This window comes from Anoplopoma fimbria, chromosome 16 (genome assembly GCF_027596085.1).
Source record: "Anoplopoma fimbria isolate UVic2021 breed Golden Eagle Sablefish chromosome 16, Afim_UVic_2022, whole genome shotgun sequence".
Lineage (NCBI taxonomy): Eukaryota > Metazoa > Chordata > Actinopteri > Perciformes > Anoplopomatidae > Anoplopoma > Anoplopoma fimbria.
The window spans coordinates 1,873,005-2,013,779 of record NC_072464.1 but is presented as its reverse complement, the minus strand read 5'-3'; the positions used below and the strand labels follow the sequence as shown (position 1 = coordinate 2,013,779).

At 42.8% G+C, this 140,775-nt stretch overlaps 5 protein-coding genes across 15 annotated transcripts in view; 2 read left to right on the top strand and 3 right to left on the bottom strand.

Moving 5' to 3' along the window:
• Positions 1 to 19,689, top strand: part of dachd (dachshund d) — a 95,837-nt gene extending 76,148 nt beyond the window's left edge. For 4 of the 7 annotated variants that reach the window (XM_054615145.1, XM_054615144.1, XM_054615142.1 and 1 more), the window contains exons 7-11: positions 9,258 to 9,403; positions 11,724 to 11,871; positions 12,552 to 12,710; positions 13,726 to 13,794; positions 17,867 to 19,689. In XM_054615145.1, coding sequence (XP_054471120.1) covers positions 9,258 to 9,403; positions 11,724 to 11,871; positions 12,552 to 12,710; positions 13,726 to 13,794; positions 17,867 to 17,904 — 560 coding nt within the window. In that variant the 3' untranslated portion in view covers positions 17,905 to 19,689. The remainder of the gene's footprint in view (positions 1 to 9,257; positions 9,404 to 11,723; positions 11,872 to 12,551; positions 12,711 to 13,725; positions 13,795 to 17,866) is intronic. The other 3 variants (XM_054615146.1, XM_054615143.1, XM_054615141.1) reach the window with 1 other exon arrangement.
• Positions 19,690 to 30,938: 11,249 nt separating this feature from the next.
• On the bottom strand, positions 30,939 to 36,197 carry gpr18 (G protein-coupled receptor 18). 4 transcript variants are annotated; one of them, XM_054615203.1, is made up of 3 exons: positions 36,069 to 36,197; positions 35,384 to 35,498; positions 30,939 to 35,028 (listed from the first exon to the last, which is right to left on the bottom strand). In XM_054615203.1, the coding sequence occupies exon 3, from the start codon at positions 35,019 to 35,021 to the stop codon at positions 34,002 to 34,004; it is 1,020 nt and encodes a 339-aa protein (XP_054471178.1). In that variant the 5' UTR covers positions 35,022 to 35,028; positions 35,384 to 35,498; positions 36,069 to 36,197; the 3' UTR covers positions 30,939 to 34,001. The 4 variants fall into 4 exon arrangements, with proteins under 4 accessions (XP_054471178.1, XP_054471179.1, XP_054471181.1 ...); XM_054615204.1 differs by having other exon boundaries at positions 36,072 to 36,197; XM_054615206.1 differs by lacking the exon at positions 35,384 to 35,498.
• Positions 36,198 to 40,698: 4,501 nt separating this feature from the next.
• Positions 40,699 to 44,660, bottom strand: gpr183a (G protein-coupled receptor 183a). Its single transcript, XM_054615465.1, has 2 exons — positions 44,430 to 44,660; positions 40,699 to 42,787 (listed from the first exon to the last, which is right to left on the bottom strand). The coding sequence occupies exon 2, from the start codon at positions 42,762 to 42,764 to the stop codon at positions 41,625 to 41,627; it is 1,140 nt and encodes a 379-aa protein (XP_054471440.1). The 5' UTR covers positions 42,765 to 42,787; positions 44,430 to 44,660; the 3' UTR covers positions 40,699 to 41,624.
• Positions 44,661 to 51,934: 7,274 nt separating this feature from the next.
• Positions 51,935 to 53,618, bottom strand: si:ch211-184m13.4 (uncharacterized protein LOC798560 homolog). Of its 2 annotated transcripts, XM_054615903.1 has the most exons (4): positions 53,574 to 53,618; positions 53,100 to 53,441; positions 52,362 to 52,876; positions 51,935 to 52,280 (listed from the first exon to the last, which is right to left on the bottom strand). In XM_054615903.1, the coding sequence occupies exons 2-4, from the start codon at positions 53,434 to 53,436 to the stop codon at positions 52,116 to 52,118; spliced, it is 1,017 nt and encodes a 338-aa protein (XP_054471878.1). In that variant the 5' UTR covers positions 53,437 to 53,441; positions 53,574 to 53,618; the 3' UTR covers positions 51,935 to 52,115. The 2 variants fall into 2 exon arrangements, with proteins under 2 accessions (XP_054471878.1, XP_054471877.1); XM_054615902.1 differs by lacking the exon at positions 53,574 to 53,618 and having other exon boundaries at positions 53,100 to 53,448.
• A 16,758-nt stretch (positions 53,619 to 70,376) lies between these two features.
• On the top strand, positions 70,377 to 133,471 carry clybl (citrate lyase beta like). The gene is made up of 8 exons (XM_054615480.1): positions 70,377 to 70,445; positions 104,856 to 105,069; positions 118,898 to 119,086; positions 124,072 to 124,173; positions 125,564 to 125,657; positions 126,078 to 126,245; positions 130,180 to 130,304; positions 131,550 to 133,471. The coding sequence occupies exons 1-8, from the start codon at positions 70,402 to 70,404 to the stop codon at positions 131,655 to 131,657; spliced, it is 1,044 nt and encodes a 347-aa protein (XP_054471455.1). The 5' UTR covers positions 70,377 to 70,401; the 3' UTR covers positions 131,658 to 133,471.
• The last annotated feature ends 7,304 nt before the right edge of the window (positions 133,472 to 140,775 follow it).

Genomic DNA, 140,775 nt, shown 5'->3' with positions numbered 1-140,775 from the left:
GCTTTTAGGGACGTTGAAAAGAGAGAGGTTCTTTTTAATCTTTGAAATGCCTCAAAAGTGACAGAATGCTCTCTCCTGCCAAGACGCGAGCCTCGGATGGGGAGATAAATATGCTGTGGTCAGCTAAGTGTATCTAGTGAGCAGAGAGGCAAATTTAATAATGCATTATCATTCACTGGCGAAGGTGAAATCTCCCTGTCCATCAGGAGGCTGAGGCCTGTTTCATGTTACCCTTCGCTGCAAATGAACAAGTGCTTTACTCAGCCATACCAGAGATGCACAGTAGGCACCGGTGCTCCACTATGTATGTGTGGACCGTCAGGAGATGCAGGTCTGCAATCAAAGCAATCATCTCTCACGGTCTCCACTGGAGACATTAATGATCACGGCCTTTACTCCTGATAAAAACTATTTTGAACAATAACCTTCTTTTTGTTGTTGTTGTTGTTCTTCTTCTTCTTCTCCGTGAAAAGCACAAGGTGCGTTTTACATATCCGAGCATCTGCTATTATGCAGATTACAGGAACACATTTACCCGGATGCCCTTGGACAACGGCGTTAAACAATTATGAAGATTATGTACAATGCGCGGGGAAAAAAACAAAATTTGCGATTCAAAACGATTCGCACCTGAGCGGCGGGCAACTGTTGCAGACAGATAAGGTTGACCCTGAATATGTATTTCTGTACTTTTGGAGACATTTCCGTGGGGTTTGTTTGTATAATTTTAATATTTACATGTAAACAGTAATTAAGTGGCGCCGCCGACATGCTGCCAGGGCCGAGCTCTGCCAAGGCAAACACCGGGCCCTAGCAGTTCGCCACAGTCCATCATGTTTACAGACTTGCAGAGCCGAGTGCTGTTTGTGTGCTCCTCCTCGGCAAAGCCCATAAAACACGACCAATTGCGCTCCGCGCGCCGGAAAAACACAGTCGCTCTTATCGCCTGGCAGTTCTGCTCACCGACTTGAGGACATTGTGAGTCAAACCTTTAAATTTTCACTCCGCGATAATTACGCCGCTATACTTGAGCTTTTATATCCTTTCACTGAGAGAGTAAATCATTCCTAATAAAGAGAGGAAGAATAGGGGGCGGAGGGAGAAGTGCTCGAGGACTAATTCTCCCCGCTCCCTCCCTCATCTGCTCTCTATTCTGCTTCCTTTTTTTTTTTGAAAGCCTCTCTCCGAGTATTCCAGTCACCTTGACTTTGCAGCTGCAGCCTTACAGCGTGTTGCTTATCCCGCCTAACCCCGGCCTGTCAATTAGGTGTTTAAAAATTAATCTCTTTAACTGGAAATACCATGACAGCTTTCTTTCCGTTCTGTAAATGAAGTGTTATTAATTCACGCGGTGCTTGAGCCAGTGTTATGAATAATGTTATCAAAACAGATTTCCGCACGTTTAACACGTTGCTCCTATTAAAACCCCTTAAGTATTTTTATAACTGTGAAACCAGGGCTACTAATGGATTTGCATCCTTTTTTTTCCGTTGAGCTAGGCCGTTGCCGTTAAAGTTTACACTCCCCCCCCACCCCCGGTTCCTCTTTTTGTTCTTCGGTCATCATTTAAAGCTAGGGTGGGTATTAATTAATTAATTTCTTTACTGTAATATTTGGCAAAACTGTCCTAATAGCCAGTCAGCTATATGTAGGTGAAGTGCTCTGAGAATATCTGCTCATAACTTTGCTCTCCCCTGCCTCTGTGGGCCGCACCCAAAAATTGCCACCGCTCATGTACACTTTGACCAATCAGAGCGAGGCTCCGATTCTCCGTTCTTATTGGCTGTGGGACTGTCCGGTCACCTTGGCAACGACGTTGGTGCGTCCCTGCGTGTTTCGTCTTCCTATCAATGTAACTGAATTCACATGAACGCGCATAACTGACGTTCGGTGGGAGGAGCTACAGCAGGTAGCGTGGCAGGGAGAGGCCAGAGAGCACGCGACGGAATCTCAACGGCTGTTTTCGCCCACCCTAGCTTTAAAAGCAGCTCAGCACATCCAGTCTGGATTAGCGCCAGCCGTCGTAGACGCCCGTGCAGCGGCGACGGAGCAGCGTAGCCTCTCTCCCTGTAGGATTGCAATGCCAGGCAATGACACCAATGTGTCTCCCTGTCTCTCCCCCCCCTCCCTCCCCTCCCTTCCCAGCTCTGATCTAGCAGCAGGCTATCTGGCCAACCACACCAAGCTAATGCTTGCTCCATTAAAACCCGGTGATTACGGGGGGATTTCCTCTCTGTTTGTTTGTTTGAATGCTTAATTATCAATATGTAATTGGCGTGTGTGTTGCGACGTCGGGGCGCACATTCGGCGGCGTATTCTACCGGAATGCACGTTGCTATCGGGTGCAAACAGGACTCCCCAGTCACTGTCTAAAGTTAAGCTGCATGCGAAGTTGCTCTAATGAATTAATAAATGCCAAACAAAGAAGAACTAAACAAAGAGTGGGGGGGGGGGGATAAATGGCTTGATGATTAGTGGGTCAGAGAGATTAGTGGGGTGTACAGTACAAATGATCCCTCCCTTCTGAAACAGGAATGATTCAGGCAAAATACCCGATCAATAGTCAAGGCCAATTTAATCTCTGGGATTCTTCTGTCAATAGACGGACCCGGTCAACGGAGGTCAATACGCAAAGACAATCTAAACACCTTCAAAGTGCCTCGCTATAATGTCCTTCCCCGGGTGTTATCCTCTCGACAGTTTGGGCTCAATAGGTGAATTAAAGAAATCTATTCAAGTCTGGCTGTCGTTTTCTTCTCTGAGCCACAAGTTTATTTTTGGTCCTCCCCACCCTGAGCCTCCACCGGTTTAACTAAAAACACTAAGGACGTGGATTTGATCCCTAACCTTTAATGGCCTCGCCCCGTTCTGTTTCCAGCCGTCTAACCGCGGCCGTCTCTACTACAAAACGCCGTTTCGTCTCCACTACTGTTTCTCTTTAAGAGCTCATTTGGAGGTGCGCGCTGGCAGAAACAAAAGTCCTGTATGCTTTTATGCAGTCATCACAGTCAGCCAAGCCCGTAATCCTCAGAGGTCCGATAATGACATAGCCCCCTGCATTTATTACATGCAGGAGAGGAGAGAGGGAAAACGCTGACTTTGAACAAATGAACACTCTGACCTTTATGCAATAAATATGACATGGGCCGCATAAAAAGACAAGATATCTTCCTCCTGAATGGAAGTCAACACGGATTCTGCTCCCTTGCCTCTTGCTCTCTCTGTTTCCATTTCTCTCTCTCTCTCTCTCTCTCTCTCTCTTTCTTGCTGTTTTTTTCCTCTCCCTCTTTTTTCAGCTAACAGTTAAACAAATGATGCAATCGATTTTAATTGTATGTGCGGTAATAGTGTGATCTATGCTCCGAAAGCACAATGTGCAGTTGATAATTCTCTCCACTGTGGGTTGCGTTACACATCATGTACACTGTAGAATATCATGGTACAATCATCTGTCAGTATCCTGATCTCCATGCATGATTAGATTTTCGAATTTAATCATTAGCGGGTGTTTTCCCAGCAATGAAAGCACTTAAAAAAAAGAAATATATTCTTGATATCCCACACCAGTAAAAGGAAACTTTTAAAAGAGAGAATCAACCTTTAACTGTGTCTTTTGTAATCTCGCCGTGATCCCAATTGAGCATTGCGATTGTCTTCTTTTGTCACCCCGGAACCGCCTCGCTGACAGTAAAGGATTTATGGTTATTTCCTCCGAGCAGCCTGTCCATCTGTGGCTCTATCTTCACGTGGCCTTGAGAATACGATTCAATTTATTAAGGCAAAGCAATGGACTCATTACTTTAAAAAGGTGGCAAGAGAGGGAAGGAGCGAGAGGGAGAAGTGACACACCGAATTGGTTATTAATGGGAAAAGGCACAGCCACAGGGCAGTTGAGATTTAATGATATCCTACAAGAAAATATGAGGGTGTCACTCTCCAAAAAGTCATGCTAAATGTCAACATTTTAAGGTCCCGGTGCTAATTTTATGCCTGTGCACAGTAATGTTTTGGAGAGCATTTAGGAAACACGGCCCAGTGGCCAGCCTGATTATCCCGCTCACCTTCTCTCCTCTCTCCAAATGGGTTTGTGCAGCAAGCGATTTCATCTCTAAGTGAAGGGAACATTAAGGGAGGGGAGAAGGAGAGGGCGATAGAGGGGAGGAAAAACACGCGGTTTGATTTTCACGCTGTGATAAGAGAGTGGGAGCCAAATGTTACCTGTTAATCTAGCCCAAACCGACCAGGGCTCTTGACTTTGTCCCCCAGCAGGGATGGGGCAAACACTCATTTTCCTCTCTCCGTGATGAAAAGGAAATTAGCTTAAATGTGATGAGGGCACATTAGTGTGTGTGCTGTGAATGTGTGTAATGAGTGTGTGTGTGTGTGTGTGTGTGTGTGTGTGTGTGTGTGTGTGTGTGTGTGTGTGTGTGTGTGTGTGTGTGTGTGTGTGTGTGTGTGTGTGTGTGTGTGTGTGTGTGTGTGTGTCATTGTGAGGGTTTTTGTTTGCATACATCTTTCTCTTTTTTCACCATGTACATACACACACATGCACAGCATATGCAAGTAATGGTCATTCTAAGGGAATTTGTCTTGTATGGATTCATCGCACACGTTCTCTCAGTCCTGCAAGTTCTTTAAAGGGACAGTACACTTCAAAATCCAAAGAAACATGTCTTTCTTCGTACCCATAGTGCTATTTATCGGTCTAGATTGTTTGGTGTGAGTGGTCTAATGTTGGAGATATAGTCTGTAGAGATGTCTGCATTCTCTCCAAAATAGTCAGACTACACTGTACTAGGCTTGTGGTGCTAAAAAGCTCCAAAGAAAAACATTTGAACATACTGCAGAATGAAGCGTGGTTCATCTGTACTCCGACCCTGAGCAAGCTAACGTTGCAACTCAGCCAAGGAGGACGCCATTAATGTTTATATCTCCCGCTGTTACCATTGCAAGTCTTTTGTCCTTCTGCACGGTGATACAGTTGAGGGGTGTAGAATAATTGTCTTTATTGATACTGCTCACTACAAGCTGTATGGATCATCGTGGGTAACCAGGTCAGGATTTTTGGAAAGAGACATTGCTGTTGAGCGCTTTGAACACCACAGGCCAAGAGCCACACAGTCCCATTATATTTGAGATAAGACGGACATGTCTTATCTACGATGTCTCCAACACTTGGCAACTCACACCAAAGCTAGATTGATGAATAGCACTACAGGTAAGGGGAACAATATGTATTTTTTGAATTTGGGGTTAACTGTCCCTTTAAGAGAAGTGCATGTCGTAGTTCAATTATGAAATATTTAATTTAATTTTGGATCACATTTGGTTATCTGCTTACAATTTAAAAGACAATAATAGACATTAAAACAATATCTACATCTATTCAAATAAGCTTATGACATACTGTAAGAGCTCTTGCTTCAAACTATCACGCAGTTAAAGCTGAATGTATTTTGCCTGAACACCCCCTTCACAATGCAGACATCACTCGCAAGATAAACTGCGCTCATGTTTTTTTAAAGTGGCTACTTGTTTAGCCCATCCCTGCATGTGTTCTAGAAAACAAGATATTTCCCTTGACAAGAAATTTCCAAATCCAGCGCGTTAAGTGCAGGCGGAATATAATGCTGCGCCAGCTAGCTAATGGCCATCCGAGAGGTCATAACTACTCCATTTGAAGGAGGCCGGTTCCTCGGCAGCCCCGTGGCAGGTCAAATCAAATGTAATTGTGCAGTGAGAAGCAGCGCCTTGCTTTGTGTTGGCTCTCCTGACAACCTCCAGGTTTAGCATTCAGTTCCTCCTGCTGGGAGGAACACCGGTTTGCAAGGACAAAGGCTTCACCTGTCAATATATCACACTGACTGGCCGGCCAAATGTACCTCTGCTCTCCCTCTCTCACTCTCTCTCTCTCTCCCTCTCTCTCTCTGTTTCTCTCTCTCCCGCCTATCTCTCTTCCTCTCTGTCAGTCTCTCATTCTCTGCACACCCATTCTATTCCAGCCTCCTCTTCCTCAGCCTCACCTATCCATCCATCCATCCATCTTCTGTCTCCAACCATCTATCTCCTCCTTTTCCCTGTGTCCCTCTCTCCTCCTCCTCCTCCTCCTCCTCTCTCTCTTTGTGTGTCTTTCCGTACCTTCCTCTCCTCCCGCTGCCTTCCGTGTGAGGACTCAGCTGAAATGTCCTGAGGGACCCAGTTTCAAACACAGGAACCAGAAACATATGGCACATTTTCAACTCCCAAGGTCAATTACAGCTATTTATCCAGAGATTGCAGCTAAATTTCCCAAGGTTTCTTCTAGATTTACCACAGATTGCAGTGTGTGTGTCTGTCACATTTTAAATCAGGCCAGTTTCCTTCTGCTTCTCGCTCTCTCTGCTCCCCGCGACTCTCCTATCAAATATTTCAAAGGCTTTCAAGTGGGTTTTTAGACATGTTTTATCTCCGGTTATCATGTGCCCCATCTTTTTCTTTTTTTTCTTTTGCCTCAGCTTTGCTCGGTCCAAGTGCCCTGCCTGCAAACACAAATCTAATAACATGTAAATTGGAGATAAGCCCAGATCCCTCCAAGTGATATTTTTTTACATTCATAGTTTGTCAAGTCAATTCCTGGGCCCCTGTTTTAGCAGCACAACACATGAGGAGTGAGAAAATTAACTGGATAGGTGATTCATCATTGCTAGCACACTGTCAAGGACTCCCTCTGCAGCTATTCAGAGCAGGGTGGAGGAGGAGGACGGAGGGAGGGAGAGAGGAGGGAGGTGGGGCGTTGTTTTAAATTATGGCATTTCATTCAGAATGCATTGTATTTACAGCGTCCCATTTTTATTTGTGGCTCCTATTATCCGCCGAAACAGTTGTGCATGAAATGTTATTTGTGACAGGGGTGACCTGCGAGTGTTTTTCCACGCAGTATTTCATAGTCGGTGGGGTGGGGGGGTGGGGGGGGGGCTGTAACTGTACCTTTACCGTACGGTTGAGCACAAGAGGCTGTCACAGCTGCTGTTGGCAGCCTTGCTAGTGGAGAAATATCACCTGGAAACAGAGCACTCCATTCCGCCCGGCCCCCATCACTCCAACGCCTGTCGCTGTAATTAAGTTGAAGTCAATGATTCCGGAGCAATGGTGAGAAATAAACATGCAAACACATGCCAGCATTCGCAGCCAGGCACAGAGGAAAAAAAGAAAATAAGAAGGATGGGGGGGGGGGGGTTCAGAAACCACAGATCTAGATCGTGTTCCGCTGGAATTTACATCTGAGTTTCATTAAGCCCGTTTTGATTATATTGATTAAATTAGTCACTTATTAGCTTCCCATTTCCTTTTTTCTTTTTTTTTTAAACGCCTGTGTTTATGCATAGCTCCTGGTGGAAATGTTATCTGACAAGTGGGTGCTGTACTGTAGTCGGAGTCTGTCGAACAAAACACGCTGTTTGCTCTTTTTTTTTTTCAGAGCATGACAGGTTGTTTCCCCCGCAACAAAGCCATCAAATATTCTGTGTGATCCGACATTGTGTTGGAGGGGAGGCCTGCTGAGTGGGAAGCCTGAGTTTGTTAAAGCAATGATTTATGATTAATGCCAACACTAAATAAGGGACAAAGTGCCTACAGTACAAATCAATTACAAAGCTACAACAGCAGACCTTTCCCCGAGGTCTACTAACGTCTCTAGTTGTTATGGTGATTTTATTGGAGGTGGGTGATGCATGCATATAATGCACGCAATACATCTATATCAACCTGAGCTGGAGCCAACTGTAATGCTGTTGATCTTTGATTAGCTATTTCATTGAGATAAAATGGGACTTTCATGTCGTGCCACTGTGTAAAGGAGAGTGTGCGATACGTTTCCACCCAGACGCCCACCTCCAAACGCAGGCGGGCCTGCGCCAAACAAAAACAAATTAGCACAGGAGTGGCTTCTTAAAAGTAGGCGATTCATTATTTTTATGAAGTCAAATTATAAACAAATTTTAATCCATTAGGCAACCATCCATTCTAATTAATCAACAGCAGTGAACTCCATCTGAAGAAATAAAAAGGAGAAAGGTTGTTTACTCTCTCCACGGACCAGCGGTGCATATTTCACCGTCTTCCCCTTTCGGAGAGAAAAAAAAAATCGTTCTTCAAATTACAAACCTAAACTGTGAATCTTAACACTCGACTTTTGGCGCGGAGATGTTTCCAGGGCATTTGCAGATGCTCGAAATAATCTCCAATGTTTTTGCTCAATCTGCTCTGAGGATGGGTGAAATAAATACTTTAAACTAATTAATGTAAGACCAGCTGTTCCCAGCACTTGGCGAGCGTTGGTGAATATTGATGGGAGGGAGAGGCAGGGGCTGTTTCGGCTCCACTCCGCTGTTTGTACAGCAGATTCCGCCTGCCACACAAACAGATATGAATACTGGATGAGAGCAGAGAGGTGCTGTGCACGAGGCAGCCAGGGTTCCACATTACAAATAAAACTTTGTCCCCCCCTACCCTTTTCATCAAATTAACAATTAAACAGCTGATGGCGCAGACTTCCTGCTGAGACCTTTTCTTTTTTTTTAGACTGGATGTGTTAAATAAACCAGCTCTCTGCAAGATGGTAGCACTTACAAAAATTGTTGGCTTAATAAAAGCTCACTGGACAAAAAAAAAACATGTGTCAGACATACTGTTTTAGTTTGACCAGGCTGTATCTGTGTCTGCCGATTCGCCTCCCGCCTCCTCTCCCTCCCTGCTCGGCTCCTCTCTCCTCCTCTGAGGACTGGTGGAGAGAGGCTGGACGGCAGATGGCAGGGCCCTACCCCTCTCCGCCGGTGATGAATGGAGGATGATGTCATCTTAGGTTTGACAGGCACCCGTGCGTGCATACACAAAAGGAAGCCCGGAGCCCTCTGGGGTTCGAAGCGCGGGCCTGCTTCTGATTTCGGAGTCTGCATGACATCTCTTAAATGGGGGAAGCTGGATTTATGTCCCGGTAGATTGTTTAACCCCACTCTTGAGAAGAAGCAATACAAAGGAGTCTCTGAGGGCCCAGTCAGTCCACTTTATTTTTCTGAGAGGAGGGGAAAGCTGGGATTGGCTGCTGGAGATCAATAATCTGGCCAGTCACCCCTACTGGCTCAATTCAAGTCAGGGTCAATATGTGTCAGCATCGCCAAAAACTAATCGCATATTCTACCACTTAGTTGTTTTTTTAGGTTTCATGAACAGTATTCTATGAATGATCAATCAATTTCCAATGTAATTGTGTTTCTTTGCAGAGGACAACTCAATGTGCACCCCAACAGCAAGAGATAGCTACGAGAGGTTGTCATTGGCTGGACAGGCTCTGCCTCCCGGCTTCCCCTCACCATTTCTCTTCCCAGATGGCTTGTCGTCAATAGAGACTCTCCTCACCAACATACAGGTAAAGTAGGCCAGTTAACACATGTTGATGCAACTTTAGGAGCAGAAAGTTCAGCATCTTCTGATGGTTTACGCAGCAAAAGATCTCTGCACTGTACCTTTAACCTGATTAAGCCAGGCCTACCTTTGGGCTGCCTCAAGGAAGCGTAGAAAAATCCTAAACATTGATTGTTTCAAGCTGCTATGTGCAATATGTTCATGTGGTTTGGACAAATTTTTTGCTAAATAACAAGGACTCGATGTGTCTGTCACAGTGTCTTTGCTTTAACTGCCACCTGGGGGCGCCAAAGTGGAACATTAGATTCTACAAGTAGTAACATATATTGCCGCTATTACTTAAACTCGAGACTGTCTTCTCCAGAAAGAAATGACGGCTTTGGATTTTCGTTCAAACAGCTTAAAAGATGTTTACAATCTGCAGGAAGTAGTGCAACTTTGGTTGCATAATGAGACATATATGAGTTGTCCCGTCTCCTTCTAACAGAGAACATTGCTTTTCTTCAACCATAATGGCAAACTTGCCATTAACCTAACTATCACCACAATCATTTCCTAACATTAACTGTTCCTCTCCTTTGATATCTTAACTCAAGGTCCAATAACTAGTTTATTACAAAGTGTTATACCACTGTTGTCCCTGATAATTAGCTCGAACCCCCCACCCCCCAGTCAGAAAGATGAATGTATTTGCCTTCTGTTTGAGTGTAATGATGTGTGCACACTGCTGCCCTTCTCATTGCACTTGTACCGTTGGCATCAAGAGTCCTGCCTCTCCTTTGGCTCTGCGTGGTAATTAGAAAGCCACGAGTAAAACCGTCACGAGCTCCCAACACTCCGCCAAGTCATCTTTGATAATGATCCGCGCTGGATATTTATATACAAATCAACAAAATGAAACCAAGCAGAAAATTAAGATAAAGCAACCTAGAATAAATTGGGGTCAGAAGAATCAACAATTAGTAAGATATAGCCCAGTGCATTTGATATAATTGCGTGTGGACAGGGAGCAATTGTGAGGAAAATGGCGGCGGCATACTGTACAGCTTCTGCTAAGAGAACCCAGTGTGATTCCCCTCCAGGACTGTCAGGAGTGTATTTGGAAAGGCGGTAATGTAATTGATACATGATAGGATACTTGTCATTCATATTATTCATTCACGCTGTGCCGTGTGAGGAGCTTGAAAATATGCCACGGAGACTTAGTTCTGTATATCGGTTCTAATCCAGTAACAGCTGTCAGCTTGTGTGGTTAAAAGGGAGGAGAAGCACAGAAAGAAACATAAAGAGTCCGTGTGAAGAGTAAAGATGCTGACCCTTGCCGGTAAAGCTCTTAGCCTCTACTTAGCAGACTGTAGCTTTGACCAGGAGGTGAGCTCCATCACAACCTTTAGTGCGGCGGCGTTTCCTCCTTCTCTCCAAGGTTTTCTCCTCCGACCGGCGCTGTAGCGAGAGCCTCCGCAACGCCAGAGGGCGTACAGACAAAATGAACGGTGAAAAATCATAAAGACAATGAGTGTAACCCGTAGATATGTCCATAGACTGGAGGTATAACGGGCAAAAAGCTGAACCAACCTCCACAATCCCGAGGAGGGATTGTAATGATCTGTAAACTCATATCTCATATTCATGGACTAGTTTATCGCCTTTTTACAATCCATGTTAAGAAACAAGTTAAGTGTTATACGCATTATAAATAAACAACTGTTGAATATCCTGGAAACAATTGGATTTGCCTGCAAAATATTTACTCATATTTAGATTTTTAAGACCTCCTGTTTCTAAAACATTTAAAAGCGAATCGTCCTTCTTTGTATAATCCAAGATATGTAAATAGTTATTTTATCAGTGAACTATTCGCACGCAGCAAGTTAAGAAAGAGTTGCACGACCAAGCGCCAATAAAGTCATTTTCTGGCGTGCACAGGTCTCGAGACGGCTTCACTAGGGCGAGTAAAAACTATTCTTAAGACATCGTCTCTCAGGTTCGGTTCTATCCACACTCTCATGTCAACGCTTTGAGACAAAAGGGGTTAGGCAGTCCCAGCACGTTCTATTCACCTTTTGTTATTTGAAATACGAATAATTATTACAAGAACTCTGGTACTAGATCTTGTGTGATTAAGACATCTTCCCGGATATAAAGAACCAGCAGCAGTCAGTTTTGGGCCCTGGTGTCCTGCTTCAACACTGTTGGCGACTCAAAGAACCGACGTTACACACTTCCAGTGTGGTTTGCTGTCACCTCATCCTCTTTAATAGCCGACATCACTCTTTACATCTCTGTGTGTTCATATATATATATGTGTGTGTGTGTGTGTGCAGGGCCTGCTCAAAGTGGCTATCGACAACGCACGCGCTCAGGAGAAGCAGGTGCAGCTGGAGAAGACGGAGCTGAAGATGGAGCTGTTTAGAGAGAGGGAGCTCAGGGAGACTATGGAGAAGCAGCTCGCCATGGAGCAGAAGAACAGAGGTACTGGATCCTCCCCTGTCGAACTAGCGTGTGTGTGCCTGTGTGTGTGTGGGCATGCATAAATGTGTGTGTTTTTCGCAGCAATCCAGACTGAAGCAGGCCTGCGCTCCTGTAGATGCGTTAGCTCCTGGATGTACATACACAGCTACGCATGTATGTTTAATGTCTCCTTAACTGCGACGGCGACATGCGCGGCTGCGTTTCTCCGGTTAAACACACACACACACACACACACACACACACACACACACACACACACACACACACACACACACACACACACACACACACACACACACACAGCGATCTGCTTAGTGCTCTCAGTCAGTTGACATAATTGGTAATACACATTAAGTTAGAGAAATTCACTCTCGGTCTCATGTTAAATGCATAGGCTTCATATGCTAACTGTGTCGTTTATGTTTAATGAGAGAAATTCATGAAAAATATCCCAATAAATGTTTCAATTTGCTCGATTCCCTCCAGCGGTTTGTAAAGCCGCAGTCAGTGTTGTCTTTCATTAAAGAGGATCTTTATATATTATGAAATATTTAGGTTTAATTGATTTCCCCGTTTCTATTATAGTGCGCTAGATTTTACCAAATTAGCTTATTATCATATCTTTTTTTCGCCAGCTAGAACGCAACAGCCGCAATAATCCCATTCTTTCCCCGCCACAGCAATCGTTCAGAAGCGTCTGAAGAAGGAGAAGAAGGCCAAGAGGAAACTCCAAGAGGCCCTGGAGTACGAGTCCAAGAGGAGAGAGCAGGTGGAGCAGACTCTGAAGCAGCCCTCGCCCTCCGACAGCATGCGCTCCCTCAACGGTCAGACGCTCCGCAGTGAGACACTCTTGCTATACATTTCACTTCTCACACATCTGGTGGGGTTTCTAGTGGGACAAACGGGAGGGGGGGCAAATGTGTCTGTTCGAAACGTGATTTTGTCAAGAGATTAATAGTTTATTTTATAGCAATGTTAATAAGATAAGTACCACTATCTTATCATAAGAGATAAATGCTGTTTTCCCCAAGATGTGAATAGTGTTTGCTTTCCTTTCCTTTTTCACACGTCTCGTTTTGTCCAACCAGCAGTCCAAAACTTAAAGATGTTTAATTTACAATGATATAGAAGGACTGGAATGTTTGCTTGGTAAAAAAGGCTGAAGTCATTGGTTGATTATTGAAAAAGTTGCAGATGAATCAGTGCTAAATGTTGTGATGCTAACTTAGAGGATGTTGGAATCCTTGGTAGAGGTGTAAAGTAACTAACCACACACATATTTAAGCACTTCATGCACCGCATCGTTCATTACTTTTAGCTGGTCCGTTAGCAGAGTTTAGGTTTTGCATACAAAACACGCTGAGCTCATGAAATATGATTTACTGTCAGCGTGTCAGACAATTTCATGATAATACCTCAAATCTTTTTTAATGCATCAAATCAGTCGTCTACTGGCCACCAGCAGTACACAGGACGGGGTTATAAAACCAGATACAAAATCAAAAATATGACAATGAATATTTAATACGAGGACAATTCCACCTTTGACACTTTAGTAGATTTTACCTCCAACTCTTCTGCGCTTTTATTTCAGCAAACGTTTGAATCCGCAGTCACACTTTTAATGGATACTTATTCCAAAGTGTTGAGTCAAGGATTTGAGTATGTTTTTTATTTATTTTTCACCCACTTATAAAACTAAACACAGTCCGTCTAATAACACGCACACTACAGATACAGCTAACAAAAAAAAGCTCCGGCGTTGCTTTTCAATGAGCGATGCTGTGAGCCCGGCGCTGTGATAGGTGGGTGTCGGGAGGATGTTTAACGGCGGTGATCCCTCTCTTCTCTCAGACTCTCTGACCCCTGAGATGGAGAGTGACCGCAGCAGTGGAAGAACAGATGCTGAAAGGACAATACAAGGTACAGGGGCTCAGATGAGACAATAAATCTCTCTCTTTCTCTGGCTCTCTCTCTTGCTCTCTTTCTCTCTGCTCCCCCCCTCTCTCTCTCTTCGTCTCTCTCTACCTCTCACACACACACACACACACACACACACACAATGGCTTCAGTTTATGAACATTAGTGTTACTGTGCCTGCTGTTCAGGCATACAGCTCACCATCTGGGCCGCAGCACTAGGTCAAGATCATTGGTTTTTCTGTAGGAATAATATTGCTCTTTTGCTCGACTTTTAGCGGCTGGGATGCTTTTCAGAAACGGATGTTTGTTAGAAGACAGATAAAAGACGAAACGGAGAAACAGCTAAGCATGAACGTCGCGGAGAAAGAGCGAAAGAAGTGTTTTGTTTACAGCTCAGGAAGCATTAATGAGTCATAAAACCACAAAAAAAAGGAGCGGAATCTCCCCTTTGATAGCAATAAACGGGGCAAATCAATCCATTTTATGAATAAGCCTTGTACATTTTTAATGGTTTGTTTGTTTGTTAGCCTTGGGGGTGCAGTATGTGTTTGGGGAAGGGCGCTCCGGCGATAACCTCCGCGGGCCGCCTGCTATCTGTGTTTACCCAGATACAAGACACCTTGCAGAGGTTGAATGTCCTCATTATCACTCCGACGTCTCCTTTTTTAATACGCCTCGGCAGCGTCCGCTCAGAACCGCCCTTATCAGTGGGAGGGGTCCCCGATTTATCTGAAGAAGAAAAAATGCTCTGTGTAATTTGCTGTGAAAAGTGGAAAAATATTCATCTCTGCGTGCTCGAACAAGTTTGGCTCCTTTAACTCTTTAATGTTTGATTAGGCCACTTGAACTGATATTTTGTGAAAGGGCAAAAAGAAAGGCAGTGTACTAAGTGAAATGGTGACTCCTCCTTAATTAAATGTCATTCAGTCACTGCAGGGATCAGACGCAGTTTGATGTCCAAAAAAAGGAAATCCATATGTCACCATTTAAAAGATAACTTGTAGATACAGCGTTAATTATAGCCCCCTATTTCATACCAAATTTATATGATTTAAGCACTATAATTTCTTTACTCTCATATAAAGAGCTGGCCCTCTTTGTAGTGTAATTGTGTCAAATGAAATGTGTTCAAGCTTCACACTTAGTGACAGCAGCCATTGTCCTGCTTAAATTTATAAGAATGCTTGAAATGAAACACATTCTTTGGGATCCACTCCCTGTTATGAACGGTACAATGCGGCCATATCATTTAATTTTTTTTTGCAGACTCTCAATCACTCCTGATCGTCGCCTTGAAGAGTGGGATGAAGAGGGAACCTGAATAACAGGCTGCATTTTGTGTTTTTTGTTCAATTAGAGAAGCATTTGTCTGCCACCCATGTCTCCTCCGCTCCACTCCGCGAGCCTCTCTGTATAATTAACCTCGAATGGCAAAAAATGATGTTGATAAATTACACAAGCTGAAAGGGGGAGAAAAAAACAAGCCTATCACTCGCATGGAAGCCGAGAGGAATGTGTGGGTATATTCTCAACTCCAGACTCAGGGAGGGGAATGGAGGGAGAATGAAAGAGAAGGAGAGAGAGTGAGGGGAGGGGAGAGAAAAAAAATAATGAGGGCATAATTTTAGAGAACTAATTATTTCTATTTGTCTTTTGTCACACTTCTCTAATTCTGCGATATTAACACAGTCTGTGTTTATTAATTGCTTTTACAGTGTTTTGAATCGGGTCCAAGAGGGAAACGCGGCTCTTTTCACAGGCAGGCGAGCTACTGGGACCTCGTACCTCGCCAGTAACCGCCAGTAACCGCCTGGCAACGGCGCACACGCGAACAGTATCTCCTCCGGTTCCCCTCGCCACTCCCCACTCGACGTGTTCGGCAAGTTTACACGACCCCTGCGCGCAGAGATAAAGTTCTTTGTTGCAAGATTAAACATCAAAACAGTTAAAGTGAAATTAAAATTAAATGAATGAATGTCACTGAAGCAAAAAAGACTGTAATTAATGGATCCCTTAATTGTCTTCATAAAATATTTGCATGGGCATAATTTGCATAATTTACATGTATTAATTAATCTTTCAAAGGAATTTTGTGCTGAGAGAAGCCAAAAAATTCCCTTTGTTTTATTTAGCATCTAATGAAATATTTATTCTCTTTAATGAACTTTTCATCTCAATTTGAATATAGAAATGCTAAAGTTTTTCACATATTTTAATGAGACGGGCGTTTCATAAAACAACGTGTCAAGACGTCAACGATTTTTTCCCCAAGTCGCGCGTGAGTAAAGCGGATGTTTCAACATTTGCGCTAAAATGGCGCCTTGATTTGAAATACAGGATTTGAATCAGTGAGAAGAGCCTCCTCACTGATTCGCCCGTCTCTCGTGACGATTTCATCCGTTAGAATAAAAAAAACAAAAACGCCCCCTCTCGACGACGCGTTGAATGACGTCATCTGTCAGGTGATCTAATCGCCTTTCGTTCCCATTAACGCCCCGACGAAAAAAAACGCCCCAGCTGTGAAGCCAGAGAAGGCAGGTAGAGAGACTACCGAGGCGAGAGCGTGGTGTGTCGTCTGCTCTTTTTGTGAGAGGTGTGTGTGTGTGTGTGTGTGTGTGTGTGTGTGTGTGTGTGTGTGTGTGTGTGTGTGTGTGTGTGTGTGTGTGTGTGTGTGTGTGTGTGTGTGTGTGAGTTGTGTGTCCCGGGCCCACACTCGTCGCCCTGTCTGTTCCTCATGGCGCTGCATTCATGCTGTAATGACTTTTACACAGGACTCGCTGGTTGTTGCTTGAATAGAGGCAGCCATAGTGCAATGCCTCTGAGACCTACGGCAGTGCTGGGTAATTAGCCTGTGTGTTTGTGCAGCCCCCCCCCTCCTCTCTAACACACATACTGTACACACACACACACACACAACAAGCCTTTGTTGTCTCCACTCCATGCACCACAATACATAAAACACAGACTAATAAGGAGCGGACTAAATTGATAAAATGTATAGATTTTAAATGAAGCACAAGTGGTGGATTAAAAAGAAGAAAAAAGGTTATTTTTAATAATAGAAAATAACACGATGCTTTGAGCGCCAGCAGAAGTGAAGCACTTTAAACCTGTAGACCAGGTGTGTTCTCTGTGTCTCTGCAAAATAAGGGTCAAGCGTCGTCTCTTATGTCCTGCTCGGCTCGCGTCATGTCCAACAACTGGCGCCACCAAATGTCTTTGTGTGCGGTTGTCTTTTTTACCATTGAATTATTTAAGCACGCCGCTACAGAGAGGTGTGTTCCTCAAAGGCATTGCCACAGCGTTTCTCTCTCTCTCTCCCCCCCACCCCACCCCACCGGCAGAGGAAAATGTGCAGGTAATAAACGTCAAAACGTGCTCCTGAGCTGCGCCTAACAGATGCCTTTTCTCCAGCTCAGCGTCGGAGCAGCTCTGCTCGCTCGGGCGAACGCTCGAGACAAGAGACGTTGGAAAATGGACAAAGCTCGTTAGGTTGGAGGTGTCTGGAGATAACACAGCGGAGGGGAATGTCTGCCGTCTCCAATAAACACTTATTTCCTTGCAGGAAGTGTCACTTAAGAGAGCGCTTTACATCACGAGTGCAGTATTGTGTTCAAACAAGCGCATCAGTGGAGATGTCTCAAACACGTGTGGCGTACAGCTTGTGACGCCTGCAGTGTGGTTATCATAGCAGCTTCTACGGGGGCTCTTATAAAATATACATGCAACAGTGTAGTTACATTTGCACGTCCTGACTGATGCACTGTGTATCTTAAATACAAAGGCACAACTATTTTCTTTACTCCTCTACACCATCACGCATTATAATTTCTCTGAATTAAAGGACTGTACACGACATTTAATCGTACCGGTCACGGCTGCTGACTTAATCTTGCGCTGAAATCGGTTTCTGAATCCGTGGTAACGCCGCTGAAAGTGAAAGACCAGAGGGCGACATTTTTTGAAGTTAGCGTCTCAGTCTCAAACACTCACATCCCGAATAGCACATTTTGCGTCAGCAGGATATGTTAGCTGTTGGCTAATCCTTGGCTCCTGTGTGTCCTCTGTTACAGATGGAAGACTGTTCCTGAAAACCACCGTGATGTACTGATAAGGCCGCCAGGAGCTGGAGGAAATAAAACATTCAGAAAAAAAGAGGAAAAAAAAGAAAACCCATGAAGAGTCTCAAGAGCCCTTGTTCAGGCTGATTTAGTGGAGGGAAGAAGTCAAGCTGCTTGTAGGAGTTCAATGGAATCGCTGTGTGTCAACCCAAACGCTGGAGGAGCTCGGTCTGAATGTAGAGTAAGAAGTCTTTTCCTCTCACAGAGGCCAACGTGAGATAGTTTGCTAGAGCAGGTTATGAAGTAGCAGGATGGGAAAACACATTGAGCACAGTAAAAAAAAAGAAAAAAAATGTACCTGTGGTACATCGTTGGTAATAACCCCGTTAATTCACAGCACTGAAGATTTTTATACTGTATCTCAGCCAGCGAGAAATTTGACTGAAGTTTTGTTTTTTGTATCTTCAAATTGAATTTTTGAGAAGCAATGCGTGCAGATGAACCTTGTGAGAGAGAGCAAAAAAAAAAAAATGTGAATCTATCCATGTGTTCATCAAAAGAGAAGACTGATGTTTGATTTTCATGTTTTCTAAATTAGATGACAATACAATCAAGTTTCCTTTTTACCATCGTTGTACATACGAGATCTGATGATAATGATAGGAAAACTCCCTCCGTCGACCCCAGTGGAATGACGAGGTATGTGTATATAACGTTTAAGAGGTATTGTGTATGCAGTAGAGCTATTAGGCAAAACAATACCAACCATTTATATAAACCTACAGTTTTGTTTTCTTCTATTTCTGAGCCATCATTCTTTCCTATAGCTGCCATTTTGGTGAGAAAGCATGCAGGCATGTCAATGTTTGTCCTGGAATTATGATATTTAATAAATCCTATATTGTGCTGAACAAACACTAGGGTTGACTCACTCGAGCCCGGAACGATTTTTGAAAACATAATTATCAAACGTTTCACTTTCAAAGAGGAAGACTTTTGCTGTCAATAGTACTGTAATCTTTGTAACAGAGGTCATATTTCTTGGAATTTACTGTACATTGTTTTTTGTCATGAGACACACATGAAATCAGCACCTCTCAAAGCTTTTTAAAAAAAAAAAAAAAAAATTGATCCAGACTTATCATGTTCCCGTGTCAGCTCAAGAAACAATGAGTCTTGACAGAACTTTTGGAGACCGTTTGACTACATGGCTCAAATCTCTGTTGAACGTACACAAAGACACTTTTCTTTCTTAGAGTATTTCATGATATCCTGATGATATGAGAGAGAAAAAAAGAACATGCTAAGTTATAATCTCTGCGTTACTTTCCCCTAAAGACTTTTGACTTTCGGTGCTGAAACCTCCTGTGTATATTCCCTAGACATAAGCTGATGTCAGTCCTTTAACTGCAGAACAGTTCGACCTTATGTGTTACAATCAGAGGAGGAGGAGTGTCCCATGTTCACTATGTGTTGTTCCTTTTCGTTCTCAATGGAGTGTCTATAGGTCTGTTGTCACTGATAACTTATATATAGCTTCTCGAATCATCTCTTCATTGTACTTCAAAATTCAAATAAAGTTAACATGTTGATGATAAACTATGTGAGTTGACTGTGTTGCCCCCGGACGCACTTCCTGCCTACAACGCAGAGTATTTCCTGGAAGAAGAAGTCGCACTCTGATTAAACATTTCCAGATGCAGCTCGATACAGAAGACGGACAGATGTAACCGATCAAGATGATGTGATACAAATAGAACATGTGTTGGGGGGGCAGCTCTCATAAGTCTTATAACTCATTTCTATGGATGTACGGCCTATTAATAAAAAAAACACTGCAGGTGTACTGTAGAAAAATAAACAAGCATATTGTTATTTGCTTAAAAAAATGTGGTGAGAATATCTTTCCTTTTCACTGAGTGGATGAGTGTGTGTGTTTGACTTGCATGCTTGTGTGTGTTTTTTGTAGGTGTAGGCTAATGCTATGTAAACTATGCAAATGAGGGTGTGACCGAGCTCACTGTAAATTTCATGTGTACTTCTAAGTGTGTGACAGTAATTCACAATACATCACCATAGAATGACCTACAGTCCTTAAAGCGTTCATGCTGTAGGGTCATGCATAATAATAATTGCTTTATATAAGCTATGAGGGAGTTGTGATGAATTAATAAGACTGTTCTCTTAACATATTTGTCAAATAACTGTTTTGTAAATGTGACATTGTCAGGTCCTACGTTTTTCTGTTTTTAATTATAATCTGTCCTGACCGTTCTCCAGTGACATTATTTGTTTTTTACACTCTCGAATCCCAGTTGTTATCCACAGGGATCATTTCAGAACAACTGTTAACAGGTACGGCCCTTAAAACGCTTCAGAGAGTACGGAATCGACATTGAGGGACAAATTTCTCCAGTAAGCAATTCCGAGTGAAATGTGTTGACACAGCATGCAGGGCCCACTCCCCGTTCTGCATGCTTTTTTAAAGCATGGCGGTGACGCAGCCACGGAGATGAATAATTGACTGATTGCTGCATAATTCAATGCCGCATTGTGGAAATTCAAGGCCTGAAAAATTTCAAGCTTTCCTTCTTTATTCTTTTTTTATAAAATGAGGTTAAAGTTTCTATCAACCTTGAAAAGAACAATATGACGAACAATGGGCAATCAATCATGAGAGCATGCTTCCGGTTGAGTTCAGACTCCTCTCCAGACTTAAACTCACTCCGGAGTGAGAGGAACTCTGACATGACGTCCACTTTATCCATTTAATGACTCAATCGTTTTCTCTCTTCTGCTGCAGCGTGAGACTGACTCCGCTCGCTGCACTGAGCTCGTGAGACGTGGGCCGTTCACAGCTATTACTCAGATATTCTGTTTATTTCTCTATCTGAGGCCTTTTTTTTCTGCACCGGCATCTGAGAGAAGAGGCCCCGCAGCTACATGTTTCATATCACTGCACATTTTTGTAATAAATTCAATTCAGTACAAAATATGACCATGAGGCACGGAGACTTTAAATACCAAATGTGCATTAGAGCTGTGTTTTTGCTTTGGACTTCGCTGCAGTGTGAAGCGCACGCCGCCGATTGCACATTCAAAGCTGCGTGCTCTGTCTACTCGGCTTGACATGTGCTCATGAAGACATCATCCAGACGGGATTATTCCGCCTGATCCCGCCTCTTTTTTTTCATCGTTGGTCCTTCTAACATCACAATGCACATCGTTGTTTTTGTGCTCGCATGACCAGCCGGAGAAACGCGTCCATTCTGACATGTTTCTACTTGAAGCATAAGAAAAGTTACACAAGAGAAGAGAAACAATTTGTATTTATACTTCCCCGTGGTGTCAAACTGCATTGTTAACCTCCAGCGAGCTAATTCCTTTGCTCATCATCGCGACCGGGAAATGGCCATTTAGTGAAAGCAGTGATACGGCGTGTCTCTAGATAACTGAGTGGTGCCCCGAGTCTGCGGAGAGACATTAGGAAGGTGTAGGCCCGATCGTCTGAAAGACGGGACTAATGTCACCTAATCAGATAGACCATTATGTATTAGCGAAACTACAAAACAGTTTTATCTGACAAGGGCCAGGCCACATTACCTAAATTAACATTTTGCAAGCGTGAACATGGAAGACCACGGAGGCGGGGGGGGGGGACTGGGACGGCGGCCTTGCGCTTAGACATTCGGCAGTAATTATTAATTTATGATTGTCTCTGGTCTTAATGAAAATGAAAGCCAGGAAAGAGAACAGGGAGGGATAATGTGGCGTGAAATTGAGTTTCATTTGTACAGGGTCCACCTTTTAACTCTGCGCTTCTTAGGCGGAAATGGAGCCGAGCGCTTCCCCCCCTCTCTCTATCCTCTCCCTCTCTCTCTAGAGAATGTATTTTTATCATGCTTTCTCCTTCCTTTCAGTCTTTCAGTCAAAGCGTGTTCATATCCTCTCATCCTTTTGTGATGTGTGGGGGCCAACACGCCCTTTAACATCTCCATTACTCTCATAAGGCCTTTTCCAAATGACACATGGCTCTTTGTGATGCCCGATAACTATGTCAACAAGTTTCTTGAATGGAAATGTCTCGGCCCAGTGCTTCTTTAATGTCTACGAGGCAGCGCAGAAAGGTCTCAGACCAGGTTGGGGTGAGAGGGGGGCCCAAAGAAAAGGTAGAGCCAGGACCAGAAGATTACATAGAGTATGATGCCCCGCCGATGTAATACAACATGCCGACTCGTGACTGTCCAATTTAAGGCTCACACTTGTGTGATGTATTGAGGTGATGATGGTTTAACAGCAGGGATGATGGAGGTGAAGAGGGACAAATATGCAGAGATGATGGGGGTTAAAGTTTGACTCAACAATTATCCTAAATACTTTCATCCTGGCCTTTAACAGGCAGCGACTGTAGAATGTTTCAGTTTGTCTGTAAACCAATGCACAGGAACATCTGCTCAAGACTTGTTATACTTTTAATGACTGACAGAAACTTCCATACTATATATAAAATGATAATATTACATCACTTGTGTTTGTTTTTTTGTTTGTTTTTTAACGCTGTGTTGCTCTGCAATGCTCATTCATTACTTACAGCTTGCTTTGCGCACAGACTGAAATGGCTTTTTGGACACTTGGGGGCAGCAGTTGACATGGTGAACTGGTTAGTAGGCAGTTGAATACTAGCCATCCAACAGACACTGAGAAACATTAACATTGATCTAAAGTTGTTTCAACCCAATGCATTGAAATCCAATATTCCCTCTCTGTAAGCTCTGTTTTTGTTCACCACCAGCTCCTGAAGTAAATATCTGGCAATTTGGCTGCTAAATTCTATGTTTAGCAGCTAGTTGCTGACTTTACCTGTTGGTTGTTGCAGTGTTACGTACTACAGTGTTTTTCTTCTAGCTTTTTGGCTGTAAAGCTGCCTACTGTTGCTGAAGAGCTGTATGGAAACGGCAAAATTTGCTAAAACTTCCTCAATTACCAGTAAAAAAAATGTACTCCCACTTGGGGTGGTTTTAGTTTTTGTTAAAGAACGTCTTAACCCACATTACTTATCACCTGTTCTGCTGTCACCGTCCCAGATATTTCCAGAACATGTAAATGCTCGTCTTCATCTCCAGACATGAAAAAACAATGAAAAACGTACCCAATAGACACACATTTCCTGAAGACCCCTCTCCATTTTTCTCTTGTAGGGGTAACATGGTCAAGCCGATTTGTTTTGTTTCTGGTTCTACATCTTCTTGGTGGATTAACGCCATCCGTAGGCTTTAGCACCAACTTCTGACCAAAATACACTGCTTTTTTGCATTTCTCTTTTAATGAGTTTTTCGAAAGTTTGCTTAAAATTGGCTTAAAATTGAACATAAACACATCTACCAATAAGAGTGGTTGCGTGCCGTAAAACCTAAACAATGTGCAGAATGGGGTGATGGATATCAGATCCATGTTTAACATAAAAACATTGTTTATTGCCACTTTAAGTAGTTCCTACCCTCCACATACATCGTAAATAAGGAGATTCTAAACCATTCAATGTATAAAATTACCATTTGAATTATGTCATCACAGTAAATATCAATAAAGGGAGTTGATCCACAAAATGACCACACAAAAGGGTTCTTCCATATCAATAATTTACACTGCTCTCACAACAGTCTTGTTGTCATTTTTTAAATTAGCCAAAACCACAGAGCCACTTCATGTCGCGATGCATCAATACAATATTAGAATTTGAAGACGCTTCAAATCTGAAGTGGCGTCTGCAAGCTTTTCACAAAATGACTCACCACACAGGAGTATCCAAATCACCAGGGTTGGTCGTATTAACTCAATTACATTTTTACAATTGTGAGCGAGGGATGGTTAATTTAGTTTGACCCAAGAGCCCCCCCCCCACACACACACACACACACACACACACACACCCCCCCCACACTCCCCCAGACAGCAGATGGATGAGACGAGTGACCACAGGCGTGAGGGAGTGTGCGTCTGAGTGTGTGTGAGCCCTCTGGATTAGTCTTCATTTGGTGCCTCTGTCATGAGGGAGGGGAGGACTGAATACTGTGTGGCAGAGCAAAGAAAACACACAGGGTCAGCCCAACACACACAAACACAAGCGCCAGCTATTAACCTCCCCCCCCCCCCCCCCACCAGCTCATCAACTTTATTTTGCAATCTTCCCTCAGAACCATTAGAATACCCTGAAGAAATGACTTTCCAATTAAGGGGGATCTAGAAGAAGAGGTTTTTTTTCTTCTTCTTTTTTTTCTATCTCCGGCTCCTGGAGTTCTTTATTCCAATAATTTAAATTGGAATTGATTTTTCAATTTACCCGCCGACTGCTACGGACACAGAGCGCAGGGCCAAACAGAGCTACGTTCCCAGAATGTTTTGTAGTGACAGCGTGCTACATGTAAATTTGCAATGGGCTGCCTAAATAGCTATATATTTCCTCCTGTGAGAACAAACAGGCAGGAAAACAAATTAAGGCCTCGTGTGATTATAGCTTCAGGTATTTATCTCTCACTTTGTGTGTTTTTTTTGTGGAAAGGTCCCTCAGATTTCCCTCTAACAGGGAACAATTTTATTAATATTTGACAACAAACAAACATCACATTGAAGAATTGTAATCTTAGCAGTTTATAGATTTTGTGTTTATGGGATTTCATCACTCAGGCCAAACATTACTAGGACACGCCATTTTCCAGAAGCTCTCAGAGCAGGAAACAGTAGTCCGTCCCTGGCATCGGAGCCGGGGCCTCACATGTTTAAATTTGACAAACTACGCCTATGAACTCCGCAACAACAGCCGCTCCAGCTGCGTTCAAAAGAGCACTTATTGTACCTCCCGCTACACAGCGAGCGCTTTGCGGAGGCCTGCTTTCCAAAAGCCGACCAGATTCTGCCGAGCTGTTTTACAGATGCGCCCAGGAATCCGAGGCCGTTCTTCTGTGGACGGATGGTTCTGTCTTTTGCTCCTGACAGCTGCACGGGCTTGTTGTTCGCTCTCTCCTGAGTTGTTTTAATAAAGTTGTGCTGCAGGAGTAGTGAGGGAAGATTAATGGACGCGCAGGAAGTGTGGCAGTTGTGAGAGGATGCAGGACAGAGCGGGCCAGCAGCCATCTGTTCCCTCTCCTTTACAGCTCTCTTAATGGAGAAACAAACCAAACAACATGGATCTGAGCCCTGCAGACAGACGCGCACACGCACGCACGCACGCACGCACGGCTCAGTCGCACACAGCTAAACACAAACCATCACTTTATGTGACAGAGATGAGAGCCGGGCTTTTGTCGTTGTATTCCCCCCCTCCCTTGTTTGATGTGCGTGTGTGTGCGTGCACTTTTTTTTCTTTCCCTACCTTTCAGCGAAATAAAGTTGGGCGTGAGCCACGGCTGTGAGATTCAGATGAAAGACGCAGCCTGGATGGAACGTGATTAAGAGATATGTTCTTGAGGCAAAACAGGACTTGGCATTTGCTGAGACGAAAACCTAATCAAATTAAAGCAAAACAGGGCCATTGTTTGTGGAGTGTGTTTCCTCCGCTCGTGTCACGTTTGAAATGAAACACTGTAAAACAGATACGGGCCCGTGTCTGCGCCGCATCGCCGACGCCGTGCTTCTTTTTATTCAGATTTTACACACAGGCACTGACTAATGACGGTTGTGCCCAATGATGCCTAAAGCACTTTATAGAGCTGTCTGGGTTGTAAAGAACGTTTACTATGATGGAGCATGAATGGCTCGCTGAAAGAGTATTATTGTTTACAAGTTATTGTTTTAGATTAATTCACTCAGCAGAATTGTTAAATTCTCTACCCAACAGGCATGGCCGCCTCCGGTTCCTTACCGTCGGTGAGTATTTGCCGCCCCCCCCTGCTTGAGTTCCCACTCTTTACTGCCGCTCCGTATTTATTATTAGCCTGTAATGAAATCTATAGTCCGACTGTTTCTCATTGTGTTTGTTTGGAACGAGCACAGAACCATGTCACGTTTAAATGACAACATGCGTCGTCTCCCTCCTTTCTCCCGGTGAAGACATCTGTACGACATGATGAAGTTTCCTCTCTGAGTATCAATCCTGTAATTGAGCTCAGGGAGAGGAGAACGTGACGTGCACACAGAGGAAGTGAAAAGGCCCTTCTCTCTCTCTCTCTTGCTTTCTCCACCCCTCCACCCCTCCCTCCCCCTGCGTCACAAACACACACGTGTCCTCCCCCCTTTTCCCCTTCCCTCTCCACCTGCTCTCACATCGAATTTGTCAGTCAGCTCTCTTTAGATGCACATCGGCCGAATCAAGTGCTTTAGCATCAGCCGCCATGATATCACAGGCCTCGGCAGAGAAGGGGGACACAAGTGGAGTCGTCACAAGCTTTTCACAGCTCCTGAGTAGGGACGGCGTCTCGGTACCTACAGCGTCTTCACTTGTGTCTCTGTATCAGCCTTGTAATGTTGCTTTCTCACTTGTAGGATACGGCGGATCATGCAGGAAACTGAAGTGAGAACGGATTAAATATTTAACAGGACCTGACGCGGAAACCCCCCCCCACCAGGAGATCCCATTCCCTTCACATGATACAATTAAAAACATTCCCACATGCATTGAGCAGGGCGCTTGTCAGGAACATGCTGCTTTACAGACTTAAAATAAATCTTATACTAATCTATGGAGAACCTGACAAGGAGGAGGCCAAGGTTTTCCATGCAGGCACTTAGCTGAGTAGAGAGTTGGAAAAAAAAACAGAGAGAGATGAGGGCCCTACATTATTTATACGTGCTAATGGTGGCTGTCTGTGTGTGTGTGAATCAGCAGCAGAACAATCTGCTAAAATAGACACACAGCTGTAATCAAGGCCATACATTTCCTCTTCTTCCCCTGTTCTCCGCTGACTGCAGGGGTCAATTGGAGTCGGTTTAGTAGCATTTGAAACTCTCGCAGTAGATTATCTCCTTTTAATGGAGACTAAAGACGATGCAGGAGTAGACTGCCACTGCCAAAAGGAAAAGATAACCACGAAGCAAAGCCACCCTGTGTGCAAATGGAATACCTCACACTGTTCCTACTGTAAGACATCATTGTACAGCGATAAGAACAATAGCTCATGTGCCTAGTTTGGTTTGCAAAATAAATCCATTAGTCTTATTGTGCAGCCCTTAAGCTCAGCAACACAGGAGGGGGGGGGACCCACTGTTGCACCGCTACATCCACACACATGTGCCTCTCATTTCCTATGGCGCTCCAGAAGTATCCTTCAACATCCTATTGTAAAGTTTACCAGGGGAGAGGTTCAGTGTATTAAAGTGCCCTGAGAGAAACGCTAAACGATGTAAATGCAGGCAGCTGCTGGCTGCTAATGCCGTACAGTAGACGGGGAGGCCCAGGCGAGGCTGGATGTGTACAGTATCTATATAACATTATGGGCTCCCTTTCATGTCCTCGTGCTCTCTAATGGGAACAATGTGAAGGCTAATGGTATAGTAAAAGTGGACGGGACCGCGCTTCAAAGCCCGGCTGCGACATGTTCTGTTTCCGTTGTTGTTTCAAACACAACAACACATTTGGGTGGGCCCAAAAAAACTGCCTTGGTTGTGTGTTTTTGAGTTTATAGTACAGATGTATGAGATAAATTAGGTCAAACTAAAATATTACGATGGCTTGAACCGCTATGATATTTTATAGGCTTCCCAAAAATGTTTTGTCTGATGTTTGAGGCCACAACTCACCCCCCCCCAACCACCACACACACACACACACACACTGACACCACCCAACGCAGGCTGTTCTCATCCAGCATTCGTAGCTACACCTGAGCATTTCCCATGAAATACTTTCTAATGTAATTAACATAATCCTGAATGAGGAAGTATAAAAAAGGCAAAAGCACACAGGGGTGGTGGATGTGTCCAACAAACAGCGATCTTTTAGCCAACTAGTTAACTTACGTACTTTAGTAACAGAACTGCTTTAGTTATTTTAACCCAAACGACAATCTTTTCCTAACTCTCACTATGTATTTCCCAGGCGGTATCCTCCGGTTCTGCCGAGTGAAGCCGATGCTGAGGTGTCTTAAAACTTGCATTCTCTCTACTGACCAGCGGGGGGCGACTCCTCTGGTTGTATAGAAGTCTATTAGAAAATGGCTGTAATCCAATATGGCGACACCAGAATCACCAAACTCTAGGCTTCAAATCGGCAGTCCACAAACAAATGAGTGAAGTCACGATGACTACGTCCATTCTTGTATACAATCTATGGTATTTCACGATCACGAGTAGTGTTCTCCAATGAATCGCCACCTTATCGTGGTGGAGGGGTTTGTGTGCCCCAGTGATCCTGAGAGCTGTGTTGTCGGGGGCAATAGCTCCTGGTAGGGTCTCCCAAGGCAAAGTGGTCTCGGGGGAGGGGTCAGACTAAGAGCGATTCACAAAACCCCAATGAATCGGACGATGCAAGGTTGTGGCACCTCGCCCGGAATAGGGAAACCGGGGCACCCTCCTGGAGCCAGACCCGGTAGGGGAGCTCGCCGGCGAGCGTCTGGTGGCCGGGCCTTGGCACATGGGGCCCGGCCGGGCCCAGCCCGAAAAAGCTACATCGTGCCGCCGCCCTGTGGGCCCACCACCCGCAGGGATAGGCATTGGGGTCGGGTGCAATGTGAGCTGGGCGGCGGGCTGGGGCGGGAACCTGGGCGTGCTGACCCCCGGCATCACAGACTAGCTCTAGGGACGTGGAATGTCACCTCTCTGGCGGGGAAGGAACCGGAGTTGGTGCGGGAGGTGGAACGCTACCAACTAGATATAGTGGGCTCACCTCCACGCATAGCAAGTAGAAGTCGACTTCAACGCTCACGTGGGGAGTCCTGTGGTGGGTACTGCGGGAATATGGGGTACCTGGTTCACTTACGAGCCATTCGGTCCTTGTATGACCAAAGTGAGAGCTGTGTCCGGATACTCGGCACAAAGTCGAGCTTGTTCCCAGTGCATGTTGGCCTCCGCCAGGGCTGCCCATTGTCACCAATCCTGTTTGTGATTTTCATGGACAGGATTTCAAGGCGCAGCCGGGGGGAGGAGTGTTTCCGGTTTGGGGACCTCAGAATCACATCCCTGCTTTTTGCAGATGATGTGGTTCTGTTGGCTTCTTCAGAACGTGACCTTCAGCACGCACTGGGGCGGTTCACAGCCGAGTGTGAAGCGGTCGGGATGAGAGTCAGTACCTCCAAGTCTGAGGCCATGGTTCTCTTCCGGAAAACGGTGGATTGCACCCTCTGGGTTGGGAGTGAGTCACTGCCCCAAGCGAGGGAGTTCAAGTATCTCGGGATCTTATTCGGTGCAGCGTCAGCAGTGATGCAGGCGTTGTACTGGACCGTTTTGGTGAAGAAGGAGCTGAGCTGTAAGGCAAAGCTCTCGATTTACCAGTCCATCTACGTTCCAACCCTCACCTATGGTCATGAGCTTTGGGTAGTGACCAAAAGAATGAGATCGGGAATACAAGCGGCCGAAATGAGCTGCCTTCGTAGGGTGGCTGGGCTCAGCCTTAGAGATAGGGTGAGGAGCTCAGACATCCGGAGGGAGCTCGGAGTAGAGCCGCTGCTCCTTCGCGTCGAAAGGGGCCAGCTGAGGTGGCTCGGGCATCTGATCAGGATGCCTTCTGGACGCCTCCCTTTAGAGGTTTTCCAGGCACGTCCAACTGGTAAGAGGCCCCGGGGTAGACCCAGAACACGCTGAAGAGATTATATATCTCGTCTGGCCTGGGAACGCCTCGGGGTTCCCCAGGAGGAGCTGGAAAGTGTTGCTGGGGAGAAGGACGTCTGGAGGACCCTCCTTAGCTTGCTGCCCCCGCGACCCGGCCCCGGATAAGCGGAAGGAGATGGATGGATGGATGGATGGACGAGTAGTGTTGTTGCCTAAACCTAACTGTTGTTTCCTGTGAAGGCAAGAGGTTTATTTTAAAAGAATGTTTGCATGCCACAAGCAAAAATTGACACGTGTTGCTGTCTTTCGTAGGAAAATGCACATTGTATTGGATACATTGACCCATCTTCATCCAGATATATATGCATTTTAGTTGGTTATAAACTGAAAGTTATTTAAAGGAGCTGTATTTCACATAGTGATCAGTAATATAGCAGCAAACAACTATTTAATATGTAAAGATCTAGTGGAGTAATGTCTACCTGAGAAGTCACTCTCCCTCTGGGTGTTATCCTCCGAGTTCTCCTTGCTTGGTTAACATAGCCAGTCCAGTCGTGCATGCCTTATAGTGCACGTTAATGAATGTGAGCGTGCCCACTGGTTAGCTCACAGCCGCTGCTCTACACGGTTGCGGTTACAGCCGGTACCGCTGTCCCACCCGACAGCTTCATCGCTGAAGCGTACCCATCCTCCGGTTCCCCCTCAGGTAAACACAGGTAGCTTCTGTCAGCACTTACGCCAGTGTTTGCATTGTTAGCGCTGTTAGCAAAGCGGAAGCTGCCAGCTCGCCGTCGCCATGGTGAGAGCCACTGAGAGGCAATCGTAATGCTTCCAATCTGGTATCGTTCACCTTGAACACTATTTTTCTACAAAAGGATACCGTAACAATAATTTTACAATGTTTTTTAATACAATTTAACTATCGATGTTTAGTTTGGTTTGGTCAAGTTTGCATTTGTAGTACTACAACTTGGAGCAGCTAGACAATTGGATTATTTACCCAATTCTTTAGCTAACTATTCCCACTGTTTATCCAATGCTTTAGCTAACTAATATCTAGAATTTATTCATTACTTTTAGCTCTCTGTTTCACCCATGTATCATTTTAGCTAACTGTTTTGACTTTGTCAATTCTAACACATACTGTTCAGCTACTACAGCTGACTCAGTGTGTGGACATATTTGAATTGTAATTTATATTTTTTTAGTATAATGGAGCTTCTCCACTATCTTTACACATAGCTCCTGGCACGTGCACAAGCACGCTGGTGCAGACTGTTCACTGTACCATATTTATTTTTGTCCTATTAAGACGGGTTTTTTGTCTTTTATCTGTTTCAACATTTCTAAATAGCACAGAACATAAATGAACATGAAAGACAGAAACTCTCCAGAAACACTTTTAATCACGATAAAGATGAGTATTCCAACAAAGCACTACAGTATTCAGAAAAACAAATACAGCAGCACTGTCTCTGATCATCATTTGATAGTGTGCTGACACGCAAACTCTATTAAGCTGTCTTCAAATATGCAAAAATGATATGATTTTACAATGATTACATATTCACTTCCCCAGCTGGCTGGCTCCAAGCGTCTCCATTTGTCATCGACTATTGTGTCCAATTATATGATTAGCTTTGAACACTCCAGCACTTCGAGAGCTCTCGTGTGTTCTGCCGCGCCGAGTGATTCACAAACAAAGTCATTACAACATGTATTCACACATATCAAATAACAAAACAGATGGCCACTGCGCCCGCCGCCTGATTTGTTTTCCACACGAGTGGTGGAAAAAAAAAAAAAAGAAGTATTTTGTGCGAGCTGTGTTTAATGCTGACTGTTTTTATTCCCAAAGAAGAGCAGCTGGCTGTCGCGCTGTTAGATCAGCTCCTATGAAAGACAATCTTGTTTTCATTAATTTCTCTACAACAAAGGCACTTGTTGGGAAGATTTAGAATTACAGCGGGTAAAGCTTCCGGATAATTCATCACAGGGACTTGACAGGAAACTTAATTGTTTTAAATGCCAGTTGCTGTGAGCAGCGTGGCTGGTTTTCCTTTGATGTCTAACAGGTGGGACAGATAGACGACCCTCTGATGTTTCATTTGACCTTTGACCTTTTGGTTATAAATCCACTTGTAGTCCAACCGGCCGATAAACCTATCACCGTGTGATCAACTGCAGGTCCCAGAATTCCATGTGAGATGAAAATCTTGTATTCTGCCTCCTCTTATTAAACACAGTTTAAATCTAGCCCGGCTGTAGAGAGGCAGAGTCCCTCCCCTTCCGTTGTCCCCGATGGGACCATATACCAGACTGTAAAACATCATTTTTGAAAATATGGACGGTAGACAATGGAGACATAATATTTATTGATCCCATTTGAATTGTGCCATGAATGTGGTATTTGTCAATTTAAATGAGGATTTAGCAAGTCAAGAAAGGTTCAGTTTGTAGTAGGTTTGTCTTAGTATGATTTAGTCTTGTGTTAAACTGCTCAGTGAACTACATCTCTCGTCTCACACTATGTTCATCACCAACACAGTTGTTACCTTGGCTTGCTAGCTAGTGAGCTAATTTATCTAAGTTCAACGCAAAAATATAACATTATCTTAACTGACGCGTTTCATACAAGCAACTATTTTTTACAGCTGTTAAGCAAAAGAAAGAGACCTGACTTTTAGGTGTGACGTCTTTCTAATTACGTGGTTTCCGATAGTTTTAAGACAAACTGTGACTTTCTTAACATGTTAAACTATTTTTACATCATATGTGTATTTAATGGCGGAGCTCACATGGATGCAGTAAATTATTTGTTATTTCACCGTTAGCTTGGTCATTTTCTTTCATTTTCTTTTTTTACAAACCAACCAAGAACCACATGGACTCCCAGTGTTGTTTATGCTTCAACCACTATTATTATTATGAACTTATCTCTGTGAGAACTTAACTGGGTTTTCTGAGGGAATCTGAATTGCACAGTATTACACGTTTGTAGTTCTGTTTGCATTTGATCAGCCATAGATAACCATTCAGAGAAGTGCTTCGGTGCAATGTGGCCACACCACAGGGTGCCTTGACTGTCTAATTGAGTGAGACACTACATAGTTACTCAGCCACACTGACTCACTGTCTAATCCAGTCAAGACTGTGTACGTGTGACGGACACACTAACACGATTATTTTTAACAATTGGCAACACCAACTCAAATTCTTTGCACAAGTGACGTTTGCGCTATCAAAGCCGTCAGTTTCTGTTCCTTCATTTCAAATGAGTCTCTTCACAGATGTTAGTCTTTCACACATTCAGTACCCTTCTATTTCAGCACTCGTCTGCCATTTGAGGAATAACTTGGCAACAATTTGCAGGATCTTGCACAGAGGTGCTTATACTGAGCAGCAGAGACATGACATTAAAAGTATCCCTGTGCAAAAAAAAGGTTGTCTCTTTTAAGGTTACGGTTGCTTTAAATCTAGTAAATAGCCTCGCCGACATCTCATGAGGATGTTACTGTAAATGCACTTCAAGTGTCTGAATCATTTAACGTCTGATCAATATGATTCGCGTCGCACCATCAACACACTTTAGTCTGACTCCCGGTTGAGGAAGCCGATTTTCTGTGGTGTCGGGGATAAGAATTTTTACAGAATCAAGACTGAAATATTTGATTTTATAAAACCAGTTGAAATGTTATAAGATGCAGTAAAAAGAAAAAAATCTTGCACCATCCACTTCAAAAGTAAAGAAAGCACAGTTTTGTTGTACTCTGGCAGGTAGATAAGGTCTAGCTGTGCCATGCTGCCATCACCTGGTGGATGAGCTAACAGCATCTTCCGGCTCTAATTGTGGTTTAAAATCATGTCTTGTGACTTCACAAATACGGCGAGGCATGTCAAGCATGTGTGTGACATCAGGCAGCATTAATGGTTATATTCAAGCCTCGATGCAGCGAGTTGCAGATGTGGTGCAGCGACCAAACTAAAGTCGCAACCTTTTCAGAACCCATCATCATTTCCTTTTGGTCCCCCCACCCACCTCCCCAGCGTGGAGGCAGGCCCTTTATATAGCTGTTGGTTGACGTGGCTGAGAAGAGTTTTGATCTTCATGCATAATAACTAACGCTGAGACGCCATGGGCTCTTTTTTTTAACGATTGTGAGCTTTATTTTTTGCCTGCATGTGTTACACCTGAGCCGGAGACACTCACAAAGATGCACCAGAAAACATCTTAAGTCTCATGGGTGAGTCAATCAGCTCTGAATCACAGATGTTTTTGCAACAACAGCAGCACTCCCATACTGTGAGTGTAAATCACACCTTGGAAATTAATTGTGAGTTTTTTAACCTTTCTCGTAACGAACCACTTAAAAGGCGAAGCATTCAGTTTTACATTGTGCCAAAGTGTGCACGCTTTACATCAGCGTAGCTTGTCAGTCTGACGGCTGTCTCATATCATTGCGCCGGTCAGGTTGCTCATTGACCGGATGCTGCCCGTGTGCGTGTGCCTGCTCTTCCGCCTCACGCTCCGCAGATAGTTCCTGTACAGGATCACGCTGATTACCCTGTCCTGGAACTGCTTGGACACGATGTAGAACAGGATGATGTCCAACACCGTGCTCAAGTTCATCAGGAACGTGGTGAAGACCGCCCACGTGCTGAACCCTCCGTCCCTGCCTGTCCCCACCAAGCGGAGCACCAGGCAAACGTGGAAGGGCACGAAGCACACCAGCACTTGGACAATCAGCGTGATGATGATCCGGATGGACTTCTGCTTCACCTTGGGTTTGAGCTTGGAGGTGCGTCCATGGATCAGGTTGTCCACGATGACGACGTAGCAGCCGATCATTATGCATATGGGCACCAGGAAGAAGAAGATGAGTCGCACGAAGTTGACGGGATTGTCGTGGCGCATGTAGATGATGTCCTGCATCTTGATGCAGGTGGTGAAGTTGGAGGCGCGGTCGGGATCGTCCTCAGAGAAGAGCACGGGCAGGGTGCTGCCCAGGGTCATGAGCCACACGCCGAGGCTCGCCACCACGGCTTTCGGGATGTTCCTCAGCTCTTTAACGTGCTTCGGCTGGACGATGGCCATGTAGCGGTCAGCGCTGATCAGAGCAAACAGCCACAGGGCCATGCAGGGGTAGAAGATGGTGAGGGCGGCGCTAATCCGGCAGAAAAGGTCCCCAAAGGGCCAGTAGTCCTGGTGGTGGTAAACCATTCTGAAGGGCAGCAGCAGGATGAAGGTGAGGTCCACCACCGCCACGTTTATCATGTAGACGGTGACCGAGTTCTTCTTCTTGGTGGTGAGAGAAAACACCCACAGAGCGGTGATGTTGACCACGACCCCTATGGCGAAGACAAATGAGTAGAAGACCAGGCCTGCGACGCGGTACTCCACCGGCCCCTGCTCCGGCCGCACAGCGTCAGACTCCACAGACATGTTGGAGGAGTTCAGATTCAGCTTCATTCTGAAACTTACAGAATACAGCAACATAATGGTGTTCATTTCACTTGAGTAATTCCTGTATCATCATTTTTTTTGCTCTTTATAGTCAATTTGTTTTCATGATGGGAGCCAAAGTCCTGTTAATTCACTTATGTTGAAAGGTCATGTGCTACTAGCAAGGTCTTAATGAGGAAAAAGTGATATTTTGGCTGCATATGTGGTGTCTCTGCATACATAACAATGATGGAATTGATTGAATCTAAGATGGCTAGTTACTACAAGCTACAAAAATACATGATTACTGATTGAAAGTTTGGAATAATAATCTGTTAGATTTTAAGTTTAAAATGATCTTAAAAGCAAAACAAGGTAATGTAACTTACTTTTGAACATTATGTAGAAGTTATTCCTCATGAAGCCATAAAGTTTGAAGTCTTTTTTGAACCAGAAAACACAACAAAAGTGTGATTTCTTTCAGCAGAAGCGCAGTGAAAAGTTCTGTGTTTAAGAGAAAAATGAAGTGAAACAATCGTGTTACCAGGAGGTGAAAAAGCCAGAGGCCACGTCTATATTCGTAATTACATATCTGTGTTTTATAGTTTGCACAACCTGCTGCTTGATAATTTGAATACCTATTTTTAAATGCCGTGCAGCTGCACTGCAAAAGACAGGAAACAGACCACTGCTGTCTAGATGTGTCATTAATAAAAAAATTAAGTAATTTTTTAGGTTAAGGGGAACAATGTGGAAGTGATATTTCTTATAGAAGTTGATGCTGTCTTGATAAGAAATCACGTGGCGTCTGTGTCTGACATTTAAGCATTTTTTTCACACCTCTGCCCTGGCTACGCAACGTGTGGGTGATCATTTAAAATCAGAAAGCCAATTTATGTTAAACTGTAGAATAAAACAAATAAGTTTGTTCAGAAACTCCCTCACAAACACACACACACACACACACATCAAGTGACTATAAAACAAGTCTGCCAAAATGACTTCTTCCCCGTCCGTCTGAAAGGTCAAACAGATCAGGTAGCCTTGCCTGAACAATAAAAAGACGGCACTCACCACGGAAATCACACAAACATCTTGACAAGCTCGCTCCAACAGGTTTATGAAGCAATTTATCTGAGCGCTCAGCCAAAAAACAGGGAAGTTGAATGCTTTCTTTCTCAAAGGGTAACGCGATGGAAACGGTGGCTGGGCTGAACAACGGTGAAAAGCCCCCAGCCACTTCCTGTCTAGTGTAGTTTCTGTACTTTAGATTCCTTTACAGTATCCACGTAGTCGGAACACAAAGGGCTACAGCTTTTCCACAGTCTGCAATTACAACCCCCTTAAAGAAAATGATGTGCCATTAGAAGTGGGAGTATGTTTGGCAGGCAGAGAGATGGCAGATTTAGGGCGAGTTATTGATTGGAAAAGTGGGGTCTGTCACAGCACATTAGTTCTCAGGGGAGTAATCCACAGCAGGTTGCTGTGAGAAGCATCTGCTGCTGGAGAGAAGTAATTAAAAACAGGATGTTGAGGCAGTTGCCATATAAACAGGAAATAAGACGGCGGTAATAGACACTTCACGGTGATGCTGTGAGATGGTTTTACACCACGTCGACTTAATGGATGCAAAGCGCGTACCTCAGGTGAAAAAGCTCAAGGTCAGGCTGGACCCGGATAGAATACAGATTAATGTGTGTGTGTGTGTGTGTGTGTGTGTGTGTGTGTGTGTGTGTGTGTGTGTGTGTGTGTGTGTGTGTGTGTGTGTGTGTGTGTGTGTGTGTGTGTTAGCTGGTGACAACTTTGAATTAGGACATTTGGCTCAGACAGCGTTGCACAACCCAAACTTCTCCTAACTGGTACTTTCCATTCTCATTATACATCTTGTGAAATCGAGAGTACATCAAGCTTTCCCACGATATACATCACTGCGCTTCCTCCTTTGTGCCCTCTTGTCTGCCCCTCCACAAATATGTCACGTCCATCCATCACATATTTTGTTTTTTGATGGTGCGTGTTGGGTGCTGAACTTACTTTATATGTTCCCTACATTTTTTATTTTCATCACGGTCTTTGGTACGGGAAGCTGCTCATTCAGTCTAATTCTTATTCCCAGGAAATAACTATCTCTCTGCTTGTCCTCTCGATGTGTCTTAAAAAATCTCATGCCAGATGGCGCTTTGTGTTCATTGCAATATGTTGTTATGACAACAGTCTGTGCGATGTTTTCCTCTCTTTGATACTTGTCATGCGGCTGCCTCAGTGAGTCCTCCGCTCCATAATAAATCATTGGTCTTTATTATTCGCCTGTATATATATATAACTATATAAGTTTATTTATTCTGACAGGTATCTATCTTCTGTCTTTTTGCACTTCTCTTAAATCATTTAGTGTTATACTTTGCCATTCTCGTTTAATATCAAACAAACAAAGATGAATTGATACTGTTGTTACATCTGTCGATATTTAGATCTGGTATAATATTCCATTTAACTTCCTGTTACCATCACCACTTTACCCTGTTTCACACTGTCCTCTAGAGGCCGAAGAAAATCACTACAGAGGTTGCCAGAGGTTTGAGAATAAGTAAGTATTATAGAGGTACAATATAATGTATTAATTATTTGAACAGTAGCAATTAATCAGGAACTGACTCAGCAAACATTTAAGCTACATAACAAGTGAGATCACAACATTTTCCTTTTTTTTTGTGTAAATCAGCACTGCTTTCAAAAACGAATGTTAGATTTAGGCGTCAAAACCACTTAGTTTGGTCTCAGACAAATGTAACGAACGTGTCGCTTCACAACAACACTTTGGGACATGAACACCAGTCTAATGGTTGAAAGTCCTGTGTTTGTTGGACCCATCCAAGATTCAGCTGGTTACCATCTGCAACCACACCGCTAAGTCCTTAAGTGAACCTTTAAACTCAGTTTTAAAGTGGGCAGAGAAACTTTCCCCCCTTCAGCAGATGAATGTGCAAACATTGTGTCAAATTCGGCACGATAATACACCAATCTGCACAATGAAGGTCAGAGTGAAGTGACAATAATTAAGCTACTATTTTGTTTGGAGAAGGACTTTAAGTCAAAAGAAATGCAGAAAGAGTTATTCAGTTCTCAAAATTTCATTTTCTGGTTATGTTTCTGATGTATAGATACATTGTGCTTCTAGATTGTCCGATGCTTTCAGCCCATCCCTTTAAAACAAGCGCTTTCCTTTAATCCCCAAAAGAAATCAGGCAACAGAAGAAAAGGGAGCGATGAAGCAGATGGCAATTATATGTGTGAAATACAGTGTTCATTGCAATGCTAGTGGCTAGAGTATCAGCAAGGGACATATCTCAGTAAAATGAAAAAAAAATGAAAAAAACTAAAAACAATTGCAAATAAAAATATAATACTACCCTTTCGAAAATAATGAAATTCATCACATTTTCTTCAAGCCAAAGTTTTCTAATTTTCTTGTTTTGGTCCAAGCAACAGTAAAAACCCAAAGATATTTAATTTATTATCTAATAAGATAATGAAAAGCAGCAGACGCTCAATATGGGTCGACCATACAAGTGTTAACTTTTGCCTATTCTTTTTTGGAAAATAAAGTTTGTTTATTTATTTATATGTTTATTTATATGTTTATTTATTTATTTTGATATCAAGTTTATTAGAATTTGCTGTATCTGTTTATTGTTAATCTTGTTTTCTTCTTATTTCTAACATATTCTAATTAAATCTATCTAATCTAATGCAAATATCATAATTGAGAAGCTGCAACTAGGTAATGTTTGGCATTTTTGCTTTAATTACTTTGATTAATTGATTATCAAAACAGATCCTTACACCAGTATTGTACTGTGGTGTCACAGCAGCATTGTGCTCATGTTTCCACAACAAGCAGAGGTGCTAAACTGTGTTTTGCTCAGAGTAAACGGCCGTATTTCTCTGTGGTTTCGTTGGAAGCTTTGCTGTTTGTCGAGCTTTACCATCAGCGTGATGAAATTAACTCTGCTGAACTCGGTCTTCACCTGTGTCTTGTTTCCGTGCCATCTGTTGTTGAGGCCTTGCGGATGTATGAGTGTGAGCACCTGTAATGAAACTAAGAGCAAAACGAGTGGGCTGTGTTATGTCTATAAATGCCGCCTCAAAATCCAGAACTGTGAGCAAACCTGTTCCAAAGTACTAATTCAACATCAAAAAGAGCATTGAAAAGTAACAACATAAATCAGCAACACAATATAAAACTATATCATCTATTTAGGAAAAATCACAGATGAATCAGCATATGCACCAGCCACATCTAATGCTATATGTAGATCTACAGTATGTGTTACTGATTTTACTGTACATCATACTTATTGAGCTTCCTTTTCACTGTGGAGGACTGGTTAGGATGGGATGTTTTACTAGCTGACACGTTCCCCATGAACTATGTTCATATCACTGCACTGCATGATTTGCATCTGCTGCCAACGTACAGTGCAGGAAGCAGCGTGGCCTTTCTGTGCATAAGTGTTAAGTAAAGGTGAAGGTGTTGAAAAGACTTCTAACCTATCAGGACTCACATGCTAGAGATGGTTTGGCATTCTGCTACAGACCAACAAGTTGTCTTTTCAAAACCGAAACCACATACTGTCCCTTAACCCCAAACCAGCTGTTTTAGTTGCCTAACCTTAGTTAGTTATTTGCCATTACCATGATCTACATCCAAAAACTTAACTACACTTTAAACATACTTTAGTTGCTTGGTTGTATTGTAGAGAGATACAAGCAGTTAATTTGAGAAAATGTTGGCAGAAACATTCAATATCAAGGTTTTGTTTATACCGGCCCCTAATAGCTTTTTGTATATTATATAAGTAATTAGGACCAAGAGTGTGAACTTATTATCATACATTTAAGTTATACTATAGTACATTTTTAAAGGGTAGCACCGCCTAAATGAAGAATTCCAATATGTTATTTCAATGGCCGAGGACGTTTCAATAAATACTTGTGAACATGAGCTCCTCTCTCAGAGCCGGAAACCAAAGAAGGAATTCCCCAAAACTTGTGATGTTATCAGGTATTAAGTGTGGAGCTACTCCATAGACAATGAATAAGAGACTCATTTTGTGTTGTTTACTTCTTTATACCCAAATGAGTCAGTTTTGAAAGAGAAAATGTACCAGATACTCAGAACATTCTTCTGCATGCTCTCAGTGTCATCTAAGAGAGAGAGAGAGTTGTTCATATTCACTAATAATTTTGCTTTGCATTTTTGTCTTCGTCCATAGGAATAACATGTAGGAATAATGAAAATGTAACTACACCTGCCATGTTTTAAAAATGTTATTAAGGTATGTACATTTTTGGTGGCATCAGTAGAATTAAAATTAAATTAGCAAAGGCCCCAAAATGGATCCTTGAGGAACTCCCTTTTTTTGACCCACCTGATATCATTAAATGGCCTTCTTAGTGAATTCTGGGAATTGTAGAAATGGTTCTTGTGAACACTAATGATGTGTCTGTAAAAATATTTTCACCGATAAGTCAGATCGAACAAGCAAGTTCCCTTTAAGTGCAGCGGGTGGGGTTTCAAGGTAAATTCTCTGTTTTCATCTCGTGCACTCACAGTCCTACCAATGGTGTCGAATTATTCCACTGGTCAACAGGTTGCAGTAAAATACAAAAATATGCAGCTGTGCACCAGCAAAGAAGACTCCAAGCTAGTACACATGGATGTAAACAATTGGCTCAGCAAATGTTTAATGAGGAATGAAATGCACTTAACACATTTGTTAGACCTCAAGAATACACACATTGCGTTATGGTGAATAGCACTGCAGGTAAACATAACTTCTGTATGTTTACAAGAAAACTCAGCGGGGCCCCTTTAAATTACATGACATAAACCAGACCCATTTTTATAACAAGGAAATTAATGTTAAAACAGAGATATATGTGGTGCTTTTCCCACCAATTAAGGTTAATTCAGTTGGCAGGCAGTTTAAATAATGACTGAACACTTTCCTGAGGTATTACAATGTGCTGAACTGAAACCTGAGATTGTGAGTCTGATTTTGTTTTGGACGGAAACTCATGTCTACATCTACCGGATCACATCAGTTCATAAAAGTAACGCTGAGGTCATTGTCCGGTTGCAAATATTACACTTCCGCTTTCAAACGTTTGTCATGTGAGTATACTGCTTCACTCTTCACACACTGCACATAACCTAAGCTTTCACTACATTACAAGCCCATAGGAATTTGAATGTGGGTTTGACTTGATGTCAACTCGACTGTCCATCTCCGACATGTTCTGCTTCATGCGCTTCCTCATCAGCGCTCAAGTCTTTCCAGGTAGGAGACTATACTCTTTTCTTAATTGCTTTACTTGCTGCAGTAGCCTCTGCTTTCCTGAGAAATTCACAAATACTAATAAGAAAATATGTAAACACAGCAATTCTGGATTTCCATACTGTCGGTCTGTTGATGTTCTTAAAAAAAAAATACTTTCCTTATGTAGATGGCATAAGCGCGTCCATTTTAATGTTCAAGATGATTTGTTCGATCTATTTGACTGGTCTTGATTAAAGTAGGCCTCAAGCGGAAAAGGTCCTCTTTTCTTGTTTAACTCTCAGTTCTTTCATTTATCTGGCTGAATAAATCTCCTCTCTGTGAGTCTCTCGCTGGCGTAGCCTACTGTTGAACTGTTGAGTTGGATCTTGTTGCCGTCTATAATATCCTTGGAAGAGCCTTCGGGTGACGTCCTCACAGCACTGGAGAAGGACATGCTGACTTGCAGCTTCAGCAGCTTTCGGAGTTTCCTCTTGTAGCCCTTGCAGGCAAAGAAATAGATGAAGGGATCCAAACAGGAGTTGAGGTTCATCAGGCACACGGTGATGTGCAGCGACACCTGGAAGGCCGTGAGATCGGCGCAGTCGGGGCTCGACACCAGCTTGCGGATCATGTACTGCAGGATGTCGATGTGATAGGGGCTGAAGCAGACGATAAACACCAGGGACACGCAGCAGATCACACCGATGGCCTTGCGGCTCCGGCCGGACTTTTCCGTCAGATGGTTGCTTTTGGCTGAGAAGTGCAGTTTGGAGCACAGGACCGAGTAGCACACGAGGATGGTCACCACGGGCAGGACATAACCCAGGAAGACGGCGCCTATCAGTATGGTGGCAACGTGGTCAACCTTCTCAAAGTTTGGGTACTCCATGCAGGTGATGGAACCGTCTGGTTCCAGGTTGGTCATCGGCATGCCAACTAGGGGAAGCGTCTGCGCCAGGACCAGCAGCCACACTCCGACGCAGATGTAGCGCACGTTGCTGACCTTCCTGAATCGCGCAAACTGCAGAGGCAGGACCACGGCGATGAAGCGGTCCACGCTGAGGCAGGTCATGAAGTTGACACCGGCGTAGGTGTTGATGTAGAAGATGAGTCCCGAGATCTTACACAGCACCTCACCAAGAGGCCAGTGGAAGCCAAGAGCATAGTAGACTATCCTCACGGGCAGGGAGAGAGTGAAGAGGATGTCGGAGATGACCAGGTTGAGGGAGTACAAGGTGGTGGAGTTCATCTTCTTCAGATTGGGACGGATGACATGGAGAGCGAGGCTGTTCCCGAGCAGCCCCACCAGGAACACGATGCAGTAGAAAAGAGGCATGAGCACCCTGGCGTAGTCCCGGTGGGCGTACAGGGTGTCACAGGTGGTCTTGTTAGAGTAATTGTTGGGGGATGGGAAGGCGACGTTCACAGGCGCAGCAGTAGAACCCATCTTGATATTTTTGGAACTAGTAGCTGCAAAGAAAAGGGAAAATAAAATGTGAGACATTTAATTTCATTGCGCTTTTTTTTTTGTGTATTTAAAGGAAACAAAACCAAGTCAATATGAACAGAAAAGCAATGAAACACTGTCTGTGCATATGTTGAAATGAAACTCTTTTGAGATCTTGCTTTCAAAAAGGAAGTTACAGTATTTGCCATTACTCCTGGCAGTTTCATTAAAGAACATCCCCTGGCAGTCTCTGCCTGTAGTCATAGAAGTGTAATGGATTATAAAATGATGTTAAAAACAAAACAAAACATCCTTTTGATAATTTCACCATATTTCAAATTAGTAAAATCTGACTTCAACTTCAACTTTCAACTTTATTTTGTGCCCAAAGGATATTTGGTTCCACAGCACGGCATATGATAATAAATGAAAGAACATAGAATAAAGGGAAGGAGAAGTGGACTAGAAGTACAACACATTCGACTCACATGTCACCAGTGTGCCTCACAAAGTGTCCTGTGAAATAGAAATGCTTTTTTATGTGGTGTGGGGTGCCACCTTGTGGTGCTTTTCGAGAACAGCCCAGCACACTCACAAACTACTCTTTTTCCCTCACCAACACTTTGCATAATCAAGCCTTCACATTTCTTAAACAAAAGTTGAAAGTTCAAGTTAAACAAAAAAAACAAAGCAGGGTACAATTCAGATGTGGTTTTCTCTGGTGTCTGACTGAAGCTTAAAGGCATCTGTTCTGTTTGTAGTTTGACATAAAGACACAGCTTATCATTTGAAGGTCAAAGCATAAATGAGATCATTGTGAGTACATTTCCAACATGTTGATGAGAATAAAGGATTTAAAGATACAATAACCGTCCTCCACTGGCTGACTCACAGGACCTACCAGTTGTTTTGATGCCGTTTGCAGCTAAAAGTGACATGAAGGAAGTCTGTGAACAATAACAGGGCATTACTCGGATTCTGAATACAGCTGCAGCACACTTACACTAAGTCTCCATTAAAAAAAAGGGACGGCTTTGTCTATGAGGAAGTCGACTTCCCCAGGGGTGCTCTGCCTTAGAATGGCAGGCCGTTTGAAAGTCATATTGTTGAAGCCAAAATGATAACCCGCTCTGCTGGAGCACATGATGCAGTAGAGAAACACGCTTCCTGGCTCATTAGCACAATTGAAGAAAAAACTCACTATTTCTAAAATGCCTTTCTTATCAGAATGAAGGGATATACATACATTTAGCAATCTAAAAATGTACTGTATTGTTTTTTGTCAAGAATATGCTCTTTTCCAATAACACTCGAGCTGTTGTGAAAGTGGTTTGCCTCTTAAACGTGGGTGTCGTAACTCTGATTGATTGCTTTCAGTCTGGTGTAAATGTGTATTTTTAGCAGTGAATTTCCTTTCATAAGCCAATATTAGTTATGTTTAAAGTACAAAGGATTTAGTTTTTAAAAGTGTGATGATTTTTCCATTTGGTTTCATATAGTAGATATCTGACTCTACAGTACAATACAACATCTATCACAGCATAAATCCATTACGAAGCCAAACTGCAAACTGACACAGCTGTATGTATTACCCATGTTCACTTCACACGCGGGGTCATGTCACCAGGAACGATAAAAAACAATAGTTTTTAAAAGGGAACCTACCTCACAGATGGAATATGTTTTCCCTTTGCTTTAAGTCACATGGATCCAAAAGACATGGCACTTCTTGTGCAAAGCTAATCTCGACTATAAGGGCTGTCCTGACAGCACTACAGCACTACAGCAAACTCGTGAATGAGAGCAGCATGACATACAGAAATTAAGATCTACTGCCAGTAACCATAGTGACAAAATATCCTGTTGTAGCTCTCTCTCTCTCTCTCTCTCTCTCTCTCTCTCTCTCTCTCTCTATCTGCCAACGTGTGTGCCTATCTCTCCGCCTCTCACTTTTGCTAAACCTTTCAAATGTTCTTTCTCTCAGCACACACTATTGAAACACTTACTGATTGCGACCAAAAAACAAATCATGTGACACTACACTGACGTGTGTAATATGTCATTTGGCCTTTATTGATCAATAAAGCTGGGGGAGGGTTGAGCCATCTGTGTATGTCTGACATATTTTGGGAAAGGAAAATCTAGGTTTCATACAGCGTGCTGTGTGTGTGTGTGTGTTCTCTTTGGAGGATGTGGCTTCAGCTGCACAGATGAAATCACCCTAGATTGTTGCATTTTTATTAAGACACTCGTACTAATACTAAGACTAATTCACAGAAGTTGCACAACAAACACATCACAATTCTCTCCTATATTCCCAATTTTAAATTTAGCCTCTTTTTTCAGAATTTGCCTTTTGGTTCTATACAAATGAGTGGCATAGAAATGAGGAACTTCCCCTTTGCTCCAGAAGCACCTTTGTTTTGATGTTTTGAGCTCAGAATGACTTTCAAAAAAGATAAGCCACGCTCGTGACTCAATTCACGCCAGATGACGATTTTCTTTCAGAAGCCATTCAATAATTGACTATTTGCTTTAAGGCACCATATGTCAGATTATGCCAGTACTGATTACAGGTGTGGTGAGATTTTTCTGCCCTATATCACCAGTCACTTCCTGTGGTTAGAGCACATCGATGCCACAGAGTCTAAAAAGCAAACAGCTAAAATGCAATGGTTTTAGATGTAGGTGTATAACAGCATACAGTCAAAACACAAAGACACTTTCGAGTGAGACATCAGAGACCATTTGAAATGTAAGATGTGGTCATGCTTGATTTATTACATGGAAGAAAATGAGCAGAATAAATGTGTTATTAGGTAAAAGGTTTTGCTCTGAGTATCTGTATCACCGGTTGCTAAGCATTTACTTCATACAAACTGCTGTCCTGTGGTTTTGACACCTTTGAATTTCTCCCGCCATTCTGAGTACTGCAGTAATCAAGAGAAATACAAAAAAGTTATACATCAAATTATTAAGAATGTGAAGAACAATGCTTATAGTTGAATGCTGTTTGACAAAAAAAATGATATACAAGAAACATATCGTTTTTGTTTTTTATTGACCACAACCTGCCTTTGTTCAAAACAAGTCCGGCGGCGAGGCAGAGGAAGCAGCCTGACTTCCTCATGGCCTCGCCTTGTGGTTCTGACTCACTGGGCATCAGACGGCCTGATCACACCCATCGTTGACAGACGGCAGACATGGTGCTCTGCCATGGCTATTCATAGAGGACAATGGGGCTGAAAGCAAAGGAATGGCACTTACGGCGTCTTTACACTCGGTTCTTGTTGAAATTGGGATCTTGTTCTCAAATGAAGATGTAAAACAATGATGACGATCTTTACAAATAAAAGATAATATAAAAATGTGCAGAAACTGTGAAAAATTGGCAGACTTCTCAGAGCATTTGATAGGAATCAGTTTTCTGTACATCCTGTGCATAATAAAGGAAGTTGCGAGACAAAAAACTTCTAAAAAGGAAATCCTCTCGAGCCGTATCTGTTGAAATATAAGTTATCTGCCATATATTCTCTAATGGATATGTGTCTTGGAGGACGATGAACCTAACAAAAGTGCTGTAATATAGTGCTTTAGTATACACCTATCATACACTACTGGTTCTTTTCTTCTATGTAGCACTTATTGTATTCGTATTAGTTGTTGCACTCACTGTATTCGTGTCAGTTCGCTGCACTTATTGTATTCGTATTCGTTTACTGCACTTATCCTATTCGTATTAGTTTGTAGCACTTATTGTATTCGTATTAGTCTGTTGCAATTATTGTTTTCGTAGTAATTTGCCTCTGCACTATACTTTTGCTCTGGTTTATGCTTTAAGATGCTTGTTTAAGAAAGGAGATGCACTTATAACTTCTGGTGACTAGTAGTTCTCTTGAATACCTATGTTGAATACACTTCCTGTAAGTCGCTTTGGACAAAAGCGTCTGCTAAATGACTGTAATGTAATGTATGTAATTACAGGTTATTTTATAATCCTGTCACTCTATATAATTTTACAGCTTGTATCAATATTCCATGTTTGATCTCACTGCTGACTGGAGAGAATAAATCTCAGCAAGGTTTTGCTCTCTGGTACCAAGATGACAATATGTGGCTCTTACAATAAGCTGATCATTTAAACGGCAGACTACGTAACCAAAAATATAAACATTAAAATGATATACAGTACACTTTTAAAGTTTGAAAGTAGCACTAGTGTCAGACATGGTACAAAGTTCCATGTTCCATATGGTGATAAATATGAAGTGTCTGTAGTGTGATAGCGGGCCTCTCTCCTGTTGTTTAACACGTGGTTGAGATAAGATTGCAACAGTTGTACAGGAAACTTGGCTGTGGCTGTTCAGAGAGAGAAAAAAACAAAACTTTGGTTGGGCAACAAAATTCACATCAAAATGCCAACTTGTGACATTTTACAGAACTTGGTTCTATTTGACATTTGATTATCAGAAAGCTACAAAAGTTTGTTATCTATTGAAACAAGTTACCAACACTACGGTGTGTTTATATAGTTTTATGACCATCAAATTTCACTGCAGCAGAATTTAAATTTGGACCAAAATTCTTCCAGAATCATGCATGATTTGTGCAGAAAGGTCAGCATGTGTAGGAAAGTGACTCATGATGTGTTGAATCTGCACATTTTATTTATAATAAAACCATATTCATGGCTGAGTTAAAGAACTGTGACATTGACATTGATGCCCTCTTTATACAAAGCCTCCAATGCCTAAAAAAACCATCCCCTATAAGGGTTAAAAGAGCTGAGGGGGTTCATCTTAAACAGATGTAAAAAAACACTGTCCTTACACCTGGCAACTGCACTCTAGAAGTCATGTGACTGCAGTTACCTCTTTACTGAGAATCAGTTGGAACTAGCTCCTGTTAAAGCAGAGGACATGATGCAATATTTGGCTCGCTCTAAAGGCCACCAATGCTGCTCAAACTATTTGTTGTTTGTCTATTTATCATCTCATATTTTGCTTTGAATAATGAGCACGACAGCAATTTTGGCAGCTAGAATTTGGAGTACATTTAAAGTATCAAATGTTCAAAAATATCATTTTCTCCTCTATGCACAAAACGTGTCATTCTAAGTCATAATCCTCCAAAACCAGGCACCTCTTCTTAGACACACAGTGCCCTCTTCTGGCAAGAAACGAGTACTGCAGCCGTTGATGTTTAGCTCACTTATGGTTGCTTAAACAGGAACAGAATAGGTCAAAGATTTGCACTTGAAACCTGTTTAGAATACACTAAGAGTTGTGCTGTAACTTCGTCACAGGATGGCAGCAATGTCTTTACTGCTCCATCAGTTTCCCCTTCAAATGATTTCAAAACAGCATTGCAGACAACAGCTCTTTGACTTACTACACTGAATTTAAACAGATACAAATGATTGCAAGTCCATGGTTGTCATTTAGAAAGTGATGAATGTTGATTAGAAACCGTACTTAATATGCACAAAAATCTAAAATAATAAAAATATTTTACTCCTTGTTGAATCGAATTAAAATGAAGAGAAAACAAAAGCACAGAACATTGTATTGTATGAAGCTGACTTCTATACAATCAGACTTCTTTTTACAACCACAACAAAAATTTGATGTGATGAAATTGCACCATTTATTAACAATTCAGACCTGAACTGCCCCTCTATGGGATGTATCAAATAGAAAATTATACTATCAGATGTCTTCTTTAGATACAATACCAAACACTGAAATAAAACCAGAATGCATACTGTTTGACTGCAGCCATGACAGTCTTTCACATCAAAACAGTTGCCTGTGGGCTGGCCGGCTGGACACTATGAACTATTGTGAAAACAATATTGAATGCACATTTAGTTACATTTGTGAGTGACTTGCTTTATATCTAAGAGACGGTTTGGGATGCTGTAGGCTTTTGGCTGGATCTTGTTGGCTGAATTCTCGGTAAGTGTTGACAGCTAAGCTAGCTAGCGTTAGCTTCCAATAGCTGGGCTAATGGAGAAATGCCTAGAGGGCTGAACCTTAGACTACAGGATGGATGACTGCCATGCACAACGTTACTACTGATAAAAGCAGTAAGTCAAGAAGGCTAACTTTAAGTCATTTAAATTACTAACTTTTTGGAACAAAAGTTGTTCTCCCTTTTTGTGATTTTCCGTAATTTGTCCCTTTCTGAGGTATTAGAACAAGAGTAGACTTAGAGGTGGTAAAAAGTGTATTGTTACTTCTCGAACAGATTCAAATAGTGATCATTTTTCGGCATAAAAAAACCGCATTAAGATGTCCATATAAACTTCTCGAGCAATCTGTATATTTAGTAACATTCTGGTAAATATATCTACTGGGAATAAAGATGGACAGCGAAGAAATGGTTTATGGTGTGGAGTGAATCAAACACATATCACCTGGGGATAACCAGGATTCAGTTCTGGGCTACTGCAAGGAGGGTCACAGACGACTAGAAGAGGGCGATGCAAAGACTACCATGCAGCAGAATACAGCTAGAAAAAAGCAGCTGGCAGATGATGACAGGCTGAGAAGCCACAAACTGACACTATCCAGGGTGAGGAAGTGCAAATGTCGTATTCTAACAAGCAGCATCAAGTGTGTGCATCAACAACGTGGGGCTGAACCTGATCAAACCTTCATTGCGCAACATGAGACTAATGGTCTATGATCTAAAGTTAAATATTAACAATTACAAAGAGGGGGTTTTCTACTAAACATGGTGTTTGTTGTCAAAACCAAAAGCCAATCAGCTGTCTGATCAGTTGACAGCCAGCCATTTCCCATCATGCCCTGGGTTCTGAAAACTGTGAGAGAGAACTTCTTTCTTGTGAGGTTATCATTGCCGTGAGGTTATCATTACGTGTTCATGACGTCAGAGCTACTCAGATCAGGAGGCAACCAATGTCAGGGGGCGTTGTCAGTCTGATTGTATAGACGTCTAGGAGAAAATGACTCTACTTCTCTCTTGATTTATCACCTAAGTAAACATTGTGAACCTGAGTTTATGGTCTCAATCTCTAGTTTAAAGTCTTCTTCAATACAGCATGATGTTCATTGAGTAATGTATGGTCCCATTTAGAGACAAATAGACCATAAAACGGAGTATGCTTAAGAGGGTGGCTACTTTGCAATTGACAGGTCCCAGTGAGCAACTTTCTGTTGAAAAGAGGTTAAAAAGACGACTATGGCCATGGGGGAAACAACGTTTAAAATTGGTTCAAAAGTGAACGTTTCTTCACCTATTTGAAGACGTTGATTGAACCGCATTTCAACAAAATTTGCAATAATAATAATCAACGTCTTCAAATAGTTGGTGAATAAACTTTAACTTTTGAACCATTTCTGAATGTCTATTAACCATCACTGTATTTTAAACGTCTTTTAAAACTCAAACTGCTCAAAGTAAAATATGTAGCAATTAGCTAACTAAGAAGTCATAGTAACACATCAACAGTTTCCACTGCCAGGACAAAGAAGCCCATCTGATTCAGGCAACAATTAATTTGTTTTTATTGAGCAACAACATAAATTTAACACAAATACAATTTCTTTAAATACTACAATGAAATTAAAACTACACGATTGTCGAAAAAATCTCCTTTTTCCTTCTTTAAATGTTGTTGTCAAAGCCTCTCTGGAGCCGGTTACAGATGGTCTGCCATATTTCAGATGGACAACTGTAAATAAATCATCATTAAACAAAAAAATATTTACTCTTGAATCAGTTTTTAATGTCTTTTCACCGGTGACCATAGTCGTTTTTTAAACATCTTTTCAACGGAAAGATGCTCACTGAGATATTACCGCCTGCAACGTGAGAAGCATAATATTATACGAATGCTGCTAATTTCGCTTTGTACAATTGGAACCCAGTAGTTCAAGTACTTAGGTAAAGTATGTAGGTAGCATGAAGCCTCACGTTCATTCCGTCAGCTCGACCGATGCGACGGCCGACATCCAAGATGGCAGCTTTTTAGCTCATGTGATGAATAACAGGAAGTGACGACGTCTCCTTTGTCTCTGTCTCTGGGGCTCTATGTCTAACCCATGTAATGGCAGCAACAAAAAAATGGTGTTCCGCTGGGGAGTCATGGCTGTCCCCTGGGATCATTATATAAATTATTCTTATAGGGTCTCTGAAAGTCAGTTACTGTGCCGGGGTTTTCACTGGCACTTTCAGAGACCTTATAAGAATAATTTATATAGTTTATTATAATACTCATTTGTGTATTCTGTGCCTTGACAAATAGATCATGTACAATCACATCGATACACGTCAGTAATGAGTCAAACCAATACAAACCTTCTTGACACAATTTGTTTACATTACTTTCTATGCGAAATGACAGGGCTACATTTCCAAAAAGGCAGGAAATGTTAAAGGTTAAATTTAAATATGGCACTCTGCATTACAAACCGAGAGCGTGCACCTGCTTAAAATATGTATGATACACACACACACACACACACACACACACACACACACACACACACACACACACACACACACACACACACACACACACACACACACACACACACACACACACACACACACACAGCAGCCCCACCACAAGATGTGGGACCCAGCTGGAATGAGGCCTCTGAGGGGGAGCAGGAAAGGTGGATGAGGAAGCGGTGATGGTACACATCTACGCACTCCCACACAGAACTCAGATGTGGGTATGAAAGAGAGAGATGTGACATGGTCTCATTTTGGCTTAACCAAATTTCTTCTATAATATGAAATATGAGACAATAACAGAGCACACATTACAGATGTATTTATTAGCAGCTTCAGTGTCCAATAATAAAATAATTACTCACTCACCCACTTTTCTAGTATTATTATGTATTATATGTGTTTTTCTAGACAAAAAGGAAGCGAAAGTTGCCGTTGTAAAGCATTATTAACCACAACCATTTTAAAGCTTATTTAGGACAGTTAGGATATTTGCTCCTCCTTACAGTGATTCAAGCAAAATTCATTTTTACAAAACTGTATCACATAAGCATGTTACCAAGACAAGCAATAAGATATAATGTAAAAAGAGAAACATAATACATATGGATGAATAAATCCTACACATTGTTCTCAAACAAATATCATTGTGATCAACACCTTAACACTTTTTTTTTCTTAGCTAATTTGATGTTTCCTGCATTTTAATGGATATCCACTACATGTCAACATGCACAATTACCACAATATCTCAAGTGAAATACTTGTTAGTTTTTTCCACAGAGAGAGGGACTAAAATAGATCTTAAACTAGGTCTTCTCTGTGACACTGGTTTTGAATCTCCTGTGAGCAGAGCTGTGGTTTCTTTCAGGTGTTGCTGCTGCTGTTCTCAGCTGTCATTTTGGAGGAGGCGCCGGAAGTATACAGATAGTCTTTGAACAGGCTCAGCACCCGCTTCTTGTAGGTCTTAATGGCAAAGAAGTAGATGACTGGGTCCAAGCAGCAGTTGAAGTTCATGAGAGAAACTGTGATCTGCAGGGAGAGGACAGATCATGAGGAGGAAAATTGACAGGGAATCATTTGAAAAATGTAACGAACAAGCACAGGTCCTACTTGTAAGGACGCCTTAAAGGACCTCAGTTCCTCGCACGTTGCCTGGTGGTGTATCTTTCTTGACATAAACTGCATTACGTTGAGGTGATAAGGGCTGAAGCACACGATAAATGTGAGGAGGACGAGGAGAATAATGGTGTTGACCCTGTGATTCCTCCTCGATCGACCAGTAACGGAATTCTGCTTGGCTGCGGCTCGCAGCTTCAGGTTGATCTTGGCGTAGCAGCCGGCGATGACGGCGAGCGGACAGCAGAAGGAGACGGTGCAGGCCAGGAGCAGGAGATAAGGCGTGAAGCGGGAGCCCTCGAAGTTGAAGTACTCCATGCAGGTTCGCCTCCCCTGGTGCTCGCGCAGCATGCCTCGGAACAGCAGGGGGGCCACTTGCAGGGAGACCAGGGCCCAGACCACGCAGGAGACCCTGCGAACCACCCTCACGCTCCGCAGACACTGCAGCCGGTGTGGATGCACCATGGCCAGGTATCGATCCAGACTGATGCAGGTCATGAAGCCGATACCTGGTGGAAATATGATGGATACACATTGCAGTTTATGCTTCACGCATGCAGAACAATGGCAAAACTAATACTTAATTTCACAGATAAAAAACAAAGATAGAGTTCATGAATCATGACCAAATGGGCTGCACTTCATATACTGTACTTAGAGTGTATGAAGGTTGGAACTTAAGTTTACTGTGTACTGTTTTTTACATTTGGCAACAGAAGCAAACAATATTACCTGCATATGTATTTGCAAAGAAGAGGAGCGTTGTCAGTCTGCAGAAGAGGTCGCCAAAGGGCCAGTCAAAGTGGCGGATATAGTAAATGATTCGCCCGGGCAGAGCCAGTGTGAACAGCGTGTCAGACAGCGCGAGGTTGACCAGATAGACGGAGGTGGAGTTGAACTTCTGCTTCCTCTGGCAGATCACATAGAGGACCAAGCTGTTGCCACATGCACTGATAATGAAAACCACAGAGTAGAAAATAGGGAACAGCACCACGGCAGACCTCTGGTAGACAAACAAGTCGCAGCTGCTCTGGTTTGGAGGGTTTTCTGTGATATTTTCAAACGCCATTTCACCTGTCATTTTGAGAAAAATGATTAAATTATTAATCAAAAGGCAGAAAACAAGAGGCCATAAGCAAAGGAACAAGAAAACAAAGGAAAACTGGGCTGCACAGTAGATGAAGATAATATATGGATAGGACTTACAACAAGAGACACAGTTCCCCAGCTGATCTACTGTTTACACTCCTCACTGTGGTGGATGTGGTTGTACACTGAGCTGTGTTACTTGAAATGGTTCTGAAAAGGTTGGATGAAGTTTTCAAATCCCACCTCTCCTTTTTGACATCATATGTCTGTCAAACCCACTCATACTGTAACCTCAGTAGTTTGTAGATTTCTATGCACTGTGCATAGCAGACTGTTTTATAGCTTTTCCTTGACATTTTTGAAACAAATGTGATATAAAGTCCCCTCAATTAACTTAAATTAAATTCATAGTGGCTTTATTGGCATGAACATAATAATAAAAAAGCATTAAAATGCAAAAGTACACTAATATTAAAATCCCTCTATCTCTCTCCATTTATATATATACAGTCAGGTCCATAAATATTTGGACATTGACACAATTTTCATCATTTTGGCTCTGTACACAACCACAATGGATTTTAAATGACACAATGAAGATGTGCTTTGAGTGCAGACTTTCAGCTTTAATTTGAGGGTATTTACATCCAAATCAGGTAAACACTGTAGCAATTACAACAAATTATATACATGGTCCCCCCTTTTGAAGGGATCAAAGGTAACTGGACAAAGTAACATAATCATAAATCAAATTGTCACTTTTAATATTTGGTTGCAAATCCTTTGCAGTCAATGACAGCCTGAAGTCTGGAACCCATAGACATCACTAGACGCTGGGTTTCATCCCTGGTGATGCTCTGCCAGGCCTCTACTGCAACAGTCTTCAGTTCCTGCTTGTTCCTTGGGCAGTTTCCCTTCAGCTTTGTCTTCAGCAAGTGAAATGCATGCTCAATTGGATTCAGGTCAGGTGATTGACTTGGCCATTGCAGAACATTCCACTTCTTTGCCTTGATAAACTCTTTGGTTGCGTTTGCAATATGCTTCATGTCATTGTCCATCTGCACTGTGATGCACCGTCCAATGAGTTTTGAAGCATTTGGCTGAATATGAGCAGATAATATTGCCCGAAACACTTCAGAATTCATCCTGCTGCTTTTGTCAGCAGTCACATCATCAATAAATACGAGGGAACCAGTTCCATTGGCAGCCATACATGCCCATGCCATAACACTACCAACACCATGCTTCACTGATGAGGTGGTATGCTTTGGATCATGAGCAGTTATTTCCCTTCTCCATATGCCACACCTAATGTTTTTGCTATCTCTCTGATGGGTTTGTTTTGATTCTTCAGCCTAATGATGGCTTGCTTCACTGATAGCGACAGCTCTTTGGACTTCATATTGAGAATTGACAGCAACAGATTCCAAATGCAAATCCCACACTTGAAATTAACTCTAGACCTTTTATCTGCTCCTTGTTAATTAAATAATGAGGGAATAACACACACCTGGCCATGGAACAGCTGATTAGCCAATTGTCCAATTACTTTTGGTCCCCTCAAAACGGAGGGACCACGTATAAAATGTCTTGTAATTCCTACACCGTTCACCTGATTTGGATGTAAATACCCTCAAATTGAAGCTGAAAGTCTGCACTCAAAGCACATCTTGATTGTTTCATTTCAAATCCATTTGATTGTGTACAGAGCCAGAATGATGAAAATTGTATCAATGTCCAAATATTTATGGACCTGACTGTATATAATTTGTATTGCCTATATATTTTTGTAAAGGACATTTGATAAATTGCACAAATCTCTTTCAAAGCTCCTACACAATTAAGTTTTTATAGCTACATCTACATGTTTATGAACTGTATACATGTATGATATATACATTTCATATACTGTTCCGTCTTGGCCAACACATTCTCACTCCCAACTCATCAAATGCCAACCTGGTCAGTGGCCCTAAGCTTCAAACTATGACTAAACTCGGTACCCCTCTAATGTCAGCTTTAGACTTGTCTGGGACGGCTTGTCAACTTCCGCGTATCACATGCATACAGTGTCTTTTCAAAATAAACTTCCAATAAGATAAGATAAAATAATCCTTTATTAGTCCCGCAGCAGGGAAATTTGCAGGCTTACAGCAGCATAGAGTAAAGTGCACACAAGAGACATAGTAGAAGAAAGACAAGATAAAACAAACAAAAAACCCCCCAAAAAAACAAGTATTATAAATAAGCAATAAAAAACAGTAGAAAATCAACAATAACTGAAATATTATATTTACAGACAGAAAAAACTATTTTAACTATTATTGCACAGTGTAATGTATTGCACAGGTTTTTATTGTCATGTTTTTTATTGTATTCAATGTAGGTCAACTTAGTTTTTATGTGTACTTGGTAATGTTAAACAGGCATATTTTTATCTCAAGTTACAGTTACAACATGTTTACATGCGTTAATGCTCATAATCCGCCTTGTTTTTCTCACCCTGGCTGTCCTGCAGCACCTCTTCTCATCCTCTCTCTAAAACCGCTCCTAGTGCTTGCTCCTCCCTCCAGAAAGCAAAGTTTTCCCTGATTGGTCAGCTAGCCCGCTCTGTTGTGATTGGTCAACGTTTCACATTTCAAAAAACTCTTCCTCTGGAGCTTCAGCTCCGTCTCTCTCTTTTGTTGTTTGAGGGCCAAACTTTTAGGTCACTTCCGTAACATTGTGACCTCATAAAGTTACAGAAGTGAAGGAGAGAATTCAATGGAGCCATTTCAGGCAGCTCAGGAGCAGTGTGTCTGAGGGGGAGGGTAACTCCTTTTAGGAGTGGACTTCAGGTTTTACACTCTACGGACCTTTTACAATATATAAATTTATATATATTTTTGTACATGTAAAATTTACATGTACAAAAATATATATAACGCACTAAAAGAGAGGGGAAAAGTGGAAAAGCATAAAAGGGCCACTTTAAGGCAACAAAGGTACTAGGTTAGGCTTAAAAAAGATTGTGGTTGGGGTTAAAATAAGAAGCCTACATTTGTAATGCAAGAGAAGTAATTAAGTGACGATTCAGGTAAACACTGCTAGCTCTGTAAGCGCATTTGCCGAAGTTCAGAATCAGAATCAGAATCAGCTTTATTGGCCATGTATGCGTATGCATACAAGGAATTTGACTCCGGTTTCTTCCACTCGCTAATACACAGAAACAGACAAATAAACAAAAAAACAAGGAGGTCGAAAAGAACAAAGGATAAACATTTAACTATTATGTACAACATGAAATTTTAAAATGCAAAAGTATATATATGAACATAAAACACAAAAACAACGACAATGAAATGTAGATACAATTGCAATGATGCAGAGTGCAAGGCTGCTTGAATAAATATGGGACGGTTGTAACAGGATATTTTATGTACATAAGGAAGGTGAGATGTATGTATATCATTTAGAATTAAAAATGTTGGAGGGCTCCTCCTAAAGTCCACTGTCATCTCCACAGTTGTGAGCTTGTTCAGCTCCAGGTTGTTCTGACCACACCAGAGGGTCAGCTGATCAACCTCCCGTCTGTACGCAGACTCATCACCGTCCCTGATGAGACCGATGATTGTTGTGTTGTCTGCTAACTTCAGGAGTTTGATAGCTGGATCTCCTGAGGTGCAGTCATTAGCAGTGCAAACTTGACTGCAGAGATGCAGAGATGCAGTCAAGTTTGCACTGTTGTGCCGCTGGCTCAGGCGTCACCACGTTGAGAGCTGTTGAGAGACAACTGAAATGCTCCCAATCAATTCCCATCATGCAAAGTAACATACAAAGTAACTTCTGTTTTTGTTTCTCAGGTGTACAACACAAACCATATAACTCTGGAGGAAAGTATCAACACTAAATGTTAATGAGTAACCTTGTTGATACCCACTTTATGTCCCAAATAGAAGATGAGTCCATACTATGAGACTGCGAGAACAACCACAATGTGGTTGATACAAGTGTGCTGCAGATTGCTTTAAGTGTGTGTTAGAGAGATAGAGAGAGAAAGTAAGCAAGTACTGATTGCCTTAACGTCGCTTCTCTGCATGCATGAAGTATCCATTTAAGTTTGGTTGCTTTGGTCTAGCTGGAGTTCAATTAAATTTATTTGCACTACTGCTTGCAGCGAGTGCAGCGGATTCTTGAGAAAGGTTAGATGTAGTGATTAAGTGTGAGGTTTTATAATACCTTCCTGCCGCTGAGGTTTTTCAAGTTTGAACTTTACGTAGCTGAGGTAAAGGCATGCAGGCCTGAGGTGGAGCTGATGGAAGATATAGAAGGAAGCTGAAGTGTTGTTGGTGCTTGAAAAAAAACAATAAAAAAACGATGTGTGATCTTAGGATGAATCACTAACGGCTTGAAGAATTCCACCTCTACATACCTCTCAACCACCAACCCACTATACATATTTAAAACGTGAACAATCCCAACTGAAAAAATAAATAAAACTGGTGTTAAATTCTGAGAATCGTTATGGTGGTTATAAAGATGTGGCAAAGCAGCTTCACTTCAGCAAACAAAACCATCTCAGTTTGCAAATTCTCCCTCATCATTTGAAAAAAAGAAATCCAGTTAATAGCCATTAAGACTTGTATTTTATAAAAGATCATTTGTGGAGCAACTTGGTAGCGCTCTGGGTTTCATTCTTGCCATGGGATTTCCCAGTTTCCAGTATGCCCCTATAGTGTTATCTGTCTAATAAAGGTGAACAAAAAAAAAGACAAAAGATAATTTTCTTGTAAGAGTTCACATTGCCAGGACCTTTCAAAGATTTTAAGAGCCAAAAACCATAACCATATCACTTTAAGCCTCAATCAAAATACAAATGTTCCAATGGTGTGCTAAATCATATCATAGTATTGTAAGACTAAAGGTACAGTACAGTGGCCAAGCTAACAATAGCAGTACAGTAGTAGTAGTAGTAGTACACTGGCTGCAGTATCTCGTCACGCTCGCCCACCAAAGCTCTCCAGCTTGGTGTAATCGAAATGGATGGCTGCTGGAAAGGCAAAAGGTCACTAATTGTCACCAGTCAAATGCGGTTATAATACGGCTCACTTAGGTCACAATAAGAGCTTCATGTAGACCATGTCACCTGCAGGTTAGGAGCCTGCTGCACTTCAGGCCCGCATTTCATGCTCCATTAATTCGGTGCGTAGAGATAAACATCTCGTGCGCTGCAAAAAGGGAAAGACACGTCGTTTGTCGAGCGCTCACTAGGTGTCCTGGGGGCAGGAGGGGGTTCTCAGTGTTAAATACAGCGGGAGGACGTTGAAAGAAGGAGATGATCACTTCTGCTCATGCATGCCCTTTGAGTTTTCACTACCCAAAATAAGCAGTTTAACCCATAATGAGAATCTACATCAATAACTTTTACCTCCCTACAAATGTGCAAACCTGCTCCTGTTGATGGTTTGAACCTAAAACCCAAAGCTGGAAATAGCGACAATGCCTCTCTTTTTGTAGCATCTCTACACCTAAATACCTAAATGTAATCTATTCTAAAGGACTGCTCAGAATACGTCGTGTTTTGATTTAAAGTATTCTATTTTACACATCACACCAGCACTGTGAAAATGGTGCACACGGTGTGTAGCAGCTTTCTGGGTTGACGGGTGTGTGACATGAAAGGTCTTAGGAAATTGAAAGTGACGACCCAGCATGGAACATGCATGGAAGTCACTTCTCAGAAATGTGACCTTTTTCTGGTTGTTAAGTCAGGGGTGGGCTCAAAAAAAGAGGGGTGGGGGGGGACAAACTGATTTGAAAAGAATTATACAATAGTCAATGGTTGCAACTGCAGCCCTATAAAAGAACACCCCAGAAGGCATATCGTTTTAAAGGCACCCCTCGTGGTGGTGGTGGTGGGGGGACTGGCGGTGTGTTGCTGAGGCAAACTGGGAATGACTTCTGGTGTCCTCGACGTGTGTGGAACAGCCAGCGTGGTTCCACAAATGATGCCTAACCAAATTTGGGATGTTTGTCGCTGCCAAAATGAATTGTGTGTGAAACTTCCCCCCACGCGGTCCAAGTTTAAGTCTGCTTCATCAGACCAACTTCAACGTGCGGCTGTGGACCCAGTCAGCAGTCAAACAAAAGCAGTGTACTGATGGACAATCACTACTCAGGTAATGGTGGGTTTTTACACATAGACATGCAGTATATTTGTGTGTTCAGTTGCAATGCAGGCTGCTATAAATGTTAACTGCTATTAACACATAAAGCCACTAGAGGGGGTGCAATCACTACGAATCAGAAACAGAAAATAACAGTTATTCACATTCATATTGAAAGACAAATTTTATTTGAGCATAATGTTTAAGCTTTTACACATTTATTTTAGTTCGTTTCACTTATTTAATATTTCCATTTTACAAAGTCAGTGTAGTGGTGTTAAAATTGCGTGCCTTGGTGCATTTATGCATTTGTGTGTGTTTGTGTGTGTGTGTATGTGTGTGCGTAAGTAGACTGCTGGACATACCGCAGGGGGACTCCTGCGTTGTCAGGGGGCCTCATGTGGCTCGTGTCTGTTCTCATCATCACCACCACCCCCCTTCACCCTCAACCCCACCGACCAGATCCCCCCTTACCCACACACACACACACACACACACACACACACACACACACACACACACACACACACACACACACACACATCAGCCACCGCCTGCCCTGCACGGGCCCTTGTCCCCAGCTCCACAACGCTTTGCGTGTAGACTCTCTTCGTTCACACTTTGCTTCATGCTTGTCACCCTTGCCACTGATGAGCTCTTTGTTGTTCTTCCAGCTAAACACTTTTAGACCCTGTGCTTCACAGAGACCAGTACGCCGCATAAAAAAGTACGGTGAAGATACAAGTGCTCTCGTGCTGACTGAGGGTGTGTGCGTGTGAAGGACCCGTTGTTTCATGCTGTCACAGGTGTGCGTGGACAGTATTTTAAAGCCACAGTCTACAGTCCCTTTCATTCATGGCGGGTCTTTCTTAATCTAACATGTCACGGTGTTGACACTGGTGTGGCTGGTTGTGCTAAAATGCACAACCAGCCACACCTGTTTGAACTGCTCGTGACTTCACACTCATGAACATGCTGCGACTTCCTCCCACGTTTATGAAAGCCTCATGGTACATAGACTCATCACACGCACATATACAACTCACAAGAGCACAAACAGAAGGGAAGCTCTGATTGGGGGTTCTTGATTGTTATAACCTGAAAAAGGATACATTTCAATGACTTTTAGTGGTCTGAAGAAAGAGTACAGCAAAAGAGAGTTTAAAAGTTGTACCTTAAAGATCTCAATGTTGTTTTCACTAATCCCGTCTCTTAATTTGTAAGCGAAGTGGCCATAAAAATATCTTTGCTTTCTAAGGAATTACCAGTAATTTACTGGAAAAATCAACAACCATACCCTCTATGCTCTACTGTTTTAGGGGAGTTGTATGCTGAGTACTTTTGCTGGATTTGCATAACCTACGTAGAGCTAAAGTAGTAACAAGTACAAGTGTGAAACAAAAATGTTGATTTTGCTTAACAAAATAATTTGAATCCCTGAACAGTTCATTTACAGTCTGTAGGGAACAAAAGAACAAATGCAATACGAACACATGCATATTCAATGATGTATTTTGAGCTCATGAACACTGAATAAGGAATGCAGGGCTGAAATTGCACATGAAGAACTCCAAATAGTTGTAAATTACATTGACAACAAAAACACATATTGCAGACACAGACACGTGACTTTTTCTAGTCTGGTTGACTAAATCTTAAACGGATTAAGTCAATCGAGCAAACAAAAAGTGATACATCAATGATCATCAGGACAATTAGCCCACTCCCCTCCATAGGTGAATCACAGGTCAGAGGTCATCTACAGTGCAGCACCCCTGGGGCTGCTGTGAGTTTGTGACTTGGTCAGCAGCACGGATACTTTTGCAGATAAAGGATCTGAAACTGACTTCACATGCTATGTGGTTGTGGTTTATACTTCTGCTAAAATTATTTGAGAAGCTGAGCAGCACCATCTTCAGGATCTGAAGTAAAACAGTCCTTCCAGCGCTGAGCTCTGACCTTTGGCCTTTGATATTCCCTTCTCTACTGTTGTTTTCATTATCTTTTTTTTCATATTCTCTAAAATTACTTTTCTTTTATGTTTAATTGTTCATATACATATATGACCTGGGGTTTCTGTTGTGCTTTCCTGCTGTCTCTGATATGATTTAGTGTTCAAGGAAATGTGTACATTTTTCAAAAAACAACACTGTAAATGTTTTCAAAACTTATGAAGGCTGAAATGCAAACTTACACTGCAGAAAATGTGTGCACACATCCAAGCTCATGTACATAAGGTTGAGCGAACGTTGTCCCAATGACTGCTGAGTTTTTCTGTCGCTGTTCCTCTTCACTAGCGTTACCCCAACATGTACATAGCGCACTTAAAACAAAGCCCTCATTCTTCTGTGGCCACCGGCTGAAGACGTGGCCTTGTTCGGCGGTCCGTGCCACGGCAGGTTTTCAGGTCATCTGAGGCGATGTGCATATTTTGGATGTCATCTCGGCTGTTGTATTATTGTTTTATTCACAGGGCATGGACTAATTATTTCAACAGCTCTCTTCATTCGGGTGCAGACTGACAGTTGCCGTCATTGGAGTGATCAGTCCGCTTCTCGGACTCTGCCGAGGCTATTTGATGTATATTAACAATAATTGGTGCCACCGCCACAATGATGTTTAGTAAACCTTTGTGCTATTTTCCAGGAGGATGCCCATGAGGAATTTCTGAGTGGCTGCTCCGTCTACGCAGACGCCTTCAGAGTCAGGACAGATGGGGAGGACTGCTGTCCTCTGCAGATCAGAGACACCACGACCTAATCATCGTCACATGCAGGACATACAGTCGTCCTCGTTGTCGTGTTGTCTCTTCCGATCAACGGTATCTACCGCATGCGCTCCGATTCCATTACTGTAACAGCTTCATCTGCTGGATCATATTGAGCAAGTCGAAGACAATGTGGCGTTTGTTATCATAAACAATTGTATGGATGACTATGGGGTATCTTTTGAGACAGAATTTACCCGTCACGTGATAGCGACATGCGAGAAAGTCACACTTATTAACAAATTAGGTTTATGTTGGTCATAAAAAAGATAATTAATTCATATTGTTTATTGTTTTTTACAATAAATAATATGATTTGTTTGCAATCACATGCACACAAATACCAGCAAATAAAAAATAAAAAATAATTGACGCCTTTTTGAATAAATTTGTGTCAGCAGACAAGGAGTTGTTATTTAGTTCAATTTTATATTTTGATAAAAATTGACGTTCTTTAGTAAATTAAACATTATTACTGCTTGTCAACTAAAGAATTCCCATCATGCCTTGTCATTTTGAGTGCCCCGACTCAAAATGTGTGTGTGCTGTTGTTATGTTTGATTCTGTGGTAGAATTACAAGTTACGTTGTTCCCCTCCTTATAATCCTGGCAGCCGGGGCCGATTGGAGTGAGGTGGCGGAGTCTCCGGTTCCAGCGTCTAGCGGTGACTCCAGCAGGTCTTGAGTGTGCCAGATCCTACAAGTGAATGGGAGGCAGATGTGCGGTGACAGCGCTACGCTCATTAGGCTGAATCAGTGTCACACTGTGACAACTGGCCAACTTGAGGCTTCTCTCGTCACTCAGAGCTTTACCATGTTCAGCCGAGACCAAGATTCGACTCTCCCAAGACCTCTGTTTGAAACCATCAACCTGAAGCTCTGGATTCTCTCTTTTGCCCCCAAAACAACACCTTTAGGTTGAATCACTATCTTTTAAATACACCATCGAAAAGCAGCCATAATGCTCTTCTAAACCTTGAACCAACTTCTTCTCTGCAACCATCTTTGATCCCAGTGGTGTCCCCTGCCTCTGACCACTGGTCTACCCCCGCTATCCCAGCTGTGTGGTCAGCTCCGGCCCCCTCGGGGGGCTCCGTCCCTGGGCTGAAGTTGTGATATCTATTTCAGTCCACTAGAGACCAAACAGCCGCCGCCGTAGCTCCAGAGAATTCCCTGTCCGGCGATTACTGATGGTTGCGCTCCGCTCATATGCTTCAGCATCTCCCGTGTCCAAACTGCTTAGCATCTGACGGGTCGCTCTGAGCCATTAAGGCCAGTTCGCAATTATAGATGTGTGGCTGCTGGACAGAGAAACAGATGTGCTTTGATGTATTTACGGTAGGGTGGATTGGGGGGTGGAGGGGAGGTTCATCACAGCTTACTAGCATGCGTGGGTCAGCTCACGCACCTCTGACATCCCTTGTCTTTCAGTTCACTTGACATGCACTTGTGTCTTTTAATCAGCAAAAAGTTAAGTGATGAATGGGCACTGAGAGAGAACGGCTATAGCAGCTGCTATGTGTGTGTGTGTATGTCTGTGTCTGTCAGCACACATAATCAAGCATGTGTGAATGTAATGCATGCGCGTTTATGCCTTCAATCTACATGTGCCAACCGCAAACCGAGCATGTGTGGAGGTGAGAGCTTTTTGAATGGAAATTTTGGACGACCCTGTTGCACTGAATAAAAAGCGAACCAATTGGAGCCCCATCTGTTCGAGCACCCAAATCCACCAAAGGGCAAAATAGTTAGTGTTGCGGTACATTTTTAACGCCTTGTCTCCTTTTTTTTTTCTTCCCCCCTCTGCTTTAAGTGCTTTGGGTGGTGAAAAATGGAAAACAAATGTACTGTTGACAGCTCTCTTATGCCCAGGGTGTGTGCGTATTTATATCATAAAGGTGCCAACACATCCTGGTTTTACAGGCTGACCATCGCTAGGGGGAGAAGGGAGGGGGACAGAGCAGGGAGGAGGGGGAGTGTGTGTGTGTGTGTGTGTGTGTGTGTGTGTGTGTGTGTGTGTGTGTGTGTGTGTGTGTGTGTGTGGGGGGGGGGGGGTATCCTGTAGCTCATTCTGGTAATTACTAGATCAGTGATGAATAGGCCTTGATAAGCCTGTGACAAATTAGCTTACAACTAAGTCTGCTGTGGTGTGAAATTTGTATTCATTTGAAAAGAATGTAGCTTTATAATCAGAGCAGGACATCTACAAGTGGAACCTGCTGGTTGCATGTTTGGTCCTGGTGTATCTACAGTAGGCCTCTGGACCTGGACTGCATAAAGACTAAAGCTGAATGTCTCCCATGAAGCTCGGGGCGCAGTAATAACTTGGACTCGGCCCCGGCGATTGAAGCGGAGCATGCCACGGCGATATTCAGTCATTCTTCCTCCTCGTCACTTGTCTTATTGTCGCCACTTTGCTTGTATTAAAAATTCACGGGTCACTTGTATGGCATTTAGCGCTTGTCTCCAGCGGGCCGCACGCCCGTGCTAACTAGTCAATTGTGACCACTTTTCACAGCGGCGGCAAACGCCTTGGGTGAACTGTGATTTCATAAATGTTTATGGTGTCAGTGGCGAGCCTGATGGGGGTAAAATGGTAATAACTCCACTCTACCAAATATGAATAATGAATGAACTCATATCATTTCATAAATCAGATGGGATGTGCAACATATGGAAATAAGCAGGCACATCCTTGCCACTGGGTTCCGCTGTTAAACAAGAGCACCGCATTTTAATCCGCCTTCACCGCCGCGATGCTGTGTCCTGTATGTTGCAGCCGCACAGCATCACTGTCTGCTGTACCATCACAGTGGTTGCATTCAGCCGAGTGCACAGAGGGAGTCCAACATTGACATTGTGCTGTAAGCAGGCCCTGTCCTGAGGTGAACCATGTGTACACAGCTTTAGGTCCTCTCTGATGTAGGTGTTTCTCAGTCCGCCGGTGTCGTGTTGCGAGGCCACCAACCCACTGTGCTTGTGCCGCGTCAGTGCGCTTAAAGGAGTACTTTATGGGGAACATTCATTCATAAAGCTTGTATTCAAGAGAGCCACTGCCAACACTGGAAGCCAAGTATATTGAAAATAGTGTAGTTTCTATATCCCAAGCTTCTCACAGCTCTTATTGTAGCCAACAAGATCTTTTCAGACTTTGAGTAAACATGTTTATCGATTGTAGAATTATCCCCATAACCACTGAAGTGCAAAAAACTCATTCCCTCAACAAAATGACGGGTGCCCAAGAAGTTAATATTTCAAGCTCTAGCTGGTCCTGCTCATTAATTCAGTTAAATGAAGTGAGAGAGGAGGAATCAGGGTGAACCGAACGGGAAAAAAAGCCCTTTAAACCATTTCCTGCCAGTTGGGTAACGTGCAGAAAAGTCGGAGGCATGATGTTTGTCTATCCTGCTTTCTTTTCACCTTCGCCTTTTTATCTTAATGCGGATGCGTATTTGTTTTATTTTCCTATGTTTGGTCTCATATCTTTTCCTGTGTTTGCGGCATCGCTCCTTCCCTCTCTCTCTCCCTCTGTTTTTCTCATGATTGCTGGGTCAGTAACTTGGCGGTGGATTGGGTCAGGGGGCGCAGTCGGGTTTTGTCCACCAGCTTTCGGCTGTGAAGGCTAATGCCTCCTGACACTCTTAGCTCCATCAGTCCCGGCCGCATCATTCCAGTAATGCAGAAGTCATCGGGGCCTGGGATTGCGTGAGGGCTCTCATCTGGAAACCCAAACAACCTTAACCTCATTGAATTCCTGTTGAAGAATGCAAAAATTAATGAATGGATTAAGTTGCTGCTTTGTCTCATTGGATTACTTAATATTGTTTGGGATTGATGCGCTGTTGGAGAAACATCTCTGAAGTGGTCCCATGTAATGTTTGGAGAGGAATATTCCAACATATTTGCTCATGTTAAAGTCCATAAACATACACTATTGATTGTGTGCAGGCCATGTTGTAATGTATGTTCAAAGGCCAAAGTTTAACCTGGTTTGTGTGGCCTCTTTAGCTGGTGCGCTGGTCTTTTCCAACCATACTACACTTCCTTTACAGGCACTCAACTGAATTGTTGCTTAACCTGCTCAGTGACCCTGCCACATGCTATCTGCATCCTTCCATCCCAGATCCACCACTACACTATTCCCCTTGTGGGCAAGGGGTTTTGCTATGCGTCAACCAGAGCTGCAGACTCGAAGAGGGGAAATCCATAAACCTTGTGTGTGTAGGGCAGAGAGAAAAAAAAAATCAGCACCAGTGCTTACTCATCTGTTAAAAACGGAGTGATCTGCAAAGTTTGTATGAGAGGGTTTTTGACGGTGCCCTGCTGCTTTGTCAGTGCAGCACATGCTGCAGGCACTGGCATCCCCTATTGCCTTCCAGGTCATTGGCCAGGCCCAGCGGGAGGTGGGCTTCTAGCCCCATGACACGTCCTTCATTCACAGCTGGATCCGTAACAAGGTATCATAGCAAATGAGTCGGTAAAACATCACTGGTTTGAAGAGCGTGAAAAATTGTCATGATATCATTTGTAATTCCTGATCTGGACTGCCGTTGGTAAGACGAAGGAGAGATAGAGAGCGAGAAAGAGAGAGAGAGTGATGTGGTAATGAAGGGGTTTTATTCCTCTGCGCCATCTCCACCAGTCTGGGTCCCCCTTTCCTCTCCACCAACCCACAGCCTGACCCCCTAAAAAACTGATGCCTGAGGGGTGTGTTGGGGAGAGATCCAAACTAATGTAAGGAGGCAATAATTAAACATCTCGTGATTCTCAGCCAAGTGGGTTATAGGTGTTGGAGTCGTAACATGAGAGCTTTGTGACACATTGTCCGCTTCCTTGAATGTGGATTTTGCTCCTCATTGCACATGACGTGGTGGTCGTCGTGGTGTGTCAGGTTGGGCCTTCCCCCCGGTGCGTTGCGGTGATGGTGGCAATGTTTGGGGAGATTGGACAGGGGAGTTAGTGAAATGGTTTTGGAAACATTACAGCTGCTGAGAATGATGCATAAATTATTGCTAAAATATCAACATACAGTGGCGTTACTTATAATTGTTTTTTATTTTAAATTAAAAAAAAAAATTGGGACAGACAATATATGCTTTTCTTTTTTTTAATGGTAACATTTTTTTTCTATTTTTATGAAATACTTTTAAAAGAAGACTCCTTTTATAACTGTCATGTAACTGTCAGTCCATGGTAAACATTTCTGGATCTCCATTGTTTTATTGCCAAATTCATTGTCATTAACCAAAACCTTTGTTTGTGTAAATTACATTTGTCATACTTGAAAATCTTGTATTTTGTGTTATAATATTCCTGAAGGAAAACTATCATTAAAAAAATGACATAACCCGCACTCTGTATTATGTAATAAAATTAGACACATAACCACTTGTGATCTTTAACCTTTCTGTGTTGAGAGTACAGTTGGGTGTGAGGCCGTGTACAGGTTTGATGGATGCAAAGAATGGACAAACACTAGCTCCCTCTAAAACCACAATGGAGACCTTGGATCTAAATGTCATGGTTTCATAACGGATACACTGACATTTGTGTGATGGGATTTAGCCATGGGTTAATATAGCCATTGCTGGCAAACCGCATTGATGTCCATCTCACTCGGGCTGTGAAGTCTATCTTACCATTTTTTTTTTGTTGGTGCCCTCACAGAAGTTTCTTTCAAAGGGAATTGGATTGGATTCTATGCTGGTTAAAGCCAATTATTTTATCAGAAAATAACCCTGTTTGATATGTAGGTTTGTTTTATATGATGTTAATGTGCCTCAGGAGCAGTTCAGATCATGCTTTTTTTGTTGAGTGTTGGTGCTGGGGAGTTGGGGTGGGGGGGCTGTCGGGGAAGGCGGGCGATCAGCATTAAAATCAGAGCCATGTAAATCTAATCAATTATACAGTTTTTCAGATAAAATGTTGGTAAATCAAAACACATTTTCCAAAAGTCACAGTATAATGAGAAATTTAAATTGGAAACAGAAACCATTTGTTTATTATAAATGCCAGGGTGAGGTGGTGACTCGCCATCCATAAATTTCGTTATCCTTTCATATTCCTTTTATCTATGACTACAGCTTTGGCACTCATTCAAGATTTTAATGAACCCAGACTTCTGAGGCATCAAGGCCTAGTGATGCATTGTCCATTTGGATCAGGGCGTACAGAGGGGGGACAACGACGAGAAGCTTTTGCCTTTGACATAATATTTTATATTCTATTGCCTTACAGGGGGGTCATTAGGTGATTGCAACATTTAACAACATAACAGATTGACAAGAATAAACACATATTCAGCATATATCTGGAATTAACAACCAGACTGATGTCTCGTGTGTGTGTGCGTGTATGTGTGTGTGTGTGTGTGTGTGTGTGTGTGTGTGTGTGTGTGTGTGTGTGTGTGTGTGTGCATGTGGCAAAGGGATGACTTGAATCAAAAAAACAATTTTCTGTGCTTTATGGGGATACAGAGAACCCCCCTGCTCTGGCGCGACCTGGTGTCGGCTGCTTTCTTGAGCTCAGAGGTTCCTAGGGGAGACCAGAATGGAAGTTGAGCATCTCGCTGTGATCCAAAGAAAGTGTGCCAAATGCTATCAAAACTGGATTAGCAGACAACAATTGTGTTCGATGAACGGAAGGGGGGAGGGAAAGGAGTAGTTTCTAAGGAACCAATGGATGGAATTTTCCAACTCCATTGTGTTTTTTTTTATCACATGTAGGAAAGGTTGCATGCATAAGCCATCTTTGTTTATGGATCAAATTCTAAGTAAAATAACCCACGTTTCATACCTGATCATTGACTGTATAAAAATCTGTTGCCTATTTGTATGTAATTCAGATGCTTTCAGATCACTTGTCTGCCATTAGCGTTGAAATATGTTTTCCATGTGTTGTTGGCCTTTGGAAGGGAGGATCATCTATTAAGAACATGGCCTATGTGTCATTTATAATGACCTAGAGAGTAAATAATGGCAAATAGTCACATCAGTAGTTCCCATAATTTCTGTCTACATGCAACCACAGACAAATGTTTCCCTCACAGATCGTTTAAGTTAAATATTTTTTAGAGGCCACCTAACCAGTAATACAAAAAAAAGGTTTAATGTCCAAAAATAATATACCAATGATTTGTTTAGCAGAAATGTGCACAGACTTCTTCAGTGTCCCATTGGGGTTGTCCTGACCCCCAGGTTCGGAACCAATACATTACATAAAAGGAAAGTCTATTGGTGTACACTTTCTGGTCAGAATACTACAGTTGCACTTAATTACAAAAAACAAAAACTATTTTCGAGGCAGGACATATACACTGAAGAACGACCAAGAAACGGCCACCATGGACTTAAGGCCTACCACCGAACACCCTTTGGCCTACAACCTTGACGAAATAAAGTAAGTTCAGCAGCACATTCACATCATTTGAATGCACCCACAGCACAATGGCTGACATTTGGAGCAAATCCCCTGCTGACTTAATCATGGCGAATATTGCGTGTCATTTGTGCACCACACTTGGACCTGGCTGATGTTAGTGGTAGTAATTCGCCACTGCTGCGAGAGAGAACTCCCGGGGTGACTCTGCCCTTGTGCTTGAATCTCTCACCCCCCATTTCTCTCCGTTGCAAGCTTCAGCCTGTCCCCTGCTGTCTCACCAGAGTTGTTGTAGACAGTGACCATGTGTGAGGCAAAGAATCATGTAAATGTTCACCCATTGTTAATTTCATTTAAAGTAATTTCTACTGTTAATTTTGAATATCTTGTAAATTAAATAAAACATTTTTTAAATTTTTTTTTTTATCATAACTCACTGTTTGGCTATTTTCCCTCACAAACTATCCTCCTCTCCCCTCTCCTCAACAGCACCACCCCAACTACTACTATTCGTTGTTTACCGTTACATGTGCTGGGAGTCCTCCGGGACACGCCCCCTCTCCATGCTCTAACCAATCACGTAGCTAGAGCAGCGAGAGGGCACAACTTCGGCAGCCAATCGCCGCCCGCTCTGTTAGCGCGTCATCGAAGGAAACATGGCGGCGCACATCACCAGAGCCGTGAGGCGACTTGTTCCTCAGTAAGTCAGTTCATGTTTTCGTTTCGTGTCTCTCTTTCTCCTAAATGTGCTCTCTGTCTTGTAGAGAAACACACCTGGGGAAATGTAACGGTGTTCATCTTGGTTGACAAGTTTCAGCCGTTGCTCCAATGTCACTTGTGTTGTTGGCTGGAAGAGAAGTAGGCTAACGTAAAGCAGTTGTCCACAGTGTTTGCTAACATTATGTTCGTTTGTCATCCCCGTAATGTTGTCTTAAATGACTTAAATGGCTAGTTTTAGAGACGCTGGGAATGTGCACTGAACTTGTGTTGCTACCATCGGCATAAGCAGATCATGCTACACGTTATTGATATCCAAAACAGTCCAAGGGCACTGCAAAGAGAGATCCATTTATGTGCACACAGCACAAGGCAGTAGAAAGGAAGCAAGTTGTGCAGGTGAGAGTTGAACCCCCCCCCTGGGACAGTAAACAATATAGACAAATACAAAAGTAATATCCTAAAAAAAAGGAAATGGGCATGGAAACACACCATCAAAAACCAAAGATAAAGTACGCGTCTTAAATCAAGCAGAAATATAAAAATACATAATATAACGTGTAAGGGTGTTTTTGCATGTTTTCATATGCGTGTGTGAAGTGTGTTCACAAAATCACACTTGTGTTCAGTGCAAATGATAATCATATATGCTAAGTATGAGTGGTTGGGTTCATCAGACAGGATCTAAGCCTACATTTGAAGTTCTTAAATGAGGTGGACTAAAATGCAATTTAAATATATAACTGTTCAATGACTAAGTCCCCTCATGTCTAATGGAGAATTGACAGAGCACAGTACGAAACCTTGGGAGGTGTAACCATTTGGCATTTCTCGTATTATAGTGTTTTACCACACTGTTTCACTGAAAAAATACTTGAGAAGGCATGGGAAGCAGAGCAGGATGTTCTGCCCTGCTGCTAAATGTGGCAATTCTGCAATGGATTTTGTCCATAATATAAAGCTTGCGGGATTAGAAGCTCCCCAAATCATATTGCAGTATATGAGGTGAGGATAAATCAAGCTATAATTAAGAGTGAACAAACACTTCTGATGAACTAAACTATGAATTTTGCTAATGATGCCAATGTATTAAGATATTCTATCGCAAGTAAACCAAATATGACTCCAAGGAAACACTTCTGAGTGCTGTTGAGTTGTATTACTTTTATTGCAAGCGGATTATTATACAGTATATATATATATATATATATATATATATATATATATATATATAATATTCGATACACCTCTGCAGAAACACATTAACAATCAAAAGTGCCTATTCTGAAAATTGTCCTTTTTTAAAAGTGTTACATTACAAAAACTATATCGGCAGGATGTTTAAATTTAATGAAATTATGTTAATGAAGGTTATTGGTATCGCTTACGTGTGAGACTTTGCTGCAAAGCCAAGATTAAACCAATTCGACAATTGAGCCAACCACAAGACAATTACTTGGGTTAATTCCGTAACTTGCAGCAAAGGTCAGTGCTTGAATGGTAGGGAGTAGATCCGTTGGAGTGACCATGTGGTCCCACATTATAAATAATACAATCTGCATGTTGTATATGTATAGCATTTTTTATAATCACTTAATTGTTTCAGTCGTCTTTCTTTGTCTTTCAATCTCGGTCATCTCTAAGTACTTCATCACATTGATGCAAAATAAAAAGATATAACAAGACAATGAGTCCAAAGCCACGCTTACCCCTGTGAGGCTGTACTGAGCACAGCAGAGCCAAAAGCTAACTTTAGCCTGCTACTGGGCTCACAATGAACATGCTAAAATGCTGTGTAGAACTTGTACAGTTGTTTACCATCTTAGTTTAGTGTGTTAGCATGCTAACCTGCACGAAACAGAAAGTACAGCTTGGGCTTATGGGGGGGTCATTAGTTTGGTCATAAACCAAATTATTGGACACATTTAGAACTGACGGTGGGGCTACTCCATATCACCAAAGGTAACCGTAAATTAACATTCTGGCAACTTCATTAGTATGGTCGTTCCTAAGGTCCGCACCTCCTCTAGCCGTCCCTTATTCCAGTTTGTTGTTCCGAGTGACTGGAACAAGATGCAAAAAAAAAAAAAAAAGATGTTAAATCTCCACACACACATTCCTGTACCCAAATTTAAAAATACTTTTCTGATCATTGTACATGCTTTTGAATTTGCTTCTCTGGAACACGGTACATACGTCTATACTGTAATGTTTACATTTGGTCTTAAGTTGTTTTATTGCACTGGTTGTATCTATGTTATAATAGATACCACTCTTGGCCAGATCGTCATTGTAAATGAGAATTGGTTATCAATTGAGCTATCCGGTTAAATAAATGTAAAATAAAATGGACACAGAGGTTATCTTGGTTCATCCACACAGCTAGTCTGGTAAAAAAAATCCAATATTGCTGTAAAATTGGCACACAATGTTCTAATACATTATGAGATGTTAAGAAAAATGGTATAGCTCCCTAAGGAAGACCAATTACAGTCATAATATGAACAAATGTCAGATCCTGTGTTTTTGGAAACTTGACTCACATTGAGGACTTAAAGTCTGGATTCAGCCTCTGCTGCTGCCCAACGTTTTTGAAATGCAAAACTTAATTGCTGGAGTATTTCTTTAAAAAATACAAGCTCTTAGATTGCGTATTGGTCTTGTGTGAATTTCTGTAATTAAAAGTGGCCTTTAATGCTCCTCTACTTTTTTGTAAACTGTCACACAAGTCTCATAACTGGCACACTGAGAAACTTCAGACAGTTTGATTGTTACAGAGAACGTAAGTGAGTTTAAATATTCTAGTAACATGTCCGTACTGGTCAACTGCATTGTGACATGCGGCTCTAATTCAAGACGCATGAATTTCCAGAGGCACAAAGCTGATGATCCTGCCAAATTAGAGTGTGAAGTGATTGTCACGCCAGTCTGGTGTGTGTGCGTGCGTGTGTGCGTGTGCGTGCACGCGTGTGTGTGTGTGTGTGTGTCTTTGTCTGTGTCTGTTTGTGCTTGTGGTGATAGCCTGAACAGATAAGAAATAAAATATGTTATTCCCAGTAGTCTCTCTTTTAACTTAGCATCTCACATTTTTCTAGTAGTATTTTAATTAATTTCATATTTACTAATTAACCTTTAGTAAAAATGAAGTGTACTTTGGATATTTTGAGATTTTGAGATTTTTTAAAATGATTTCTTGCGTACAGCATATGCATATAAAACCTCACCTCCCTCATGGAATTCATATTGAGGTTTTGGAAGGCGTTTCTGGGTGAAGCGGTAACTACATGGTTAAATGCAGCTCTCTCAGAGGGCTGGAACTAGGAGAGGAATGTGTGTGCTTGTTTTATGGACAGCCTAGAGCCCTCGCCCTGGCATTGGCGGCAGACTGCTCTTTGTCACAAACACCCCCGTGTCAAAGATGCAACAGCATCCTGGAGGAAGCATTGACTGCCGCTATGAAGTCGACAAGTGATGAAAGTAGCCTAGAGGTTGTCAATTAAGCGAGCCAAGGCCTGGACCTTATAAGTTAATGGGCAGTTTCCCCTCTCAGGGCCTGCTAGGGCTTTATAGCACAGCTTATAAAAAAAAACAACCCAAGAGTAATGCACCCCTATAACGTTTTCAATTAAGAGAAAGGGCATAAAGCAGTGCAGACACTTGGCAGTCATGCTAGAATGTTTATAAAGTGGCGTTTGGCATAAATTGGGAGGGGAATTTTTCAATTGCCCCAGTTGTTTTAAAGCAGCAGCTACTGTGCGGAATTTTATTTTGATGGCGCCTCATGCTGACTGGAAGCATTACAGACTTCCTGGTGTCTTCCCATTACCGGCTCTTTCAGCTCGGTCATATGGACGCGCAGTCTGAAGTTTAAAAAGCTATGTCTTCTCAGTTGTAAAAGAGATTAGAAACAAGACAGAAATTTGATATATACTTGTAATGTTCCATACTTTATTTTGTATTTTTAATATGTGTCATTATAAATGTCAATGTAATTTCACAGTACATTGGGAAATTACCATATAAACTATCCTATACTTGGAGGAATTACATGTAATGCAATTAAAGACAATTAAATAAAACGGGGCATACTATTGTTTGTTGACATAATTGCTGATTGTGCACCACAAAGCCCTTTTGTTTGAAATGCGAATAGAAATAAGCAATGATTTAAAATGCTCACCGAAACCCCCCCCACCCTCCGATCATCTGGTGTCCTCCGTGGCGGAGCTTGCTTGGGCAGCTTCCGGTAGATAAATAAATCAGTGTTGAATAAACACCCGTGTGTTGACACCTCATTTCCTCATTGATTGGTGGCCGAATCCCAGCTTGAGGTGTGTGGCCATAATCCAATCAAGCAGGAAAACAACCAAGGGGACTTTGTAACCAAATTCTTCAGCAAAGGGAGGGCGAGAGTGTTGGCCAAGTAACCTCAAACCTCACGCTCTATGCCTTTTTTATTTCATCTTTTTACTGGACACATTCTTTTTTCGTTTTTTATATTGTGTGAGCACTTTAAAATCTTCCTATTTTTCCCCCTTTTATATTATATATTGTTTTGACAAGCTGAATCAAACAATACTAGCAAAACACATGTAGAACACAAGTAAAGAAAATCCACAACACGACATCACCGCCCGTGGATGTATTCTACAGTGGCTTTTTTTATTTCACATTTTGACACATTGAGCCAATGAACCAGTAAAACGCTCTATTACCTGTTGTTGACCCGGCTGCAGTCCTGCCTTTGAAATTGGTTACAGAGCATTAGGCTAACACATGTTGCTGTGTGAAAACAAAGCCGGCTTGGCAAGCCAGCTGAGTAAACGCGGTTGTGGGATGGCAGCGGAGAGAGGCCTATACACTTGTCCTCAGCGCAGACCGGGGCTGGATCCATGCGGCCAACAGATGGATACGTTACCCAGCATCCCCAAACCAAAACAAGTGTCTCTGCTCCAGCACCGAGAGCCTTTGATCCGCAGCACATCTTTTTGGCTTCAGAGCAGGGCTTTTTTCGGGGGAACCCCAGAGCGCACATGGAATCGCATCTGTATAAACACGGCCTGCGCGGGGAGGAATGTGTGAAACAATGCATAGAAAGAATCTGTTTCTAGAAATGCGGTTGGCTAAAGGGTGGTTTATGTGGTTTTGGAGTTTGAACACGGTGGTCGGATTGAATGAGAAGGTGGGGAAATATGCTCTGTTTTTAATGATAACACGAGTGGGGGAAACTTGTGTTTTTGCCTCTTCTTTTTTTTACCGATGTGAGCCAAGTTCTGCGATGAAATTATCTTTTTTTTTAAGTCTAGTGCGTGTTGTCAAAGATATTGATACAGTAATGTATAGGTAACAACTTTTTTGCTGCGTACTTTGACGAAATTGCATTTCCTGCTTTTTTTTGCTTTTTTTACACACAGGCTGCTACAAAAGTCATTCTTGTTGTGGTTGTCCAAGCTACTTATCTTTAATCTATTAAACATTATGATCATTATCTATTGCGATCAAATTATTTTAGATATTACACGCAGACCTCCTGAGAGAGACCACCCAGTTTCCTCCTGATTGTCATGACAAGTTGTAGCCTGTGTTGATCCATTTATTGAACTGTATATTAAAGCATTCACTGTAGGCATGACTAACAATTTCACATAAAGAGTGTGTTGGGGGGCTGCTACAGTTTAGCCCATGCAGCATTAATTGGGTAGCTCTCAGAGTTGTGTGTGTGGGCAGGATATTGCTTCCAGATTTTGAAGTCAGCGTCACCGTCAAAAAGGCCAAAGGGGCTCTTTGGGCTATTAAACAGATGCAGATTCGGGTTCAGTTTACACCTCGGGAACCTGTGCGAGGACCTTCATATCACTGGCGTAAGGTCAGTGTCGTCAGTCATCGGGTCTTGTTCTCTTCCCACTTTTCCCCTCTGCCACAACGATGTTTTGGTCTTCTCACGGCACCGAGGTTGGCCCATCGCCATGGTGATGGTCGGCCAGTTCCAGGGCGATGAGGTGTAATTTACCCAGCATTTCCTGTCTGATACACAGCACCCTAATGAGTAAGAGGCCTGCTTTTACAGCAGCATGTTTGTTAAACAGGCACAGCGGGGTGTGTGTGTGTGTGTGTGTGTGTGTGTGTGTGTGTGTGTGTGTGTGTGTGCGTGTGCGCGTATGTGTATGTGTGTGGCTCTCTCTCTGCCATTCTGCCTTGTTTGTTTAAGCGCATGCACACCTATAGGTGGGACCGTCTGTAATAGCTCACGGGTCTATGCTGTGGCCACACGGCTGCAGTTCCTGGTGTAACCCCTCGGTGTCACTGTAGACAGCATGCTCGGTAACGAGGGCCTTGAGAGCAGCTTGTGGTGTTTGTTCTAGCAGGGAAGTGAAGTTTCATCCCTTGAATGTCCCTCATTAAATAGTCCCACTCTGTCGCTAAGTGACTATCCAGGAAACTTAATTTGGAATATCAGCAACTATGTGTGCATAATGTGATTGTGCTGGCTTTTTTTCAAGAGACTTCTTGACACTGAAGAAAAAGTACTAATAATAATAATAATCAATCCTTTATTAGTCCCACAATGGGGAAATTATTTCTCTGCATTTAACCCATCCCGGAGGAGCAGTGGGCTGCAATGAAGCGCCCGGGGAGCAACTTGGGGTTAGGTGTCTTGCTCAAGGACACCTCGGCATGTTGCCGGTAGAGGGGTTTGAACCACCAACCTTGTGGTTACGGGACAAGCGCTCTACCTCATGTGCCACAGCCGCCCCATACTATTAGTAGTATGCACCTTTTTAGTATTAATACAACAAATGTGCAAAATATAGTAGTATTGTGACAGTAAACAAAAATGAAGCTTACACAAAGGCTGAAAAACTCTCATTTAATTACATTTAATGCTTAAAGATTAGTACAATAATTGATTTGCCATTTGACAGGAAATCAATTGGTGACAATTTTGATAACCAGTTAATTATTAAAGATGTTTATTCGGTAAACTATCAAATATTTACTGTGAACAGCTGCTCAGATGAAGTACTTCACATCATTGAAATGTTTTTGAGGTTTTTTTGACTGCTGTGTGAGCAATTGCAAGACACTGCATGGGCAGCTGTGATGGACATCTGTCCATTTTGACATTTCACAGACTTGATGATCAATGGCTTAATTGTTATTCATCAGCTGCAGCCTCTTACTGGCTTAACTCACATTCAGTATTTGTTGTAATTATTAGGCTTTATAATTACTGCCGTTTGATTTGTATTAAGTGCGCTCTTGTAACACAAATGATAAGGACATATGTGTCATGGTGAGTGGGGGGGTATGTACTACAAAGTATGTTGTACTTTGTGTTTTGATGTCATTTGGTCCATCAACCCCACCCGAATCAAAAACATTCAGACATAGTTTTATAGTGTCATGGATCTTGTTCTTGCCATTCTCCACTGACTCTGCAGTTTTTCGCAGCTTCTGTACAGTGAGACAACTTCTCTCACTGATCTGTTCATATCGAACGGATCATTACCACACAACTGCGATGTGACGTCTCTGAATTCATAAAAAATCAGATTCATCCGGGCATGCAGAGGAGAGTTGGCTCGATTCTCTTGGTATTTTGCCGTGTTTTGGAACTGGCTTGCAACTTCCACCGTCACATCCCCGTGGCACAAGTTGCAGACAGGCGACCGCCTGTTAGCACTACACTTCATTAGAACCAGGTTTCAGTGGTACCACACACATTCAAACAGCAGGGCCATCTCCCCTAGCATCAAAGGAGACTTCTTTTTTTTTTTTTTTATACAAAGGCTCGTCTCTGTGTCTGTCTTCCCATCAGCGTCTGCTAATGATGCATGCCGCACACGTTTTTAACATCGACACCCTCCTCTCCCCATCACTCATTTGCACACTCCATCTCTGCTTCTATTCCTCCCTGCCTCTCTCACCCTCCCTCTCTCTCTCCCTCCCTCTCTCTGCCATTCGCGGTGTTTGTTTGGCTGCTGGGTTTTGTTTGTTTATTGTTTCCAGATGGCAGACGCAGACTTCATTTGTGTGGCTTTCAAGTTTCCAGAGAGCTTTTTACTGCCTTGGCTCAAGCGCTTATCCTGTTTCCTCTAGCCGGGCTTTATGATGGGCCCTTTTTTTTTTTTTTTTTATACGTAGCAACTGGAAACAACTGTCACTACCAGTCTGAGAGCAGGAGAAAGCCAAGGAAAAAAACAACAACTCTCCATCTGAACATCTTCATTAGTGAGCAGTCATTCCACAGATGAGGACGACTTTTCTTTTCTCCCTCGGAGGGTGAACTTCATAGAATGAAAGAGGGAATACCCTCGACTGTGTTCACTACTCTGAACTTCAGCGGTCCCACAGAGAAATACGATGTGCGAAAGAAAGTGATTGTATGTTGACATGCCGGTTAGGCGGCGTGCTCGCAGTGGTGATGAAGCTGGTAGTTTTTTTCTTTTTTCTTTCAGGACTTTGCTGAGTCTAGTCTGGGCATCATTAAGCTCTGTGACATCACTTATTTACAGGAACACAGGAGGTCGACCGGCCCAGTAAATGCTGGGGGGGGAGGAACCATTGCGCGTCTTTACTCATCGGATGCGGTTTTAAAGACGGAGCAGTAATCAAAGCTCTCGGCTATATAAAACCCCCCACCCCTTCTCCTTAAGGAGGCCTTTTCTCCTGGCTGCAGCTGAATGAGTGATTACCCTGGCATTCCGACCTGCCTAATCCCATTTCGAGGCAGTGATTTAACACAGAGTAGCAGTGGCTGAGGCGCTGCGTTCACTGACCTGCCCCCCCCCCCACACACACACACAACACACACACGCACGCACGCACGCACGCACGCACGCACAGAAAAACTAGTCGCTGGAAGGGAATGCCAACCTGTTTGGTTTCATATTTCTGAAGCAAATAGGTTGGCGAAGCATAAACATTTAAAAAAAAAAAAAAAAAAAAAAGCATCATGCAGGGCTGAAAACTTCATCTCTGTTCTTCAGCCATTAAGTCATACAGTAGCGTGGATCCCAGATGACGTCAGCTCTTATCACTATGTCATTTACGTGCTTCTTTAGGATCAATCAGGGTCCACATTGTTGTGTGTGTGTGTGTATATATATATATATATATATATATATATATATATATATATATATACAGTACCAGTCAAAGTTTGGACACACCTTCTCATTCAACTACTTTGAAGAATCTAAAATATAAAACATATTCTGGTTTGTTGAGCATTTGTTTGTTTACCACATAATTCCATATGTGTTCCTTCATAGTTTGGATGTCTTCAATATTAATCTACAATGTAGAAAAAAATTAAAGAAAAATAAAGAAAAACCATTGAATGAGAAGGTGTGTCCAAACTTTTGACTGGTACTGTGTATATATATATATATATATATATATATATATATATACCGTCCTTTTGCTAACCCACTCGTGAACCCTGCACAAGGGGATCCGAGCTGAAGTGTGAGGGGATCCGACTTTAATGTCCACGTAATCAGTGGTGTTTGTGTTTTACCACCACTGAGCGCCTGGCTGGCCGGCTAATCTCATCAGGGTTTGGGCTCTGGTGCCGGGGTGAGGGAGAGGACAGCCTAGCATGACCCACATCTCCGTGCCAGGACGGCTAACAACACTCGGGCTCCACCAGCGCAACTCCATCAGAGTTTACTACGAGGCCCTTTGCCAGGCTGTTTACTACTGGACTGTCTGGCACAACAAGATAATGCCGCCCGTACTAATGCCCTCTAAGGACACAGCCACTCTCACTAAGGAGGGTCTGCTCGTTTGCATCATCTCTTTGCAACCACATAATAACATTGAGGGGTAATAATGGGGTGTAGACAGGGTTTGCAGTAATCGTTTTAATAGGTAGTGGTATTCTGTCTGACCAATCAGCGTCCTGTGTGGAGCCACTGGCAGCTATGGGTGTGTCTAAGGTGTGTGTGTGTGAGACGACATGGAGTGGCGACTGTTTGTTCAACACAACAATAGTGGCTCTTAAAGAGGTTAGCATCAGTTAAATCAGAACTAAAGGATATTTCTTGATATAAAAAAAATTGTAAGTAAGTGTTTCCGCTCTTCTCCTGACTGGCTTCTGTAAGAGTTTGATTACCAGTGCTAACTTATTCTCTCCCATGTGAATGCATGATGGCATATGTTGATTTTATGATTGTTTACAAAAAGGTGTGACTATGACATCATTTACATACCCTATGTATATTCAAGTCCAGTGCAACATGAAGGCGAACATTAGAGAGTTGGATCAACATCTGACAGTGTGAACCAAGCCCGAACCTTCTAAGCTTCTAAGGTAAGATTTATTGCTTGAGAATGGTTGCATTATATTGTACAAGTGTACCCAATAAACTGGTAACTTGATGTATAATCGTGTCTCCTCTACTCAGGGAAATAAATGAGCGGTTGCCCAGTAACCTCAACCAAGTAGTCTAGTAGGTTTAGGCAGCAAAATCAGTTAGTTAGGTTTAGGAAAAGAGCGTAGTTGATGGTAACTTTACTGACTAACTGATGGCGACGGCCAAAACACCAAACTCAAGGCTTCAAAACCGCAGTCCACAAACCAATATGTGAAGTCACAACGATTTGGTCCACTTCTTATATACAATCAAAGGCCATGACAAAATGTCAACATGTACTTTACTTCCGCACAGGACACGAACTGCGGTCTCCTGGAGGAAAGTCCTGTGTTTGCTTTTTGAGCAAACAAGAGTACCGCAGCCCCATTTCTGTTTCCTCTGGTAAAGTAGCACCAATTAAAATAAATAAATAATATGTTTGCCTTTCTACTGCATAGACAGCCCAGTTTTATCAAAAGACCATCTTTCCAGTTCTTTAACCGACTTCCTGGAACATATCTTATGTCCCATATGCATCAGCACCACACTGAGAAGTAACGTAAGCCCCTTTTTACGATTTTGTTTTTTATACACGATGGTGTAACAACCACAATGGTGCAAGAAAAACAAATTGTGAATAAAGCTGAGGCTGTTTGATGACACTGTAAAATGCAAATGCGTTAAGGTAACCTTACCATGACAGCAAATCTGAGAAGTCACCTGTTACCTTGTGACGATAGTGAGGCAGCAGAGGCACCACAAATGAACAGAGGAACATGCATTTTAAGATGTTGTTTAAATAAGGTTCATGGTAAAATTTGTGTTTATCATGACCCTATTTTTCTGGTATAAAAGTTCAAATTTTACACCCAGATCATTGAGCATACACTAATTTACTGTTAGCAGGTTGTATCAAAGTCTTGTTTATTGTTCTCCCATCGTGAAAAACCTTATGTTACACACTGTTGTTTTAGTGAACTGACACCGTTGCACTCACTCTGCTGCGCCCATGGGAGGTCAGAAACCTGCAGTCCACTCCCAGAACTCCCCATCCAACCTCTGCAAACACACACACACACACACACACACACACACACACACACACACACACACACACACACACACACACACACACACACACACACACACACACACACACACACACACACCACCACAGGAAACAAATGAGCAGCTGGCTGTTTGATGGTCTAATTTAAACCAGTGGATATTTTTGAGTCGTTTCAATCCCCTGACGTGTGTGTGTGTGTGTGTGTGTGTGTGTGTGTGTGTGTGTGTGTGTGTGTGTGCGTGTGGACACAGGGGCATAATAAAGGAAGTTCCTTTTAAGCGAGGGATGGATAGTTTTCCTATTTTGCTGTTGAGATGTATTCTAAATATTTAGTTTTCCATTTTGTAACAAGGCTAGTCATTGATATGGCCGCCAGGAACGGCTGCACCACCCTTTCTGTGAGTGCCTCTTGATCTGCAGTTCACATTTTACTGCTGTTTCATCCGCCTCGCTGGGGCCTCCAAGAAAAGCACACCGTCAGTATCTATTCACACCACAAAAAAAAAACCTCGGATCCACCACAGTCAGTAAAAACATAAAAGAAAATCTGACCTCCAGTCTTTGACCTATCACAGTACAATTCACTTTATTGTGAGGCATGCAGTCCATGGTGAGGAGAAGTGCTTAATAAACCATCTGATCTGCTTTTGTACAGGCTTGATTGGCCTTAAATTTGCAATATTAATTAATGCAGGATACTCCGACATCCATCTGGGAACACGCGTTCAGATCAAACAAACCATTAAAAGAGTTAAAATCATCGCCAGGGCCTAATTATCACCTAATAGCTGATGTGGCAACAAACAAGTACTATCTCCTTTTTGCTTCTATTAGCCCAACCAATGACTGCAGACTCAGAGTACGATAATAAAGGGTTGTTTCTGAAAAAAATTGACCCTGGGTGCTAAATGCAAAATTGATTTTAATTATGATTTTAACTTGATCCTTCAACTTTTACAATTTTGGTCCAGCATTTGCTGTTGCTGTAATTTATCTCCCATATGTGTGTTTTGTGTCTCATGCCTCTGCATGATCAAACCTTTTGATTTTGTCTTTCACAGCAAGGTAGGGCGTCCTCTACTGTAAATTCCATTAGCTTTTGGTCAAACATGCACCAGGTTGTTAGGACTGGAGGCTCATTTGTTTAACCATCAGCTCGCCACCTAAGCTTATTAAATCAATAGATTAAAAAGATGCCTAGCTGCGACGTTGAAGACTAAAAACGCACATATGCGCGCGCCGACACACAAACACAAGCAGCATGCTAAGTTGGCTTATCTTTGATGTGGCCCGATTTGACAAAGAGACTCCCTCCCGTCAAAGGTTTGCAAATAGACTGATGCACAAAAGGTATTCCCTCTGTTTGTTTGTTTGAAATAGACTCTGCTGCGAATTAGTTAGCGTTCCTGCTTTTGATCTAAATGTTCCACATGATGGCTAGTTCTCTTTTCTTTTCCCCCGGATTTCTTTAAAGATGTCCGCCCACTTTACATTGCATTAGTATAGTGTTTGCTTTCGTGGATGTATTCGCCATGAAAAGAGGACTGAATCAGACAGCGACGCAGGCCCGAACAGCGAGCAAAACGGTATGCCTTTTTTTTTATTTTTTTTTAGTCCCATCTTCGATGATGCGGCACTTCCTCTGGCTTTTGTCTCCAGTTTTTGGGGGCGCAGCTGTCGGGGGGGGGGCTAGGTGCTTTCCACGCTTCCCCTCCCCAAAAAAAACCTCAGGCCACGCGCCGCTGCACCCCAAACACTAAATAGGAGCATTAGACACACCGTGTTAGTGGCTGCTGGTGTTTTGAGCTGTGGCTGTGGGTGCGTGTCTTGCCCAATGGGCCAGAGACGTGCACATTACCGCAAACGCACACTCCCAGCTGCACACCACGCTGCAGAAGTTCTCCTCTATCCACCTCCACACCCTCCTATAAAGACAATGGATTTATTCTTTTGTGTCACATGTCCCGTTTGTCCCATCGCCGACTTCTGTTTCGTCTGTTGCCCGTTGACCCCTCTCTCTGCTTTGAGTAACCCCCGCCTGGCTACAGATCTGCACTGTGAAAATACCCACAAGGCCTTTTTTTTACCCAGATGAAGTGTTGCGGACTTTGATTATGCAGCCACCGGCATCACACCTCAGCAGGGTATATCCAAACATGAAAATTAATTCACAGCTAAATGCTGCTATATGCAGTCTTGAGAAGCAGAGGAGAGGAGAGGAGAAATCAAACACAGGTTTACACTAGTGAACAGCCCTGGCATTAAGAAAGAGGAGCCTGAAGGCAGCGTTCATTAATGTGCAAAGCAAATGGAACAGTTACTTCCCCCCCAACACAACCAACACAACACAACACAACACACACACACACACACACACACACACACACACACACACACACACACACACACACACACACACACACACACACACACACACAAATGCAATGGTCATCTCAATAGAGGGAAGGGGCCCTTTTGATTGCAGGGAATTTAAATCGGCATAAAAGAAATTGACCTAAATTAAATAGATGTAAAATATTCCGGTGCTGCTTAAAAAAAAATCAAGTTATTGAAAAAGGGAGAATAAAATCAGCATAATGAGCTGTAATTGTAAACAGAGCCGAACACTCACAGGAGAGCCGCATTGATCGGTCTGAAATTAGAAAGTTTGTGTTTGAGTTGTTCCCCGTGTTTACTAAGCAAACTTGTTCCCTTACAGCTTGGGAATGTTGTTCACCAAATTTCCTCACACTGTCAGGTTTTCAAGTTCTCGTCTTTAAGTTTTTTAACTCTTGAAATTTCTGAAGGAAAAAATAAATAATTTTTATTTCAGTTTGACGTATTGCAACTGGCTGAAGGTATTGTGGCCTTTTTTAGCTTCAGCCGTAGCGTCCTTTTGGACTGTCTGTTATGAACTTTAGCACCAAAGTACTTGGGCATGACTTTGTCTCGGAGCAATGCAAATGGAATTGCCCCCCGATGGTTTGGAATGCGCCCAGCTGGCCTTTAAAAGGTGATAATTGGAAAATACAGGATGAAGCCACAGTCAAAGTGGGGACCTTGTGTTAGACTGAGTTAGCCATAGCAAGGATGGAGGAGAGAAAACAGTGCATTTCCTTTGGTGCTTTATCTGTGTATTTGAACTCCATTGTCTGAACAAAGCAAACAGAATCCAAGCTGTACACTTTTTGAAGTCATTGTCAGAGAGGTTGGTCAAAAAGTTAATATTGAGCCCTTAAGCGGTTAGATCTAATGTATGTATACTTTTGATATTTATCTACAAATGGGGTGCAAATGCAAAGTTTGCAATCCATACAAAAAAATATGAACAAAGTCAATGGCAAATCGTCGTGGTACACTTTCCTGATTTATTTCAGGTTTGTTCATGGGCATATTGTTGTTGCTTTTGGAAAAATAACACTCGGGAAAATTCTCCTTTTTTGAATTTACTGAGAGGACCGCTGAAATGCATGTCCCTACTAATCTCTAGAACCTGACACAGCATTCCTTCGCTTCTCGGGAAGGAAGTGTAGCTGGAAGGTCAGGAGGCCTATACAGGAGCTCTTCCCTTTTTACAAGGCAACATTCAGAGCATTTCTTCTCTCCTCTCCTTGTGTTAGCCATGACTTAGTGTAAGCCTGCACATCCGGTCTCCATTACTGTGTTCTCATCTGAGAGAATTTGACGGCGATAAGGCTCTTTTGAAGTCCGGCTTTACTAGAGGACCTCATGAGAGAGGGAGGGAGGAAGCCGGCTACTAAACTGGAGAGAGAACTCAGCAAGCTATCTCTTACTTTCTCTTGAGCTCCGAGTTTGAATTTTAGGCCACATTTCTAGTCAGAAATTGCACTGGATATATTTTGCCATGTGATTCAGAATTTCTTCCCTGTTTTTGCAGCTGAATAAGATATGTGTGCATGAATAATATGAAAAAAACAAACGTATCGTGACATTTCAAAAACACTTTGGTCATTAGGCTTCACTCCAGTGAAAACAGTCTGCGTGTCACCCATCAGGCCCCGTGTCAATCAGCAGACATTTCCAGCAACAATATGCCAACACCCATTCTGCACTCTGTCCAGGAAACCTTTTACAAACTCCAAATGGAATCTTCTTAATGACTTCCTGTACCTGATGCCTATACTGTTGCTATCTGGATTTCACCAATGAACCAGTTTCAGCACTTCTTCTGCGTTCTGGCATCAACATTGAGAATGTCCATGTTGGCGCTACACGGACATTCATTTATACATAAACCTTGGGTTGTCATCCTTGCTTCCTTAGGACATATAGTTTCACTGTTAGACCATAGAATTACACAAGACTTTACTTTTTTATGTATTTTGTCACATTGAAGGTAAAAAACATTTTTGATATTTTTTGTTAAATATCTCATTGCATTTTGAATGCAATCAATGAAACGAATTTTCCGACAATAATGAAAAAAATTCCATCACCCTTGGTTTTTGCAGGACTATAATAAGCCCATCCAATCATTTCCTTCGGCCTGAATGTAATTATAGGACGGGTTATCTGCCTGATCGCACTCTGCCCGTGCACTCATTGCTCGTCACCAGAGCCTCCACAAGCTGCTAACTTGAAAGCTGTGGGTGCTAACAATAGCCGTGTTGGTTGTTTACGCTCATAATGATACTTTTGGGGGAGTGGCTTTGGAGGGAGGCCTGATGGGAAGGATTGTGAGTGATGCCGACTTGGTGATTTCTCTGCTAGATTTAGAAACTTTCGGAGCATGTAAAATTTAAGTTTACGTGGAGAGCTTTATGACCTTGCACTGCTTTTTCTCTGCAAATGATGTGATAGACAATCTGGCGCAATTTGATCGATTTTTTTATTTTTTCACCTTATGAAACATGCTTCAGTTAAAGTTCATGTTGGCTGAAAGGGATGGGAGCTGCTTTGATAACATGTACATGTAGTTTATGGTTAATTATAGATTTATTGTTAAAATTCCAGTCATGTGAGGTGCAAAACACTGCATTCAGGTTTTCCCAAATCTCTTTATAAGCATGGATAAAGTGTGAGTGATCTTTTTCAGGATGGTCAGTACTTGCATAGTAGTTACTGTAATAACTCTTTGGTCGGCAGTAGCAGTCAGATCTAGCCCTTTAAGTACGGCTGGGTAATATGACAAAAATCTCCCGGTATAAGTCATTTCATATCGTTTATATTACAGTCATTTTCTTTATTTTTATATCACGATTAAGTTTGTTTCCTGGGGATTAAATCAATAGTCTGTATAAAATAACCACATGGTAAAGCCTGATGTTGAAGTAAAATAAAAGAGAAAAAAAACCCTAAATATTTCAAGCTGTATAGAGTTACAGATTAAAACAATAGTTTAATATAACTGAGTTTGAACAGATTTCCTGGGATTTCCTCAGAAAGTGCTTGTTGTCAATTTAGACAACGCAATTGTGTATCACGATATCTCAATATAGGATTTCATCATGATGCAATTAACATATAAAATGATCATGCAGCCCTCTTTTTAAGCCATAAATTGCAACAATGAGCATATATTTGAAAGTAAATTGTAAAGTGGAAGTTGTTGCTCTGGCCAAATACGAATAAACAATTTAAATCCCATAAATCTTAGCTTTCCTTCTGTCTCATGATTATTATCAAGGGGACTGACCGCTTATGCAGCTGTTGCATCAGTCTGCAACAACACAGTTCATTCTTGAGAAAGTAAGCTTCTCTTCTCCACATTCAAACCTCTTGATTGCCAAGATTTTCACAAAAATATTTGGTGCTGCAATACATGATTTCAGTCTGGTCCTGGATCGCGTTGGTGCCAGACAAGTTTCCATGATCCTCCCAGTGAGGGAAGGAAGGGGCACGGATTATTGACCAGTTGCCCACCCTCGCCCACACCACACCCTGAATGGAGAAATAGGCCAAGCTAGGGTCCTGCTCTTTCCCTGTCACTTTCCACATTATGGTCGGGCCTGTGTTTATGTTTCTGAATGTTTCATCTACGGACGCACAGGAATATTACACACAGGAATGTCACAGGAAGTGATAAGTATAACACCCTCTGCTCATCATTAGACCAACATGTATCAACCTTTGTCACTTTCTAGAACCATCACACTGCATGGAATGGATTCTTATCATCTGTAGTGTAGGTGTTGGTCTCTTTTGCAACTGTTTACTCAAAGCTCTAATACTGGTCTGATACTGGTCAAAATTGCATGAGAATAGCACATGCCAGTTGGCATATCCTGGAATTGCTGAATAATAAATAAGTCCTGTTCTTTCTGAACATAGTTGGCTTGCCTGTAAATGGGCTGTTGATGAAACGGTGGATGTGAGTCAATGTGTATTATAACAGGAGCACCTGTGCAACATTACTAAAATAACATAGTGGTCCTGGATTAAATACAACCATTGTAAACCAAATAAAAAACAGGCGGCAAGCTCCGGTTCTGAAAAGTGAAGCCAGTTCGGAAGAGCTTTAAACCTACATTCTCTTCTCTGGCCATCAGGGGGCGACTCCTCTGGTTTGTTAAAATTAATTCAGATTGTATAGAAATCGATGAGAAAATGACCCTACTTCTCACTTAATTTATTCCCTCAGTAAACATTGTAAACATGAGTTTGTGGTCTCAATCTCTAGTTTCAATTCAATACAGCATGATGTTCATTTAATAAATGATGGTCCATTTAGAGTCAAATAGACCATAAAGCAGGGGATGCTTTAGGGCGGGCTTAACTGTGATTGACAGGTTGCTGCCACAGAGTTGGAACTTGAAGCCTTTCACAGTTTGTTTTCAAATCATGAAAGGTAATTGTAACATTTGGTCACCTAAAAATTTCTTGTTCAGTGTTTGGTTGTACTTAGCTCTACCCTCTCGTCACTTTTGGATAGAAAAAAAAAGATGGCAGCAGCCAAAATCCTTTCTTAAAAAAAAATTTGGTGACGTCATGGTGACTACATCCACTTCTTATATACAGTCTATGATAATAACACATTTTAATGATAATTTGGGAATTGTTGATTTGAGTTAATGGTCATTTTGATGTTGTAGTTTGTGGTATTGGTGTACTTAAATATATTTTCTTGTAACAAGACTAATATTTTGTGGACAAATATACAGTATTTTTCAATTACAAGTTAATATACTGGCTGAGAGGCCTAGAGGACACTACAAAAACCTAGCACAGTGTTATAACAGTAACGATACACTTGTGACACTCGACCTGAAGAAGGGTCATGGATCCACTCTGTACCATAATCCTGCATGGTTTTGGTCTTGATCTGTATTTTACACATAGTCTGCTGTATTTGAATCGCACATTACCATCATTATCAAACCATTCTGGCCCTTTTGGGATTACTGGAACTCCATAAAACGGAGGCCAATGTTTGTGTAGCTTCAGCGCTTTCATGGGGCTCTCTGACTCACCGCGTCATCATTGGCTGTGCTGCGGTGAAAGCCGCTACAAGAATTCTCTCCATGTGGTGCATGACACCCGCAGCACACCGAGCTCCAACAGTCTGACTCTCCCAGCCTCCTACTCACATCGCGGCTTTTGCCACAGGAAATGTGTTGTTGATTTAATGATGTGTGTGTGGTGTGTGGTGTGTGTGTGTGTGTGTGTGTGTGTGTGTGTGTGTGTGTGTGTGTGTGTGTGTAGGCCTTTTTGTTGTGGAGACTGTTTCTGCTGTATCCCCCCACCCCCCGAGATGTAGAGACATTACTAAGTGGATTAAACTTGGATACAAACAACTCTACATTAATGAATTAACATGAATGTAATTACTGTTGCCAAGCCCTTTTGTTAACAAAGTGCTAACAAACAGTACACATTGTATTTGTCTGTTAAAGACACATAAAAAAGGGAATAGAAGTGCATTTTTTTTGCCCCTACCAGCTTCCTTCTTATAATGCATAATAATTCATGTAGATAAGAGTCAGCCCGGTGTACTAGCTAAGGGTTAATGCAGAATGCGTATAGGCATACCTCAATCCTGTAAGGCCTCATGGACTGACTAGAAGGGGCTTTCAGCTTACAATCCTTTTTTATGTGGGGTGTGGGGAGGGGCTCTGGGCTCTGCTATGGAGGCGGGGGGGTCTGTGGCCTATATAATACTTCCATGGTTTTGGCAGTCAGATTTTCGAGAAACTTCCTGGTGTGTCAGGATCAATCGGGCCTAAGCCAGTCTTAATTAAAGGCTTGGGGCTGGGCAGAAGTGGAGGGCAAAAGGCATCCCTGTTGGTTAGAAGAATGAAGCGTCTGTCATTACGACACTATAGGGAGCATCAGCTTTATTACTTAAAATTCCTCTTGCAGCTCAGTGACGCCACACGCAAATGATGGTTCGATTTATTCTTTTTGTTTTGCCCAATAGAAATGAGATAGAAAAGGCAGCATCATGGCACTCATTATAGAAGTGTTTGTTTTGCAGTATTAACCTCAAGAAAGTGACAAAACAGACCTGCAAAGACCAGAAAAGTAACAATTTCAGGATCAAGAAATTGCTCAGTAGTTTGTAGTTACACTATCGGCGCTATTGGATATCATTCTGCTGTCTTTTACTTAACAAAATCCAAACAGATTTTTATATATTCACTTTTAATCATAAACACATCATAAAGAGGCAAATAGCTATTCACATCTGCACTCATTTTTGTATGTATGCTTAAGTTATGTAAAGATGTTTCGAGTTACAAAAAAAGGATTTGTTGAAGTACGCCATCTTGAAGTCATTTCTTATTTATAGACACTTACTCTCATTGCTTGTTAAAATGAGTGATGGATTAGCTTTTAAAATAAGCTTCTGATATTAAATGAGTGAGTATTCAAGCGCCTGTACTACTGAAGCAGTTGTGTCACAAGTTTCAAACAGATGCAGTTATACTTTTTAACCACTTGGGGGCACAGGCAACTTACAGGGAAGAGGTGTGTGTGTGTGTGTGTGTGTGTGTGTGTGTGTGTGTGTGTGTGTGTGTGTGTGTGTGTGTGTGTGTGTGTGTGTGTGTGTGTGTGTGTGTGTGTGTGTGTGTGTGTGTGTGTGTGTGTGTGTGTGTGTGTGTGTGTGTGTGTGTGTGTGTGTGTGTGTGTGTGTGTGTGTGTGTGTGTGTTGTGGTGTGGTGTGGTGTGTGTGTGTGAATGGAATATGATCCAAAAGGACCGCGCTCACTCATGACACATCATGTACCACAAGAGAGGAAATAAGACAAATGCCACAGATGTCCCTTTTTCTCCGTCCTGTTTGTCTCTAGTTTGTTTCCCTCCAAATCCAAACGTCAGACAGACAGCGCCTTAGTACGTTTTAGTCTCCCGAGTGGATCTTTCCAGTACACCCATCTGTCAGACGATTTTCTTTTTTCTTTTTTTTTTTGCGGAAGTCCGAGGCGGGGTACGGGGGCGGTGTTTGTGTCTGGGCCCGGTTGGATGGGTGGGTGGATGGGTGGGGGCAAGAGATCAGACGCGGCACATATCACATCGCGGGCCAAAAATCCTAATAGTCTGATGTACCATCTGATCTGCTGTCCCAGTCATATCCATATCCAGGGCTCGTCAGCCCAGATTGTCCCATCTAGTGCAAGTTTAAAGACAATTTATTTTTTTTAGCTTGTCCATTCCACGCTATCTCTCTCTTTCTCTCTCTCTACTTGGATTTAATCAGTGTATCTCCTTTGACCTGTATCTACCCCCCCCTTCATTTACATCCATCTTCTCTTCCCAAATGTGTTGGAGGAGTCAGGGAGGAGGACCCTTGACACCTGTAGAGTCAACCAGGCACTCACTCATGTACTTCAACTCTTAATCCAAAGTCGAGTTGTTTTTGAGCACTAAAGAGCGAAATATGTTTTTATAGCCTCCTGGTTAGGTGCTCTCCCATGACAAGTCAGCTTTCAGGGGTGTATCAGCAGTTGTTTTACCTCGGATAATTTCGCCCCAAGGGAGTTGGCTTGGCGTCCAGCATCCAACGTGATCTGCTATGTAAATGTGAGGCGGCGCCATTTGTGAGCAGTGAGAAGTGTTCTCACCTGCAGGACTAATGCCGTTAATGCATCCACACCATGGAGGGTTATGTAACCGTGCCAGCTCAGATGGGAAGTGCAGCCACCTTGCCGGTCTTAATGCATACGGGCCCCACGGTGTCGGATGGGGCCCCCAGTGATCCAGGAGGCTCAAGATGGCAATGCTGTTTTTGTGTGTTTGTGTGTGTGTGTCTCTCTGTGTGTGTGTGTGTGTGTGTGTGTGTGTGTGTGTGTGTGTGTGTGTGTGTGTGTCTGTGTGTGTGTGTGTGTGTGTGTGTAACTCAGGCACGGATGTGTGTATCCATATGGTTCTGTGACGACATATTTGAAACGTTCTGGCCTCGTGCCAAAAGGATGCATAGACATAGGTGTGTGTGTGTGTGTGTGTGTGTGTGTGTGTGTGTGTGTGTGTGTGTGTGTGTGTGTGTGTGTGTGTGTGTGTGTGTGTGTGTGTGTGTGTGTGTGTGTGTGTGTGTGTGTGTGTGTGTGTGTGTGTGTCACACTGTCTTTACATTGAACCCTCCCAAATTGTGTGTTTCTTTGGTTTTTTTTATGTGGAGGTCACGTGATGTGTTTATGGTCATGTGACCTTATGGTCAGTCTGTATCAAGCAGCCATGATATTAAGTGGGAGGGTGGATCATTAGGTGTCGAGGTAAGATGGGGGACCAGTGCATGTGTGACTCTTTGCATTTTGCTGAGTGGCTGCTTAAAAGTAAATACCGATCAATCCTCCCCGTCTCTCCTCTCCCCTCTCTCTCCCTCTCTCCCTCTGTTGCCACTATACAAGACAGACCCAGCGACATGAGTTGTGGAGAAAGCTCCCCACCTCTCCTCCTCCGCCTCCTTTCCTCCCCGCGCACTGTAATCCCTACACTGAAAGAAACCGCCCCTCAGAGAATGAGTGTCAGCCTCAGAATGGAGCGCTCGTGAATAGTGCGTCAGCACCCCCTCCCCTTTTCTTTTTTCCCCTCTGGTTTGCATGTTAGAGAGTGCTAATGTTGATGGAGGTGACAATTAACTATACAATGATCACAGGGATGGCGCTTGTGCCGCCACCGCCTCTCAGCCTTCGCTAAAGAGATAAGTGACTGATCTTGACTGGGAAGATGACAGATAAGTACATGAAGGGACAGTTACTTTTGGTGTAACACAGTGTTAGCTTGTTTACCAGATGTTCTGCAAGCTTTATGCTTCATATTTGACTTGCTAATATCATCTGGCCTATTTATAGTTCCTAGTGAAGCTTTAACACCCTAATAGCAAGTCGGAGCAGAAACACCTTGACTTGTGTAGAGAGTTATTTGTGTGAGCACACTGCTGCCTCCTTTGCCAGGTGCCTACATGCCGACTATAGTAAAGACGGGGGGGAAATATTTTTTGGAGACACCACCTGAGATATCGACTGCCTCTCTGCCCGGGTCGTGAAACGGCCCCAAAAGGACATTTGCATGAAATAAATGAGAATCTCTATCACGTCCGGCCCCACCATGGCCAAAGGTTTTTTCCGTCACAGATGCGCGCTCCATCTGGCCCTGCTCTCCTCATCTCAGCTCTTCAGCTGGTCAGGTACGGCATCCTGCTTTGCACTCGATCATGGACGATATTCGTTAGAGGGGATCACATTCTGATCTCTTTAACTGTAGGATGGCATTCATTTGTTAGGATGTAGTATGACACCAAAGTCAAAGCAGCCTGAGCTGTCATGGCATCCCCAAAGTGAGTCTCTGTTTGTCCTGCTTTGGATTTCGGGGCAACACAGGGTTGAAGGGGGGTCAAGTGGTCCCTCTATCCTGAGCAAACAGGGACATGGTGACAGCCGTTGGGACAACAAACCTCCACGAGAACCGGCTTTCCTGCCAACATTCTCCCCCCGCCTCTCTCCGCTACCAGCAACCCCCTCCCCCGCCTCACCCCTCAGCCCAGGACTGTGATCCTGCATAGCCGGGCATAATGAAGCCATATAAGCCTGTTATTTGCCGCTTTACGGCTTGTTTTATGAAGGTGAGCCGACAAGCAGCTCCAAGAATGGTTCCTGTCGCTTTAACAGACTGCATTACCAAGAGAAAAGGAGCGTTTGGGGATGGGGATGGGGGGGAGGGCAGGCAGGGCCGGCCGGAGAATGGGCCGGGGCCTTTATGTCGGCCCTGCCAGGGCTTTGATGGGTCGAGGTCTGGCTGCAGGCTATCACTGGTACATTTTACGTCTTCCACCTTTTGTTTTTTCTGGGGGGGGGACGGGACATTATTGACGTTTGACCTATGTACTTATTCCCGCCTCCTCCTCACTAATCAATTACCACATCGATCCATTAATCAGACAGGGTGATGGCCAGTGAAAGGGGCCCGTGGGTATGTGTGAAGAATTGCGGGATAGGCCTCAGGCTACCGTGGAGGAGGGCCTTCACCTGTGGAGTGCACCGCTCAGCGTTTGGCTTACAACAAGTAGGGCCTAGGCATCTGTAAGTTCTCCTTGTTCACGAGAAAATGTGTACGCAACGCATGGAACTCGTGTATGTATTAGTGTGAAAAAAACGATCCATCAACGTGAGCAAAAGGAAGCTGTTTTCTTAAATTTCCATCTTTTTAAACAAATTCCTCTCCTGGTTGCACAGAATGTCATGGATGGATTTTAAATGAATCCCCTCCGTTTAAGGTATTAAACACACACATAGCTGTGTGTGTTTGTGCTTCCTCTTATTGACATTTATTTTTCTACTATTGGAATTAATGAAAATAAAAAACACACAGTTGTCCCATAGCCCAAAAACCAACAGGGGGAAAAATCGGCAGGAAGTGTTCTTATTAACGAAGCTTTATTCGGCATGACTTGTGGCACAAATAAGACCTTGGCACAAATATCCGCAGCCATTACACTGTGTCAGTAAAAGGAGGCCTTTTTGAATGAGAGCAAACATTTTTTTTGTCCGCCGGACTGTTTCCATGGAGGTTAGGCGGTAGCATAACTGTGTTTAGAGTACAAACAGAAACAGATCAGACACACAGACAGCCAGCAGATCAAAATGGAAGCTGCGGGAGCGGGAACCCACCACGCTTTGATTAGGTTTAGTTTTTCGGTTTGGTGTGTGCGGACCAAACGCCAGTCCGGCTCATGCCCTTGCCAAGTCGCTTTGCCAAAACAGGGCAAGATTTGAGAAAGAAAGTACGAGAGAGAGAGAGAGAGAAAAAGCTGTGGGACTTTCTAGTCGTCGTCGCCCCCCCACCCCCTCCCCCCACCCCCAGACTGACCAGGGGCCAGCCGGCAGTCATCCAACTCTTGTGGGTTTAGTGAATTGAGAAGACACTTCTTGTGTGGATTTTTCAATTCTTCAACGTGTCATTTTGGCCCGGCAGTGCCATTGTCCCCTGCCCCTTTTCTCCCCGCTCCTTCTGCCGAGACGAGTCGTGTCATCCCCTCGTGATCAGCACTTTTGTTGCCTTTGTTTTTGGCCCTACCTCAGAAGTCCATCTTGTCTTTTATGTCCCTGCCTTTCATGCATAAGGGAACAGTTGTGGCCTGTTGTGGGGCTGTTCCACTGCATTTCCACCAGTGGGGTTTCCTTTCATTCTCTTCAAAGTACTACAATGGGGCTCTGAAGGCCTGAATGGCCAATGCAGAGCGCACAATCCTACAGAGCCCGCTCATTTTGTTTTGCCGGAGTCAATAAAAATGCTAAGTTAAAAGCTAACCCCCTTGTGCCCTCCTCGAATGGAGCGACTTGTTTGACCTCCCCTCTCAATTAACTTTTAATGATAAATTCATTGATTTTTTTGATTTTTCTTTTTTACTCTCATCTAAAGCTATTGTTCTGCACACATTTAGTGCTGCATTTATTATTTAGTTATGTATTAATACGTTTATTTCAAACTTTTTTTTAGCTCATATTGTGTATATATACAGTATGAGCTAATCAATGCTAACTTGAGGGGATTTATGGAGTTAGGGAGAGAGAGATAGCTGGTTTTTCAACCATTACAACTTCCATCCAACCAGCTATGATAAATGACAGCTCCTCTTTCTTTTACGTTTTGCCCCCCCCCCCCCAAAGTCCTGAGACCTAGATGAAGACATCTTCTGTCCTTCTGCAGTAGTGGGATTAAACCAGTTTTATGTCTAAGGGATGAGAAAAGAAAAGGGGAAAAAGTCTGCAGTCGTCTCTGGGCATTACGGCGGAGGCCTTGCATAGAAGCATTGTGTGCCGATTTGTGAGCCGAGAGAAAGCCGGGGACTTTGGGAAGGATTACAGGTAGGCAGACATTGGCTGCTGAAGATAACCGCCATGACTTCATCCTCATTGTGTAGATTAAGGCATAAAACCCAAACTAATGAGACAGGGAAGGGGGGGGGAGACGTGGATGGGAGGAGGAGTAAGGGGTATTGTTGATGGCAAGGGACGTCACTGTCGCCTGAAGAAGCTCCTTTTTTTTTTTTTTTTTTAAAGCCAGAAGAGGAAGATGTGGGCCCAGAGGTGATCTAATCTGAGGAAGTGAGATTAAAAAGAAAGGCTGCTCCAAAAATGAAAAGCTAAATTTTGTTAAATGGCTGTTACTTAGGTTACAAGGATCTCTTGCATGTAGGAGCACGGTGTTGCATTTTTATGACGGCAGTAGAACATATGTGTTGCGACGGAGGGTAACGAGCTGTTGCCGTCTTAACTGCTCAGAGCAGATTGAATGTCCGGTGTTTAAATCAATTGCTTGGTTTGGTAGCAGAATATTTCAGTAAAAGTCAATCCCGTATTAAAGTTAGCAGGTCCAGTGTGCTTGAGAGACCAGCCCCCCAGTAAACTCAGATCCCCATCTCGTTTTATCTAAGGGCTTGTCCCGACTCTCAATTTGCTGGAGGGCAAGCAAAGGAAGCAGGGGGGCAGAGAATAGAAAAGAGTAGAAAGCAAGTGTTTGATTCTCTCCTTTCCCTGTGTTGGGTGTCTCTGGTTAATTTTTCAGCATTTCTCTGCCATCCAATTGTGTCCTCAGACCCGAGGCAGTGTGAAAAAAAACCTACCGCATCATGCTGAGCGGAGGGTCTGAATTTGGGGAATGTTTTTTTACTCTTAAAACTAAAAAAAAAAAAAAAAAAAGTGTCAGACAGGCAGGTGGACATGAAGCTAGGTAAATATTGATGACTTTTTGACCATTTTATTCCCCCACCCGCGGACAGCTTTCTGCAGAAGGCGAGCCTGTTTACGCTTCAGGAAGCATCGATTTCCCACCTACTCTTTATTCATTCTTTATTTTCTCCAAATTTAATCTAGAATCTTATAAAAACACACTTTGAGGTATGCAGCGCTTATTAAGAAGTAGCTGATTATTGTGGGGTAGAAACCCAGATCTTTAAATTTGTGCATTTTCGACACAGCTTCTGCCTTGCACCACCACGCTGGAGATAATTGTGGAAATCTACATATTGAAAGGGAGGCTGTCGTCGGGGTCTGTTTTGGAGTGGGGCCTCTTGTTATCTGCTGTAATTCATGTGGTACAATGAATATTACCACCTGAATTAGGCTATTATGCTGCCAGGTGGAGGCCAGCGGAGTAACAGGAAATAGTGATCATCATGTCATGATAATGAAGCAATTACTACAGGCTATTCGCAGTACAATATTGACTACCAGGCCGTAATCAGCAGTGGCTAGATATGACATGACTGTTATGTCGAGTGGAATATTTATTAAGATCTAATAAACTCTTCCTCCCTGTTTCTACTGGACAGACTGTGTTACGCTGCAGCGGAAGAGCCCTGAAGTGTCCAGCCCATGTGGGCTTACTGCGTAAAACACAAAACATCCGGGCTATATTAACACAAGAAATTTGTCAAAATACATCACCAAAGTCATTTGGTGAAAAACTCTGTCCCTTAAATCCTCATATAATATCAATCATTCTTCCGGGCGAGCACTAAACTTGCCTCTTTCTCGCACTAATGGTAATGTACCTGAATGTTACTATACACACAGCACAACATCTTTTAATGTCGGTTAAATTATGATTCAGGTAAGGCTCTATACAGCTTACTTCCTTCTTGACTTGAACAGTCGTTGACTACATTTACATGGACCAAATATTCAGTTAAATTTTTTGCCCTTCTGCGCATATCCAAAAACCTGTTGATTTCCAAGTCTTTCATAATGTTTTAAGGGAGGTGTGTTTCTGGTAGTTGGTTTGTGTAAACCGCATTGAGCACGTCGTAAACAAAGTGCCGATGTAGTGCAATCTAATGTAAAGCAGTGTAAATTACTTTTTAAGTATACATTTGATACTCTGGATTCTGTCTTCTAATTCCACTGAGTCAAATAACTTAAAGAGCTGTATTGTACTAATTAGACCTATGAATGCACTACATGTCCAAAGAATGTTCCTAAAACCTGAATATTATCAGCATATCCCACGTTTTATTCTGAAAAATGCTCCATTTTGAATATGCTGTTTACATGAGCTGTGTCAAATTCGGGAATATTGTCATATTCTGAATAATAGTGGAATATGAGTGTGCATCTACCGTAGTCATAGTAACTATAGAAGCCAGCAGATGTCGTGCTTAGGTGTTTGCTGCAATGACCTGTTGTTTTTCTTTTTTTAAGAACGTCCCAGTTAAAAATCTTTCTATGGAGCCGCTGTTCAGGAACATTCACAAGGTTTTTTATTTTAATTTTGTGGTCACTTACATTTGGACTTTCCCATATCATCACTGATAACCAACATTGGTGTAAACTTATGAGCTCCTAGAAATAACTAAATCGCTTGTAGGTGCCAGTAAGCATGTGCATTATTAGTATGAAGTCTTACATCCTTACATAGTTTGTCATTCCTGAGCGACATTACCCATTACCTTGAGAAAACCGGTGCACCTGTCTGGATTACATGACTGGGGATTTAAGAGATAAAACTTGGGTCAAACAGGAGCTGAATATTTGCAAAAGTGTACATCAGTGACATGGTTGTTTGAGAGCGCCGGAGATAAGACGTGTAGTTCAAGGATATGTGGCTCAAGGTGGATTTATTGTAGTTGGACACTACAGAGGACGGAACAGTGAGTGTCAGATCATCAGAGGCCGTTCTGTGGGATTGAAGATCAGTTGATAGCTCTATACCAGTCAACTACTCTGTCCAAGATACACTCCAGTGTTGGTGGAAGACAGACACAAAAATGCATGTAAAATCCTGCTCAGCCGGCACGGAGAATTCAAGTGCCATATACTGTGTAGGGGTTTAAGAAAATATCGAGTATTGAGATGTGTTTTGTGATACTGTCTTGACTTTCAAAACACTATTTTTAATTAAGTTTTAATTAATAGTTTGCATGCAAAGATTAACTCTGTCAATACCTTATTTCATTTGTAAAGAGATGTGCCCCCTATCAAAGTAGTGCTTTGATGTTGGATGTTTCAGGGATAAATGCATATGAAGATTACATTGCAAAATCAACTTTTATTACCCAGATTTTATAAATACATAAAGTAACTCCACATTTTCCGTGCTATTTTCCACAAAAGACAGCCACATGTTTTGATTTCCGTTTGTTACATGCATACAGCCTTTTAAAAATGAACTTCAGTCTTCACAGGAAACTAGATTTAGGCAACAAAACGTTTTCGTTAGGATAAGGAAAAGATTGTAAAATACTAAGTTAGGTTTAGGCAACAAAACTACTTAGTTAGGTTTAGGAATAGATTGGAAATACTTAGTTAAGTTTAGGCAACAGACCTCCCTAGTTTGGTTTAGTAAAATATTTTTGTTTGTGTTAAAATAACTGAGGAGGTGCCGTCGTTGGACCCAGCCACCTTCCCTCCCTGCCTCCCTGTGTGGGTCTTTTGCGGTCTTTATACTTCCTTGTTTGTGATTAATTGGGTAACATACAAATCCATTTTGTGGAATATCTACGAATGCTGGATGAGCCCAGCCTGCTTACAGTATCACAATATATTGCTCGTAACCCCCGTATCATGACACTTATCCTATCGCCAGATTCTCGCCCATACAAAAAAAAAAAAAAAAAGGCTGAAAGTGTATAGGAACAATGTTTTTATGCTGGGTTACAGGAAAAGTCCAAATATGAAGTAACGTACTGTTCAGTCTGCTAAAAAAGTAACGCACGTGCCTCTGGAAGGCCAATGTCTAGTCTAACACAAAGCTCACCACCTTCTCACTGCATTCCAACCCCCCATCCTCCTCCTTTAATGCCATTGGGCCCGGGTCTACTGCTGCCTCCTTGCTAATGAGAACCAGTCCCATCCAGCACCATATAAACCCACTAACACACATTTACCTCTGATCTCAGACCAGTAAACGTAGTCACTGCGGCCAGGTCCCACCACTTTACAGCTGCTAATTTAGCTACACAGCCCTGTGTTATCATAACCTTTCATGTAAAAAGAAAGAAAGGGAAAGAAGTTTGTTCCGTAGGTGCATATTGCACTTTGGGGACTGTTAAATATATAGAACACACATATATAGTGATCTAGTAATGGGGGAATGTCCACCAGATGTGGGATGGTATAAATAGAAATATCCAGATCATTTTTTTTTTATATTATGGCGATGTGTGTATTTGATAACTGTGCCCACATCCCCGCTGGTTACAGCTCTGCTCCAATCAATGTATCTGTGATGTTTATTGCTGCCTGGCCACCATTTGTCAAACCCCTAATGATCAAATAACACGAGATAAGTAGTTCTTTTTTTATTTTGCTATTTTTTTAAATTATCTATCAGTTACAATGACCCTAAAAGGAATGAGAACAGAATTATAGTAATAATAAAAAAAACTTGAATCTAAAAGAATAGCATGTTACTCTACTATGTTATATAACTGAAGCGCTTAAGTTTACTTGTTAGCAAAACTTTAGCATGTTAAATTTACTACAAAATGATAACCTATACCGTAAGTGCGCGACAGCAAGACTTCTCTCCGTCTTTACCTTTTAACACACACACACACACACACACACACACACACACACACACACACACACACACACACACACACACTTATGTCAGTTTTTTGGAATACCGTGGATAAGCAAATGTACGTGTAATATGATAACCGTAATCTTCATACTGCGGTACAACCTCTGGGGGTTTTTAAGCTTGGTGATTGTCCCAGCATATTATGGGTGAAAATAATGTTCCCATCCTTTTGTTTTCTGTCCATGTGTTCTTGGGGACAACTGTGGGCAGAAAAGACGTAAGGTTTTCCAAGTTTCCTTTTAGCTTCAGTGGAACTCGCCAATATTTGGGTTTGACACCATTGTGGACCCACAATGACACTACTTCCAGTGGTGGATTTGACTGCCACTGGAATCATTTGACAAACTAAGCTATGATGAAAGTCAAAAATTGTTGACACACAGATTAAGAAGATAAAAAGATTTCTCAGAAGACGCCCCAGCTCAACAGTAGTTTACAGCTCATCAGAGCTGTAGTGCATCACTAAGGAGAGACCTACTTTTCTGACAGGATGGCATTAAATTTGTTTAGAGTCACATCATGCTGTGGCTCATGGGGTAGACACTCATTCCGCTCTTGTAAGGTGGCCGGTTCGAATCCTGGCCTCTACAGTCCACATGCCGAGGTGTCCTTGAGTAAGAAAATCAACCCCAGTTGCTCCCGGACGCCTTCTAGCTGCCAACTGCTCCTCAGGGATGGGTTAAATGCAGAAGTGACATTTCATGTATATATGTATGTTCATGATCATTAAAGCCGATACTCTACTTATACTTATTACAGGCTGCACGGTGGTGTAGTGGGCACGGGTTCAATTCCCGGGCCAGACAACCTTCTGTGTGGAGTTTGCATGTTCTCCCTGTGTCAGCGTGGGTTCTCTCCGGGTTCTCCGGCTTCCTCCCACAGTCCAAAGACATGCAGCTTAGGTTAATTGATGACTCTGAAATTGCCCGTAGGTGTGAATGTGAATGTGAGTGGTTGTCTGTCTATATATGTCTGGCGACCTGTCCAGGGTGTACCCTGCCTTCGCCCATTGACAGCTAGGATTGGCTCCAGCACCCCCGCGACCCTTAATTGGATAAGCGGTTACGGAAGATGGATGGATACTTATTACATCGCCAACACTCTGGTGGAACTGGTTCCTGATCAAGGATGTTTTATTATAGCAGAATTTCACTCTCGTCTTTATGTGCTTTTATGCACATAAATACATCACCTCTTTTTTGTTATTAATGTAACCTCAATAAATTCCTTTTTCTGGGGTCAAAACCGTAAACAGAAACAACGTAGGGCTAAAATTACTATTGATTTCTTGATCGACAGAGATAATCAATTTTAAAATGATATAAGTTTTAATTCAATTTTATAAACAAATATTCTCTGGTTGCAGCACCTCGATTGTGAAAATTTGCTGCTGTGTGATAGTCTGTGACCCAACCATATTCAACTAACTGTTAATTGGACCTCACATTGGGCTCAAGGAAATTACATAGAAACATTTTATTTTTTTTGATGGACAGTAATGTCTCATCATGTTGGCCTGCACGCCTATCATTATTTCAGATATGGTTTTATGTTTTTTTTAAGGAGAACAAAAGAAAGTTTTTTTATAAGACTTTTTCCATGATGCCCAGATGATAAAAAAAAAAATCATATTTTACCCCTTAGTTGCCAGTTTACTGTAAAACAACTTCCTGTGTGCAACAAACGAGCAGTAAGGGGGAATTACAGGAGGACAGAAATGCAGATTATTGGTCTCCGTTATTGACCTGTTCTGCTAGTATCTTGTCTCTAGCCAACATTAAGGCGCCTCCAGTCCCCTGTTTTTCAGTTTTCTTTCCTCATAATGATACCTACTCTTAAATTACACCCACCCTCTTTTTTTGTACATCAATTCAATATAATATTTTTGCCTTTTTAAGTTGGCACTTGGTAAGGCTTTTTAACATTTCCCCCTGATCGGTATACTCACAGACTAGACTGATTTTCATTTTGGTCTCAACAGCCATCTCTTGCCCCCAAACCACTTGGCACTCCCTCCGTTCTCCCACCCACTATTTCCTTTTCTAATTTTGCTGTTTGCTTTTTTTTTTCTTCCTCTCTCTCTCTTTCTCTTGTAGCTTTTTATACCTGAAATAACTGCAAGCCTTACCGTTTTCTTTCCACCGGTCTACCATTTGGCTGCCATATTCTCTCCCCAAGTCTTTTTGTGAGATCTGTTCCCGGTCTCTATGTACCTGGAAGCAGTAAAATGCTGGGAAGCAACCTGAATGGGGTTTAACTGCCCGCTACAACCGCGACATCTCAGCGCAGATTAGGCCTGATTGGGACTGGAGGGCGTGTGGAAGCGTAGTTGACGGGATTAAGTGGCTATTGAGGTGACTTTCTGCTCCTTTTTTTTTTAAGAGAGCGAAAGACAAGAAAAGAGACTCATTCAGCCCCCCCATCCCTTTCAACAGAAGGGACAACCCCCCTCCTCCTCTCTTTCTTCTGTCTTCTTTAGGAGGACACTAATTACAAATATGATCCCTCGAAGGGCTCTTGATACCCGGCGAGAGTTGGTTGGCGGGAGAAGCTGTTCCTCGCCGTAATTAGATGTATCTGATCCTAAACATTTAGCCACTCATTAGGGACAGTTGTTTCGGGGGCCAGATTGACAGAACAAATAATTAAGATGTGTGCGCGATGATTGTGATTATCGGTGCACACAGTTGTGTGTGTGGGCGGCTGGGTGGGTATGCGGATGGGAGGGGGCACACACAAACCAAAACTCTGTGTGTGTGTGTGTGTGTGTGTGTGTGTGTGTGTGTGTGTGTGTGTGTGTGTGTGTGTGTGTGTGTGTGTGTGTGTGTGTGTGTGTGTGTGTGTGTGTGTGTGTGTGTGTGTGTGTGTGTGTGTGTGTGAACTTTTTGGACGTGTGCATGTAGATGTCATGAGGAGCATGGCAACAACAGGTCGACCTGGTATTTCATTGTGTGGCAATCCGACTAAATACCTCTTTATTTTCATGGTGTCGGGCCGGAGAACACAAATAACTTGATGCATGTATTCGCCTTCGGTTAGTGCCTGCAGTCCCTCAGTTACAGTCAATAGCTTGAATAAACATTAAATAGCCACCAAAAAACTGTTTGTTGCATGCTTTTCTTAACTTGTAAGAATCATCCACTGAGGACCCAAGACGCCGAAGAACATTTGAGCAAAGCGCCTTAAGTGAAAAAGCAAAGCCTGCCGTCAAAAGGTGACGCTTTACTCAGAGAGTGATTGTTTAAAACACACTTAAATAAAATAAAATAAAAAGTTTTCGTACATTTTAGCAATTAGTTCAGTAATGACATACCCATTTTGTTTTTGACATTGCAAATTTTTCTACGATTATTGTAATATTTTACTTTTGTTAATCCATTTTATCATTGTGTCATCACAGAGCAAAATCATCTATAATGTAAATTTTGCACCTATAGTAGTAATGAAGGTACGACATTTTGGCCTTTTTTAAAACATGAACTACAATACAACTACAATACAGTGTATGCCCCAAACTTTTAACATTTCCATGACTCAGCTCCAACCACTGTGCTGACACCCTTACTCATTCACTTCCTGCCCTGCCTCCATATTCAGCAGTGTGGCAGCATTAGCATATGAGTGGCTCAGTGTTTGGGTGAGTTTGTCCTCAACAAAGGCTGCCAAAGCACAGGTCAGCGTCTCTCATCCACTTCAATGGACGGCTGAAGGGCAAACAGAGCTCCCCAAATGAAACGTTTCCCTACTTTCGCTCCAGTCTGGAGGAAGAGGCCTCCTTTCCGGATCCTCACGTTAATGATAAAAACAGATATTATGAAGATGAATGCAGCAACAACCTTTGATTATGCATTGCCCTGAGCCCTCTATGAATACAGTGTGTTTTAATGGGTAATGTATGCACCCTGGACATGTATTCGTGCATACATACTGAGTGTGACATGCACACAAACTCATGCATATGTGTTTATATTTGTGTTGACAGGGAGAGCAGTCGGCTCCCGCCTGCATCCTGGCTGCTCCATGCCGAAGCACGGCGTTCTCACCATCACTCAGCAGGCCCCTCGCTGCGCTACATACCCCGCAGGGCGGTTCTCTACTGTCCCGGCAATGACGAGCGAAAATTAAGGAAGCTGGCGTCGCTGGACGTCGACTGCGCCGTCTTGGACTGTGAGGATGGCGTGGCCCTCGGCAAAAAGGTACGAAAATACCAGGCGGCAGCCTCCGGTTCTGCCGAGTGAAGCCGATATGAAAGTGTCTTAAAACTTGCATTCTCTCTACTGACCATCAGGGGGCGACTCTGGTTGTGTAAAAGTCTATGAGAAAATGACCCTACCTCCACTTGATTTATTACCTCGGTAAACATTGTAAGCATGAGTTCATGGTCTCAATCTCTAGTTTAAAGCATGATGTTCATTTAGATAATTATGGTCCATTTAGAGTCAAATACACCATAAAGCGGATTATGCTTTAGGCGTGGCTTACAGTGCTGCTACAAGAGACATATACGGCGTCTCTACTTCACTCCTCCGCATTCCAAATATGGTAACTTCCGTTCATTGGTTGTGGAGAAAAAACGATGTCCGCGCTCCAAGATGGCGACGTCACGATGACTACGTCCACTTCATATATACAGTCTATGGTAAATATACACTGACGCACAAGTCAAACGTAGCTTTAGTCTGAAGTGGGTCAGTAACACAAACTCACATGCACAGCTGTGCGATCCTGACTGAAGGAAAGGGGGGATTGGAATTGAAATCTTGGACAGGTGCTCGGTCTTAATCACTGACAGGAAAACTACCTAACAGAGATGTTTAAAACAAGCACGTTTGGTTCTTATTGTGAAGTGTATAAAGGCAGCGATGCCCCCCTATCGGAGTCCTTTTAAAACAAGGTGACCACGTCCCACTGGGCGAGCAGCGGGAAAGCACCAGATGCAGCAGGTTAAAAGCATTCTCCCCCGCCCACACATTACCTCCCCATTGGTCCAGCTGAGCTGCCCGCGAAATCATGATTGGAGAGTGGGATAAAGAAGGGGTCCCGGGTAAAAACAAAAGGAAAAAAAGAAGTTAACCAACAAAGGTTTTTAAGTCATGATAATAAAGATGATTGATATGGCTGGAGGCTGTTCCTGTAGGAGACAAAGGTGATAAGCATTGGCCCTGTGTGACTGACGGGCTGAAGCTGTGACCCCGCAATGGAGTTGGCGGATGTCAGAGCTCCTGTCTTTATTATGTGTGAGAGGGGGGGAAACGTGGAGAGGAATGCAGCGCTGGAGCAGCCATTCAGGCTTGAGGAGAACTCAGACGGTGGATGTCAGCCTGTCAGCATTTGACAGGTCCATGTCTCTATCTTGTCTTGACATAAAGCACCCTGCTCCAACCCACTTATATTCTTTCACCAACTCACTCATTCCACATTAAACACAAGACATTTTTTACAACTTTAAAGTCTGAGTTATAGGAAACTTGCATTTTTTGAATATGATGGGATACATTTTTTTGTTCTCTTTACAAAGGCCTTTTCTATGTTAGCTTGTGGGTTTTACCTGTGGAGGATGCCATTAAGGCTTTGTTTTATGCTGTTTCAAAATGAAAGGGGAAATTAGATTAGCCACAGGACAGTTCCATTCCCTTAAATTGCAGAATCATGTCCCTCAGAAGGCATACATCTCCGTATTCCACCAGTAGCACTCGAACAATACCAACAATACATTTTGGAAAGTAGTATTGTACCTCAATTACAGTCCTTGCCTCGTTACATTTCCCTTCTTTGATTTGGCTACATCAGCACTACACAGTGCTGCTGCCATCCGATTTTGGCCATTTTTTTGATATCATATGTCCACGTTATCTTTAAAAGAGTCCGACACAGTGTGCAAAAATCCTGTAACCTATTATGTGGTCGCCAGGTCATGCTGCGTAATATAAAAATTTGTTATTTACTCAATAACATAATGCACCTTTCCAACTGGCTATCTTTCTTCATTTCCCACACTCACAGCTTCTGGCTATTGGAAATCCATGGGGGTTGTTGTGTAGTTATACCTTCCCTTAAGACAGATTTTTTTTTTCTATCGGATGAACTGTGCTTCTTGTGTGTGTGTGTGTGTGTGTGTGTGTGTGTGTGTGTGTGTGTGTGTGTGTGTGTGTGTGTGTGTGTGTGTGTGTGTGTGTGTGTGTGTGTGTGTGTGTGTGTGTGTGTGTGTCTGTGTGTGTCTCTGTGTGTGTAGGCTGGCAGAAATACCACTAAAACATTTGTGTTGGATATTAATGTCCATGTTTTGAAAACAATATAGGATAATGGATTTTTTTTCAAAAATTAAATTATCAAATAAGTATTGCCTTTATTTGTCTTATCTATTTAATATACTGGGGGATATTATACTGAGGATTTGGAGCCCCTCTTTGGGCATTAACAATCTAATTGCAATTGTCCATATTTATTAAAAGTTTTTGGAGTCATGCAATATATATTTTGATGTTGTTCCTGTTAAGAATTGAAAAATAAGGAGTAAGGGAATCAAAATGTATACAAATGTTCACTCCACCTGATTTAAACCTAGTCAAGTGAATTTACCATTTAAATAAAGACAGGAAGTGCTCCAGCAACGTTTATAAGTCGTCCTTCTTACATTAGTTTGACTGAACAGATTCGACTGAAGTTTCACATCAGTCATCATGTATTTAACCCAAAGCAAATTTTAATGCTTTAAGCTTGTTTAATTTTTTTTAACTATGACTGCAATGGGAATAGGGCTCGTAGTGCAGCCAGAATGTGGGTGACCTATACAACAGCACCGTTCCTGAATAGACTGATTGAATGTGTTGTTGCTGCTTAGTGCTGCTCACTACGCCTAATATGTAGACACAGTGTTAAATCTGCGGGGAACAGTTTTACTGTGTTAATGTAGAAAGACTACGTCTGGTGAAAATGTGCACCGTGATGTCACTCTGATGTCTGACGTTGTGGTTACACTTGTCTTTTTAATGCCACTTTTGTGATTGGATGGTGATGGAGACCTACGTTTGATAGATTTTTCCGGATTTTGCCCACATGTTGTCCACACCTTCACTGAGATCCAAACTCGACGCAAGCCAGGCCACCTTGGCACGCGGTCTGTCTGATTGGATCCCAATTTTAAGCAAGATCCGATCTTGGAGTGTACAGACTTGACCTTTCATGCATCCTAGCATGATCGGATGAAAAAAGTCGCATTGAAAAGACAAGGTTCAACCACTGCCAGCACTTCCATGCCTTGTCATTCTTTAAAAAAAGCTCTTGCAGCGTAGGTTTCTGAAAACACACAGTTTATTTGGAGTGCTTGTGTTGAGAATTATCCATTCCCCTCATCTGTTCACCTATTGACCCCTAACAGCCGGGGGTAATCCAAACTTGAGGTCAGCTGTTGGTCAAGAAATACAGTAGCTGCTAGACCAGTAGGCACCCCGGTCCACGAATCCAGACAAACACTAACTGAGTCTGTGTTAGTTTCTTCATCAAGGACATACTGCCTGAGAGATCATAACATACACTTATTCCCATGCTAGTTAAAGTGGCAACATCATCTCAGTAGATGGAGTGGAGCCAAGAGCCCAACACATCCCCAGAGGCTTCTGACTGACCTCTTGACCTCTGATTAGGTATGCATATGTACCCATTTCGGACTTTGCAACAAATGTTTACATGTGTAGCTTTATTTGGCATCTATTTCTATACATTCAGACAGGATTAATACTCTTCAAAAATGCGGGGACCTTCAGAATTGAGGGGTGGCCGGGCAGTTGTAATAGTGGTGACATCACATACTCGATTCTCCTTGAATTCAAGCTTCAATATACCTTCAGCCAGATACATCAAGGAGTATCTTGTTGCTTCCTTGGCCTCCAGTTAATCTGCTCACAATATATCCATCACAACTCGCACATCCAGTTTCCTCTACTTACGTTTGAGCGCTGATGCATTTTGATGTTCTTTATTGTAAGTTTCTGTGGACTTGAGCATCTGCCCAAATAAATTGAATGTAAAACATCCTACATTGCCGCACTTCATGCAGATTGGATGCACATGTTGCAGGACACTTTTACATCTGCTTGTGTGCGTAAATACTCAGCTGAAGTGAAAAAAATGTGCTGACAAGCCCTTGACAGTAATTTGTGGTAGACTTTCTCATCATCCTCCATAATGTCTTGTCAAAAATATTACCCCCTAACCTTCCTTCCCTGTATGTCAGCTTAAGTTCTGGGACCAGATGAATCATAAAATAAACAACATTTAGCTTTTAAATTGTGAGTGTGTTGGCACTGACAGTGCATACCGTAGCTGCGATTATATTCGCCATGACAACCTCTCAGTCGGCACTGTGTGTTCGCCAAGAGATGCCAGACCTCAACAATGCATGTCTGTTTATTTTTTTATTTAATTTTTTCTAGGGACATAGAACTGAAACAAAGCAGAGAATGAGCTCGCTAAATGCCATGCTGAACCGCTGTTTTGGTAAAGGGGCAACAAAGGGTTATGGGTATGCGTGGCTAGGCCTTAAATTTGGTCTACTGCCCACAACGACACTGCTATTATGTGTTCATTAATGTATTCTTTTCATTATCTGTCACCTTCACCTTAAAACAGGGAAGGATATTCATGACAAAAAAGGTACACCGTGAAGGTCAGTCCACCCCCTCCCCCTGAAAATTGAAATCCGGCAGTGCCCGCTTTAATTGCCTGCCGCTTTGACTCCCAAAAAATGTCTGCGCTCCAGCTTGGCAGAAACGCCGGCTGCTTACGAGGCAGGGAGATGAGATAAAGGAGTAAAGGGTAGGAGCCACCTAGAGCTTGCTAACTGTCACCACAGACCCAGAGTGGAGAGGAGGAGGAGGAGGAGAGAGGAGGAGGGAAGAAGAGGGAAGACGAGGCTGACTGCTCTAACACTCTTACACATATCATCATATCTGTATGATCAGTGGGGTGGAGGAAGAGGGTGGGCAGGTTGAAACCCCGGAGCGGAACTGACGGCTACACCTGTCCTCTCTCCTCCTCTCTCCCTCGCTGTCTTGTTCTCTTTCATTGTCCCCCTCTCTCACTCCTCTCCCCTCGCCGAGGTCCTCTGGGTTAAGATTGCTTAGCTCTCTCTCTCTCTCATGTTATCTCTCTTTCTCTTCGTGCCCTATGGTCCAGTATTCCTCCTGGTGTTTTTTCTCTCTCTCTCTCCCCCCATCTCTTTTCCCCACATGGGTCCCTCCATCCTCCCTGACATCCCCCCTTCCCCCAGCCTCCCCGCCGTAGAGATTCTCTCCTAATCCCTGGAAGTTTGGAACTAATGAACTAACTGCTGAGCCGCTGCCACGGAGCTTGGTCCCAAACTATACTGTACTTCACACTCGATTTCCTCTCCAGATGGCATGGTGGCGCGGCCGACGCGACGGGGAGCACCTCTCACACACCAGCACGCGCCCGCAAATGCACACGGGTACACAAGACGTGCAGAACACACACACACACACACACACACACACACACACACACACACTCACACACACAATTGTGCACATATAGACACATGCGGACAGACATTCACGCACAACTGCACTTGTATGCAAGCACATACACGTATTGTTGCAGACTGCAGCTCACTGTGCATCAGTCAAGTGTGTCGGAGGGCCAGTGTCCTGCATTCACCATCACTGCATTAGAGAGAAAGGACCACTTGTTAGTGCTTAAAACGAGTTACTTCACTATTTGTCCATCTGAAGGTGGTTAATCCACCAAAAAATAATAAGTGAGTAGCAGTAGTTTTTATTGGGCCCATGTGGAAGCCAGAGACCCTTCACTCTGGGATTTTTACAGTTTTATGAGTACATGGATGTGATTACAACCACCAGACATACACAATTCGCCATGTCTAATTGATGCAATTTGTGGAAAGTTGTCAGGCTTCAAGCAGGCGGCAACCTCAGCATCTGAAATGTGAAGCCAATGCTGAAGTGTCTTAAACCTGCATTCTCTCAGGGGGCAACTCCTCCGGTTGCAAAAAGAAGTCTGATTGTATAGAAGTCTATGAGAAAATGACTCTACTTCTTACTTGATTTATAACCTATGTAATAAGTCTTCTTTAATTAAGCTTAATATTCATTTAGTACATTTTGGTCCCATTGAGAGTAAAATAGATGATAAAGCAGGGTATTCTTTAGCATTCTGACGTACTAAGTGCAAAACTCTCTTGTGACTTTCTGTTTGCAAAAAAAACCAAAATGTCGACGAACAAAAACGTGGCTAGCCAGGTCGGTACCAGCCTGTGTTGTCTGGTTTGGATGTTTCATTGAATGCTGTTTGCCATCTAATGCTCGTACGCATACTTTGAGCGACAAAAGCAACAAATTGGCTGGCGTCAAAGTGTTCAAGTGCTTCTTGACATAGTTAGGTCAATAAATTGCAGCAGGAACTGGCTAACGGCATTCATTTAGATGGATCGGAACAGGTCGAAACAAAAACACGATTGGTTGGCGCTTCACAGTGTCATTGGAGCATTGAAAGAAGTAAGGCTCAACTTTGATTCGAGCGCTTCACGCCTGTCACGGAGCGACAAGTGTTGTGCATCAGTTTGTCGCTTCATGTAAGAGGCTTCCATTGAAAATGACTGGTAGAATGTTGCTGTGTCCATCGTGGTGTGTACACGGCATGTAACCTCTTTTCACCGTTTGTTTTTCATGAAAGTTAATTGTAACATTTTGGTTGCCTAAAAATGTCTTATTCAGCGTTTGGTCATACTTGGCTTCTGCCTCTTGTGTCACTCCTGGTTCCAAAAAACCAAGATGGCAACGGCCAAAGTGTTGAACTCCAGGCTTCGAAACCCAAGTCAACAAACCAATGGATGATGTTACAGTGACTACGTCCACTTCTTATATAGTCTATGGCTTCAAGTAAAGCGTTCATGCCCGAAACCACAGTGGGCCCGACTATTCAGTGTCGTGTCAGGAGCTACTGGCAGCTTACAGTGGATTTTAGGTGTGTGAGGTGACTGTTTGTTCAAAACAACGATAGCATCAGTTATATCAGAACTGGAGAGTATTTCTTCATTGAGCAAGCAAAGAACCTTGCTGAAAGCTTTTCTCGATGGACTTTTTTTTTTCTTTCTCTCCACTGGCATCGGCAACAATTTGATTGACGTATGGTTCATCTGATCAACTGCCAAGTATCTTGTTGAAGTGCCTGCCCTTTTTCCACTGACTGTTTCTCAGATGGTTCCGTATAACAAACTATCTGGCTCGTCAAGTTAACTTTGATGGTTCTTGTCAGCAAAATTACAGCAATTAGAGCTTAGAAGAGGTATTAATTTGATTAAAGAGATTGCACATGTCTTTTTGAGCATTCTTTTCATCATTAAACAGCTTTTAAACGAGTCCTCTAACAGTTAGTGCTGTGTACTGAACCACATAGAAGCTACTTAAAGTCGTAGTCATGTTTAGTTAACAATAACCTTCCATATCATACACATAAAGGTGCACCATAAGACGACAAAAACCGAAGAATATAATGCAATCCTATGCAGCAAGACAAAGTACAGCTTAAACAATTGGTTGAGAGGTGATTCAACATCTCTCTAATACTATCTCAACAAAAATTAACAACTTTAAACTTCACAAAGGCAACATTTATTTTAGGTTTAATCGTATTTTAAGGAACTAGCATGTCATGTATCCCCTGTAGTTTAACATGAATGATTACTGTAATAGAAGGTGATCATGGGCCAACATTGCATCTGGTCTATTGAGATGACAATTTTGTATTTCAGTTCAAAATGACAACAGCAAAGGGAAAGTTTTTGAGTGTTAAAATCATATTTACTTTTCATTAGAAATTGTTCCTATTCTTTGATTAAAAGGCGTTTCTGTTTCTGGCTTTACTATTGAGTTCTATGCCAAGCAACTGAGAAACTGTTACTTATGTAAGTGGTAGTGGTTAATTCATGAAGTTGTTAACCCTGACTGTTAACCTGATGTCAGGTTGCACACAAAGATTCTCTCCTTTTAGAGTGGTTGACATTATTACGGTCTATTAACTTTTGCCTGGTGTAGCACAGTCAATATATGATCCATGGTCTATTCATGAACTGCGTCTGACACCAGAGATTTTTTCAATTTAACATAAATTATGCAGCCAACTGTCTAAACTGATACGTGACCTCAGTTCAATGCTCACCGTGTTATTCCAGAGGACACCGAAAGATCTGCTCTCCATTTAAGTGGATTCAAATGACTAAACTCTTGACATAAAGAGCTCCTGGGAAATATTGTTAGCCAGTTGAATTATGAATACTGAACATTTGTATTTAGCGTGTGTCGGTGTGTGTACGTTCGTAGGCATGGTCTTGTGTGTGTGTGCCATTTGTATACTTGTGCGCTCAACACCTCGGAGGACCCGGGAGACTGGAGAGAAACTCCCAGTAAGGCTGCCAAGACTCACAAACGGGATGTGAGCCCGCTCAGCCAGAAAATAGACCCTGTCCCAGCCTGATCAGAAAGACCTGCAGATCCAGACCTTACCGTCTGTCACGGTGTATGTGTTAAGAGTCATGTGTCGGGTATCGATTGGAGTCCTTTGGGAGGGCAGGGCGTAGAGGGGAGTGATGACAGCGCTGTGGTTAGCATTAGTTGTGGAGAGGGCTTGGCTTGTTGTTGGAGCACATAGAAAGTGATTTAAAGGAGTGAAAGTTTAATCACATCCTTTCACAGAACAATATAAGTCATAGATTACATTTGAGCTTTTTCTCTGGTCTTTGGAGGATCTTTTGAAACACACACTCATGAAGCCGATCCAGATACCCTGGGTTAAGGGCGAGGGAATCTGAAAAAACGCTGAGACGCAGAGAACAGAGGCCCTCTCTCCCGCTCTCATTATCCTGTTACACTCTTGTGTTTTCACTGGCAGCGCCGCAGCCCTGCGCCGCTCTGTGCTACGTGGGCCGCGCAACGCAACACTTGAAGAGTAAACCCCCAGTAGGAGGAGTGATGATGGAGAAGGCGATGAGGAGAGGAAAACATGAAAGGATGGGGAAGAGGAGGAGGAGGAATGGAGCAGATGTTGGCGCTCGAGGGAGGGAAAAAATAAGCAATGCTATACCTCTTATTCGCAAGAATTTCACTTAAATTTAAATGTTCTGTCTTAATGGCACGTTAAGCGACGGTACCACAGCTAGCTATGTTATACCATTTTCAAATGATCTCCTAACACTAATTAAACAATATATGAATGAGATGAAGGAAAATAATTTTGTATATAAGTACGATACACTCAAAGGTTATATATTATTCCAAGTAAGAAATGGAAATGTAAAAGCTGTAAAAATGGGTAAAAAAAATCAAGTTTACAACATTTAGCATTGATCAGAAGCGATGTGAGCAGGCCTCCAGTCAAAGCTCTGCACAGCCTGGTTCTCTAAGCAATTACAGTTGTTGCACTTTTCACATGTGGCCTAAAGACACATGTTTACACTAAACATGATTTGCTTTCACGCCTTCCTCACCTTATTAGCACCTTGGTCACATTAACTGATCATGACACAGAGTCGAGAAGAAGTCCATCCTTACAAGGGCTTCTTTTTTCACTTCAACATTTTGAAAGGTTGTTCGCGCTTCATTATATTTCCCCACAGTTTAATTAGTTAATTTGTGCAATTTTGTAAATGCTCTGCTTCTCTGAGTTTACATAAAGACGGTTTTGTTCCTTTGCGATGCAGCAGGCACTGTCATCCAGTAGGGTTAGGAAATATTATCGTATGTGGAATCATGTTACCGGGATATGATATTGTCATTGTTTTACAAAGTTTTGTTATAAATATATAAATATATGATTCGTAGTAAGCTGTATGTTCAAAGTTCTATAACAGATGTTTTGAAGCGTTTGTTTGAGCCTGCACATGTAGAGTTTTGCAGATGATGATTCTTTATTCCATAGTAATCTCTGAATCGGATTTCATGTTGTATTGTAATTTATTTCTTGCTTGGTATTTATTTACCAACCAGTCATTTATTTCACCCCAATGCAGACGATGGCATGCCAAACTTTATATTGTTTGGAGTACACTGGATATTGTTCGCTATTCTTCTGGTTTGATCCAGGAATACCTGACAGGGTCAGGATTTGATAATGCCCATCAGCTCATACAGGCTTCATAGCTCATTAAGATCAGCCAAGTATAAGTCCTTTAGAGACCTTAATAGTAATTACAGTCTTTAAATAAAAACATTTTATTAAATAAAGCTAATAGAGATGTCAAGTTAAGCGTTATTATTCCTCTGTTATTTTGTGCAAACAGTAAATTGGATAGAGTGTGTTTGGAGGAGACAGCTGTATGGGGAGTTGCAAATGAGACCTAAATCGCTTGGAAACAAATTGATGCATAATCACCAACGAACAAAAACTCTAAATCACTTTAATTATGCAGAGAATATACTAAAGATACCGAATGACGAGCCTCGGGAATTAATTTCCCCAAAACATTGCAGTGCAGCTTGTAACGAACTGTAACCAAAGAGCCGTAATGAGCTCCTTTCATGGCTAATTAAAGTGAATAAACAGTGTGTAATAACTAGCTGTTCCTTCCACCTCAGGCTGTCAGTTTCGACCCGCAATGACAAGCAGGTTTTCCTCGATTCACTCCTCCTCCTCCATCCCGCTAGTTATGTCTCGTTGTCTGTCCTGACAGGATAACGGATAACACGCCTCCGACTGACGGGAGTGAAGGCCCAAAATCTCCTTCCGCTACGTCTCTGTTATCAACGTAGCCCTGAATTAGTCAGTCATCTCACTTCAGCTTTCTGGAGTGCATCGTGCCACTTGTCAAAACCCATCCTTGACAACTTGAAGCCTGCTAACACACACACACACACACACACACACACACACACACACACACTGACAGAGAGAGAGGAACAAATGTGTACACAGTCACACTTCAGGCTGGCAGCGCTTCACCTGTGATAGTCTACAGCTCATTTTAAATGGCATCACGAGATGCACAGCAGGCTGCAAAACACCAGGAAAAAAAAAGAAGAAAAACCAACGACGCTCATTGTGATTTGAGAGTTTCCCACAACACTATATAGACTCTCAAAATAAATGACACATCATTGATGTTTGAAAGCAATGTGTCAGTGATAAAAGGTGCGATCTACATATGGTACAAGTTGTTTTTGAGAGCGATACCAGCTTGTTAAATTCACCTTATTAGTCTATTATGTGTTTCTCAGTTTGTCGATACCCACGATTGTTATTTTGTAGAAAAAATATATTCCATCCCTTTCTTGTGTCTTGTCTAATTCACATTTCCTTTCTCATTATCTTTCCTCACTTTCTATCAAATATAGACGGTCACAACAGTCGCCCTGTGATCTAATTCAAATTTGAGAGTGTGAGTCAACACCCAGTGAGTTTTTCCTGAGGCGGTGTTTGACGTCGCTCTCGTTCCGTAGCTGCACGATGCCAGGGCTGGACAACCACGATGCAGATGCTGGAGAGGAAGACCGTCTAATGTGGCGTCTACAGGGCATGGGCCACGCTGCGTCACGCACACACAAACAGCGCTCAGTAGGGTCCTGAGCGTCCAGGCTCCGGCTGCGTGTCGAAGAGCTGACCTTGCTCTTCGGAAAGGTCAGCCTTCCCCGCACTTGAAAAAGCTTCTTGTTCGCGTGTACCCCTTTGGTCTGCCTCTGCCTGCCCTGGCCAACTGCTCGCCCGCCTGCATGTGTGTCGGCTTCTAATGATGAGGATGATGATGATGATGGGGGGGATCAAAGAGGAGATGGAGCTCACGCCGTGGCGAGCTCTCCATGGGACACCAGGTGATTGGGGAGGGAGCTTTGAAGCAACTTGTTGGATGGCTGTCCATTAATGTAAAATATCTGCCTTTCAAAGGGCTTTTATTCAAGCTCGGAGTAGCGGAGCCCGTAGGGGTCAAGGTGTCTGTCGGAATAATATTTCACCTTTCCAGAGAAAGCGAGATAAAAGAAAGGACGGCGCATGGTGACCCGGCCTTCTCCTTTTTAGCCATTCCCCCCTTTTTAGGCGTCACGGTTTCAGAAATACCGTCGCGAAAGGAGAAAAGTACAGGAGACAATTCTTGCAAAGAGCAGTCTCTGGTTACATTAAAATAATTTGAATACGCACAGGCATCAGACTCAGGCTGGAGCGGGAGACCCGGCCCTCCCCAGTCCATTTGATCCTGCAAATGTTCTAAACCATGCTTTTTGATCATTTCTGGATCGCTATTTATTTTAGTTCGGTGGGGGATCAAGGTGACTCCGGGCATTACAAATGGCAGCCGAGCGGGTTCTCACAGATCAATTTTCCCTAGTCACCATGAACCGGGGGGGAGGGACAGACAGAATGTAATCCACCAAGTAGCAGGTTTATGAATGAGTGAATTACGGCTGCTTAAAGCACCCCATCCGTTTTAGGTTACAGTTTACGGGTCCGTCTCGGCTCGACGAGAGCGACGGCACGGCAAAAAAACGTCGTCAAAGATCACAGTGCTCTCATCGTGCGGCGGGACAGTCCCTCTTGTCTCATTCAATGAGGCAGAAGGCGGACACAGATGCCACAACCCCGCTCGTGACCCCCCATTAAATCCGTGTAAATCTTTGATATGTACTTTGATACCGTATTTTTATTGATACTGGAGGGGCGTTGGTGATATCCAGTGCAGTTCTGCATTCCAGGAGATCAGAGCGAGGGCTGTTTTGTCTCAGAAGCTCGTCCCGTGACCCCTGAGGGCGCCCCATAAGCTCTCATACAACCCAACCCAGGTTGACTGTAGTCCGCTGTAGTATTATTTTATTTTACAAGAGACTGTGATGTATGGGCTCTCCGTGTTATATCTGTCTGCGGTCTCTCTTTCATGAACACCCACACGACTTCAGTGATCGCCGTTCCAATGATAAGCCCGTTCAGATATTCCTCTCAGAGGTTTTCTCTTTTTGTAGTAATTCCAAAGCGTTTCCATCACATGGCACAATGACACATTTTGCCACCATCCATCGCCAATGTATTGTGTTTATCAATCCCATTTGATTTCATGAATAAGCATATCCAAAACATTTCTTGCACATCCAGTAATCAGTGCCTGTTTGACGGTATATGTTTTTTTTTTTTTTTTTTGGTTTTTTAAGAACTTTCTTGGTAAGTATAAATGGAAAAGGAGGGGAGTGAAAGAAAACCAATCTGAGCATCACAAAACACACAGTCAAGCACTCAAAGGCTCCAGCCTCTGATCCGACCTGACATCTCCAAAGCTACCGTTTCCTCGTTGCTGCTTAACTCGGACCATATTTCTCCCAGAGAGCCTCTCTCCTCTGGCCGGCCTGGACTTCTCTCCCCACTCCATCCCTCTCTCTCTCTCTCCGTTCTCGTGGCCCAGCATCTGGTTCGAATATAGCTGCGTGTGCTACTGCGTTACTGATAGAAGTCAGGACTGTAGGCTTCCCTTTTGATTTTTTTTTTTTTCCATCCTCCTCGTCCCTCTTCCTGCTCTGCTCATACAATGCCCCGCATTGAGAGAGCGAAGTTGAGTGTGCGGCGACTGTCTTGTTGATTTCTGGCATACTATTTAGAGATAAAGTTAAGAGTAGAGGGTTGCTGTGCTTAGTTATTTTGTGTCTATCTATTTAATATCTCAAAGTTCCAGCTTGATATTATTTTATTCCAGAGATTGAGATATGCTTTGTCAGTGTTGATGATGATGATTACGCATTATTTGTGTCTGCAGTGTGTTGTTTATTTTGATGATTATGCTGAATGGTCAATATAGTTTGCGTAGCCACATTTCTCCAGTTTTATTACATTCTTCAGCAATTTATCCAGTACTTTTCTAACAAATCCCCAGTTTCTGTTAAGCATTTTGCTTTATTCTTGTGTAGTCATCTACCACGGTAACTATGCTAGCTTTTAAAATGTTCCGTTTTGAATCCCCAAGTGCATCACATGAAACATTCTGTATTTCTCTCTGTGTTTTTTTCTGTTCCTGTGCTGTAGACTGAGGCCAGGGAGACCATTCCCAGGATGCTGGCGGAGCTGGACCTGGGCCGGACGGAGAAGTGTGTGAGGGTGAACTCGGTGTCCAGTGGCCTAGCCGAGGCTGACCTGCAGGTCATCCTGCAGGCTGAGGTTCTCCCTCCTGCCATCATGTTGCCCAAAGTGGAGGACACGCAGGAGGTGCAGTGGGTACGTTCCAAATATTGGCCACTTCAGAAGTGTAAAAAAAAGAAAAAAAAGAAAAAGGCTGAATGGAATAATCTGAAAGACGTTTTTTTTTTTCTGAACCATGTGTAACAACTTTGTTGCAATACAAGCAAAAACTAAATACGGCTACATACTATATACCCGTGAGTTTTCTCTCTTTCACCTCTGGGTGTCTTTTAAAAAAACCCACAGTGGTGCTCTTACACAAACTCATGGAGTAAGAGGAAACCACGGGAATCTTCAAAGCAATCATAACAAACTTTCCCATTTCCCAGTAAAAGTGGGAATCGATCCCTGTGGCGGGACTCGGGGACGGATGGGGTGTTTTTCTTGGCCGCCGCTCAAGAAGCGCATGACATTTCTTTGGGATTAGCTTCAGAAGCCCGATAGCTTTCTGTAACAACACAACGGTGCCTTCTGCCACTGCTGAACTTACTGGAAACCCGCCTCGAACAGTTGCATGTTGTGGCTAAGAATGAATTCAGACAGAATTGAATAAAAAAATCTGCCTCAAACTTGCATTCCATTCCAGTATTCATGCACGCCTTTAATATTTTCCCATTTTAAATCAAAAGCTATCCTGTCAGTGTGTGAGGAAGATGGCAAACTGATATCTAGATGTACAAAGTCAAAAGCAAGTGAGACTGCAAAAGTTGCTCTTGTCTTGGTTCTTCAAAAGATCCCCCGTCACGTTTCACAACCCGATCTCACGTCAACTATCCTAAGGTTTTGCACATTTAGTTCATATAACTGTTAAACAAATACTAAAATGATCGCCCTCTGATATTGTTCCCAATGACATTATGAATCATAATTTATCCTAACTAACCGGGCCTGCTTGCCCTGTAGTTAAGAGAAGGGTTTGTCTGGGCCCGGCCATCCCTCTGGCTTCCTATAAAGGGGCGCTGCACGGATGTCAGGTCCGGAAAGGTCAGGAGACAGTGGCATCATTAATGCAGGCCGTTCTGATCAGCTCCATATGGTTCACTCACCAGGAGGAACCCGGTTACTGTCCGCCTCCCTCACTACTTGTGTCTGAATCCAGTTCAAAGGTTCTGTGTTTTTTTGTTTTTTTTTTTACTTTCTCTCTTTGCACACACTTTTGATACATGCAAACAGCAGACCAAAGCATTTTTAAAGTGGCTACTTTGCCTTTTTTTTTTTTAAGTAAAGCTTTTATGGCTGTGTCAAGCTGCAAATTCAAAACTGTGTTTGGTGATTACTCTGGAGGAGAAGTGATTTGTTTAGAGAAGAGAGAGAAGTGAAAGGAGGGTGTCTCGTCTGGCTTTTCCCTCAATGTAACGACGCCCGCGCACACACACACACACACACACACACACACACACACACACACACACACACACACACACACACACACACACACACACACACACACAGGCATGCACTCATACATGGTCTTTGGGCAGGAGCAGGAAGTTTTTAACTAGTGGTTTTAATTAGAACACATCTATTTCCTGCTGCCCTTTTCTTTCTTCCAAGTCTAATTGCTGACAGGTGTTCACTAAATCTCTCCCTGAGCTCAGCCGCTCCTCCCAGTGCTACTTTTCTTCACTTAAGTCAATTTTATTCTGCATTAATTTCCTTAAAAAAAATTCACTGTTATTATTATTATTATTATTATGCTCAAAATCACAGTCCCGTGGAGAGCTGTAAAACACTTGCCTTGCTTATTCATGCTTCTTCTCATTTGACAGCTTTTGAGTGCACTGTAAATCTGTTTGCATGTTGGATTTACAGTGTGTGTGTTTTATCAGGGGTGTTTCTGCATCAGCAGGTGCATGTGTGCCCCTGAACCATGGCTCTGGATGGGACCTGGATTCATTGGTGTGTGCTCATCTAATCTCATCTTCAAACTTTCTCTGTGTCGTCTTTTTCTTGTATGTCATCTGTGTTGTTGTCCAATTCTCTCCACTCTGGTAAATCCCTCACTTGTTTATTTTTCTCCCTCTTTCTTCTTCTTTTTTTTTTTTTTATTGATATTAGCACAGGAGCCTCCAGGACTGATTTGTAGCGAAAAGATGGACTTGCTTGTTTCCCTTTGTGTGGAAAACCTTTAGCTCTGCCTTCCTCCTCTCCCCTCGGCCCTTGTGTGACTGACAGGCCTTATTGGGCTATAACAGGCGTAACACCCCCCCTTTTGTCCGGGGGACAATTCTCACACAGACTCTGAGCCGCGCGCATTCTTTGCCCACCGCACTATTTGGTGTGCACTGGGACCGAAAGAATCGCGCCCCCCCTTGTCCCGCTCCTCCTCCTCCTGTCCCCTCCCTCTCGCCCCTCTCTCTCTCTCTCTCTCTCTCTCTCCGCTTCCCCTCTGTGAAATGAACACTTCAGCAGGCCGGAAACATTTAATCTGGCCCCCTTTTGAAGAAAATTAATTGAAACTTGTCCCACTATAGCCTCCTTTTCTCTATAGCTCCGTCTCTCCCTCCTTCTCTTTTCAGGATTGGGTGGGGAAAAAATTGTCAGAGGGTTTTGTTTTGTAGCGTGGCTCTGAATGGAAAGAAGAGATGTTATTTCTTCGTTTTTTTTAAATTTATTTTCTTCCCTTTTCTTTTTTATTCCAATTGGGGACTGAATAACATCTTAAAAGGCCCTGGATTTTGAGAGCCATTGACTGCTAATAGTTGCTGTATGCGCCGGAGGAACAATGCACGAGCGCCGTACCTCTTACGCTGTAAATCAGGCCCTTCAAAGTGCACAATAGCTGAAGAGGAGAATACAGCAGACGGACAGAAACATGTAATCAGAGAGGCTGCGAGGCTCTTTAGCCGCATTGAGCTGTCATTTCTTTCCCTGCCACTGAATCCAAACAACCCAGCTCGGGGCTCGCCGCGGCCCTCGGCGAGGGGTTTGCTTGGGCGCGGTGTCGCCGTGGTAATCTGTGTGTGTATGTGTGTGTAACATCTACGAGGTTTCCCCCCACGACGGGGCCACATCTATCTGGTCTCCTCTGTCACAGAAATAGGTTTATCTACACCCTCTTTTTCACACCCCCTCTCGGACACCCACCCCTTCCTGTGTCGGCGAACGAGGGGGGGATATTATGCTAAGCCCCCAGCGTTAGTTTTTATGTTGCCATAGCAGCCCTGCTCCCACAGGGTTGTGACCTCAGATGATTACAGTACAAAGCCTATTGGGTCTTGAAAACCTCTTTGAAGATGAAAAGTCTTTGATGGTTTGTATTTATGCAAATCTCTCAGATATGATTTATCCAACTGAGATTGAATGGAGAGATGATTAAAATTGCCCCTATTTTTTTTTTTGAAATCCTTCAATGGAGGCCCCACTCTTTAGGTTTTCAAGAGAACAAGAGTGGTGAGTGCCGAGCGCCGGGTTGTTTTGCTCTTCGTTTAGAGAAATGGCAGCGCTGCACCTGAGGTTATTTATATCTGTATTTTTTTTCCTGGTGTGTCAAAGAGGGAGCTAAGGATAAGGCGAGGAAGGGGAGAGGGGGGGACATGGAGTTAGACATTTCTACTCTGAGCTTTTGCGCCCTCTCCTCCTTTTTTCTTTTTTTTTGACTGGCTTTGAAAGGAAATATCTGACGGAAGGGGGCTTTTGTGTGTTTCCAGATGATAGATTTTGGGAATTTGGGCTACCCCACTGGCAGTCCAGGGCTCGCTGTGAACTGGTCTGTTGGAAAAAATTGAATCGCTTTGGTCTTCAAAGAATTAAACTCGGGTTTTAAAGCCCTACTTAGGTGAGCTTGCATATTAGCAGGAGTCGCACGGAATAAAGGCCTCGGCAAAGTGTCACATCACACTCTGATTGTTGCTCCAGTCTCCCTGTTTCCCCCGCCATGGTGGGGAGGGTGGGGGACGCAAAACAGAATAATGTAGGGCGTAAAACACACTCAAAGACAACCCAAATCTTGTTTCTTCTCCCCTTTTTTTTTTTCTCCTGCTATTTTGTTTCTTCTTCGGTTTGCCGTGTGCGTGCATGTGCGTTTACACACGTGTGTGTGTGTGTGTGTGTGTGTGTGTGTGTGTGTGTGTGTGTGTGTGTGTGTGTGTGTGCACACTGTCTCAGGGGAGCACATGCTGTAGTTGTGCTGGAGCCTCTGTGAAAGAGGGTAGAGCAGAAGACTTCAGACGAAAGGGGGGAACCCTGGTGATAATGTAAAATATTTCATTTCAACCGCTTTTGTCGCAGACTCCTGTGCTCTCTCTCTCGCTCTCTCTCCCTCTCTCTCCATCTCTCTCTCTCCGTGCTATTTGAACCTTCGCAGACGTGTTTCTTAGTGAGGACCGAAATGGAAACAGTGCAGGTAATAAAGGTGTCAAGATTCAAATCAAAAGTGAGCTTTTGCACGTTAACGTTTCATTTTTTTTCTCCCCTCCTCCTCCTCCTCTCCGTCTCTTACCCCCACAGTGGATTTTGAAAGATGTCACATCATTTATGTATTTTTTAAACGCTGAACATTTTCTTCCCCCCCTAGTTTTATATTCGCTCTGACTCAATAGCTCAGCTTCTCAGTATGAGCTCCCTGTTTTTCTTCTCATTCGTATAACTAATAATGCATTGACAAGTATTCCTCTGAGGGTGGCAGCTGCACTTCACTTCACATTCTACATCGGAGCAGGAACTCTTAAATACAGTACACACAATATACGTTTTTCATATATATATTTAAAACCTATATTGTGTGGACTGTATTTAAGAGTTATATTATATTTAAGAATACCTTATACACACCTTATACACAAAATCACTAATGGATTCAAGCTTATTGGAAGAAAAGCCTTTCTTTTAATCACAAAAGCTGCAGAGAATACATGTACTCCACCAAAGCACAGGCATCTAATGAATGTGATAACTGCGACTGTACAAGTAATGAGAGCAAATTAATGCATTGCGATTGTTCCAAGCTTTCTTGTTTTCTATTTGCAGGAGGAGTGGGAGTTGTTAATGAGTCGTGCCTGACATCGTCCCTGTGTGCTTAGTTTGTTGGCAGGTTTCAGCACAACTTGAAAGGACGGGCACTGACGGAGCCCATTCGCCTGGTCACCTTTGTGGAAACCGCTGTGGGCCTGCTCAATTTTAAGGTAAATCACGAACAAACAAACACCCCAAAAAACTGCCTGCGTAAGACATTTTTCTTTGCTGTTTGTCCATTGTTCACTGCAGATTAAAGACCGCGTCAGCAAGCGAAAGCGCCCCTCGCGTCACAAATGAAAGGGATTCAAAAGCTTTTGAAATGAGCCTGTTTTCTTTTTGTTGTTGTTTATTTTCTCTTTCTGTCCATGTGAGTCTCCCTCCAACCCTCACCAGACATTTTTTAATTACTAACTGTTTCGAATATCATCATAGTGGAAGAGTTCCTAATGATATTTTGGCAAGCATCAAAGCAGTTCCTGTTCTGGTACAGTATCGACCTTCAGCTACACGGGGAAAAGGGCACGGTTTTGGGGCATTCTGGGAGAAACAAGCTGTCCCTCCTCCTTTTTTTTGTGATTTGTCTTTTCGTTCCCCTCTCCAATTCCGTGACTGTGTCTGTGTCTGTCGGAGTGTGCACTTGTGTGTGTTTTGATGGCAGGGGGTGCCTCTGTGTGCTTTCTTGAGAACACCCTGTATCTTTGCCCAGACTGAACCCCAGGTTACAAGCAGCGAAAGGAAGAAGAATAAGAGGGAGAAAAAAGAAAATCGCCTTGGCACAGCTTGTGGTGAAATTAATTTGGAGGCCAACAAAAGCCACGAGACGCATTCGTATTGTTTCACGCTCTTCACAACAGACTGTCACATTCCCCATTCTAATTTGTTTTTAATGCTCATTTGATTATAAATGTGGCCAGAAGTCATTTTTTCAGTACAGTTACCAATATGATACCTGACTTATTTCAGTGCCATCTCAAAAAAAGAAAATCCCATGATTTTTTCCCCCCCTTAATTTAACTAAATAAACCAACTTCTCCATGCATTGAGGTGGTCTTAATAAAAAGTAGTTTTACAACAACTTCATTACTGGAAGTACGCTGTTGAAGAACAAGTAAACAAGGCTAAATATGGCGAAGAATTCAATGCCAGCTTTCAATATTTGACAGAACTTCAGAAAAAACGTTTCCTGACCTGTACAGACACGTTTAGAATGGTGCCCAAAAAGCATTGAGGTTCGATAGCCGCCACTACTTAGCTAGGCGACTGCGGTGACCAAGAAAGAGGAGCACATAAGTACATTAATAAAAGTCTTTGTAGAAAGAAAGCTGAATAAAAGTTAGGATGTTGACAGATGTGTGTTTGTTAGCTTATTTGTAAGAGCATATAATGTGTTGTACTGATGGCTGTTTTTGAAAAATCCATATTATCTGAACTACTGTTTGGATATTGGAGTAAGATTAACTCAGCAGCATTGGTGCTAATATGTCCAACGTTTCTTTCCCTCTTTACACATGTGTCACTTAGGTCCGCCTGTGTTAAACTAATATATTTTCTGTCCAGGCGGTGTGTGAGGAAATCCGTCGACTCGCTCCTGGGGCTGGTCTCCACCACGACGGCGTGGTGTTTGGCTCCGATGACTTCTGCGCCAGCATAGGTAGCTAGTACGCCATCAGCTGAACCATCATACTTTGTTTGTCTACACGTGCTATTCTCTCTTTCTTATTTTCTGAATTTGGGGTAGAAAACCGTTAGGCCGATTTTACAATGCACCACAGACTGTCAAAGCATGTCTCACAGGTCGATCCCCCTTCTTCCTGTTTTGGATGATTAAAGTACTACAGGAAAAGTAGTTATTTGTGAAGCAAGTCCCCTTCACAAATAGAAGTGAAAGATATTGGTGTAATGTATACCTGTGTGATGCTTTAATGGTTTCTGTCTCTCTAACTCTTTCTTTCATGTGTTAATTACCCCACCTCCTCTGCTCCTTTCATTACCTAGCTTATACACCTGCCTCTGTTGGAGATCCTATGTGACCTGCGGAGTGTGATCGTAACCCACGTATTTTGTTCTCCAGGTGCCACGCGGACTGAAGATGCCAGGGAGCTCCTTTATGCGAGGCAGAAGGTGGTCGTGACCACCAAAGCGTTCGGTCTGCAGGCCATCGACCTGGTCCACATTGACTACAAAGACGTGGAGGGGCTGAGGCGGCAGGCCAGAGAGGGGGCTCTCATGGGCTTTACAGGTAAACTTCCTGCCATCTGGGTCTCACAATCTACCCTCTGTCCCATCAGCTACGGTCACTTCGAGTCCACACCTCAACGTGTCTGTCTGGTTTCTGCAGTTGCCTCACGTTGTTCACGGCAGTTGCTCTTCATTTGTGTCCCATATACAGTATTTTTCACCCCGCCCTGTGGCACAATAACAGCCTTTCCTCTACTTCCTGTTGCATTCAGGCCACCTGACATTTCAGTTTTCACTCCTTCCTCCCTCTATTGCTTCGTCTTGCTCTTCCTGCGTTCAAAGTCAGGATAGGGGCTGGACTTAATTGATTTAAAAACACAGTGGAAGGATGCAGAACATCTGGCTTTTCATTTGACATTAATATACTTGTATTGTTCATTGTAGGGAAGGTCTCACCTCATAATGACCATCGTGTCTGATTTTACTGGCTGCTTGTCTGTCTTTTTTTTTTTTAGCACCTCAGGTGCTGCTGAAATGAATTGTGAACAATGCCGCTGTCCTTAAATGCTTTTCTGACATTTCTGTTGTGCCCACCATGAATGGGTTTTGTGTGCGTGTGTGCGTGCGCACACGCAGGTGGCGTACCTGCAAATGTGCATATGTGTGTGTTCGAGTATGATTAAAGGGAGTTTAAGTAGTGGTAGCATCTACTTTAACAGCACTCTGTGTGTCTGTAGCCAGGCAACCCTTTCAGTGTGTGTGTGTGTGTGTGTGTGTGTGTGTGTGTGTGTGTGTGTGTGTGTGTGTGTGTGTGTGTGTGTGTGTGTGTGTGTGTGTGTGTGTGTGTGTGTGTGTGTGTGTGTGTGTGTGTGTGTGTGTGTGTGTGTGTGTGTGTGTGTGTGTGTGTGTGTGTGTGTGCCGCGCTCCGCAGGCTGCATGTAACAGACCACAGAAGGCAGGACAGCCTGTTCCAAACTGGATAATCCAGCCATTTTTGCTTCGTTGTAGCAAATATATTTATTATGGTATTCACATCCTTTTTGGAGGGCTTTTATTTAGTATGTTTTAATTTTTAGCTTGTTTTACTTCAAATGTGATATCTGGGAATGAAGCAGAACAACGTTGGCAATAAGTCAGCTTTCACACTGGAAAGAAATGGAGATGAAAAAAAAAAGACACTTTTATTTTTTGCCACTGCAAAACTGAATCCCTGAGCGCGCCCTCCATGTTGCACTTGCCTAGACGCACAAAACCTGGACTCCACATCATCAAATCTGTCTCACACAGCAATTTATTGTCCAGATGACCTCATTTGCGTTTCTATGTGTGTATATCCAAATTATTGCAGCTATAGTCATGTGCAAACTTCTTGCTGTTTTTAGACGACTCGTGCCTTTTGAAGCACTGCTCCATGGTGATAGATTACTTAAAGGGTTCCTCTCCTGGGTGAACATATTAGTAATATAATCTGTTTTAAAGCATTTGCTTAAGTGGGAATCAGAATGACTTATCCTTTTTAGCAAACACTCATTCCTAAAACAAAGCTGGAGCTGTTGCTCGTAAGTAAGAAAAAAGGACATAAAAGCTAATGATGGAAGCAGCCGGTTGATGAAAGAAATGGTCAGATTTCATATGGAACCGAACCATTCAGAGCACTGGATTAGTGGCTTACAAGCCGTGGGCACTCTGTATAATCTTAGTTAGTGGCTATTACTGGCCTCAGTGTGCTTAAGCAATAATACTGTTCAGCCAAAAGCCTCTACCTGTGCAGTAATTGACCTTGGCAGTACCTAAGCCGCGTACGGCACCCATTAGCACCGAGCACAGAACGCGCCGGCGGAACACAAACACGCGGTGCTGCTTACCGGTCGACAGGCCGGGCAGAGAAAAACTCTGCAAAGTATCAAATCTACTGGGGATGAATGTCATTCATTTTGTGAATTTGATTATGAAGCACCTTATTTTACGTGCTGTAAACTATGTGTTGCTGTTTAGACTTAATGATCCTTCTCAAAGTGTTCGCCTCCCACCAAAATACCCTGCTCTCAGGGACCCTGTATTTCACTTCCATCCCGGGGACCCTGCCCATCATTCGCCTGAGAGCACTTTGCTAAATAGCAATCCTCCAATGAGATGCCAGCACCACATGGCATGCCGGGATTGGCTGCAGGGCATGAATGATGCCTTTTTAGGAGAGCCAATGGGGTTGCAACTGAGGGCACCTGAGTCACCCTGTCTTGTTTCTTCGCTCCGTCATTCTCCTGTTGTCCTACATACACACACCCACACACACACACACACACACACACCCACACACTTTGAGTGTATCTAAGCCTTCCAATTTCAATGTGGAAACACGCTCCCGTCTCCAGCCCAGAGGTAAAACAGGTGGCGGAGGAGGGAACACGCACACTCCTCTTGCCTCAATCCCCGTAGAATGCAACATGCATGCACAAGACACACACGGGTTGTTGCCTCCAAAACAGAATCACATTATTCCTACGAGTTCTAAAATACCACTTGTTAGTAAGGCACTACAGTTGAGATGGTGCGCGGGCGTGCACAAATAAACACACACACACGTGCACACCTTCACCATAGCCCTGGGGAGTCCTCAGGCTGTTAGTCCACCAGAAAATGTGCAGTTGACAGTCTCTCTGCTGCACACAAACAAACAAACAAACACGGAGGCATTCATGAATTCACAATGGCACACTAACAAGTGTCACGTTTTTTTCTATGCAGGTTTCCCTCTTAAAGGTATCTATTAATCACAAGCTGCAAGTCGATGTCGTGTCATTAGTAATTGTCCAAAGCCTTAACTACAGTGAGTTGATTGTGTGAAGTGCTGTGTGTGTTTTTCCGAGGTTAACTGGGGTGAGTGGAGCTGGGTTCTCTCCTCCCCTCTCCCTCTCCCTCTCCATCTCCCTCTCCTCTCCTCCTCTCTCCTGGGCAATTTTTTTTTCTTCTTGCCCGTGCAGCCAGCCCGTTCGGCCACCTTGAGGGATTTGTCGCCGGCGACGGAACTAAGCCCATAAAGTGTCGAGTTCCTGCTGGCTGAGCGCTGAGCCTTCGTTTCTCACCAGACGTTTTTCATAACCTTAACTTATCGCTACAAGTTTGATCTGCAAACGTACACGGGATTATGTCTGCGGCGTTAGCCCACATTTTAACTAAGAGGGAGTGGGAAGAGGGGAGGGTGGGGGAGGTTGTGTCAGACAGAGCCTTAACTCCATGTTAAGATTGTGTTTTTCACTTCTGGAAGGAATGCGACCGCCGACAACGAGCAATTGTAGAGATTGTACAGAGGCGGTTTAAAATGTCAAAAAGAAGAGGATTTTTTTTCATAGAACAAAGAAAATCCTATTTTAGTAAGGATGCATGGTGCATTGATATCAGTCTTAACACGCTTATAAATACAATCCTTGGTCTGTGGGTGTATGGTCTTATTCTGGCTCTACTGAGGCTCTGTTCTAACGTCATCAGCAGACGACTTGTGTCACACAATGAAGTCTAACTAAGCGTTCAGCAGAGTCTCTGCAAGCAGAAGGGAGACGCTTGACGTCCCTCATGGTGCACAGCACCCTCTGGTCCTGTGCTGGCCATCTGACTCACCTCAGTGCCATTAGGACATACTGACACACAAACACACACAGTCTTGTTTATTTCCTGCTTCTCTGCGTTGTGGCTCCTCTCTCTCAGGAACGATGCCAGCTGAAGTCCCTCTCGATTCTCAGAATCGCTATTTTATTAAATCGTTTTCCATCCATGCAGCTGCTCGCTCAACAGATTTCATGAGAAAAAAAATCATTTCTGGTGTTATAATCGGGGAGTTTTATTGATGGCTCTGTTCTAAGAAGTAAAAACATTGTTGTTTTTTTTAAACAAAATTGGCTCTTGTTTTTGAATTTATTTGAAACCACAGCTAGCCTGCTGTTAACATTATCATATTTCCCTTTATCTACTTCTGTGTGTTTGTGTGTGTGTTTGTGCAGGTAAGCAGGTCATCCACCCAGGGCAGATCCAGGCTGTGCAGGAGGAGTTCTCCCCCAGTCAAGAGAGGGTCCAGTGGGCCAAAGAGCTCATTGCTGCTTTTGACCAACACCAAAAGGAGGGAAAGGTAACGTTAGCATCCTCCTCAAAATCACAATATTTTACAGTAAAAAAAAAAAAAAAGAAAAGCACTTTCATTTTAATGCTTTGGTCTGAAATTGCTACCCGCTGATGCTCATTACTGTTGCCAGGAAGTTTAACCCTTTGTAAGCATTTGTCCTGGTTGTTCACTTAACATTTTCAGTAATTCAACTCCAAGGCTACAACCTCAATGAGATGTCACTTTAGTCCTTAGACGGAGCAATACGTCTTTTTCAAATTCAGTTAAAAAAACTACACAAACAACAACACATTTCTAGTGAAGAGACCTTGGATAAAACGTGAAATGTGACTGTGTTGAGATGGCCGGAGTCTTCCTCTGCTCTGAGGCCCCGGGCTGATCCTTTTGTGTGCCCTCTCACACACCTCTGTAGTTCCAGAGAATACGTACTGTACACCCCTGGGTGACTCTCTGAAGACTACATAGGGGACGGAGGGGACGGGGGGTGGAGTTGGGCCAATTAAGTGTACAATATTATTGTTCCTAATTTAGTGCATGGTTGGATCCTGTGTGCTGAGCTCTGTGGGCTATCTGCTGAGGTAATACACAATCTGCCCACACCTCTCTCCCTGCCAGGGCTGCTCCCACTAAGCATCGCCCGAGGGATTCATATCCTACCCATCCCTCTGCCGCCCTGTGTGTGTGTGTGTGTGTGTGTGTGTGTGTGTGTGTGTGTGTGTGTGGTGTGTGTGTGTGTGTGTGTGTGTGGGTGTGGGGGGGGTGTGAGTGAGGGTTTGAGCAGCGAGCAGGGTCAGTCCCTTTGTCTCGCAACACGACAGGTGCTTGTTTTTCATAATTCTCACCTCTAGCTATTGACTGCATTTGTCTGACCTGAGGTTTCTTGGAGATCTTTCAAAGTAGCATATTATACCAGATGATATGTAATTCACAGATTTTCATCTCGCTTCTTTCTCATTCTGTTTGGTTTTCTTGCCATTTTTTAAAATGTACTCTTGACTGTGTATGTATACTTGCACACTGCTTGGTGCCATTGCAACTGCAACTTTATATTTGCTGAAATTAATCAGTTTTAGTATTAATTACTATGGATTTTTATGCTAAATCCCCATACACACAACATGCGTATTATAAAGTGGCTTTGTTGTGGTTTGTTGTGTTCTGTATACTCCACCCTTCATCTGAGGTTTCACCCTTCACGTCTGGTCTGATGTTTCTCCCTGTGCTCTCCCCTCTGCTGTAAAACCTGTTCAGGGCGCGTTCACATTCCGCGGCAGCATGATCGACATGCCCTCGGTGAAGCAGGCCCGGAACATCCTCACGCTGTCCGCCGCGGTGCCGGAGAACCAACGACACGACTGACCCGTGGGACGAGAGAAAGGCCAGAAGGAAGAGGGAGCCGTTGCAGGTTTCACAACGACACATGGAAAGCCTGTGACCTGTGCGGACGTTGGTTTTAATTTAAGTTTTTAATAATTGTGGGAATTCTTTGACTGTGATTTTGCTGCTGTGGTCCTGTTTATGTTTCAAATACACCTTCGGATGTTTTTCAGCTACATAAAATCTGCACATATAGTCGCAGCAGCCTCTCGAAGTAAACTTTGGCACACTCTGCAGTGTTTGTGTGCGATCATGTCATTCTCCAGCGTGTGTGCCCATGCCTCCCATCTCTCTGAGGTCCCGATGAATGCTCTCCCATCCCCACGGTCCCGGCAGCTGGGCGAAAGGGTAAACAAACACAACAAGCCACTGTTGCGGATCTATTCATTAAGCCCCCAGTCCTCCAGTCAGGCCTCGGCCCCCACTGCCTATAGGCCTGACTAGCAGACTTCAAAGTCTTAGAAAAACAACAAAACAGACCCAGATGGAAGTGCGTAAACTCACGATTTAGCCATTTTTTTGTGTGTGTGTCAGCCTCCTTAGTAAAGACATGCAGCTCGCCCTGTGGCAGCTGTGAGCCTGCGGTCTTGATGGAGAAGGCGTGTGGCGTCGGACACACCACGACCTGTGTGAAAAAGTAAACACCGCACACACACACACACACACACACACACACACACACCGGGGTTCTTTACCTGATCTCTCATTTAGGGCTAAAGAGTTAATGCTCAGCTATCGTTTCCGAGTTGTGGTTTTTCATCAGCATCTTCCTCTTCCACATTTTCACATAAAAAAAAAAAAAAAAATACTTTTGGGGGGTTCAGGTCGTGGCGTCCAAAAATGTAAAAGTACAACGGGGCTCTGTGGAGCGCTTCGTGCATGTTCTGACTTCCAGAGACAGTGAAGTGGGTGTGATGTTGGAGTGAGACAGATTAGTGGCCATGTTGCTCCAGCAGACCGGGGCCCAGGCTTTGTCTCTCCGACTGTGGATGGGAGGATAATTGGGGGGGTGTTGAATGGTTAATAGTGCCATTGGTGACCATGGTAATGAAAAGGCACCGTGCCTCCCCTACCCCACCTCGTCCACTCATCTCTCCCCCTCTCTCAGTACTGTATGATCTATTGTGTCTGGGGCAGGGCTGTGGTCTGTGCCAGGCCAGGCCAGACAAAAAAACAAAAAAAAGATCGAAGCCACTCCTGTGCCCTCGCCAAAGAGCCCAACAGTAAGCTGTCTCTTTGGCATTTGGCCAAATATTTCTCTCACCCCTGTTTTTTTTTTTCCTGTCAGTCAGGAATTCACGTCCAGCTTTTTTATCTGTTTGTTTGTTTTCGCCCAATCTACCACTGCGCCCTGAGGCCGGTGGACAAAACTGCCACTATGTGTGACTTTCATAAATAAATCCACAAACTTTGTTTTGGGTGTAGAGCCGGTTTGCGAGGCTCTGCGGAACTTTTGAGATAGATGTTGGATAAGCCGTATCTCAAACTCAAGTCTGCTTAAATGGTGTAATATTTAAAAGAGATGTTTCTTCTACTTGTACATAACATCATTTGTAGATTGTGAGTAACCTGTACTGATTGCTGAAACCATTATCTGTCTTGTTTTGGGATTATGAAGCACTTTCGTCATTTGTTGCAGTCCGACCTGAAATGAATGCAGATGGAGTCTCACAATGAAAATTGTCTTATGATTTGAAAGAATTAAAGTGCGGTCCAAATTGTTGAAACCATATCATACAAATAAAGAGCATGTTTGGCGGTTTCCACCTCATTTGATTTCATCTTTGACACCTAGTATTGTCGACCATTGTGTCAAAATTAAACGAGAGTGGTCTCACATTGATGAATCGGATCTTTTAATGCTTTTAAGATGAGCTGCAGAAAGTCCCTCTCGGACACACGTGCTGCACTCTTGAGATGCAAAAGAGGTTCACAGGTGAACTTGAGCGATGGAGGAGGCCAGTCTGAATGGACAACAACTTTGCTTTTTTCCCCCAAGTTTCTCTGCACCAACAGGTGTCCCCCCTGCAGACAGGAAGGAGGAAGCGGGGGACATCATGCAGGGGACATAAGGAGAAGGGCAACTCTTCTGAGGATGACCAGGAAATAAGAAGGCCAGTTTATATTCCCATCAAAACACAACATCCTTTAGGGGTTCCCTTTGAAACATGTTTATTATGATTCTTTTTGTTCCATCCACTTAATCATACTCTTATGTAATATTTCCACAGACACCAACACTCCCTCCTCTCTGATTTAAATGTAAAACAAACGTGCTCTGGTCTCTCCGTTCAGCTTTGATTGCCCCTCGACGACTTCACCGTTCAACCAACATTTGCAGATGTTAAAAAAAACCCAAAAACCAGGAAATCTTTCCGGTGACATCTCTGTGGATCAGAGGAACGCTTCCCCTGTCCGCCTCCGCTGTGTAATTCTACATGACATTTCTATTATGGTGGATAACCCGATATAATCTCCAGTCCGGCCCCGGCACTTTTTTTATTTTTTATTTAAATACATCTCTCCGGTGCTCACCCGAGAGAGTAAATTACAATTAACACGATTATAACCTCACCCAAAAAATGTGACGGGAATCAATTAGGCTGCGAGCAGTATTCAGAGCCGGTAATGTGCTGGTCGAGATTGCTTTCATAAATTACGAGGGGGGAGGAAATGCATGTATGCAAAACACTGTCAGAGGAAAATTAAAACGAAATGTTTTACATATTTTTCCATTAATCTAAATGGGACCCGTGTGGCAGAGATGGTTTTATTTTAATTCCTCGCCCGGGGACGCCCGAATAATGACTTGATGTTTTAATAGACTTCTAATGACAATATATGACAAAGTAATTGCAGCGGATGATTATTCTAAAGCCATAAAAATACCTCGTTATTGCAGCTGCAGCACAGTTTGAGAAGTGTAAACCTATTAGCCCAAAAAAAAAAGTGTCTTGAAATGGAACGTGTGCGGATCCGATCAACATTACAACATTTAGTTTGGGCTAATTAACTCTGTTTCAATATTTAGGAGTATTGTTTAAATGGATTACAACGCTTTCAAAGTGGCTCCAACAGGCCACCATCCTCTGTTTCTGTCACTTCTTCATGTTCAGGATATCCCAGCCCCGGGGCAAGACAAGTTTTTTTTTTTTAATTATCAATTATTGCTTTCAAAAATATTAATAGAAAGCCTTAAATAAAAAAATAAAAAAAAAAGAAATTCGTTCTCATACTTTCTTTTGAGATAAGCTTTCTGGGGTTGTGGAATTAAAAGAAAGAAATAAACCAGCTGCTAGAAAACTGAATGCACCTTTTTCGAAATGTAATTTTAGAATAATAATAATAATAATGACTATATAACAGGCGGATTAATTGGACTGTAATAAAATCTCCAACCTTTACTTTTAGTCATCTTCTTTGGGTCATTTTCTGTCACATGAAGCTCCTAACTACACTGTATTCATTCAGTATTATCTGCCAATTTATTATGAAAATGTATTTGATATATTCCTCAGAAACCACAGAAAGCAGTCAGTCTATATAAAAAAAAGGAAACTACAGCAGAACCTTTTATTTCCCCTCTGATGACAGATGTCCAGCCTCCTTTTTTTCTCTCCTCCAGTGCGTTTGCATGATATGAAATCCACCGGCCTGTCCGTGCTGCCTGAGTGGTTTTGCACATGTGGACCATTACTAAGTTAATTTGAGGAGACCTTTTGTCTGAGTGTTTCCCCGTCAGAGAGGCAGTCCGACGGGACGGAGCTGCGTGGCAGGGATCCCCATCAGAGACGTTAAATCCAAACTTTAATTATTTTCAACCTTCATATTGTGACATAAATCTTTTTCTCCCTCCTAAGCAGTGTTATAAACACACCTCCAACAGGCCTCATGTAAAGCTAATCATTTTCTCAACAACATTTTTTTTCCTACAATTGATTTTGTTCATGCAGGTATTTCTCTTTTTTTTGCCCCTGTAGGTCAAATTTAGTCAATATTTCATCCCCAGCACCAGACAGGTGTATTAATAGTATGTAACATGAATATCATAAAGGGGATGTGCTCTGTTATAGTTAACCCACCAAACTTGTCCAAGGCCTCAAGGCCCTTCATGCTTCTTGCAGAGTTCAGCTCTTGGAGGTCGTATATGTTAAAGCTGTGTTTACCTGGCGGGTTGATATCATCTGCAATTATTGCAGTTAGAATAAAAAAATAGAATGCAACCGAAATGAAACAGACCTCAGGTTGGAGGTGTTGTCTCCTATATGCAAATAAGGATTTATTTTTGTCCCATCAAAAAAAAAAAAAAAAAAAAAAAAAAAAGTACTAGTCAGATGATATTTCATTCAAATGTAAGTTAGAATATATTTTGAGGTGCACTTTACCTTCCTCCTAAGCCCTCCTCTTGGCCCGACTCCCCCCGATACTCCCTTCTCCTTAACGGGCTCAGATCAAAGGCTTGACCGGCCCCATAAAGATCCGCCCGCTTTGTCTGCGGTTGCCAGGAGTGAGGAAGGGTGTCGAGGAGGAGGAGGAGGAGGAGGAGGAGGAGGAGGAGGAGGAGGGGGTGGCATGGTAATGAGACTTGTTACAGAGCGACCAAAAAAAAAAAAAAAGTATCTGCAACTTTTTCCCCCGTTTTTTAACCTGGAGAGCCCATCCACATGTATCTCCATCACTGCAGCTCACATTGTATTTATTTTCTAAACGTAATGTCCTGTGGATGGCTGAGGCATTATTGCGTGTTAGAGGACAAACGACAACCTGTCTCGATTGTCACAGTGTATTTTTATTCCATTGATGGATGTCTATATGCGAGTTTGAAGCGTCACAAATAAACCTGATTTAATTGAATTGTGGCGCCATATCTACCTAGACTTGCAAGTGAGTCTTGTTTGTTTGTTTTTGGTCCTTTGTTGTTCCTGAACGCACCAGACTAAGCAGACCAATAGAAAGTTTACACGACCGACTTCGACCGTTTTAAGGGAGAGAAGAGAGAGAAGAGAGAGATAAAAAGCAGCAGCCCCTCATAAAGTGTCTGGAGGTCTGTGCTCATACACACGAACCTGCCTCTAGCTGCTAATTTGGCTAATTAGGCAGTAGAATGTTAAGGCTTAAATGGATGATCTAGGGTCTCTTATTGAAAATGTGGTGAAACACTCTTGGAATCAATTTCTCAATAATAGGCAGAAATATTCATCATGACTTTTCAGAGAAATATCTGGTGTAATATCCTGCTGCTCTTTGTTCTGCGGCGTTTTACCTGGATGGCATCAAAAGGATCCTCCATCAACTCAATCAATACAATCTAACATTTCTTTCTTTCTTTTTTTTATTTTTGTTATTTCTCACCATGATGTTTGAGAGAGCAAAGTGGTAACGAAACACCAGATGACTTGGTTTGGGACGTTCAAGAACTTCTCATGCGGTGCTTTGGGAACAGGGCGTGTCAGCTTCAGGCTCCAGGAGTTTCCAGTGTTTGTGACCATCGAACAGTCGCGGTTCCTCTTCAACTTCTCACCTGGTATGTGTTTTTCACCTAGTTAGGAATATGGCCAATGCTCACTTGATTGATAAAACACGACGTGAATGTAGGTGATAATCCCATGTCTCTATCGAAAACCAATGCTTTTGATCTCTCTCTCTCTCTCTCTCTCTCTCTCTCTCTCTCTCTCTCTCTCTCTCTCTCTCTCTCTCTCTCTCTGTCTCTCTCTCTCTCTCTCTCTCTCTGTCTGTCTGTCTGTCTGTCTGTCTCTCTCTTCCTCTGTCTGTCTCTCTCTCTCTCTCTCTCTCTCTCTCTCTCTCTCTCTCTCTCTCTCTCTCTCTCTCTCTCTCTGTCTCTCTCTCTCTCTCTCTCTCTCTCTCTCTCTCTCTCTCTCTCTCTCTCTCTCTCTCTCTCTCTCTCTCTCTCTCTCTCTCTCTCTCTCTCTCTCTCTGTCTGTCTGTCTGTCTCTCTCTCTCTCTCTCTCTCTCTCTCTCTCTCTCTCTCTCTCTCTCTCTCTCTCTCTCTCTCTGTTGAGCAGGTGGAGGCCGCACACCTGCACGCACAGCTGCGCGCACCTTGTTATTGCTGCCGCTGCTTGACGCACAGATGAGCGCAGCGCACAGCCAACAACACAATCCCGACAATACAAACCTCTCCAATACAAACCTCTCCAATACAAACCTCTCCAATACAAACCTCTCCAGCTCCTCAGCGTGCTCCACTTCTCTCTGGGTTTTTTTTTTTTTTTTTTTTAAATTGCAGGGACGCCGAATCATGCACTATTATTATATGAAGGATGTAGTATGTATCAGTAATATCCTTTATCTAAATATAAAAATGCAAACGCATCATATTTAACTTTTGGTTTTATTAAGTATTTTCCAACACACACACACACACACACACACACACACACACACACACACACACACACACACACACACACACACACAGACACACACACACACACACACACACAGACACACAGACACACACAGACACACAGAGAGAGAGATTAGTACAAAAACAGTTGCAAACACCAAAAAGGTGTGTGTGTGTGTGTGTGTGTGTGTGTGTGTGTGTGTGTGTGTGTGTGTGTGTGTGTGTGTGTGTGTGTGTGTGTGTGTGTGTGTGTGTGTGTCGTCTATCTCTTGTTTGTCATGCTCCGGACTTCAACATGACACCATCTAATCCAATTAAACACGATAACCCCGGACTCACGTATTATTCTCTTCCTTTTTTCCCCTTCAAGTTGCTGACAAGCACTCTTGGTTTTGTGTGAAAGAGGGAGTCAAGAGCCCTCTCTTAATCCCGGCCACGACCAGGAGTGATTGAAAAGTGAAAGGAAAAGCCCTCATTGGTCCTCTGGCTCGGATGCTGTTTTCTTTGTCCATGTTACTCTGTCTTTTTTGTTTAGTGCGGCCATCATGCATAGCAGTCTATTCTTTTAGGTCTTTAAAGGGTCACATCCGCTGAGCTACTGACAGTTATTAGTTTGTATATCAGGGGAGAATTGAAACATGAGGAGAAATGATCACAACTAGTCTCTGTTCGTTCTCTTGTTTAATAGTTAAAGCTCGTTGTAATCCCCACAGCCTGCTAATTGGGTTTTATAGGAAACAATTATACACATGTTTGCTCATATAAAGTGTGCCTAATTAGTCGTTCGTTTAAATGGTTTTAAGTAAATTAAAACCTGCGCCTGTTTTAAAAAAAACAAAAAAAAAACGAGAGATAACATTCAATCCTCAGTTTTAATCACCGACCAAACACACAAACGGTGTTCAGTGAAACTTTTGGCATAAATGAGTTATAGTAAAGAAAAAGACTGCAGCTCACAAAAACAACAGAAAAATGGAAGATCCTTATGATTAATAAATAAATAAATAATGACAATTGACATGAAAAGTTTTATTCTGTTGTCATTGGAATAATCCCAAATAAATAATGCTTCTGGGTTAAAAAACAAAAAAAAAGAAGTGACGTGGTTCCAGAAAGCCCGGGCCGACATAACATATTGTAGGTGCTGCAAAATGACAGGTAATTGACATTAATCCGCTCTCTCTGAGCCTCAGGGGGTCTGAAGTAAACGGGACACGGTTAATGAAGCACCACTTGCCCTTTGGGTCTCGGTCACAGTGTGGGCGGGGAAGTTTGGAGAAACTTCATTCGTTGAGTGTATACTTCACCATAATATATGAGGAGGATACAGTTACAATAAAAAGCTCAGAAGAGCGTTAACGTATTAACAGCTTTTATTTTGAAGTGATGACTCAGTTTATTGCTCTCAGTTAATATGACATCTCAGAGGCTCTAATAATGCAACTGGCTCTAATAATGCACCATTGCCCACAGCCCTTACGGCTTTCCTGCAACCATGAGGTTGTTGTTATGCTTATTATAATTCATATTGGAGAGTCCTCCCTATAGGAGCCGTGACAGACAGACAGAGGCCGGGTGGGAGAGGTAGACTCTCCTCACCATGCTCACGCCTAATGAGGGCACCTACGGGGCCCTCCTGGATGGAGAGGTGTCCTAACCCTCGCCACGGCCGGTCACAATTGAAGCACCGACACCTGCGCGTCACCCCCCTCCTCCTCCTCTGGCATCACCTGCCATCACCGAGAGTTCATACTTCTGCGCACAACTTTTGACAACGATAATGATGTGCATGGTGATGCTGAAAGTCTAAGGAGGGGCTGAGGTATAGGGAAATAAGCACTCTGTGTGTCCATGCAGGGGAGGGGCTGTTGCCTTTCTCCTCAGGACCAGTTCACTTCTGCAGCCTCCCCCCTGAACGCATGAATACATAGGCTGCTGGCAGCAAACACTTTATATTCAAATATCTGCTTTGAAACTAAAAATAAATCCCTTAAACAAAATAAGGAATGTTATTAAAAGCATGCAGATAGGTTGACACTGGACATTAATAACCATGTGATAAATACAGTTGCATCTTATTAGATTTCCGCCCTACTATCAGTCATGTTAATACAATATGGCCATCTCTCAAGGCTTAGTGTCACTAAGATGGATAAGCTTTGATGGTTTGTGAGATATACTGTCATTTACCATGGCAAGTGTCTAGGAAGGGCCAAAAGGTGCCCGTCCCCGACGGAGCTGGCCTAATTATACAATTAGTCTTGTGATTGGGACAGTCCAGAGCTAAGTGTCCTGTGGGACAACCAGACACATTATGGCTGTCATCAGTATCTTCACAGCAAGGCAAGGAGCTCAGCCTAATAAGTGCGCCGCTCACGTCCTTAGATGAGGTGGAGGCCTGCGGTTTCTCTGATTCAACACGTTTCAAATTCTGTTTCTAAATGCAGAAGTGGCCAGTGAAGGCCAAGCATCTCTTGAGGCAAGGGTTGGCAAAGTGGATGGAGAGCTGTCTCCTGGACGCCAATGATACTGTAGGTCATCTTGGTATTCAATCGTTTCTGCCTTAAGCCTCATCTGGGGCCCTGGCAGACCAACACCACGTCTCTTTGAAGCGGTCGGTCAGATGGAGACCTCCATATCTCGATCTCATTGCCTATCCAGCCATATATCCTCTCTGGCTTATCCCTGGTCAGTTGGAAACATCAAGACGCCGCATTTCCTTCTGCCCATCCA

Excerpts from the sequence above, each read along its gene's own strand:
- si:ch211-184m13.4 (XM_054615902.1), bottom strand. The coding sequence starts at position 53,448 with ATGACAGGTGAAATGGCGTTTGAAAATATCACAGAAAACCCTCCAAAC. Across the intron at positions 52,877-53,099 it reads CTTTGCAAATACATATGCAG|GTATCGGCTTCATGACCTGC; the intron begins GTAATATTGTTT and ends TATTTCCACCAG. Across the intron at positions 52,281-52,361 it reads CCTTTAAGGCGTCCTTACAA|ATCACAGTTTCTCTCATGAA; the intron begins GTAGGACCTGTG and ends CTCTCCCTGCAG.
- clybl (XM_054615480.1), top strand. The coding sequence starts at position 70,402 with ATGGCGGCGCACATCACCAGAGCCGTGAGGCGACTTGTTCCTCA. Across the intron at positions 70,446-104,855 it reads GTGAGGCGACTTGTTCCTCA|GGAGAGCAGTCGGCTCCCGC; the intron begins GTAAGTCAGTTC and ends TTGTGTTGACAG. Across the intron at positions 105,070-118,897 it reads GCGTGGCCCTCGGCAAAAAG|ACTGAGGCCAGGGAGACCAT; the intron begins GTACGAAAATAC and ends CCTGTGCTGTAG.
- gpr18 (XM_054615203.1), bottom strand. The coding sequence starts at position 35,021 with ATGAAGCTGAATCTGAACTCCTCCAACATGTCTGTGGAGTCTGACGCT.
- gpr183a (XM_054615465.1), bottom strand. The coding sequence starts at position 42,764 with ATGGGTTCTACTGCTGCGCCTGTGAACGTCGCCTTCCCATCCCCCAAC.